This window comes from Anas acuta, chromosome 3, assembly GCF_963932015.1.
Source record: "Anas acuta chromosome 3, bAnaAcu1.1, whole genome shotgun sequence".
Taxonomy (NCBI): domain Eukaryota; kingdom Metazoa; phylum Chordata; class Aves; order Anseriformes; family Anatidae; genus Anas; species Anas acuta.
In genome coordinates, this window is record NC_088981.1 from 73,211,312 (window position 1) to 73,355,490 (window position 144,179).

A 144,179-nucleotide genomic window follows, 5' to 3' on the forward strand; every position below is an offset into this window, starting at 1 on the left:
TAGCAGAGGTGGATAATTCATTTCAAAATCTTTATATAATTTTACATATAAACTCGAATCTACCTATTAAACAATAGCATTTGCCTTTACCACTTCATGTACATGCTTCATTCCATTGGCATTTAGAGTGATTTAAATGACAACAGCCACATACACACATTTCTGAATCTCAAGCTCCCTGTGGATTTTTTAATGCCGTTTTGCTTTTTATAGCTTTGATTCTTTTTCTTACAATGCTTAAGAGGTGAGACCAACAAAAAGCAAAACAGTCTAGGACCTGGTAAAAAAACATAGGCAGGGACACATTATACCTGGGTAATCCACAACAAGAAAAAAAAAAGATAGTTCTCCATCAGGCAGAATTCATGTAAGATTGATAAAACTGAGTATCATGATCTCTTCCTGAATGATGACATAAAAATTCAGAGAAAGTACAAATGATTTATGTGTTAAAAACGCTTAGGATTAAGACATTGGTATTTGGACATTCTGTTGAACTCATTTTCAGGGTTCAAATTCTGCAGCAGTACATGTTTCAAACAAGTTTAAAATAGCATTGTAGTTTTAAAATATACTTCTTAATAGTGTTGCTCTTGAGAAGTAGGCTTAATTTTCCAAGATAAAAAAGTCACAATGTTGACGCATCATTATCCAAAATGTACTGTACACTTATTTTTTATGTGGAAAAATGGTGTTAAAGAACCAATTTGAAGAGTTGGATGTAACCATGTCAGTAATAAATAGGGATTGTTTGCAGCTGGAATTGACTTTAAATCGTCTCTTTCATTTTTTTTTTTTTTTAATTTGAAGATGTTACTAATTTTAAGGAACAAGTGCCATATAGTATTGCTAATGTAATAAAATATATACAAATATAGAGGAGATCATCTAAAAATTCTCTTGTGGGTTACTCAATAGGTATTGTATGTCTAAATTTTCTTTTTCTGCAATTATTATTATTATTTTTAAAGCACAAATGTCCCTAAGTTCCTAAAATCTCCTAAACTATTCATCTGACCTGATCTTTCAGTGCCACTAATTCACTTTGAAAAGATTACCTTTTCAAGAGCTTGAAGGTAAGGAATTTGTACACTTTTTTTTTTTTTTTTTTTTTTTTTTCCCATTGTCCTGGTTTCAGTTAGAACAGAGTTAATTTTCTTCCTAGTAGCTGGTAGAATGCTATGTTTTGGCTTAGGATGAGAAGAGTGCTGATAACACCCCGATGTTTTAATTGCTGCAGAGCAGTGCTTATACCAAGCCAAGGACATCTCAGCTTCTTGCTCTGTCCTGCCAACGGGCAGGCTGGGGGTGCAGCAAGAGCTGGGAGGGGACAGACCCAGGACAGGTGACCCAAACTAGCCAAAGGGGTATTCCATACCATATATCTATGCTAAACATGATAGGGGTGGCTAGCTGGGGGAGGGCGCCGGACTGCTCGGGGTTAGGCTGGGCATCGGTCAGTGGGTGGTGAGCAACTGCATTGTGCATCACTTGTTTGTACACGTTATTATTAGTAGTACTATTATCATCATTGTATTATTATTATTATTATTTTCCTGTCTTATTAAACGGTCTTTATCTCAACTCACGGGCTTCACTTTCCATTTCTCTCCCCCATCCCACAGAGATCCCACAGGGATTTTTAATTCTGTGGTCAAAAATATATTCAACTTCATCCCAAATCTAACAGGTACTCAAAAGATTGTGATCTCATACAACAGTATAGGCACGAACATGTAACTGAATCCTCTGGATTCTTGCAAGATGAAAAAAATGCAAACCAAAATTTTAGTCCTGCTATGTGCATTCCTAATCTTAAATAAAATGGTTAGTCCAAAAGTGCCCAGAGAAATTATGGATGTCCCATCTCTGGAGGTGTTTCAGGCTAGGGCTTTGAGCAACCTGGCCTAGTGTCCCTGCCCATGGCAGGGAACTATATGATCTTTAAGGTCTCTTCCAACCCAAACTGTTGTATGATTCTAAAACTTATTACCAAGCCGGATGTTACTCAGAGAACAACATGCCACTCTTTTCTGTCATCACTAGTAGCCATCCTAAACAAGTAGATCTATTAAACTCCAAAAGAAAATGGATCTCTTTGGGCCATCTCAGCTCTAATTTTATGGCCACACTTGATGGAATCTTCTGTTGGGAAAAGACCACTTTGGCCTTAAAAACAATTCTTAAAGTAGGCCAGGGAGCTCTGAAGCCTCAAACGTTAAATTGACTTTTTGTGAATTTCCCTATCTTACCTTCCCTAATCCAGTCCAAACTGTAGCCAAAACCTTCTACCCCAGACACTATAATATGCAAATTATTATTTCTTTCTGAAGTAAATTCTTATTCTGAACTAACAGCCCTTCAAAATTTTCATATCAGTATTCCTCTTTTGCTTTGATGTCCCAAACCCTAGTCATAAAAATTAATAAACTGTATCTATATCAGAACAAAATGAAAATCACCCCTCACTTTACATTACCATCCAGTGCTAATTTAATCTTTTTCAGATGCTGCTTTTACAAACCATACATGTAATATGAGCCACTAACCTAAGACTAGGTTAGTGGCTCAGAGACTTCCCTGAAGGTCACAAAACAGATAAACAGAACCCAGAAAACTGCTTTTCTCCTTCTGCACAGTCCCTCAATTTAGACTAATGGGGCTTTTATCAACTAGAAAACTATGTAGTTCTGTCATTCCTGCTGTCTTTTTTTTTAACCAAACTCTTACTCAAGACTTATTTATTGATAAATAGTTAAGAAGAGAACCAAGTCTCTGTTCAGCAGAAAATATTTTGTCTTCTGGAATGAACCTTCCTCCTTCTAATGGTGGGTTTTGTAGAAGTCTCAGTAGCAGACTTGTTCAGTCCCTGTCCTCTGAAATGCTAATTATAAATGTAACTAGAAGCTCCCGTATGGACTAGATTAAAATACAAACTGTTGTCCCTGCCCAGAAACTGCTTTATTTCTCACACAGAGTCCTTTTGAATTTACATATATAAACATGTTTTTTTCTTTTTTCTTTTTTTTTCTTTCTTTCTTTTTTTTTTTTTTTCCCAACTTCCCATCAACCACAGGTCTGAGCCCTAATCATCATTGAGAACAGGAAAATTAAGGACCTTTTTGTTTCTGAAATTGTTATTCCGGATTATTATCACCCACAAGAATAAGGTCTTGTGATTTTTCAAGACCTGCTGTTTGTATTAAGAATTTCCAGCTCACTGAGGAATAAACCTCAGTCATGAGTTTTGCAGGATCCCAGATAAATTTAAGTCCTTGGCTTGTCTAGTCCATAATCTTAGCCATAATTATAAATTAATTTCTAGATTCTAAAATGGAGTAGATTAAGTTATTTCTTTTGGCACAGTGGGATAAAAAGAATCAGTGAGTCCTCAAGGATGGAGAAACATGAATTTACTTTCATGACTTCAGGCCCTGCTTCCAGGAGCACAACTCTACTCATATAGTAATAGCTTTGTCTTGCTTATAAGGATAAAACAAAATAACAATAACAAAACTTCCAATGTGAAAAGAGGTTTCATTCTGGATCAACTAACACCCCGAGACTGACTGCCATGTGGTAGTCTGTAAATCACAGCAGAGTCAGCATCTTAAGTTTGTGCTTCACAAATATATGTGCTTCCCAAATATAGGCAGATCCTTATTTGATGAAAAAACAAAACATAAGCTGTTAATTTATGATCCAGGCATTGGAGGACCCCTCAGGAAAACCTACTCTCCATGCTTTGCTCTTGGAAACTTAACCAGAACTCAAATAGTGGAGTACAGTAGGGTTCATCTCTACCTAATCCAATCAAAACCACCCACCAACCAACCAACCAACAACAACAACTTTTCTCAAAATAGGTGATCAGACCTTTCAGGATCAAACAAAAAGAATGGGTTTTCATGTTAAAATGGAACAACCATAAGGATAGTTTGAGAGTTTATAAGCTTGTAGGACTAGAGGAAAATTTTCTAACAGATTTTTATCATAGGTCATTCTCAGGAAAGCTCATTCACTCTCTCTTTTACCCTGCCAGTGCTAGAGTTTAAAAATATCCAAAAGACCTAAGTGATCCTATACATCTGGCATAGTGTCTCATCCTAGCTCTCAGAAGCCTTATAAACTGTACATGTTTAGCAACAGTCTGCATCTAAGAACAAGACATTAAAGAAAATTATGTCCTAAGTTACCATATCTGGTGTTCTGACCAGAGCCATAACTATATATGCCAAAATGTAAGAAGCTTCTCATTGGACTAGAAAAATAATATTAGCTATTCATTCAGGAAATCTGCCAGGAATCTGCACTTCATCTCTTCCCCACTTTTCCTATGCTTAAAAACATACAGCATAGCCTCCAAGACAGTTTAAACCAAATTAGAAATTAAATTACTTCTGGTTTTAGTCCCAGAAGAAGGAAGGGACCAAGATAAAATTTCTCAGTCACTATTGTAAGGTGATGCTAATTCATGACACAGGTACTGCTAAGCTTAACCTTCTATTACTATTTCTTCTCTATTAGAGAAAGACACAACTACAGGGGAAAGAACAGCGGAAGAACCTCGTCTCAGAGGCTTTAGGAAACATACATCTGCTTTCAGCCCCCTAACAAAATTAAGCAGAAACCTAGAGATACCAAAACAGACTTCAGTAAAAACATGAAGTATTCTCCCCCCATGATGTGAGGATGCAAGATTTCAGGGTGCTGTGTAGGAGGAGTGCCTCCATATAGCTGAAACATTAACCATTCACCAACAGACATATTCCTCTTTCCAATATTTCATCTGCAATTGTAAACTGACCAACTGACCTGTTAAGCTTTGCTTAAGATACTCCACTCTTTGGTGGTGATTGAACTAGGAATTACTTATTTTTTTTTTTTTTGGTAGCACTAGATCTTGTTTTACATTCTTGAGCCTTGAAAGGTACAGTAATAAAGTATGCACTTCATTCTCTCTCCTTTCTAATCCTAACCCTAGCTATAAATTTAGTAAGAGAAACCACTTTGGGAAAAGCACTCACCCTGAGTCATCCTTTACTCTAGGTTTACCAGTTATATAGAGATTCTATACAGGGAAGAAAATAATATAGGAGCTACTTTCTTGCTCTGACATCTGTTATCATTTCACATCACTGCCAAGATCAAGAGGAAAATGATCTCAGAAGGTACCATCTTCTTCCTGAATCACTCCTTATGACATCTGAGGAAGTCCTGCAGAATCAGCATGTTCCTGCTGCCCCTGAGCCTACCCAAAAATTAAATCAGGGCTTAATATTAAACCAGAGAACTCAAAGTACACTACCACTCTCTGTCTTGGTTGAAGGTCTTAAGTCAGCAGTAATTGTAGCTCTTAACACACAGTTTTGCTTAACCAAAACTGAAAACTCTGAAACTTGTTCTCCAGTGGGCATTTCTGGTATTAATCATTATATCTGATACGAGGGAACTTTGAAGAATGCAGTAATAAAGCAAAGTCTTTCTGTAATTCTGACCCAATCCTCACTGTGTTTTTAACATTGTAATGCAGAGTCACTACTGTTATTAGGAAAAAAATTAGAAACTATTATCCTATAAACTAGGAAAGGTGGGAAAAAGGGAGAGTTATAGACACTACCTAGGCAGCAAAACAAGGCTCAAGTGGGATACCTTCATCAAGTGCAGGCAGTTAAGGAAGTATCTACTAGACATGACTATCGGGTGTCCTCTTGCACGCCTCCTGGGATACTGGCATGCTTGAGTACCTCTCTGAAGTGCCTGTACACCAATGTATGTAGCATGGGAAGCAAACAGGAAGAATTACAGATCCGTGTGCAGTCACAGGGCTTTTATCTCATTGCCATTACAGAAACATGGTGGGATAGCTCACATGACTGGGATGGCTACATGCTTTTTAGGAAAGACAGGCCAGGATGACAAAGTGGTGGAGTTGCTCTTTACGTGAGAGAACTGAGATGTATGGAGCTCTGACGTGGGTTGGATGATGAGTGAGTCCTTATGTTGAGTCCTTATGATGGATGATGAGTGAGAGCTTATGGATAAAGATAAAAGAGGAGGCTAATGTGGTTGACATTGTTGTGGATGTTTACTACAGGACATCTGATCAGGAACAGGAAGTCACTGAGACCTTCTACAGACAGCTGGAAGTAGCCTCAGAATCACAGGACCTGGTTCTTATGGGGGACTTCAGCACAAACAGTCCAGGAGGTTTCTGGAGATCATTCACAATAACTTTCAGACAGTTGATGGAGGAGCCAGCAAAGAGAGATGTGCTGCTGGACCTTGTACTAACAAAGAAGGTCTGGTTGGAGATGTAGAGACTGGCTGCAGTGACCATGAAATGATGGAGTTCAGGATCCTGTGTGGAGGAAGCATGGCAGTAAGTAGAATTGCAACCCTGGACTTCAGGAAAGAAAACTTAGGCTTCTTCAGGGACATTTTTGGAGGAATCCCATGGGATTCTCTAGAAAGAGAGCTAGTTAATATTCAAGCATCACTTCTTCCAAGCTCAAGATCAGTGCACCCCTATGAGTAAGAAGTCAAGCAAAGTGGGCAGGAGACCTGCATAGCTAAGCAAAGAGCTCCTGGCAAAATTCAGACAGAAGGAAGTATAGGGAATATGGAAAAAGGGATAGGTCACTTGGGAGAAATATATGAATGTTGTCAGAATATGCAGGGATGTGATGAGGCACGTTAAGGCACATTGGGAATTCAATCTGGCAAAGGACAGCAAGAAAGGCTTCTTCAAATACATCAGTAGCAAGATGAAGACTAGAGGAAATGTGGGCCTGCTGAATAGGGTGGGTGCTCTTGTGATGAACAGTACAGAGAAGGCAGAGTTACTGAATATCCACCATTTCTCATAGTTAATAGGACTATGCCCCTTGTATATTTAGGTCACTTTTATTTGGGTATCTTATATTGAGTGTAAAATTTCAGAATTTGAGTATACAACAACTTCTGTATTGTTAATACAATGATATGTTGGTATAAGTTAGGCATAGATATGTCTGCTATGTCCAAAGCATTCATACAATGAATTTCTTCCAGTTAGGCAGCTGTCTGTCATGTGGGGAGTTGTTAGCCTCCATTACTCCTGGAAAAATAGTATGATCATTTGCTGGATGGCCTAGTTGCCACCCTCCTGCTCTATCCTTCTAGAAGTCCTTTTAAAAATATGCTTTTAACTAAAATTTATGTATTTATGTATTCATTTTTCCTCAGTAGTCCATAATTTCACTTTGTTTTGAACATTTACTAACTAGCACTGACTCGGCAGTCTCACCTATCTGTACTTTATTTCCTATTTTGCATCTTGCATAGTTTGGCATCCTGTGTGCTCTACTGCATGCAGACTAAGGTGATAATGAAAGCTGCAGATCCTTGTTAACTTCATGTAAAATTGGGTTGCTTCTTCCTGTCTTAATCCCAACTGTAACTGATACTGTATCTTTGAAATTAAGAGACACACAGGAAGACAGGACAGGACAGTTTAGCCACTTTTCCTCTGCTCGGCTTTGGTCAGGCGAACCCTTCAGGAGATAGGAATGAGAGAAATTCTTCAGACTTTCAAGTCCAGACTTGCAAAGCTTGGCTTTGTATGACTCGGGTCCAGTTTTGAGAAGTGCAGTTGGTTCAATTTAATGCCAGAAAGTCCCAAACTTCGAGAGAGTGTGTCAGTTCTGCAAGGTAAGAAAAGTAAAAACCAAGTCAGAAGTGAAATCACTTAAGTAAATAATAGCAGTCATTCAGGAGGAAAATACTGGCCTGAAGAAAAGATAAAAATTTCTGAGAGAAAATATAGAGTAGGAGAATGGCCTTTAGCAAGATCAAGGTTCACCCTGTCCCAGGAAGTCACTAAAACTGACACTGCCCCAGCTGGCTGATGACATCTGGCCAGCAGAGAGCCACTGGGTGAGCAGTGAGCACCAGGACAGAGACCATTATCATTAGTCACAGTTTTTTTTTTTTTTTCATGTATAGAAGATAATTAATTTGTACTCCTCAGTTTTATGTAATCCTGTTTGCAAGTCCCCTTTCTTTTATACCAGTTAAAGGTGCCCAAATAAAAGACATCTTCAAAGAAATATTTATACTAGACTTCCAAGTAGTAAGAAAAACCCTAACTGCAAGAGGAACCCATAGAAGAATATATAATAAGCTCTTTATACAGCCAGGACCAATCTTCTGTCCAAGGAGCTTGTGAGAACCTAAATTATAGCCTTTCTGTCTATAAATCTTTCTGTCTATAAATGCTAATGACAGCTGCCAGTTTAACTGAGAGACCCAGTGATCCTGCCTGGGATTAGAACAAGCTATTCTCCTTTTCTGTCATTTTATATTTATCTACCTCTGAGATGTTGCATGGACAAGAAATTAATAAGATTCTTCAGCCACTGCTTCCCTGATACTAATCCCAATCCCAACCCTAGCTATAGCCAAATTAAGGGTATTGTCTGTTAGCAGCAGCTCCTTCTTGATCTCTAAGACATTTCAAGATTCAACATTAAGTATTTTAATTCTAAAGCTACTGATGGAAATTGTTTCACTTTCATCAGGTCACAGGTTTGTGACTTTCTGGTATGTCTGCCAGAAGATGACACTACAGTGCTTCTAAAATGATACTAGGTGCCTCTGTTTGAAATTCAGCCCGCCACAAATCCTAATCTAGTCTCCACCCTAACCTATGCTTAATTTCAGTTTTGGCACTCAGGTGAGAGTTCTTCCCATGGTATAATAGCAGGTAAGTGCCTGGATCACTGAGGAGCTCTCCAGATGTATGGAAATATCCAGTGCTATGGAAAGGAGTTTCTGTCTCTGGCAGAGCAGACTTATTGATGCTTACTAGTGAAATCTAGCAAATTCAAAGTTAGGCTGCCAATTCCAGTCAAAATGTTGGTCTCCTATTGGTTGCAATAAGGAGGAAGAGTACTCGATCAGTTTTGAATTTTTTGCCTTGTGAAATTGTTTTAAAATTTTGTAGATCTATTGGGTTTAGATCAAACAGTGACACAAAAACCTTACCTCATCAGTCAACCTCATAAAATTCAAAGTTGTAAAATCTCTCTTGTCTCTTCATGAGACAGTAGCACATGTTGGTCTAATATATAATTATGCTAACATTTTATTGTGATTTGAACAATATTATTGTTTTAAAAAAATCTATTTTGTATGCAGAGTACAGCTCAGTCTGGTGATTTTTAAAGCATTCCTGACAATAAAAAAGCCCATTTCCCATTCCCAGTTATACAAGTTGAACTCAGAACAACCAGCCTAAAGAAAGTAATTCAATGGCACTATGTAGAGTGCCATTTGAGTGTCAGTGTAATTCTAGTACTTCCCACTGGGCTATGAAAACCATTACATTGCTTAAAGTATTTCTATTTCAGAAGGAATTTGGATTAAAAGATGTCCAGGATGGAAAATGATGATCCTCTGAGCAGTTGCAAATGTTGATGATGATGTAGCCACACAATATTTCATTGTTGCTGTGTTTTTTCATGTGTTCTCTTTGTTGATGTGTCTATTTATTTCTATTTCAGAAATATTTGTGAAAACATATTTTTCTTTTTGTATGTTAGGAAAAAAACATCTTTTCAGCATATCAATAGCTATATACTTTCTAAACAAAGGCATCTGTTTGTAAATAGGTGCATTTCCAATTCCTTCTGTTTCTTTAAGAAGTTTAAATCCTCAAAACAAAGTAGAAGTATTCACATGTGACCCTAATAACTTGTTACCCATCATAAACAGTAAAAAGCTGAAGTTAGCATTTCATAGACACCTTGAATTCTTTAATGTTTAGAGAATATATTTAGAGACATAGGGCAAGAATTTAGAATGACTGAAACAAGAATGAATTTTATTGTTGTTCAGCAATAGAATGAATATTCTTTTAAGAGCAGGAACCATCTTTTTGTTCTCTGCTAGTACAGCATCTAGTGCAGTGACATGTACGTGTTTAGGGCTCTGAGGTGCTTTTACATTAGAAATGGTAATCATAATAATCTTCCAATAGCTGAAGTAGATTTAATAAAGCATTCTCAATTCAATCTCCAAATTAGAGATGTCATTATTGCATAGGCAGTGAAAAGTCTATTGAGGGAATGTGGAGTGACTAACGCTAGGCAAAACCCTAAATGTTTAATTAAATTTTATTGCCTTCTCATTTTTGACAGTGATTTCTAAGACAATACAATAACTAAGAAGAGGTTGGCATATCCTCCAAAAGTACACCAATGAATTCTGTGTATCAGCAAAGGGTTCTTTGAAAGGGTTAGTAGAAACATCTGTGAGGAAGGGAGAATTCCTTTTTATTGAAATAAGGCAATCTTCTGGGAGTGTGGTTAAGACAATCAGTTCTGTAGTAAGAGCATTAATTCTATAATGATGTTCCTACACCACAGAGGCTAGATATTGCAATATTAATGAATTTTGATGAATGATGGGAAAATCAATAATGAAAAATTAAAACCTTAACCCTCTGCTAGAAAAATCTCTTCCTTGAGAAACAAATAGGAATAATACATGTCTGAGTGAACGTGGGTCCAAATGCAAAGCATAACAAGGTACACCTTCAAGGTATCAGACCTGTAGTACTCCTAGGAGATCCTGTCTCTATTGTCAAAACTTAAGTGTGCAAAAAGGCACAGCTTTCTAAATTGTAATTATTCCATCTCATTAAAAGGATAATACAGTTGAAATGGCAATAATTTTGCCTGTAGTGCAAAATGTTGTTCATCTCAAATGGTGTCTTCTCACCTATCCACAGCTGGCTAAGATTAAAGTGTCAATGCAGAAATAGTGGTATTTCATCACAGCCTTGGCTTATAAACATCATGTGTGATTTCAGTTTTTAACTTTTCACAGCTTGTGGTTAATAGAAACTCTGTTGAGAAGTGACTTTTATCTGTCATGGACAGCCAGCTCACTCTGTAGCTCCTTGGTGGTCTGGTGTAGAAGCCAGATATTTTGGTCCAAGAAAATACATTGGTTTCAGTGTGTAGTAAATATTCATATGGTAAGAATGTGAAGACCCTTATTTAGTGCACCAGCACTTTCTCATCTTAGTAAACTCACTGGAGTCAATGGCAGCATGTGGAAGATTTACTGCAAGTGGTTTTGGCTTTGACCTGTTATTATTTACAAAAAGGAAATTTGTTTGCAGGTGGAAGACATGACTTTGTTGTTTCCTTCAGCATGGATAGGAATTAAAGACTATTGCTTTACTTAGCCAGTGTAGACAATTTGCACATGAAAAGTAAGAAAAAAAACAACACACTAATCGACAATCAGAGCATATTCAACAAGCTAAGATTTAGAGTTAGTAAAATAACAATGGGTAAACAAGGAAAAAATGCTATAATGTAGGGAAGGATTTACCAATCCACAAAATCACTTTAGTAATGTTTTTTCTCACATGAAAGAGACAGCAAATAATCAAGTTTCCAATTTTAACTCATTTGTCTTACTTGAGTTTAACAGTTTATGAAAATTGAAGGAAAAAACCTAAGCCAGGATAAAACAGGGAAAAGAGAATGCAACTTAGGATCTGACACACCTTTCAAAACTACTGGTAAAAAGGACACAGCGCAAAGTGTAAATTGTAGTACAGGTAATCCAATCTTTTCTTATTATTTGACCTCTGATATTAAACTGGTGGTAAACATTATTAAAAGTAAAGCAAGTGAATTCCCTAAGACTCACCTCTGAGTCATTTTCCAGCTCTATTATGCAAATAATATTTTCTGCTCATTGCAGTTTGTATTTGTGATATATGCAAGCTGAAGAACATCAGGGCTGAGTCATCTGCCTAAGAGGATCACACTTTAAATGTGATGGATTGTAACATTTTGCAGAGTACAAGAGGTAATTGAGTGAAGTCAATTAGGAAAGTAGGAGAGCTTATTGGAGAAGAAGGGAGAAATCTATATACTACTGTGACATCTTTTTTTTTTGGCTAGGCTTTCCAAAAAAGCTTGGTAGGCCACCTAGCCCCTAGCCTGAGAATTTAAAGGATAATGGGAAGCACTTTTTTTTTTTTTTTTTTTTTTTTTTTTTTTTAAATTCTGGCCTTTGTACCTATGAAAAAATTGAAGGTTTGTTACTGTGCAGGAAAGAATGTAATTTTCAGAACAATACAGGTTATAAACAAATGCATGCCTTAGAAATATGAAATGTTTCAAATGTTATTAAAACCAAGTACTTGCAAATTAAGAACACTACTTCTTACCTTGTTAAAATGTATCTATAGAGCAGTTCCTTCCCTTTGTTTAGGTCAGGCAGCAAATATGTAATTGCTGGTTTCCTTACTTTCTTGTCCAAAATTGAATACTAATTCCTTCAGCAGTCCAGGTTTTCTCAATATGCTTGTAATTAATTGAGGAGTCATGGCCAGGGTCACCAGAAGAAAATCATCTCTGAGTTTCCTAGAACTTCTCCTAAATATATTCTTAGCATATTTTTAATTACAGAGAAAAAAAAAAAAAAAAAGAAAAGAAAAAGTGATATACTGCTACTTTCGTCTTACATTTTAGAGGTATTGTTTTGCACCAGCTGATTATCCAAGTGCTAACTTTGGAAAACACTGTATTTTTCATAATCTGTATGTAAAACACTTTGTATAAAGTTTTAATATTAAAATATAGTTGCAGAAAACTTTAGAACATCTAGCTCACAAACTAACAACAGCAACAAAAAAGATAAAAAAGAGGAAAAAAGGGTTGTAGTGGGTAGTCATTACTAATTGTTAAGTGCTACCCTGTACTTTTAAGCTTTAATGAGTACACAAAATGGCACAAGGATCTACTGTCCAAATAATAAATGCTCCAGTAAGGAGCTGTATGATAGCTGAACTGAGGAAAGGAAAGAATCAATCTTTAAGTTTAAATCCAACAGTAATTCTATTTTATTTTAAAGACTAAAGCATCCTTTCTTCAAAAGTATTTAAGATGTCAAAGTGTAATCAACAGAAAGGATGTGCCTTGTCTCTTTGTATATGGAAAGCTTACTTGGTTCTTTCCTGCAAGACGTGAACTAATGTGAAAAATAGACTCTTAGTTCTTCACTTCAGAAGATTTCTGAAGATATATTTTTAAGCACAGGAATAGTTTGCACTGATGACATTATTTATTTATTTGGAGATTTTGAGTGGGACTAACCCCTGAGAAAATGTTCCATATTTTTGTTTTCTTATTAAAATATTGATCTTGACAGGTGGAAAAAACAGAACTCCACTTCTGACTACGCTTGGTCCTGGCACAACAGAATTTTTAGTGATCTTCAGGAATGGATATTTACAAGCTGAAAGTCCTGTATGAGGAAAAAGGAATTCTGAACAAAAAGACTTGCTGTACTTATAACAATAACAATATATTAATTGAAAAATTTTTATATCAACTCTACTTAAGCCTCTAAAGATTAGGTATGTTGTTAAATAAGATTAGATCTGAGAATAATATCAGCCCATGTATGAGAATTTTTAGACTGGGAATTGTATGTCTGTGAGTAAAATTTGGATACATTCTCTGCTGCTCCAGCTCTACTTTTATTTAATTAATATATACCATAAGAGAATTAGGCACTAGTGTGTTTTTTTTTTTCTTTCTTTCTTTCTTTCTTTCTTTTTTTCTTTTCGATTATATATTTCAGCATTTAGCCCATTGTAATTTTAATGCTTGAATGGTAAAGCATTCATCTGCTATGTTATTATCATTGCTGCTGCTGCTGTTACAACTATTACTATTATTATTATTTCATATTGAGACTTTAGTTTTTTTTTTTTTTGTTAGTATTTACACTTTGTAACCCATTCCAGTAAACTAATTATAGATACCATTCTCTCATGCAGTGACAAGTGACAGAGTACAAAAGCCAAATGTAGAAAGCTGGTTACTTAGTAAGATTTTCAAAATTTCAGCACAAAATCCTCAGAGACAAACAGTTTCTACAATTCCCATAAAGTTCACCCTGAAAAAAAATCAGTCAAACAAACAAACAAACACACACAATAAAATGGAGTCTGCAAATGACTTTCTGCTGAATCACTATATCTATGTCCTTAACTGTCTTTACAAATCTGTGCTAAAGTGGGTCCTGACTGACTTTTCTGGGTAAAGTTTATGCATCTGAAATCTAAATCTATTCCTATGAGGAAAAAATTATCAGTCTTTGTATAGGATTTTAGAACACTAAAGAACACACTTTTCTACAGTACCCTTCTTTCATATTTTCTTGATATAATAGCATGATCTGTAGTAATCTGCTTTAAATTAAATCACATTTGAGCAACAGTTTCTGTAGTCCTTTGGCTTTGTGAAAGATATCACTATTGTCCTGCCAAACAGCTCTTTTCATGAGTCCACCCATCCCAAAGGAAAAGAAGCTTAGGAGAAATTACCATCAAGCAGGTGCACAGCTGGATTTGCCCTTGGCCAATTCTGTTCCATTTTTTTGCTAATGACTTGGTTGGTAGAAAAGAAGGTACAATATATGTTATGTCTGACATCAAACTGGGAGGATTACCACCTCTTTCATGGGCTGGTTCAAATTTCAATTACACCTTGACAAAAGACAAGTAGAAATGTCTATACTTCATCAAGGATAAATCAAATGCACAAATGGGAAATGACTGGCTAAGGCAATATAGGGGAGCAAAGGGTCTTTCACAAAGTATGTGCAAATCAGTGTCATGGGCTCAGTCATACTTTTCGTCTCAAACCTTCTTTCCCACTTATTGAATAAGGCGCATCTCTCAAGCTGTGATGATTATTCCATCTGCTCAATTACCTTGTCTAGCTGAAAGAAACATAGAGATAATCCCAAAGTTAAGGCAATGTATCAGAGAGGTAATAAGGTGAGCTGTTGAGCTTCTCTCTTTGTGTCTGTCATCACATCCTAACTATGCTTTTCACTTGAATGAACTTGTTTATATTTTGCCTGCAAATCTTTTATGTGCATTAAGAATGAGTTAATAAATTCCAGTAAATATTGGCTGTGTCTATTACAGTGAATCCAATGCACTCTGGACATTGATTTCCTAGACACCAAAGTCTATGCTTGTAGTAGTAACTTCATTACTCTAGAGCAGTACATCTCAAACAAAACTAATAATGGGTGCCTGACCTGTCCTAAACCATGCACAGGAACTGGATTGGAGAACCACAGATAGGATGGGACGAGATTGTTTCTCGGACCATGCCAAGGAGTTGGTATGGCTGTGTAACGATACTGGCAATTGTGTCTCAGCATCTAGCAGTATTCCTGGATGTTGTTTCATGTATGGGAGTACAATGCTCCTAATCAATTTATTTTTTCATGCCACAGCGGGTAGAAAACAATTAAGGTTTAAGTACTCTCAGAAGACCATGGTCCCTTTGTTGGTTCAAGAATCTCCAGAGTACTCCTGCTCTAAGCTGAAAGGCTGATAATTCAAGTTGACAAGTGAGTTGGAAAATGTGTCCTTTGTGAAATATCAGTCAGATCCTGTTGAAAAACATCCTAAAAATGGAAAGAGGATCTAAGAATGGGCATTGTCTTGGACTAGTTAAAGCTAACTTTAAGATGCTATTGAAAAGTATGTAAATTTTAGTTACTTTGGCAAGTATAACTATCAATATTGTATGAAAGACCATGAGTACCTTGGTCAGGATTGGTAATGCCTCGAGAAGAGTGCTTTTTCCACTGTTGGGTTAATAGTCTTAAAATACGATGTGAACAAAATACATCACAGTCTAGGAGAGAGTCCAAAGACGGTACAGAGATTTAAAAGATATGATCTACCAGGAAAGCTTGAAATAACAGTATTTGCTCAGTCTAGATAAGTAGAGGCTGAGTCATGAAATGATCTTCTTGTGTTTAAAAGCTGTTATAAAAAGATAGTGAGCAATTGTTCTCTGGGCAAGGGCAAGATGACATTAACTCAATTTGGATCAAGGAATATTTAAACTGAATACCAGAAAGCTATTGCTATCTGGATGGTAAATGCTCAGTCTATCTAGAAAATGTCTTCTCGTTGTCTGTCTTTAAGAATTGTAAGCAAACTACTGTCACAGAAAGTTTTCACTTGATTTGGCCTCCATTAATGTAGTTGATTCATGTCTTGGGTTCCTTTCCTTTCCCCACTTCTATGCCTATGATTTGATGGTGGAATCTCATTCATTCCCATTCAGAAGTATAGGAACAAGAATAGCATGTTTAGCTCCTCTTTCAATTTTATCTCATGTATGAGAAATCACTGTAGAATTAGTGTCTTACATGTCACAAAAAGACATGTATTCTGTACAAATTGCAGCCAATTCAGAAGAGCACTGCTGCAATCATGGGACACCGTAAGAGAAAGAACAGTGCACAAATCCCTAGATAAATTCAGTTGAATTGCAGTTTAAATGTTGAGGGTATTATTGTCAGTTTGTTGGTGCTAATTAGGAAAGTATAAAGCCTTTTATAGCCTGACATTGTATAAGGTAAATTTCAGTCTAAAATACTTTCTAAAGGAGATCAGTTGCTTGAGGTTTAATTGGATCATAGGGTTGGTAAATATAACAGATGTTGTGTACTACTTCAGTTCAGCTGAAGAGAGGCTGAAGAATGTCTCACTGTGACCAATAGGACCTACCATTTAATTTCAATTATGTCATGCTGCTCAGTTTTATGCCTTCAGGTTGTCAATATTAGCAAGCCAAATATTATTTCATTTCATAGGAAGTATTGCCATTTTTTTTTTTTTTGGATGAAAAGGAAGGGAAAAACATGCAGCACTGGGCTTTCAGACATAAAAAGACTTTATTCATTGAGGCACTGCATTCATATGAAGAATTATTCTTCTGAACTTTTGCAAAACTTCATAAAAATTTGCTGGTATTTTTATTTTTTATATTGAAACCCAGGATTTTCAAAAGTTTCTGCCCAGAGATGCTACAGTCTTCATAATTAGAGAGTGTCATTCTGGCTAACAAGCTACTCTTAGCAGACCTTTATATTTTGAAAGGAAGGAAAATGGCTTTACCTTGACCTTATCAAATAGCAATTGAGCTTTACAACAGACTGCTGTACTGATCATCTTCACTGGCTTGTTCTTGCAAAAGCTGTAGCAAAAGAAAACCTCTGGAGTAACAGCTTCTCCAGCCAGTAAGGTATTTACTTATTTTGTGTTCAGGTGAAGTTCCACTCTGATACTAGGTTAACTGGATGAGGAACTGTTCATTCTGAGATAACTTCCTGCCTCAGCTGCATTATCAAGCCACTCTTTTGATTGAGATAGTTTTCCACCAAAGTTCTCTCTAACAAGTTCTACACTTTTATACTCATCCCTTGTTTAAAATGTTTGAGGAAACTCAAAAGTCTGTCATTCTTCATAAAACTCAACAAATCGTTACTATCTTTAGTAAAGCACTGCATATCAATTATCTAAAATGTTAAAGGAGAAAAACTGAAACTGCAGAGCTGTCTGTAAATACTTAAAGATTACTGATCTCATTTACTGTTACTATGCTTTCATGAGCAAACATATCGTGTAGACAGAAATGTCTAATTTCACAATGTGTCACCAGGTTGGGGCAAATCATCCAAATGACATAATTAAAATGCCGTGGTCCTTATCTGGAGTGGAGGTTAAAGTCTTCAATCTCCTAGAATGATTTTGTGTTCTCTAAAAGCCCTTGGACATGCTGAGAACATAAAATAAAGGTTATAGAGGTAGCTTTGCCATCTCCAGTGTTCAGCAACACCTCCTGAGGGGGGAACCTGCTTGCTTGGTCTTAATACAATCCAGTAAATCCAGTCACTGTAAACTGACTCCTCAAGATCATGAATAAACATAGTAAGTGAATAAACTATGATGCAGTAGCTAAGAGGCATAGCTGAAGACTGTCATGAAGTGGTAGGTCATTGCCAATTCTGTCAGCCTGGTATGGGTGTCAACACAGTAACACCATGATGCTTGATCTGTCCAACCAGGTGTTCTCCGAGACACGGAAAACACCCTGTCCTTGGGACACCCTGTCCTTCTGACCACGGAAACAGGTTTGACTCCTGGGAGGTGGTCAGAGAAACATCTGGTTTATTGTTCTTGTCTGCTGATAGTGAACAAGCACAATACTGTGATGAGGACTTGTTGTCAGCCCCAGTCAAAGTATTTGCACCCCTTGGTTTTCCTTTCCCTGTTACCTGACCCTCCTTTTTCCTGTTCTTGTACCTCCCTTTCTCTACACCAATTTCCTCCAAACAAGTGGTCTGGCAAACTGTAGTTAGATGCATTTTCCACATAGATCCCAGCTTTGATACATTTGTACCCAAATTCAATACTTCAAATGCTGTAATGAACACAATTTGGGTCTTACAAGGTATTGTTGATATGGTCACATAGGCATTGCTGGGCTTGCAAGAACCTGCTTCCTGGAAGACCTTGGTATTCCCCCTCACTTTGCTCAATCATTTCTGACATAATTCCCCATTAATGATCTGCCCAACCTGTCTGTCCCTTCCACTACCTGGAGCTTTCATCAGTTTCTTATGTTGGTGTCTGGCACATATATCAATTTCTCATATCATATCCCATAGTTTTCCACATCCTGTTAAGCTAGCTTCACTTCAGGGCAAGGCCTTGCCAACAGCCTAGTCTTTCACCTGCCAGCCTAACATGCACATATTGAATGTGATACATCTACTGTATAGGCTGTATATCTCTTTTCTTTCTGTGAAAATAGATGGATAGAAAAAGGTAGATAGGAACTTTCCCTACTTTCTGTTTACATACATAAATGCACAAGGAGCCTGATAATCGACCCAGAAAAGGAGCCAGTAAATCGTGTTCTCTCTCGTAACCTCAGAGTTCCTGGCATCAAAATTCACTTTGAGTCATGGTAATGTCTCTTAGATTATAACATGATCTTTACACTTCTGCATACTAGTATCGCTAACTTAGTTTTATCCATTCAAATATACAGATCATATCTACTGCTCTTATATGAAAATGGTTGTTTTACAGTAAGATGCCCAAAATTCAAAGGGGAAGGCATTAATAAACCTTACCATATTTTAAAGGTTTAAGTATAATAAAAAGAAAAAAAAAAAAGAAAAAAAAGGAGGTCTTGCTATCTAACAGACCTGAGATCTGACAACGTTCTTGACAGTACAACTTTGTTTGAAGATTTATGTGTACTACAATATTTTAAATTATACCTATTTCTGTATGCCAGATTCAATATTGGAAGAATGAGTTACATGAGTTTTTCAGGAAGAGCATATTGCTAGCGAACTTGTTCTGTGTTAAGTCTTTATGAAACATGTATTAAGAATACCCTGACCTTACAGATTTAACTAGTCCCTCTGCACAATCTCTTATCAAGCACAAGGAAGAACAATCGTAAATGACATGTGGATTGATCTCTGGGAGTGCAATCCACTGAGAATACATTTTACAAAAGCCAATATACGTCTGAGCTTTGATAACTTTACATACTTCTTTTTCCCAAATCAGTAGTTTTTCAAGGTATGAGTGATACTTACCTAGGTAAGCTCAGGCATATATTTATTTATCACGGAGGGAACCCTGTTATGGAGTTCACTCTTAGACATCTCGTGGGATATGACTAACACTCAGTGCAGGTAGAAAGGGAATCATGTATGACATATTTTACAGGTGTACCAATTTCTCTGAATGCTGCCCTTATACTTTTTTTCCATGTACACAGGCCACCTGAAATGAAGGCAAGGCTTAGAATACACAATAATGTGTTCTATTAGCACAAAATATTATGTACTCAGAGTTTATATGTTGTTGTCAGTAATGAGTTGAAGTATCTAAAGAGATCCAAAAGTATTATTTTTTCTACAAATGCTATGTCTCTTGTATTTTAGATCATTCCATGTCTGGTGGTAGAATTGGTACTCAGTTTTAATGGCATTGTGGTAAATTAATACAGGATTTCTATAACTAAACAAAAACTGAGATACATTGTAATTTGGTGTAATCAAAATGCAGTTCATTACCAAAAGATTCCTTCAGTTTTAAATTCCTCTGGTCTCTGTGTTATTTCCTGTTTGATTTTTCCCTGCTTAGAACAGAACCTCTTCAGGTTGCATTCCTTTTCATGTTTTTATAATCACTGTCACACAGACTGCTAGCAGAAACAAACAATAATACAATATAACCTTGCCCAGAAAAACGTGCAATAATTAATCAAAGGCAGCAGAAATATGTTACCCACAAATTAAAGCCTCTATTATCTACAGAGAACTTTAAAGAACCGGACAGATATCCTTTGAAGTTATAAAGTCTGGCAAACAGCTAAACAGTTCTGCTCTTTGTCCACTCTGATGACCCATTAGAGTATGCTTCACAAAATGTCAGCTCACAAGTAATAAAAAAGAGACTAAAACCCAATATAGGAAGATGTTTCAGATTCATTCTTTGAAGGATTTTCTAGTTTCTCCCTTCCTGAGCTTCTCTGTCAAACTGTTCTTATTAATACACTGAGACAATGAGTTTTGATGGCATTGATCCTACACATCCTACACATTAATCCTACATTGAGATCCTACACTGAGAGACATTCTTGCATCCTGGCATTCTATTTCCTTGAATAAGACACACAGAAGTAAGTTTATGAAGTACTGTTATACCGCAGTAATAAGGAAAAAGGGCAGTGTGGAAGTACATTGCTTTAATTATTTTAGAATAACACTGGGAATTGGGACCAGTGTGTGTTTGGAGATGTGAGAATGTGGGCAATATCTGCTGCCTGTGTCAAGGCTGACTGATTTAGACTGGTCTGTCCCATTTCTATACATGAAGAAACCTGCTGGCACAGGTGGGTGTGGAGGAGCCTCTGTGTCCACTGTGTGTCCACAGTGTTTATTTTTCTCTCAATTTCACTGTATTTATCAATTTAAAGTACTTTAATTGCACCTATGTTGAAGATATGGTAAAACATCACAAGTACGAAGGGATTCTGAGAAGCAGCAATCTCCTCTCCTTGAAAATATATGTACAAATTATAATCAAGGTTTTGAAACCTTTTTCCCTGAAACTTACTTTCATTTTCACTCTGTATTTATGTTCTTTTCCAGTATAGAGTAATACAGATATTTTTTTTTCTTTCAACATATTCTTTCAAATATTCCTATGTCAGATTTATATATTTCTTTAAAAATATCTGTAAGCTATTTGTATAATCTATTTGTATACTTGTAAATTTATTTTATTAAGAAAAATAGAGCTGGAAAAATGCCTTTCCTCCTTTAAATAAGTATATTCATGTTTCAATTAAAACATGATCCTAAACCTTAAGGAAAAAAATATTTTATATTTCCTTTTTGCATACGAAGAAATGCAAACTAATTATAATGCATTATAATGCATATTGTACTTGTTTCTTACTTAAAATCATGGAGAAGTAAAAAAGAACTGCCATTTTGCTTAGAGTGTTTCAGAAATAACCCTTACAATCTCTTGTAAGGTCATTAGCTACTTAACTGCATTATATCTTAATTACTACATTAAATATGTTAACTAGTTACTACATTAACTACAGGAAGACATGGACAGCATGTGGTGACAACAGCATCCAGAGTCAGTACATGGTGGTTGGGAAGCATTGGGAGACAACTCTCACAGGCTGAGGGGAAACCTTCCACTGAGTCAGCAGATCCTGGATAGAGGCGGAGCACACAATGGACAAAGAAAGGCTAGGAGAGCAGGGTTTGCTCAGAGAAGGCTCAGGTAAGACCTTGTTGCTGTCTACAACCACCTAACCAGATGATAGAGAAGACTGAGCCAGACTCCCCCTGAAAATACTGAGGAACAGGTGGAGCAGCAGTGGACACAAGTCACAACATGGGAAATTCTGGTTAGATATGAAGTTATTGTTGTTGTTTTTAATTTTTATTTTTTATTATTGTTATTTTTTAAATTATTGTTCTTTTTATTTACTTATTTATTTTTTAGCAGGAGGGTCAAATACTGGGCCAGACTGCCCAGAAAAGTTATTCCATTCTGTGATTCTGTGACTGCCAGGAACTTCAGATATAGTATTTTTCAGAACTTTATTCCCACATCTAATTCCCACAGTAAATGAATGTAACTACTTTATGCACTTGTGTGCACTTAATGTTTCTTAAAAATAAACTTTAAATATGTACATGTATGAAACAAACTTCATGCATTTTTTTCTTTATATGAAATATTGCCGTAACAGACATTTAGGACACCCCAACAGCCTGAATACACATTTTTGGGGCCTTACAGGGGAATAAAGAAAATCTTTGTAAGGTTAAAACTGTGTTTTTTATAGAGGGATACAACTTCAAACAGAATCTCATTCTGAGAAGGTTGTGAGTTTCATTGTAAGTGAAAAGGGTCTTGGACAACTGAAGTTTTTCAAATGTATTTCTAAAATTCAGTGAGGTACATCAAGGGGCAATGAGGGGTTTGATACGACTTTTCTGTCAGAGTAGAACCTCATTAAGCATTTAAATAATTTTTGTAACGTGTTTTGAAACTGAGGATGAAAATCTTGTATCAGGAGAGGTCCTCTTTCCCTTGTCAAAAACTGCATGGTTCTGCAGGTCAGGAAGTGGCAGGCAGTTTGTGATTATCCTAGTTTCTACCACCTGAATCACAAACTGCCTGCCACTTCCTGAAACAGTGAGTCCCTGGCATGGGACTGAACTGCTCTGTCCTAACTCTCCGGAGAAGAAGGTAAGTAGAGGCCAGATGGTGCTCAGTTTGCTCTTTGTTTCCTACACATTTTTTGTGGATTGAGGCAATGAGGTTGAGGACATTCTGCTTCCATGGGGCAGGGGGTAACCAGCTTTCCCAGAGTGTGGGACCAGACAAACTTTTCTTCTCAGACAAAGATAGTTTTGCTTATTTATGTAGATTTATTTATGTTATTTATTTATGTTGTATTGATCTGTACATTTCCATTAATAAGGCTCATAGTTTAGCTTTTTGTTTGTTACTTAAATTTAAACCTGTGATTGTCACAGGTATTCATTCTTATATAAGTTATCTTCATAGTTGTGTTTACTTCAAGTGACTGCATTCCTGATCTTGGTTTATGTTGTTCATCTATTACAAATTATTTCAGATGAAGTTACTCTACAATAGTAAAGTATTACTAGTAAGGTAACTTCAGTAGTAAATATAAGTTGCATTCTGTGTTTGATGGGAGTCATCTGGGACTAAAGAATTGGTTTTGCATCTGAAAATAGTGCCTAAGATGAGAAGAATTCTGTCTCTCAGAGGAATTATCTTTCAAAGTTGTCAAGTCATTAGATCTGATTTATTTCTCAAATGATCTCTCTCTGTGGATTAACTGAATTGATTCTCTATTTAAATTATCCAACAGCATTTTAAGTTTAGTGAAGGACATTAATAAATTGTTTGTTGTTTGTGAATGTGTCCCAAATGAAAAGAAGTATCATAGAGTTGTTAGAAAGTGAGCTCACTTGTCATCTTCTTCAAATATTTTATTTGCTTTTCTTTAATGTTCAGCCTCTCTCTGAGTCCATGCATCCAAGCCACTTCACTGATGCTTCAGATGACTCAGCTCACAGAAACTTATGGCATAATTGGGATAGACTAGTAGTGAAAATGAAGTCTTGCCATCCCAGGTGTATCTTTAAGTTGCATTTTGCATTATTCAACTACAACGGCTACAAGTTTGTATGCACTTAACTGCAGGACTATCACCTTTCCTCTTGCTATCAGTGCACTGAGTGCACTAATAGGCTTTAATAGCCCTGCCTGCTCACACGGTGCCCCTGCTCTTGCCAACAGCCCCAGAACCCTACTGCAGCAGAGTCCCCAGGCCCTGCCTGAGCTATACTGCTGCTCTTGGGACATGCATCACCACCTTGCCATGTCTGGGACCTTGCTACCAGTCCCCAGGCACTATCTGGGGCTCTTCTGAGTTTCTCTGCAAAGCAGAAACCTGCGATCCAACAGTCTTTAACTTGTACAACCCTGCATCTCTGTATTATGCTCCTGATGTATATGGTTCTCCTGCAAAGGGTTACAAAAGGGTATAAGGGTCCAAAAACTTGTTTTGAATAAGGGACTTCTACACTACAGAGAAATAGGAAATTTAAGGATTTCATTCAGTAGCTGCTTTACCCACTGCTTTGTTTACTTGCATACAAGCAGAGAGACTTATCAGCTACTAGAAAATAGTTTATCTTTTACAATCTAAGACCTCTTTGTATTAAGACTACACTAAATAATTGAGGAGATGATTTTAAATTTTTGTTTTGGTTTGGTTTTGATGGGGATTTTGTTGTTGTTAAAAACAGAAGCAAATTCTTTACCTTCTGGTACTTACTACTACTAAAACTAAGTTGCAGCAACATTGCACCTATGAGTCATGAAAGAAAAATATATGTTTCTGCCAAGAATACCGTAGAAAAAATTAATCCCTATAGTTGTTATCAATATATACATTAACAATGCTATTAGGAAGGATGGTGTTCTATTGGATATGTTGTACGTGGTAAAGCTATGAGGTATGATGGGGCAGGGGTGGGTGTGGGAAAGGGGGGATGAGTGTAACATCTGCTCATATTAAGATTCTGTAGCTGCTGAGTACATATGTCCCTTATTTATGTTCCCCAATGATTTTCCAACATCCGTTTAATTATTTTAAAACTAGGTTCAGAGATGTTAGTCTTCAAGATTTTCTTTAGTGACATCCTGCAATGGGATGTAATTTTCACATCCACATATGCGTAAGGAGACACACACACACACACACACACACACACAAGATTAAAAAACAAACAAACAAAAACTTTATCAGGATCAGTATGATGTTTAACACAAAGTTGTAAGTATTTTTTATATTGTAAAACTGGGGAAAAAAGGAGAGGGTAAAACAGAATTCTGTGTGGTGTTAGCTTGTTATTCATTATTCAAATAATGCTTCTTGTTCCAGATCAGTATTTGGTCATACTTAATAGCTCATGGTATAAAGGAAAGTTCATGCTGCTTGACCATTGATTGATATTTTTAGACCAAAGCTTTTGCCTGTTAACAACATTTCTATCCTCCAAATTCACCATCTCTTATGATTTCTAGGTATGAATCAAACCCATGAGAATTTCAGTGTTAAGAAGCTGTTGAGAAAGAAAAGGAGAGATGTATTTCCATAGAGAAGACCTTATTTGCATTTACAGTCAAGGAACAGCAGAGACTGTGCAACTGAGAAAATTTTGCAAGATGATGCTTGTAGAAATACTCATATACTTCTAAGGGATCTTCAGACTTTTTTGAAATAGCAGGTCTTAGAGAAGCTTGTGAAGAAGAGCTTTTCCCAACCTATGAGGACTCACCTCAAGGTGTTTGTTTACCCTTCCTGGAGGGAGGCACATTGCTGTGCAAATGGCTGTATGTTGCACTCTAAACTCTAAGATAGTGCAACAGAACGTGAAGAGAATTGCATAGGACTTTCATGTCTGGCTGCCTACCCTGGCAGTATGGATGATATTCCCCTTGCTAGACAGCTCTTGCAGGTTGTTTTTTTTTTTTTTTTTTTTTTTTTTTTTTTTAATTTTCGTAGACATTGGCTAAAAGTCTGTGTTTGTGTCAAGAGGAAATTATTGACAAAATTGTTTATCATGACCCTTATGGCTGATGTCAAATGTGGCAGAAAGGTTAGGTCAGAATGTAATGTTAAATTCCTCAGAACACAGACAACTTAATGCTTGGGGTAAACATCAGAGTGAATTTAACCTAATGCATTGCTGTCCCTCACCACTCCTCTCTCTCTCCCCTCCCCCCCAGATCAGTGAAGTTTTCTGGACATTATTTTCTTATGCATTAAAAAGAGTTGTTGTCCCATCTGGGTAAACTGATGTGCTGTGGCATTTTGGAGCAGTCTGGATAAAAATAACGGGCAAATAAGGTCAACAGAAAACATCATACATTACAAAAAAATATTGTGTTAGTTTTCTTGCCTATCCATTATGTCAAATATTGTATCACATAATGAACCCATGAAAATCTCAAAAACCTATGTGCTAGAAATTTTTTAAAAGAATTTGCCTATACCATGTTCTTTTTCCTTGCTTTAATGATGTTATGGCATATAAAATTGCTACAGAACTGCAAACTGTGACCTTTAGATCCATGGATCCATTATGAGGGATTTCCATTACTAGAACTGGTTTATTTGGGGAGACCAAGGAAAACTACTAGGACAAAAATCTGTACTGCAGTGTAGCTTTTTCTAGTTTACTCACAGCTTCTATTTTCATTGGAAAATATAAGTGCTCCTTACCTTTCCAAAGGAACTCATAATTTAGGCATGACTATGCGTAAATATTTCCAAGCATATAGTCACTTCAGGAACAGATGCCCTGGCCATGTCTGTGGGCTGTCAATATGAATGATTTATTTAAGGCCCCAGTGACCTATGGGAAAAGCTGCTGTGTGAGGAATTAGGTACACTCAACATGCATGGGACTGGTGGTCACTGCCTGCTTTGCTATCTTTGTTGCCGCTGGGATCCTCTGCCATACATACACCTAAATGCTGCAGGTTTCCAGAGTAACAAGCAGAAGGAAGATGCGTTACCTGGGATGAACATAGTAAAGAGGGTTCAGGATGTTTAAGGTGCTGGTAAGTGGGATGAGTAAGGATTAACAGATACTCATAAGAAGTGATCATGATGAAGTACACAAACTTGAATAAAGACAAAATTGGTTGAAGTCGGAGGCCAACCCATACGTAACATCGTGCTGTAGGAAGGCACATGGGCTGCTGCTTTTGTGGCTGCAGGCTGCTTAGCTGAAACACTGCTAACCTTTCTGAGGCCTTGAAAAATTAGTTACTTATATTAAACTTATATAAAGTTCCTCTGAACTGTCCTTTTCCCTTGGGCAACAAACAGTCTCTAAATTACTTCTCAGAGCTGTGCCAGGAAGTGCTTTTAAATGTTGGAAAGTACACCATATATTTCTTAAAACCTTTTCTGCTTATTTAACTCCTGGCTCACCTACCTTAGCTACAGTAGAAAAATTGCAATTTTATAATTTTGCTGTGACACATGCAGAAAAGCATGGTTCGTAATGTGAATGCACGAAAGAATCATTTATTTTCCCCAGCTATACATCACCCTTTTCTTTTTCCACTGCAATTCATTATTGATTTCTTTTTAAATACTGGAGAAAATACCTCTCTGCATTCATCATATGATTTCTTCTATTTAACAAGTGTATATGGTATATATGTAAAGATGTTGGGAGAATATGATGTAACTCGAGAACTCTCGTAGGGAAATTATCTCTCTTTTTCCCCATTGCTGTCTGTGTTACTTCAGACTCATTGTGAAACTGAAGTTCCCCAGAGCATTCTGCATAACAATTTTGTGAAGTTGATTCCTTGACATTTTCTGTGAATCTAATCAATATTCTCACATCAAAGAAAAACAAGCTCTCATGCTTATTTGTACTTGTAGAAATAAGCTTTGGAAGCCCTCATTTACCTTGTGTAGTACTTTGTGAATTAAGTGCTCCACCAAGATGTAGTATTTGTAGAGGCTAAGGCTATCCTAACTCTCTTATACATTCAAAACTGTGCTGTAGAAAATATAATATGTTCTGTTAGAGGGGTGCTGCCCACTTATTTAAGCCCTAAATTGGCAAACTCACAGTCCAAACCCATAGCTGTTCCTCAAGAGCTTTTGTCAGCTGTTGCATGGCCCATGAGTTCACGGTTAGCAGAAGCCATCTATACCGCAATACTATCAGGAACAATCACATGCTATACAATATACAAGGTTCTAAATTGCAGAGGTGGAAATATTGAAATGTTATTTCACTCAAAAACATTTCTTTTCTGAAAGAGTAAAGGAAATATTTTTCACTGAAATCAATTTAGTGTTGAAAGGTCCAAAGAGAGATTTCCCAAGATGCTTAAGTTGAATAGGTATGCCATAATAAGTGTGATTTAAATACATTGTGTTACTGCATTCCAGTACTTACAGACAAATATATCAATACAATAGCAATAAAGTAAAAGTCCTGAGCAGAATTATGGTTACATATTTTAGTGCACTGCTATTGTTTTATTAGTGATTATTTTTTTTTTTGCAATCAGTATTTCTAAATGCTCTACTCATGAACTGAAAAGTTAGTATGCAGACATAACCAGGAAGATACCTGTTCCCCAAAGACACTGCATCTCTATGCAGTCAGCATCTAAAGCACAAGAAGTGTTGTGGTCGTTGTTTAACGCTGTCAGGCAGCTCAGCCCCACACAACCACTTGCCCACTGCCCCCAGCTGGGATGGGGGAGAGAACTGGAGGGGTAAAAGTGTGAGACCTCATGGGTTGAGACCAAGACAGCTCACTAGGCAAAGCAAAAGCCATGCACAAGCGCAGGAGAACAAGGAATCCATTTGCTGCTTCCCATTGGCAGGCTCAGCCATCTCCAGGAGCACAGGGCTCACCCCACAGCACGTCTCCTTGGGAAGACAAACGCCATCACCCCAACATCCCTCCTGCCTCCTCCTTTCCCCCAGCTGCTGTTGCTGAGCACAGTGCCACACAGTGTGGGACATCCCTTTGGGCAGCCTGGGCCAGCTGTCCTGGCCGTGTCCCCTCCCAGCTCCTGGGGCACCCCCAGCCTCCTCGCTGGCCGGGCAGCACCAGGAGCACGAGAGGCCTTGGCTCTGTGCGAGCACTGCTCTGCAGCAACTGAAACATCCCCGTGTTATCACCCCTATTGTTATCAAAAATCCAAAACACTGCACTGTGAGAGCCTCTGTGAAGAAAATTAACTCTGCCCCAGCCCAAACCATGACAAGTTAATATCTCTGAGACACCCCTGCCATATCACTCCAGTGGGAGGGTGATCTCCTTTCAGAATAATGGTGGAGAAATCCTGTTTTGATGTATTATGTGTGAGCTGGTATATACAGTGTTGCTCAAAGGTAGATGGTCTCATTTCTGTTTACCTGTGAAGACTACTGGCTTAGTCATCCACCTATGTGTGCTACTCACAGGGAGCTCCAGGCTGCCATCAGCTTATGCATTGACATAGTTATGATTTGGCAAGTGGGAAGCTGGGATGCTTCAGTGGGGACTGAGCAGTAAAAATACAGTCCCTCTTTAATGGTGCTGGTCTTGTCATTTGCATTAACATTGCAGTGACTTTGAATGGTATCAGACATTGCTATGTTGTAGAAAGCAATAAATACAGAGAAATTTAGGATGCCTCGTGTAAACAGAGCAGGAAGGAAAACTGAAGTAAACCCAGAGGAAACACATGTACTTCAAATAAATAATTCCATCTTCTCTTCTGCACTTGCTTGGTTTGACACCAAACTGACCTTATTTTATGTCTCCTCATGGCTAGCAGTTGAGGACTATTCAGTAGAAAAACCGAAAGACATGCAGTCTTTGCTGTCTGGCCAGGACAAAATGCAAATCAGGGCTTTTAGGAGGTAGCTGGTTGCTGAATCTGCATCGTAACACAATTGCAGAGTCTGTCTCATAAAGCATCTGTAAAAAAACTGTAGAATTGTTAATGATTGTAATGGCACCTATTAAGTTTTAGTGTAGCCGTAGTTATTTTATGCATTCTAAAACACAGTTGCTTAGGTTTCTAGGTAGAGATTTAAATGTCTATTTAGGTGGGTAGCTTGAATATGTTACCTTCACATTCTCTGGAAGTACAGGCACACCAATAAACTGAGCAAGTGTGAGGTACTTATGTGCCTGAGGGACAGAGTATTTGGGATGATAGGTTTCAAACATTTTATTTGTTTTTATTGGCTCCAAAATACCAGGAAAAAGAAAAAAGTTGTTTCCTCTATCTTTTAAAAATACAAATTTACATCCATATTGGATTTAATGTTCTTTTCTGTAGCATTGGAAGATATATATATATATATATATATATATATTTACTTCAGACCCTGTTCTTTACAGCTTTTATTTTTTCTGTGCCTCGGTTAACCCATCTTCTCAAGTTGATGCTATACAAAAAAACAAAAAAACAAAATGGATACAATAGTACAGTTGATAGGAACTAGAAGCCTCAGCATCTATCAGAGACTCAGTATATGCAGCTGCTTTCCAAAATGCATGCATTTGTTCTACTCAGCTTGATCAAGGTATAAATCAGAGAGGAGGATTCTGCCCACTGAACATTTTAAAAAGACTGATAGAGATGCAGATGGGTTCTATAAAACAGGAGACTCTGAATCTAAATGTGAAATGAAATATAGATGAAAATGCCTTGCCTCAGTTTAAATATTAACATCAATATCTCTTGGATGAAAAAGACCAGTATTTTGTGGTTGTGACATTTCCCACAGTTACAAAACAAGCAGATTTCTTAGGGATAGTTCTGAACTATATGGAAAATAAATCTATTTTGTAAATGGTGGTATGATTTTGTATTCAATGCAGCCTAAATTGTTAAGTTCCATTATAAGTCTACATTTTGGGGTTTGAAAATAAAGAATTAAAAACTTTTAATGGCTTTAGAAATAGGTGTCTGTTATGCCATGCTCAGATTCTGCAATAACTGTTGAGTAGACTTACCTGTTTTCATTGCTTATGTAATTTTTTTTTTCAGAATCAAACACTTTATACAGATGGAGATTATAAATGTTCTCTTTGTCCTAGATAACAAATCCACTATTTCTAATAGAATTGGATAGCATTAATAATGTGAAACTTTTCCACCATCTGGTGAAGAAATCTTGTGGGAAACTTTTTAACAGAAAACAAGGTCTGATTTGTAAATACTGACTCAAACTCAGATATTCTGGGTTTTGGGTGTTCTTAAAATGAACAGTAGATGGCTTCAGAGGATATTCCCACCAGTGAACAACCACTGCAGATAATAGCAGAAGGCAGCCACAGATCATACAGAACAATCCCCAAATATTGTTATGGGAATATCAGGTTTTCCTTTTGGCATGCACTGCTATTAAAATAAAATAAAATAAAATAACATAAAAAAACCCAGCCTGTTTGCCTAAAATACTCTGTCAAAATTCTCCAAATAAAGTCTAAAGCCATACGGTTAGCATTTGTGTTTGGCTGGATTACACTGAATGTCCGCTGAGTTTAGTGTCTCCCATGAGAGTGAAGCTGGTAGCACAGTTGTAGGTAAAGGGTTTCTGAAGAGGGGGAGTGTTTAGTGAAGTTTCTTGCATGAGCCTTTCCAACTCCTGTTAATCTGTTGTATTCACAATACTGTGGTGAATAATAACTGATGCATCTTTCTTCTGCAAATCTACAAACTGTCTTTCAACACATAATGCTGTCTTTCATCACATTGTAGCAATGAGTTCATCATTTAGGTGTGCATTTCTTGTTAAAGTCATTTGTGCCTTTAAAGTAATGAGCATTTATTTCATGGAATATTTACTCACTGTTATCTCTTTTGTGACAATCATGACTTCAAGCATAATCCACCCCTCCCTGCAAACGTTTCTTATGCAGCTGAACCTCTGCTGAGTTTTCTTTCTCCTCATTCAGTAACTGTTCAGTAACTTTGTTCATTTTTGCCACCTTCTCTTTGCTTTTCTATTCTACCTCCTTTTTTTTTTTTTTGAGATGTGATGGCTAGATCTGTACCACAGCAACATTTTCTCCTTTGTCAAGGGGTTGGGGAGTGGGGTGGTGACAACACACAAAAAAACAAGCCCACAAACATTGTATTATCTTCTTCATTATTGTAGTTAAGCAGTTAAAACCACAGTTCCTGTAAATGGTATTATTTTTGAAAGTATTGGGCCTTTCAGAATATTTTTATATATGAAGATATGCCCATATCTGCTTGACAACAAAACAAAACAAAAAAACACTTTTAATATTTGGATAGACTGATGTAAATATCTTCAAATTTTACATATACAGGAACTGTTTGAATTGTCTCACCTTTGGAGTAACTCCAGTGTTTGGTCACAGTATTGTGTCTTGTGTAAACAATGAAGAAAAGTTTTTTTTTTTTTTTTTTTTTTTTTTCCCACATATGTGTGTGTATACATAAATACATAAGAAAGTCTCTGTGTTCTTCATTCTTAAAAAAAAAAAAGTAAATGCTACTTCAGAAAAAAAATAGATCCCCAAATGAACCATATTTTAATATATTAATAGATTTAACATTTTCTTCTTAAAATATTAGAGATAGCTAGTCTTTTGGCCTGTTCTTAGCAATGTCATTTCTCTCAAAACTTGAGATGAAGTAAGAACATACTCATCTCTTGCATTTCAAGTAACTTCCTTTGTAATATTCACATTATAAAATGTATCAGTAGTCATTTTTGTTATTGGATTTTATAGACAGAAAGTGATGAAGTTAACTGTAGCATAGGAGACCAGCTTTCTTCATGGTCCAAGATGTTATAGAATAAAATAATCACTTGTTTACTACGAAGTAGCTGATACCCTGCTGTTCCAAGCTTTCTTTCTTTCTCTTTCTTTCTTTCTTTCTTTCTTTCTTTCTTTCTTTCTTTCTCTCTCTCTCTCTCTCTCTCTCTCTCTCTCTCTCTCTCTCTCTCTCTCTCTCTTTCTCTTTCTCTCTTTCTCCTTCACTATTGTTCATCAGTTAATTATATCTGTAAGAAGGGATTGTTAATTTCATTTCCCCCCTGTGATTTCCTATATAGAATAATAGAATTCATTGCTATGTAAATATATAAGAATCAGGCAAATCATTTCAAATGAAGTGCTTCTGAGGAAAAGAAAAAAAAAAGATTATGAAATCTAGTGGCCCTTTTTCTTATGCTATATCATCTTTTTTCTTCTCCTCACATACATCTGCATATGTACATGAATACACTCATGTCAGTTTCTTTGTCTAGCCTCAGAGAGCAATAAATTTTATCACCTGGAAATTCAGGTAATAAAAAGCTAAGGAATTAGTTACATCAGATAGATGGAATGAGGCCATTTATAAATGCCTCATGTTTCCTTTCTAGTAAAGGAAAAAAATGCAGGGTACTAACTCCATGCACAGAAACAGTCTCCTCAGAGCTCATTTGCATGTTGGAGAACTATTGTACCTATATGTGCTGACCATCAAATGAGAGCCATCAGGGACTTACAGGTTTGCTGAATCAGAGCGACACATTGCAGGTCTAATGCCTCCCTAGCTCCTGTGATGATGGATATTGACAAGCTGCCTGTTTTTGTTGCTAATTTGTTTTCTGATTTATAGCTCTTTTGTGTGCATTTCAATTTTATATATGATATATTTCCACTGTTGATGCTGTCTGCCTTCTGCTCACAATAGTGTTCCTGTGTCCCAACAGATTCATGTGTTTGTGGCAATGCAAGAGACAGAAGTGATGGCTCTTCTCCTAGGATGCAGCTTTTAAATTATCTCTTACAACCAAAGCAACACAAAAAATATTTTTTTCAAGTGGTCATGGTTCCAAAGGAATTTTCCTTTACAGAGGCTTATTTAATGCATCTGTTTTCTAGGGTGTGCAAACTACAAAAGGTCATAATCTGCAGGTGCAAATACATTCACCATACTTCTCTGGAGTACAGCTTGATTCTGATGTAAGTAAGCTGAAGGTCTTAACCATAACCTCATTTGCTTTTTCCTGTTGAAATGTTACATTACTTTGAATGCAAAATTTTATCTCCAAAAAGGAGTAAGCACAAAATAAAAGATGAGAGAGAGAAATGGAAGCAGAAATTAGAGCAATTAATATTACCAGCTGTGACTAAAGCTGCTATGAATATGGTGATTCCAGAGCATTTAGCATATTTATATGAAAAGGTATCTTAAATATCTGTTATATAATGATATGACTTCCCATATAAAATTTGATTACACAGAATTAAATATAACTACATTCCATGCAGCAAAATAAAGGTAAAGCTAGGAGGGGAGCAAACTTGGGATATTCTTCCTGCAAAAATTTAGAAGAGTGAGAAAATAAGCTAAAATATTGTTATCTCTGTCTCCTAAAGCCTCCACATTTCTTTTTTGAAAAAAAAAAAAAAAAAAAGAAGGAAGAACTTTCTTAACTATTCTGTCGATGGACTCTAGATTTTGCAAAAATTAGCTTTAAAAATGATACTCCATTCGAGACTCAGCTGAAAGAGCTGGAACTTGGTGGTGGGACAAATTAGCTTTTTGTACTTCCAACTTCCAAGTTATTCAACTTCTGGAGACCTGAAAACATAGGGAAGAGTTACCATATTACTATATGTAGTAGCATATGAAAGCATATGAAAGTAGCATGAGGTCAGACATACATCTGATAGGACCCTGGTCAGACTCTGACAGACACGCCAGTTCTTATGAAAGACTGCTTTTGAGGAATGGTAGTTCCCAAGTAACTTTCTGTTTTTTAATTTCTTTTCAGTAAATTCTATTTTTTTTTTTTCCTAGAAAAAAAATGATGCCATTACGAATAAAACAAAAACTGAGGGTTAGTAGCAAGGCATCTGCATTGGCTTAAAGGCTTCTTTCTCTGTATGCCACTAAGCATACTCCACCAGCTAGACTCCCCTTGTCTGTAGCTTTCTCTATTCTATTTTTAACACGTTTGTCTTAGGCACTGAAATCTTCCTCCAGCTCACAAATGCCCTGCTGAGGAATAAGGTCGATCACATCCTGTGAATAACTATATTATTTATTTTTCATTGTCTCATCTTAGTTTTGTAACTGGTGCATAGCAGTATACTATATAACTTCTCACACTGCTCATTCTAATTGCATGTCTCAGAGTCAAAGCCGTGGGTCTGCCTGCACAACTGAAACAAATAAAAGATCAATTTATGATGAATTAATTGTGCAAAGTGAGGGATAGCACCTGCAAACTCTTCCAACCCAATTATCCAGATCTCTTGGTACCTACCCCCAGAGGCAGGTTTTGCCCCTGCTGCAGGCTGTGGAAGTACATTGTGAAAATAATTGATAGAGGCACTGAGTGGTATTCAGGCCTTGAGATACTGAATTTGGAAGATCTTTTAGCTGATTTTTTTTTTATTTTTTTTAATTAATTTATTTATTTCATGTCACATAACACCAATTTTAAATCAATACTTTTTTTTTTTTTTTTTTTTTTTTTTTTTCCAACAGAAAGGAAGGAGGAAGGCTGAATTCCCTTTTGTTACATGTAGATTAGCTCTCTGCTTGCTGTCAATATACACATCAGCTAGACAAAGTTCGGACAGCACTCTTTTAAAGGTCTGTGCCAGTTTACAGCTTGTCCTTTTTCATGTCATTTTCAGTGGCTTTTGGTACCCTTCTTATTGCTTTATTTAACCTTTATTCTCCGGCTTGCATTTGTCCCGATCAATGGTAAGTGCACACCTTTCTGTTCTGGACTCTCTGTGGACTATAACAGGGTTTTGTTCACTTGATTGAGTTGTTCTATTATCGCTATTTCTGTTTTCTCTCTTAAAGCTTGGCTTTCCTTAATTCACTTTAAACAAACATCTGAATAGCTGTAAAGGGCTGATGATACCAATCCTGTCAAGATCCCATTGATCTTCTAGCTGAAGCTGCTGGAAGATAAGCTGGCTGGTTTCTCTCAGTACTTTGGTTTTTAATTTTCTGATTATTTTGATAGCTTAGTAGTTTTTGTAGCAATGCAGGTTAAATCAACCTTGCATTTTCATGTACACCTTCTTTCTGTGCAAGTCCCAGCCAATATGGCACTGTCAGAAAGTGTTAGATACAGCTTTTTATGTTGTCTGAAACAGTTTCTCAACCACAAGCTGGAAATAACAGTTTGAAAGCCTGTGTCCCGGACTGAGTTTACCATGTTGTGTTAACACTTATCTTCATTATGGTTATTTCTGCCAAATGTTTTCTGCTTTTCAGACAGTTCCAGTTTTCCTGAAGGGAAAGATCTGTTGGGCATTATCTGTGGAGGTAAATAACTGACCATAAATAATGTGAGAGGAGAGAATTAGCTTGCAATGGGTTGTATTTATTTATACAGAAATTCTGATATATTGTGTTAGGTACATGTAGCTGTGTCCTGAGTTTTACATTTTTATACTCTATTTTTAACATGTATTTCAGATTGCAAACTTTAAACAATGACAGCACATTCCTAGGTTAAGGAACAGTGATGACCTGGGGGTGGGTCTGTGCAGTTGAGAGGAGGTATTGCAGAGCTCCCTGAGCACCTGGAGCTGTGCACCATTAAGTCTTGCTGCAGTGGCTTTGGGGTTGGATATATTCTGTACTCATCAAAACCTCTGCTTTTGGTTTTAGTACAAGCAGAGCCGTTTCAAATTTCTGCATCCCTGATGTGTAAGACATAGACTTAACATTCACAGTGATGTTTACTTACTTGTCAGGTTCTTCCAGCTGTGCCAAAAATCACAACATTATGTATTCATTCATTATAACAATATGATGGTCTGATTAAGAAGGTCTGTTGGCTTCCCTACAAAATAAAAAAAAAAAACAGTTAAAAAACAAACAAACAAAAAAACCAACCAACCAAACAAACAAACAAAAAAACACAATTAAATAAATCGTACTTTCTTTCTCTGAAGCAGAATATGAGAATTATGAAATGACTCTTTCAGGCTTGGCAGATTTGGAGTCCACAAGGAATTTTCCTCTGTCAAATTAGTAGGGATGTTTTCTGTTGTTACCTTGTAGTGTGGCAAGATCTATGCTGCAGAATCATTTGGCAATTTATCTAACTATGAATGTGAAAAACAGCAGTTTCAAGGACTGAGTCCAGGTTATGTTTTATCTTTTGTCTCCATATGTGGTGATTCTTTTGGTCTCTTCTGCTCCTTTCTTCTGGTTCTTATTTGAGAACTTGGAAAGAATGAATGGATCAAATCTGAATTCAATGTAACGTCACAACCCTGAATTTTAGGAGACGAAACATTCAGTTGTTTAAAGAATTAGTGGATTGGCCCCAATGAGAAACTGCCCTCAGGGATAAAGGAGTGGAATTTTTCCTCTCAATTCCCATGTATGAAATCAGCCAAGGAAGGCAGGAGACCAGCATGGCTGAGTAAAGACCTCTTGGAGGTCTAAAGGGTAAGAAGGAAATGCACAGGATCCAGGGATATGTATCCTGGGAAGAATATAGGGATATTTCCTGGGTGTGTAGGGATGGGATGAGAAAAGTCAAGGGACAGTCTGAGTTGAATTTAGTGAGTAATGTGAAGAATAACAAGATGGGATTCTACAGGTATGATGGTCAGATAATGATTAAAGCTCTCCATCCTCTTGTTCCCCAGTCTATACATATATCCAGGGTTGTCCTTTCCCAGAACAGAATGTGTCCCCTACTCTTGTTTAATTTCATTTGACTGGTGATCGTCCAGCACTCTACGTTGTCAAGATCTCTCTGCAAGAGAAGAACAGGTTTGAAACCACCTGATGAACCTGAACATATGCAAGTCCACGGCATCTGACCAGATGCAACCAAGGGTCCTGAGGGAACTGGCAGATGTAGATCCTACTCCACAGGGTATTTGAAATGTTATGGCAGTCAGGAAAAGTCCCCAGTGACTGGAAAAAATATCGCACCCATTTTTAAAAGGGTAATAAGGAGGACCCTGAGAGCTACAGACCAGTCAGCCTCACCTAAGTGCCCAGTAAGATCACAGAACAGATCCTCCTGGAAGTTATGTTGAAGGATATGAAAGACAGAGAGGTGATTAGAGACAGCCAACGTCTTCATCAAGAACAAATTGTGCCTGACTAATCTAGTGGCCTTCTTTGATGGAGTGACTGCATCAGTAGATGGGGAAAGAGAACTGATATCATCTGCCTGGACTTCTGTAAAACCTTCAATACAGTGCCTCACAATATTCTTGCCTGTAAATTGGAGAGAGATGGATTTGAAAGGTGGACCATTAGATGGATGAGGAATTGGCTGGATGGTCACATCCAAAGAGTTACAGTCAATGGCTCAGTGTCCAAATGGAGAAACGTGATGAGTGGTGTCCTTCAAGCGTCTGTACTGGGACCAGTACTGTTTAATATCTTTATTAATGACTTAGACTGTGTGATTGAGTGCACCCTCATCAAGTCTGTGGATGAAACCAAGCTGAGGGATGCAGTTGATATATTAGAGGGAAGGAACACCATCCAGAGGTACCTTGACTGGCTTGATAAGTGGGCACATATGAACATCATGAATTTGAACAAGGCCACGTGCAAGGTCCTGCATCTCAGTCAGGGCAGTCACCAGTTGATGCAGACCACGTGATGAATAGATTGAGAGCAGCCCTAGGGAGTAGGTCTTGAGGGTACTGATGGGTGAAAAATTGGATATGAATTGGAAATCATAGAATGGTTTGGGTTGGAAGGGATCTTAAATGTGTTCTTGCAGCCCAGAAAGCCAATCATATCCAGAGCTGAATACAAAGAAGCATGGCCAGCTGGTCAAGAGAGGTGATTATTGCCCCTCCACCATATTCTCATGAAACTGCCCCTGGAGTACTGCATTCAGGTTTGGAGCACCCAGCTCAAGAAGGATATGGACCTGTCAGAGCATGTCCAGAGGAGGGCCACAAAAATGGTCAGAGGGCTGGAATAGCTTTCCTATAAAGAAAGGCTGAGAGAGTAGAGGTTTTTCAGCCTGGAGAAAAGAAGCCTCCAGGGAGACCATACTGCATCCTTTCAATATGTAAAGGGCACTTATAAGAAAGACGGAGAAAGAATTTTTACCAGAGCCTGTAGTGACAGGACAAGGAGCAACAATTTTAAACTGAAAGAGGGTAGATTTAGATTGGAAATAAGAAATAACTTTTTATTATGTTGAGGGTGGTGGGACACTGGCACAGGTTGCCCAGAGAAGTTGTGGATTCCCTGTCCCTGGAGGTGCTCAAGGCCAGGTTGGATGGGTCTTTGAGCAACATGCTCTACTGAAAGATGTCCCTGACTGTGGCAGGGGGGTTGGACTATATGACCTTTAAAGGTCCCTTCCCACTGAAACCATTCTATGGTTCAACGATTCACCTCAAAATTTGTGGACTGTGAACGTTATACCCAGGACAATATATAGTACAACAGAAAAGGGCCTTGAAACTGCAGTTTAAATTCATGTCTGCCTGTTGTCCTAAATCACCTGATATAGTTGTCCTACTCTGAGGTAAAGCCATTCCAGGGAATGTAAATAAACTCTTAGGCCAAACAAATAGTACAGAAGTGTAACAATATTTCTACTCCTCTCAATTTATTACTTAAAAAAAAGGTATTTATTTTACTTCAAAATTTTTCTAATACTAAGAGGCTATAAGTGCTGTTAGTGTATCACAGGCTGAAGGTTCAAAAAAGCTCCCCTTGACAGTGATGTCTCCCTGAAAGTGATGTCTTTGCAATAATTCACCTTTGAAGGAATTGAACTATCAAAAGCACCAAGATAAGCTGTAGAAATGCATAGGCTTGCATAAGTGGGAGTAAATGGAATTTTGAATTCAGAACCTCTAGCATCTATAGAGATAATATAATTTTAATCTACCTTTTGTATAGAAAACAAAATTACAGTGAAACATGTAAGCACCTGTATAGTAAAGAAGATGTGATTAACTTTGAGATGCATGAAAAAAAGAAATTTTAATTTAAGCATATCCAAACAGTAAAATTAAAATTCATAGTTCAATAAATAATAAAGAATATTAAAATATATCATTGTTGGTGGGTTTGTGCATGTTTATGCATGAATATATATTTTTTTCTCTGTCTTTGTATCACTGCTTTGTCTTTGGGTCTTTGTAATATTTGTATCTTCTAATGTTCTAATAGCAGTGTGATCACAGATGTCCATGTGATGTCCAGGATATTAGTCTGTAAAGGGTAACTGCCAGTAGTTAAGTCTACTACCTCCAAGTAACAGTAACAATGTCCTCACTCATAAAAGTAATGTCTGATCTACACTGCCAAAAAAAGTCTCTTTTAGCTGGAGAGGAAATAAGGAAATCAGGAATATACACAGAATGGGATACTATATCTTGAAAAGCAGTGTTGGAAGACAATTTGGGTTTACAGTGGACAAGCAACTAAACATATGCTGGTGTTATACAGCAGGGAGCTGGCATATCCTTTGATGCATAAACGGGTCTGGGGGGCAATAAATGGGAGCAGGAAAGTGATTTTAATTCTTATACACAGTAGTGGTGAGCCTGGTACAGGAGTACCATGCACTGCTCTGGTATCAACATTTTTAAAAGGATGCTAGAACGGTGGCACAGAAAAGAACTGTAAAATGCCCTACAGAGACTGCACATCTCTGAGAGATAATTTCATTATAATGTATAAGTATCTTCAGGGGAAAAATACAGAACACTGAACCAATGGCTGGGAGCTGCAGACAGACAAGTTAAAATTAAAATGAGACAATATTCTTAAAAGTGAGATTGATTAACCATTGGAACAAAGGAAGCACTTGAAGTATTATTGTACTGCAGTCTTCAAATGAAGGCTGGAAGTCCTTCTGAAAGTCAAATGTAACTTACAAGACTCACAGAGAAATAACTGTCAGACTCTGAATGGTCTGTTAAATACAGTATGCCAGAGCCACCACAGCATTTGCTCTCTTCTATTCTTTAACTCTATAATGTGAAGCTCTGTGTTTCACTGAGAACTCCCTTCAGATGGTTTGATTTCTGGGCCACATCTCAAAATCCTCCTGACGTTAGACAGGGAGTTCAGAAGCATTCCACTCACATTCTCCTCTGAAAATGACATTTCTCTTTGATTAATCTTGTTGATTTCAGAATATCCTTTGTACTGCGGAACATTTCTTGCAGTCCCTCATGGCTGAGTATTAGTGATGTCTAGTTCATATAATATGATATAAAGTTTTTCTTCATCAGTATGTCCCTCACAGATAGATGAAATCTTAAGTACCTAGAAGTGAAAACTAACTGTTCAAAGTCGGTATATGTCCAGCTTTGTCTAATTCTAATGAACACCTGTTAGACTGTGGTGGAACACTGTGATGGAAAGCCCCATTTCATAAGCAAAATATTTTAATGTTATGCTTAAAGTTACTTCATCTATCCTGCACAAATAAGAGTTATAGCTGAAAAGAAAACCTGTTTGTTACTAGCTAATGGTACACGCTGAGCAGAGATCATAGTTCATGATAATTCTTCCATTTTGTAAAACCAGCTTTTCTATTTTTATTAGCAAAGGAGAGCATTAAGTGTTCATTTTTGGACTGTTTTTCCTTTAAAAATGTATAAAACGTTTGATGACTTTACTGAGCTGTTGATACAACACATCATGGGGGAAAAATAAGCAGTTGTCAATGGTTGATTGAACTGGAATGCTTGAAAAATAATGATGGATGGCAAATACAGTTATAGTTGAAAGTGCTCATCACTTCAGAGTTATCAGCAATGGCAAATAAATATTACTAGCACCTATAGCTTTTGTAGGAGAGAATGGACAGAAAGCTATTTCTCTAGGCAAATCTTTAACAATAGGATGTTTCCAATACATTAAGTACTTCCAGTTTTTGTACCTTTTAGTTTTCTTGTACTTTGTGAAAATTGAATCAGATCCTGTTCTCTTTCTGTTCCAAGTCTCCTATAAGGTGGAATAAAAATAAAAAAAGGAGAAAGAAATACAAACCTTGTGCAAGTTAGTGGACAACGCATGCTTTTTAAGTTGATACTATTCTTTTTTCAACTGTTTTATATGCAATGTTTAAAATATTGTTTTGTGAATTCCTGGTTCTCTTAATTTTATTTTCAAAGTCTTATTTTAAAGTTCAGACTTATTGCTACTATACCATTTAAAGTATTGTGCATTTCATTAAATTACTTGGCACACCCTTTATTCACTGAAGGTACCATTGGGCTATGTTATAGAAAGTGACCTTGCAGCTGTATTTTCAAAACACAAAGATTTGTAATTTAACTTCAAAACCCCACTTGACATGAATAGGAAACATAACTAGTTGGTCCCCCAGCTTGCTATTTAAAAATAGATGCATACTTCCCTAAATGTTTTTAAGGAAAAGACCAGTAGATGGATGGTACTGTGGGATTAGATCATACACTTCAGTATATGAAACAAAGATTAGAGGAAAATCAGTTATGGTAACAGGAAAGTGGAGTTTGGGTTATTTCTTCCTTTCCCAAGATCACACTTCTTTACCTGTTGTCACACAAGTGAAGTGATTCAAAAAAGTTAATGTGTTGCTCTGTGGCACTAAAGGCAGAAGAGATAAAGGCAGAAACTGACTTAAGTGAGGCTGGGGTCTTCCATGTTCCATTCTACCTCTTGAAGAGACTAAAACTGGGAGATGAGTGGTTGGAAAGCTGCCTGGCAGAGAAGGACCTGGGAGTATTGGTTGATAGTCAGTTGAATATGAGCCAGCAGTGTGCTCAGGTGGCCGAGAAAGCCAACGGCATCCTGGCTTGTATAAGAAGCAGTGTGGCCAGCAGGTCTAGGGAAGTGATTGTCCCCCTGTACTCGGCTCTGGTGAGGCCGCACCTTGAGTACTGTGTTCAGTTTTGGGCCCATCACTACAAGAAGGACATGGAGGTGCTCGAGCGAGTCCAGAGCAGGGCGACGAAGCTGGTGAGGGGTCAAGAGAACAAGTCTTACGAGGAGCGGCTGAGGGAGCTGGGTTTGTTCAGCCTGGAGAAGAGGAGGCTCAGGAGTGACCTTATTGTACTCTACAGGTAACTTAAAGGGGAGGCTGTAGCGAGGTGGGGATTGATCTGTTCTCCCACGTGCCTGGTGACAGGACAAGGGGGAATGGACTAAAGTTGCACCAGGGAAGGTTTAGGTTGGATATTAGGAAAAACTTCTTTACCGAAAGGGTTGTTAGGCATTGGAATGTGCTGCCTGGGGTGGAGTCACCATCCTTGGATGTCTTTAAAAGACGTTTAGATGTTGAGCTTAGTGATATGGTTTAGTTAATGTTAGGTCAGAGGCTGGACTGGGTGATCTTGGAGGTTTCTTCCAACCTAGATGATTCTGTGATTCTGTAAAATCTTGATTTGAAAGATCATGAGCTTGCGAATGCACCTGTCAATATTCCTTGTTTCCAGCAAATTGATTAGAAGCACTGGGAAGACAAAAGGTAAGAACAGCTTCTGTGCTTTCCTTAGTGCAATATCTATTTTCTTGATTCCCAAATGAAGCCGTTACAGAAAATTTCATAAATTAAATTTAAATGTATTCTGTTGTGTAATATGAAATTAACTTATTCTTCTCAGAAAACCACAAATCACATAAGTCAGTCTGTTTAATTAGATTCATTCCATAATGTTTTAAGATATTTTCCAAATGAGGAGCAACCAGAATTTTCAGTCCTTAAAAATGCTAAAGAAACTGCTACTAAAGTATATATGCATTCATTTCTTAGATATTGAGGAGCTGCTGCCATTTCATGGTCAATGCTAGGTCTGTTCTGCTAATAATTTTAAAGCCAATTATCATCTTGAGAATTATTTGGTCTATTACACCATCTCTGAAATAAAGATGAGTTGTGCTGGCTTGTGTCAGATATGGTCCCAAGGAGAAGAATGACTGAATGCAATTTATCCCAACTCACCCTCCATCTGCTTGCTTTGAACACTTGGGGCCTTTCAGTTTCATGTTTCTCTTGACCAGGGACTGTTAACTCCATTGAAGTACCCTGGTTTCCACAAATGGATGCCAAAATGAGAAGATCAAACTCATTTTACTTTATGATCCAAGCCTGGATTTGAGTTTAGGTCTCAAGGAAGACAAGGACATAAAGTGAATATTCTCTTTCATTCTATTGTTCAGTTGCTTTTTGTTTTAGCTTAGCTGTCCTGTGTCTTACTTGTAGATTTATGTTATAGATTTAGGTCACTTCCAGAGTTTTACATCTGGAAATAAAATTTTGCTATAAAGCGGCAGCAGTCACAGGAAAGCCTATTTTAATGTCACAACATAAAAGCTGCATATATTATTTTAGATTCAGAGATAAAATGAAGGCTGGTGTTGTGAATCTGTTACAGTAAAAGAGCAAATCAAGAAGTTGCAGCTCGTTCTGGTGTCATATGAAACAACAATATATGCAACTCAGCTGGGGGTTTTCCTTTCAATTTCCAGGTAGCTTTTCCATCTCAATGTAAGTTGAGAATTCAGGGCATTCTTTACTTATGTCTGACTTCAGTCCAACCCAAGTGGTTAAAGGCATTGTAAGAATACGGAGAACAGAGTATTCATTTATTCATTCATTCCTGTAATACTTTTATTAAACTAATGTTCAGGCACCACTAAGGAATATGCTTCAGCCCTTTTCCCATTCTTATTGAGATTTTTCTATATTAAATAGACTTGCCCATCGTATTCAAGTTAGTGTGAAGGGGGATTCACCTTAATAGGTGAACAGCTGAGTCTCAAAGATATGACATTGAAAATGGAAAGATTCCTTGCTAAACTTGTTAATTTATCTAAAAAATGAAATATTCATGTTGTGATTTATTGATAAATATTTCACTATATGTCCTGAGCAATACTAATTTTATGCATTCTAGTCATTATTAGACTGACCATAAGTGACTCCTTAAAAAATGTTTATGAAAGCTTTAGTAGATAAACATGAAACAGTACCATGTAAAAGAAGAATCACCGATACTAGTGGTGTGGGATATACATTCTGTCTTCTGTGTTCCTCAACTGATGTGCTTACAGGAGAGATTTTCTTCAAAGGTTTTATTGCAACTATAGCCAAAAGCTCTGCACAGCTGTGTGGTGTGATCTAAGAAATGAGTTTATATTGTGGAGTGAAATGTATTAAATGATTCCCTCAGGTTTGTGGCTTTCTTTGACACAAATCTTTTTGATTTAAACAAAACAAAACAGTCCCCTCTGTAGCCAGCCCCCCATTTTACTATGAATAGTTTTTAACTGCCACTGAACAAGCCTAATTTCATCCAGTCCCACTTTTAGCTGTGTTACCTCAGAAAACAAAATGTCCCTGAATTCTCCTATTTCCTGCTTCATACCTCATAGTTTAAATAAAGAAACAGAGAAGCCTTGCCTCAGTTCCTAAACTGGGGCCTTTGGATTTATATTATGACAGCTGAGATTATAATGCAACAGAAGATCATACAGAGGTATAAATAGACCTGTCATTTTAAACTAAGGTGAAGGTGTTATGTGCTGGTACAACAACGCAATTCAATAATTAAAATGATTATAGAACAGGTGGCATTCAACAGCATGTAAAATCCTGTACATCAATCATTCAGGAAAGAGAATCAATTAAACCACTTAGTGAAAGTGTAAGATAGCATATTAAAGTTTCAAAGATATGGTCTTGAGGCTGTATCCCTCTCACAGTCTTCTTGGTAGCAAATTTAAAAAGAGGTAGCTGAGATATGATTTACACAAGATTCACCGTGAACCTTGGGGCTTTATAGAGAGATCAGAAATCCCAAATACTTTGTGAACCATGTTTGTTACAGTGATATCTAAATGATTTTTTATTTCTCCAAATAACAACCGAAAAGTTTGGCATCTAAACATGATGTCCTTAACTTATATTACAAAAGGATTTTGTTTGACTGCTCATCTGGACCTAACAAAAAAATTAGAATCTCTCACATATTTGAAATAAGGCAGAAAACTGGAATTGGTGGTATTTCCTGGTTTCAGCCATATTTAAATAAGCTTTTCTTTTTGTATGTTAGGTCTTCTGCTTCAGCTGTGATCAGAAAGAACATAGGAAAGAAAACCAAACAAGGTAAACTAATTTTAAATCTTAAGAAAGACTATGTTTGAAATTCAAATGGAAATGCGTATCTGCTTTTACAGTTGGAAGATTGGTGCACTCATTTTTTTTTTTCTCTGTTATTTAGATTGCAATCCTATAAATCTTTCTACACTGAATTACACTGAATGGTGCCCCACAGAAAGACCAAGATTCACCACCGTCAGTTCCTGAAATGCAAGAACCAGACACTCATGATGTTACTAGAGCCCATGCAGTTCTTAATTTGGACCTAACTTCACCCATTCTCCCTGTCCATTTTTTTCCTTCCCCAGCTTTTTACAGCCATTCAAGAAGTGTTTCATAACTTCAGTATTAGTAGGCATAATAAGTACAAAACGACTAGCAGAGTAACAATAATGTAATTGCAAAGAATGTTAATGGCTTCTGTATCAATAGCACTCCAGCATATTTTTAATGGCGTTGAGAACGACAGTACTGGTAGTATCTGAGAAGCCATCTTTCATTTGACAAGCAGTCTTACTCTATAATGTCTGCCTTGGCGATCAGCTCTCCCCGTGTAAGGGACAGCAGGGGCCATGCTCAAATTACATGTCTGAGTACAAGAGGTAAACGGGTCAGGGCCACTACAGACCCAGTTTCAGAGAACTTAGTCTCCTTGACTTTAATCCTACAAAGTCCACGTTTCATGTGTACTGAATCATTTTTTCTCTGTGTCTTTATAGCACATTTTGTGTGCAATGCAGCCATGCCCGGTGCTTTTGGCTCTTCACTCTGCACTGTAGGAGCTTCCATACATCAGCAAGGCAGCACACTGCACCCAGCTGACTGAGTGTCAGCTTCACGCCACAGTAGCCAGCGGCAGCCTGTGACCTTCGATTCTTTGCTAATACTACTTGACATCTTCTGTGCTTGCAAGCTAGACTGCAAAGAAAATAAATAAATAAGGATAAATTGCAGTGTTAAAGCACATTGCTAAGAACAAATAAACAATGATTGCTCCTTTAAGTTATGGATTTACTTTTTTTCTCTATTCTTCTGTTTAAACATGGAAATTAGTATACTGAATGCTATTCTGCAAGGGAACTGCTCTTCTTTTTAATAAATATTCTGGGAATAGTTTTGTACATTTAGCAAGCTTGAAGTCCCCAGGTTATAAATCATCAATGTTCCATATGGCACAGGCACTTTTTGAACTGTGTACCCACTGGAAAAATCTGTATATCGTTTTTTTGAATGCTTTTCCCTTGCCCCTTGTATTTATAAATCATATTGTCACCTGCATAAGCTGTTTATTTTCCAAATTTTTGTCTGTCTGTAGTCAGGGGAAGGAGGAGGGGAGTAGTGTGGGGGGAGGAACAACAACGAATACCATGTCCTTTCCAATAGCTATGCTATTTAAGCTTGTACAAGTGATGGAAGGCTTACAGTGTATTAGAGTTTCAGCTCTGTTTTCAGATTGTCTGTATTGAATGTTTTTCCTTAAAACAAGTGCAAAGAGCATTTGATCTCCTACCTAAAAATAGCAGCTTTTAATGGAAAGTATGAGATGCTGAACCTACAATGGAGAATGTTGGAAGCAGCTGGGGCTGTGCTGGCCTGCATGCAGCCACAGAGGATGCTGTCAATAGCACCATGGTGATTTGGTCTGCTCCCAGGTGAGTAGGCAGTTATGATAGTCATGACCCCTACCAGTTTTAAGGTTTCCTTTGAGAAATGACCTCCAGGATGCCCTATAGTGGAAAGTTTTTCAATAATACTTCTAAAAAATAAAAGTTTGCATTGATTATTATTTTAATTCAACAGCTTTACATTTAATAAAATGCTCAGACTGCAGATTAATGCTTGACATAATTATTATTTCTCTGTGCCTTGAAAATGATATATAGATTGAAAAGGTCGATTCCACCATAGTTTATGCTGGCAGCTCAATATATGCATCACTGAGGTACCATGCAGCTATTTCGGCATTACTCATATAGAGAAGCTTGCTATACCTTAAGTGCTCCCTTCAGCTTCCCTGCTGCACTAGAAACCTCTGCTTTCTTGCTGCATGAGTTACAGCAACTCTCATTTTAGCCTTTTACTCCTGTTGTCATGTATAACATACTCCACTTCTGGAAGTTGCCCAGAGTCTCATCTTAATGATTTTATTACCTCTCATTCCAGGGAGTTGAAGCATATAAAAGATATATGCTATTTCAATGGTAAATAGCAACACAAAATATGTATCTTATTATACTATTCAGAGATTCCTCAGGCAGGGAGACTGTCAGCTTGATGCAAGTCATAGACATTGTAGTGTTCTGTAGTATATATAGACATCAAAATCATGTTGAGATCCAGCTTCAGATTACTTTGCTGAGCACCCAGAATGCTGGCAGATGCCTTTCATCCTTCTCCCATTGATTTTGCAGACTGAGCATGTGCATTTGAACCCACTTACTTCTTAGCAACTTCCTAACATCAGTAGCAAATGATTATTTGCATGGGCAGTCTCATTAAAGCTAATAGTACTGCCACTGCTGCCACAAGTAAGAGTTAGAGCTTTGTAGTCCAGTCTTAAACTGACAAAGGGAGTGTAAGGCGAGATACATAAAAGCATATGGCCTGAAACAGTGCTGGGAGTAGGTTACCAACTGATTCCATGAATTAATGAACCCTCCCCCCATCTTAAAAAAATCCAGAGTAATTGAAAAAAATCCTCTGAATTCCACAGTAAAACCAGATTACAAAGACTCAAACATCAGCAGGGAAAAGTCAGACATTGATCCATGAATCTAACTGTAGTGCTTGGATTATCAAGGTGGGAATGGTCATGTGAAAGCCACCATCTTATATTTATTTTACTGTAAAAAATAAACACTGCAGTAGCAGAAGACGGTGCCTGAAAGACAGGAATCCTGGAAGCTCAGGAGGGAATCTTTGTGTTGCGAGAAAAAAAAAAAGGCATAACAGGCAGCAAAAATAAAAGGTAGAAGTAAATAATTCACTGTTTTCCTAAAGGAGAATAAAGGCTGAGATGGAGAACATTTGTTTCTTGGAAAGATAAAAAAAATCTATAGTGAAATTAACACACATGAAAAGGTGTACATCTTGTTTTAAGGAAAAGAGCAAAAAATCTGAGCTCATATGCTCCAAATGATATATAAAAAGTCTTATATTGTATATAACATTTATAAGATGGTCTAAAAACAAGCATCTCTTATTTCTGGGCCACCATAAATCACTTAGAGATTGTCACTACATTTTTTCAGTATATGCTGTCTTACTAATGGCATATGTACTAGAAAAAAAAGTGTGTGGGGGGCGTTGGGGGTAGGGAGGGTGGCGGGAGGGAGGTCCTGAACATTTTCTGGAAAGAGACCATCCCATGAACTTAAATGGATTGGAACTAATGACCTAAACCACAAAGCAATATTGAACGTTTTCCTACTCAGCTTGTATTTACGCTGCCATATTGTGTCCCTAAGCCAACAGGAATGGATTTTGCTTTTCTGCTTTTCACAAACATATTATCTGTAGGCAAACACAGGGACTCTGACAGTGACTGGTTCCTGTCCACAATCGTGTTGCTTTATTGTTACAGGGGATTATTTCAGTGAAGAAGCCAGAACTAAATTCAGTAACCCATAACTGGTAATCTTTCAATAGTTTCTAATCTAACCAAGAGCAGCAGTGTGGCTGAAGGGCTATAGGGTTACTGGAGGCCACTTGCACTTGCTCTGTGTACTTGGCACTCAGCTTCTACTGCAGCTAATGAAAATCAACCAGTGGCTAGGAAGACCAGGACTCAGAAGGCTTTTTACCTGCTCTTCTGATCTCAGCAAGCTCCAGAGTATGCCTGTGGCTTTACTTAATCCTCAGCTTAATTTTTCAGCTAGTGATGATATGTGGATTCTTGACTTTATGGCTCCTCTTCTCTAGCTTCTCACTGAGCCCAGTGGCAGCTAGATGTTGAATTACCTAGCATGGGGTTCTCTATTGATAACATTCTTTAAAGAAGAGAAACAATAATTGATAAGTGATGTACTGTAAATATGTATGTAAATAAGAACATGATAGCACTCTACAATGCCGCATTCATACTGTTGTGTGATTCCCTTGTGTGATTCAAATTCCCTCTCATATGAGCTAAAATAAATAACATTTATTGAGAAATGCTTGATTATTTGCTTCAAGAAAGACTGGAAAGTGAAAATGACTTGAGATAAAAGTAAAAATTGTCCAATCTTCTCCTTGATACAGAATAAAATAATAGGGAAATAACTGTGCTGTTTAGTTACTGTACTTACAGATATTGGTTTGTCTTCTGTCATCTGGGATTTCATATATGGTTTCAAAGTAGAATTTTCATTAAGTCATATGCAATGCAATTTCTGCAATTATTGCAGATTCTGTACTCATGTGCCTTTTATCAGCACTCTTTCACTTTTATTTTTATTATTATATTTTTTTTTTCTAGATGATTGAATTACATTTAGTATAAAAGAAAGAAAGAAGAGGATTCTCTTGCTCTTATGAAGAAAACATGGAGATTTGTGCACCTGGCAATTTTAATGCAAAGGTCGCCTATTGAACTGAGGTCCAGTATTATTCATTTGCAACATAGAGCTTTACCTTGCTTAAAATGATATACTAATACTGTGGTACTGTAAGTTATAGCTAATGTCTATATCAATAATTTGGAGGATGAAGTCTCTGTGACAGTTCACCTACTTCCTTCCCTGAAATACGATGTGAATATTATGTGCAATTGTTTAAGTTAATCTGACCCCAACTAATTGAGATTAGCTGGCACTGATTTACAAATAGCAGGAGAAATCATACTTACAGTACACCCTTGTGCTTGTGTGATATAGCCTTCCTCCTGTATCAGAGAATAGGTTCTTCTTTTTATTAAACAGTTTCTCTTGTGGGTAGGAAATTACTCTCTGCAGAACACCATCACAGCTGTGAGTCTATCTGCAGTTGATAGACGTCTGCTCTTCCAGATAAATAGCTAGGCCTGAATAGCCCTTTTGTGTTCAAAAACTCTTCTGGGTGGAATATGGAATGGATTTTGAACAGGAAAGGAAAGTATTTCAGGCCAGATGGTTTATCTGATGGAGCCATATTCTGACAGAAGGAAAGAGTGGTATTGTGTAGTTTAGTGGTTATGTCAGGGAGAGAAGAAAGCCCCTCTGCTAAGTTAATGGAGATCCGTGATTGTGCTGGACTCAAGGGTAATATGACAGTTCCTAATAGTATGTAATGGGAAATTGCTAATGTGGTATTATAAAGTTTTCATGCTGTTTCCCTCTTTCAGCATTTCCTGAGTGGAAAGAATGGCCAAGGTCCATATTCTTGCAAGTAATTCCTTATTAATCGAAGGCTGTATCTATATACGTGCAATCTGGATTTGGTTGATAGTATGTTTTCCTGCTTCTTTATGAGATATGTCTCATTTATACAAAATCCTGGAGAGAAGATTCCTTTTAAATTGTAGTGGTAGAAAGTGTTGATTCATTCCATGGAAAAGATTGAAACTGAGATTATCAGCTGAGAATAGAGTGCATCTAACTTGTCACAAAATGCAACCATTTATAATGGATCAGGGATCAGCAACTTATCAAACAGCAAAACTATATAAAGACCAGTGGTGGATGCTAGATAAAAGGGCTGAAAAAGACACAACATCTAGGATGATGTAGCACTGAAAGGCAGCAGCAGCTCACTCCTATTGTGATCACATTTCCTGCTACCTGGGCCTGTCAGAAAGGCTGATACATTGTCTATAAGGCATCTGTGGGTTCTGAGGGTCAGTGTCTTCTGGTCCTCACTGAGTTTTCTCTTTAACCATTTTCATGTCTAAGTTGAGAAAGAAAAATGCAGTCTGTTATGCTTCCCTCAGAAGGTTGCCAATTTTTGCATCAGAGAGTGGTCCTTGAGAAATCAGGATCTAGTTGGTGTTTTGGTGTTGATAGTTGATATGTTGGTGTTTTATTAGTGGAGAAAATGAATGTGAATCTGAAGATGATATGCATGAATACATGAATAACAGGTTTCATTACAGCATAATAAAAGAAGCTTGATGAGAGGAGCTTTTCAGATTGTGTTTGGAATATGTCTGCTGAGTACCCAGGAAAGGGATTTATTTATGCTATATTTAGACAGTTTATGGGAGTTTTAATTAATTTCTTCAACTTTAAACACCATCTATAATCTTGAAGGCTGAAGTCATTTGAGAACATTGTATGACAAATACTATGGTGGCACTCATGAAGAAAAATAATTTCAGTGTCTCCTTTCAGTGCCTTACATCTAAGCATGTAAGCCATATTCTTTTGACATGTGATGTGAATCACCTGAATGAGAATTGGGTAAGAATCAGATGAAGGGATGGAAGCTTGTTAGAATGCAGATACAAGAGAAATTAAAAAATAATAATACAATTAAAAATATTAAAAAAGCAAGGAAACTCAGAAATGTATACATCAGGTTTTTCAAAAGAATCTGCATCCTCAAACTCCATTCTGTGGATATGTACTTAATAACTGAAATAAGGATAGGCAAGTAAAATTTAGCTCTGCTTTCAGATCATACTTGAGAGTTGTGAAAGCATTTAATTGAAATAAGTAGGCTTTTTATTTTCCACATGTGAGAGATGTATAGTTTACCATTAACATAGGCAATTAACATAGGTGTCCTCTGTTCATACAGCCCCAGATGCTGTTGACCTTCCTTGCAGTCCAGGAGTGCTGCTGGCTCATGCCCAGCTCACTATCACCACCCCAGGGCATTTATGCAGAGTTCCTCCCCAGCCAAGAAGGCCATCCAAAGCCCATATTGCTCTGGGGGGGGTCTCTCCTCCCCAGCTGCAGAACTTGTTTTTCCTTGTTGAATTTCACCAGGTACCTGCTGGCCCACCCCTCCAGCCTGTGAAGCCTGGGCAGCTGCGTGCCCACAGGGTTATCTATTGTTCCCCCAAATTTAATGCCATCTGAAAACCTGGTGAGACCACACTCCATTGCCTGTTCCAGATCACTTATAAAGACGTTAAACAGAACCTATCTGGTTGTCCATCTATCCAGGCTGTGTTGTCTTAACATGGACATGTGAATAGCATGGGAGATGGTGTCTTGCTACAAAGTAAATGACATCCACACCTCTCCTCATTCATCTCTGCTCTGTGCAGTTACAAGGGTATCCAGGTTTTCCTTCAGTCAAACTCTCTAGAGGGATCATTTACAGGAATTCCTCTGCTGCTTCTGGAAAAGTTAGTCAGAGGTCAAATTGGAGTTGTTAAACTGCTGAAGTTATGTACAACCAACTCACAACTCCTAAGTGACGTTGGGAAGATCCAATAAGAATCAAATACAAAAGAATATATACAAAATATAGCCCAGAGGATCTTTCTTCCCAAAATGCATTTTGGATAAAGGTTGTGTTCAAATATGAAAGAGCTGAAAATAAATTTTCTGGGATTTAGTTAGGGCTTGTCTGTAATGCAACAGGATGAACTGCAGGTGTATACAAAGTGGCTGCTTAAAGGACTCCAGGCAGTTTTGGTTCTTGAGCCACCTTGCAAACTTTAGTGGAACATATCTTTAGACATTTATAAGACAGCATAAGATGCTTTTATCTTCTTAAATGCATACTGACACTTTATATTTTCTTCTAGTTGTGCAGATTTCATAGTAGTTTGTCTTAAACGTGCTGTTATATCTATGGAATTTTCTCAGTAAGGTTGGTTTGCCATATATTTAATTCATGTTTGCAGTTTGAAAACATAGGATAACTTCAGGTTGGCATCCTTTAGAGATCATACTAATTATATTATTAATGACTTAGAGTTAAGTCAATATTGCTTTAGAAACTATTCTGTGGAGTCCATAACCCTGCAGCATCATATTTAAAGAGGAAAAAAATGCAATATACCTAATGTAATTATCAGTAAAAATCCTTTATGTATTGCCTGCTTTACCAGCTATAAGGTTGTGGTACTACGGGAGCCCTGGGGAACTGTGGATAATTGAACGGTCAAAATGTTTCTGATCTTGGGTAAGCTGTTAATTTATTATCATAAATTAATTTATTAAACACTTTAGCAGTTGTTTAATGAGCTGTCTAAAGAAGAGAGATGAATGCCACCAGCAGCAAAATATTAATAAATCCTATGTACAGAAAGGATTTTACACTATTTCTGAGTTCTTCCTCTTCTAGGTAAGGGTTTTCATTTTCTTATGTGAATTTCTTTCACTGCAAACTTCCTTTCAATCACAGAACATGAACAGTATTTAAACCACAAATAGAAACAGGACATTAAGTTTTATGCATCGATATGACAGGACTTTTACTGTGTTTTCATACTGTAGTTTTTGGCATTAACCGGATCAGGTATATCAGCACAGTGGATATGTTGCAAAATGCAGCTTTACAACTGTTTAAAAATGTAGGAAAAACCCAGGATCCTTACAGAAACCTTTGTCTGAACTTATTTATATCCAGACAGAGGAAGCAGGTTTGCCAGACACTGAGAGCTGCAGACACAGGATTTGCCAGACAGATGCAGAATAGAGGTCTATTATCCTGTTCCACCTGTTTAAAGAAAAGATGAAGGAAAACAGGAGAAGACAGTGTTTTTTATTGAAAAGAATATATTATTTCCTAGTAGTCTAATGCTTCCTTCTATCCCCACAAACATTCTGGTTCAAAAAGGTTGAGCTGTTGTATGCTGATGATAGTGGAACGTTCATATATGGGGTTTAAAAGTTGAGAAGGAACCTGTGATCTTTGAGAAGATCCTACACCTGAAATTTAACCCGTAACTATAGCTACAGAAGGTTGGATCATTTTGATGGAAAACACTTTGGGCTTTGGTGTATGAGAACATCTCCAGCAAAATTTCTCGTTATATTTTTGTTCTACTATAGCTCATGTCATTATTATATTTTTACGGGCTTGATCCTTTTCTGGAACCTGACTGTTCTATTAGCAACAGCAATAACTTGCAGCAGGAGGCTCCATAATTTAATTGCTGTTGGGTGAAAAGGTTTTTCTGTTACCAGATTGATTTTTCAGCCTTTCATTTTTATACAATTCCCTTGTGTTCTTCTGTCATGAAAAAAGGTACTTAGCAAAACCCCATATAATATCACTGAACTATTCATCGCATTTGCTTTCATTGTGTCATATTTCTGCTTGTCTCTTCTAGACGAAAATTATCCCAGTTTTTCCATTTTTTTTTTTTTTAATTCAGTGACTATGTTTCTCTTTACACAACCTCTTTGTTTAGTGGTGTTTCTTGAGGTATGTGTGGTGGTTTTACTTGGGTGAGCAGCTGAGCTCCGTCACTCCTGCTCTTTCATTCCCCCTCCTCAAAGAGAAAGAGGGAGAAAATACAAGACAAAAAGCTCAAGGGTTGAGATAAGGACAGGGAGATCACTCAACAATTATTGTGATCGGCAAAACAGACTTAGAGTAGGGGGATTGGTAAAATTCATTGCATATTACTAACAAGCTAGAGAAGTGAGAAAAAAAGGAAAGAAACCAAAAACACCCTCTCCCCATCCACTCTCTTCTACCTCTTCCCCCCAAGCAAAGCAGCACATGGGAATAGGGGAATGGAGGCTGCAGTCAGTCCCTAACACTTTGTCTCCACTGCTCCTTCACAGTCACTCTCCGCCCCTGCTCCACAAGGAGCTCATCAAGAACTGCTCCCACACGGCTCCGTATCACGGGATCTATCCATCTCCCAGAAGCAAACTGCTCCAGCATGGGTCCCCCATGGGCTGCAGCTCCAGCCTGGGGCCTGCTCCTGCGGGGGCTCTCCATGGGCTGCAGCGTGGAGATCTGCTCCATGTGGGACCCATGGGCTGCAGGGGGACAGCCTGCTCCACCAGGGGCCTCTCCACAGGCTGCAGGGGAACTGCTGCTGTGTGCCTGGAGCACCTCCTGCCCTCCTGCTGCACTGACCTTGGGGTCTGCAGGGCTGTTTCTCTCACGTTTTCTCACTCCTCTCTCTCAGCTGCTGTTATGCTATTTTTTTTTTTCTTTTTCTTTTCCTTTTTTTTTTTTTTTTTTTTTTTTTTTTTTTTTTTTTTTTTTTCCCCTTTGCTAAATACGCTCTCACAGAGGCACAAACAGCATTGCTTATTGGCCTGGCTCTGGCCAGTAGCGGACCTTTTATCTAATGTGAAACGGTTTCTGAATTCTCACAGTAGCCACACCTATGTCCCTCCCCTCCCTCCCCCCACTACCAAACCTTGCCATGTAAACCCGCTGCAGTATGATAACCAGAGAAATTAATATGGTAATTGCCTTTCACCTTCATTTGTAAGAAAACAAGCATGATATACAGCAGTGAAAACTCAAGCTCAATTAAAGAAACTTACATGTGTGGTTCCAGATATATATCATGGCAAGCAGATCTGAAATGACAGGAAAGGAGAGCATGTTTGGATAGAATTTGTGAGATGGTGGAATCAAAATCTGTATACCAAGCCTTGGTATTCTCAGATATAATATGTTTTTACTATTGTCATGGTTTAGGCAAGGATAGAATTAATTTTCTCTGTAGAACCTATTATGGTGTTCTGTTTTGGATTTTTGATTAAATGTATGTATCTATTTATAAGATGGAAGCCTATTATTTATCTAGTTAAATTGTTTTATTTCAGAAGAAATTTAAGGAACAATTTATTTTTTCCATTTGTTTGTCCAATCCATGCCAGTTTCAGTTTTACTCCTCGGTCTGTTTTAGTTTATTCATATCAGCCTAGTTTTAATATGGTTATGCAGTTACTTAAATATTAACAGAATAAAAGAAATGAAAGACAGTCATATTAATTTGAAATCCATTGCCTGATAAATTAATTGGTGCAGTGTTACAATATTTAAATTGTTACAGCATTAACCCTAGATTAAAACATATTTTTTAATGAAAGTTGATTTATGCATATCTATACATGAATAACAAAGTTATTTTTTAATAACACAAATGATGTAAAAATATCTGAAATCCTGTTTAATCATACATATAGTTCTGTCTTACATAGTAATACAGAGTGCATCTGCATGCATTTCTGCATATCCTTTTCTTGCTAGAGTAGAATATGTCTCTGAATCATTTTCAGGTCTAGTTATATTGATATGTGATTGAGATTTTTCAAGGTTAGAAGCGAAAAACATTTTTTTCAAACATCTTTATTTACATAAGCATGTGGATAAAATATGTGCGATTTATAAAATGTTTTCTATTTGTCTACATCATTGTAAGTGAACTGTTGTCAAACCCAAACCTCTAGACCTGAAAATGTGTCCAATCCTTCCCAGACAAAGCAAGCAAGCTCTCACAGCCAAATTGCAATGTTCTGGTAGTACTTAGCAGACAACATATAACCCAATAACCACTTCTGAGAAGTGGTTTGAGAAAGAGAAGCATATTATGACTTTAGTCATAAGGCTGTATCCATTCTACTTCAGTCAAAACTAGCAATTTTTTGCTAACAGTGAGTAAAAGAAGGCCACAACCATTCTGCCCCTCATGTTAAAAGTTTACTTCTGACATAGATTTGAATTTTTGACATAGCATTATAACATCATAGGTGATCAGAGAGTTATTTGAATTCTAAAAAAATGAATTATGAGAGTTAGATGAATTTATATTTATCTGAAAGACTTTGAAATTCACAGGTAACAGAAATCTGAGGGAATGGATGCAATGTTAAGTGACTCAGGGAACTGGTAATGTAGCACAGCAATACTGCTTTAACTACTTTAACAACTGCTTTAGAAAACTGTTTTAAATAATGGTTAGTGTGAAGATAAACTATGTCAGTGAAGATGTACTAAATCAAGGCATAGGTGGAGAGGTTTGATGATGTATTATATAATATAAAAAATGTTCTGTTAGGCAGCTGATAATATTCTGTATAATATTGCTTGTAATGATAAAATATGAGCCTCTGTAGATCACAGTCATGTGGGAACAACAACTGATCTAATGCTTGAGATGACAGTGATATTATCTCTGTGTGTACCAGATGGAACATGTTGAACATTTGGAGCAAGGTCAGGAGTCTTGGTAGTGAAAATGTTAGGTCAGCAATAACAGTTGTAGGATTCACTATCCTTTTTTACAGCTTCATTAAGTACTACATATGCAGTAATTGCAACATGTAAGGCTCCTATCCCATTTGTAATTCTGACTCCAATATTTTCAGTGCATTTTTTTTAGTTGTAAAAATATGATTTTGTAAAAAACAGAAAAATTTATTGGATTTCAAAATTTATTTATTTATGTAGGCAGATATTTTTCAAAAAGAGAAATCTTCAAAGTAATATTGTTCCTGACTCAAATTATTTTGATACTACACAATTGCTTGCAAACAGAGAAGGACTTGTGGGTGATATGAATGTTTGACGCCATCTACTAAGTAATAGCCTTTTCAATTCTTGGAAAAGTAAGGAGAGGGTTAAACAGAACTGCCACCATGGACTTCCGGAGGGCAGCCTTTGGCCTGTTTAGGAGACTGTTTGGCAGAGTCCCTTGGACGCGGCTAGCAAATGTGATGCCCATCTACAAGAAGGGCCGGAGGGCAGACCCGGGGAACTATAGGCCTGTCAGTTTGACCTCAGTGCCAGGGAAGCTCATGGAGCAGATTATCTTGAGAGTCATCACGCGGCACTTGCAGGGCAAGCAGGCGATCAGGTCCAGTCAGCATGGGTTTATGAAAGGCAGGTCCTGCTTGACGAACCTGATCTTCTTCTATGACAAAGTGACGCGCTGGGTGGATGAGGGAAAGGCTGTGGATGTGGTCTACCTTGACTTCAGCAAGGCTTTTGACACCGTTTCCCACAGTATTCTCCTCAAGAAACTGGCTGCTCTTGTCTTGGACTGGCGCACAGTTCGTTGGGTTAGAAACTGGCTGGATAGCCGGGCCCAAAGAGTCGTGGTAAATGGAGTCAAGTCCAGTTGGAGGCTGGTTACTAGTGGCGTTCCCCAGGGCTCGGTGCTGGGGCCGGTCCTCTTTAATATCTTCATCGATGATCTGGATGACGGCATTGAGTGCACCCTCAGTAAGTTTGCAGATGACACCAAGTTAGGTGCTTGTGTCAATCTGCTCGAGGGTAGGAAGGCTGTGCAGGAGGATGTGGATAGGCTGGACCAATGGGCTGAGGTCAACTGCATGAAGTTCAAGAAGGCCAAGTGCCGGGTCCTGCACCTGGGGCGCAATAACCCCAAGCAGAGCTACAGGCTGGGAGTTGAGTGGTTGGAGAGCTGCCAGGCAGAGAAGGACCTGGGAGTGATGGTGGACAGTCGGCTGAATATGAGCCAGCAGTGTGCTCAGGTAGCCAAGAAGGCCAACAGCATCCTGGCTTGCATAAGAAGCAGTGTGGCCAGCAGGTCTAGGGAAGCGATTGTCCCCCTGTACTCGGCTCTGGTGAGGCCACACCTCGAGTTCTGTGTTCAGTTTTGGGCCCCTCACTACAAGAAGGACATGGAGGTGCTCGAAAGAGTCCAGAGAAGGGTGACAAAGCTGGTAAGGGGCCTGGAGAACAAGTCCTACGAGGAGCGGCTGAGGGAGCTGGGCTTGTTCAGCCTGGAGAAAAGGAGGCTCAGGGGTGACCTTATCACTCTCTACAGGTACCTTAAAGGCTGTAGCGAGGTGGGGGGTGGTCTGTTCTCCAACATGCCTGGTGACAGGACAAGGGGGAATGGGCTTAAGTTGTGCCAGGGGAGTTTTGGGTTGGATCTTAGGAAGAACTTCTTTACCGAAAGGGTTGTTAGGCATTGGAATGTGCTGCCTGGGGAAGTGGTGGAGTCACCGTCCCTGGAGGTCTTTAAAAGATGTTTAGATGTAGAGCTTAGGGATATGGTTTAGTGGGGACTATTAGTGTTAGGTCAGAGGTTGGACTCAGTGATCTTGAGGTCTCTTCCAACCTAGAAATTCTGTGATTCTGTGATTCTGTGAATCCAGGAAGGCTGGACACTCTTCAGGAAGGGAATCTTAAAGGTGCAGGAGCAGGCTGTCCGTTTGTGCCCAAAATTGAGCTGGCAGGGAAGAAGACTGGCCTGGCTGAACAGGAGAATTACAAAGATGAGGCTATGCAAGGAGAAAATTGGAAGGGCCGAAGGTTCATCTGGATATTGCTGTTCAAGACAATAAAAATGCTTCTATAAACACATTAGTTAAAATAAATAATTAAATAAGAGGACTAAGGAGAATCTGTGTCCTTTATTGGATGTGGGAGGAAACAGTGACAAGAGATGAGGAAAAGGCTGAGGTACTTAATGCCTTCTTTGCCTCAGTTGTTAGTGGCAAGACCAGTTGTTCCCAGAGTACCCAGTCCCCAGAGCTGATAGAGAGGGACAGGGAGCAGAATGAAACCCCCGTAATCCAAGAGGAAATGGTTAGCAACCTGCTACACAAATCTTGTGGGGTCAGATGGGATCCATGAGAGGGAGCTAGCAGAAGTGCTCAGCAAGGTGCTTTCAATCATTCATCGGCAGCCCTGGCTAAATGGGGAGGTCCCAGTTGACTGGAGGCTAGCAGATGTGATGCTCATATCCAAGAAGGGCTGGAAGGATGATCTGGGAAACTACAGGCCTGTAAGTCTGACCTCAGTGCGGGGGAAGGTCACAGAGTAGATCATCTTGAATGCTGTCATGCAGCATGTACAGGACGACCAGGTGATCGGGCCCTATCAGCACGTTATTTTGAAAGGCCAGTCCTTCTTGACTAACTTCATCTCCTTCTATGACAAGGTGACCTGCCTAGTGGATGAGGGAAAGGCTGTGGATGTCTGCATAGACTTAGTAAAACTTTTGACGCTGTTTCCCACAGCTTTCTTCTGGAGAAACTGGCTGCTCAAGACTTGGATGGGAGTACAATTCCCTGGGTAAAGTACTGACTGGGTGGCTGGGCCAGAAGCATTGTGGTAAATGGAGTTAAATCCATTTGGTGGCCAAATGTGGTGCCCCCCAGGGCTCGGTATTGGCACCAGTTCTCTTTAATATCTTTGTTCTGGACAAGGGGATCAAGTGCACCCTTGGTAAGTTTGCAGACTATACCAAGTTAGGTGGGAGTGCTTAAAGTCTTCTTAAAGGCTGTACAGAGGGATCTGGATAGGCTAGATTCACAGGATGAGGCCAACTTCATGAAGTTCAACAGAGGCTAAGTGCCAGGTCCTATGCTTGGATCACAACAACCCCATGCAGGCTTGGGGAACAGTGGCTGGAACGCTGCCTGGCGGAAAGGGACCTGGGGTTATAGCTGAATATGAGCCAGCAGTGTGTTCAGGTGGCCAAGAAGGCCAACAGCATCCTGTCTGGTATGAGAAAGTGTGGCCAGCAGATCTAGGGAAGTTATTGTCCCCCTGTACTCGGCTCTGATGAGACTGCACCTCGAAAACTGTGTTCAGATTTGGGTCCTCCCCTACAAGAAGGATATTGAGGTTCTAGAGCATGTCCAAAGAAGGTCAACAAAACTGGTGAAGGGTCTAGAGAACAAGCCTTATGAGGAGTGGATGAGGGAGCTGTGACTATTTAGCCTACAGAAAAGGAGGCCTTATCACGTTCTATAACTACCTCAAAGGAGGTTTTAACAAGGAGGGGGTTAGTCTCTTCTCCCAAGCAACAAGTGATAGAACAAGAGGAAATAGCCTCATTTTCAGGGGGAGATTTAGGTTGTATATTAGAAAAAATTTCTTCAGTGAAAGGGCTATGAAGTATTGGAACAGGCTGCCCAGGGAAGTGGATGAGTCACCATCCCTGAAAATATTTAAAAGATGTGGTGCTTAGTTGCATGGTTTAGTGGTATACTTTGCAGTACTAAGTTAATGCTTGGACTTGATGATCTTAGAGGTCTTTTCCAACCTAAATGATTCTATGATTCTATTCTTTTATTACACAATTGCTGCATTATGAAACCATCAGGATCTTCACGTAAAACAGAAGTTGGATTCTATTGTCCATGGTGTGGGCTTAAAATACATTTTGGAATGTTCAGTTTTATGAAAATGTAACATTTTGACTAGATCTACTGGGATTTATACACCATGGTTCATTATAAGCACTGTGTGATTACAATGTTTTCCTAATGGTGGATGAGTCTACTTTTGTCAGTCTTTAATTACTTTGCTCACATTTGTAGAAAAAAATACACATTAAAAATAGCAACAACAATAAAACAAAACAACAACAACAATCTGCAACAAACCTTTATAATGATGTATCCTATTTAGCTCAGGAAGTGATTCTCTCATGTATAGGATGTTTCCTCTGAGAAGCATTTGATTCACAGTGAAATGAGTAACTTTAAGCTATTAATGTCAACAACATTAACTATTCTCAGTTTGATTAGTGAAGCTCTGTGTGATGCTCCCACCTAGATCTAGGAATATACTTAGGCTGGGCCACAGGGAAGAAAATTTGCATGAAAGTAAAAATTTATTTTTTTTCCCCTAAAATTACATTTACATTTTTCTATTGCATTGCCTTCAGAGTTTATTTTCCAGGCTTTTAATATTTTCAAGGACTTTTTTTTTTTTTATAAAACAAGATTTTTTGTTGTTATTGATAATAAATTGACTGTTACCCAAAGCTCTGAGTTTAGAATTGTTCTTTATAAGGAAAAAAAAAAAAATCTTTATTCAGTGCTGTTAGCATCTTCAGAAACCCCAATGTGTGTACAGAACAGTTATAATGGGATGACACCTACATCCGATTTTGTCTGGCATCTCTATTACAGTGTGTCACTTGTGACATCTGTTTGATCATACAGACTTACACGTGTACCAACAATGTGGATGAAGACAAAAGGTTTTGGATTTAGATATAATTTATCTTCACAGACAGACTCAGCTCACTATGTGGATGTCATAGAACAGATTACAATTGTAATAAAAAATGAAATGAGAATAAGACAAGTACACAGGGATTTTTTTGTACCGAAAACAATATTTCAGAAGCTTTGAAGTTTTCTACCTTGTTACCCTCTGACCTGATCACTCTAAACCTACCTCCATTTTTCAAAACCAGTTCTGGGCCTGGACAGCCACATTTTTAAAGGCATAGATAGTGTACGTTTTTAAAGATGCAAAAAAGCATTCTATAAAAATAGTATTTATACGTATTTTAATTTTATTGATCTTACCCTTTCACAGTGCTAGACCTCTTGAGAAACCTTGCTTGAATTAGGCATACAAGGAGAAGGGAATGAGAGTGCAAATAACTCTTATAGACAGAATTAGCAGTTTCAGTTTTCCTGTGTCCCTGCATGACAATATCCTTGGGATGATCCAATGCTCCAACTGAAGCATAAGTGCCAGTTCTCCATCCTGACATGTATATGGTTATTTTTCTTCTTCTGTATTATGTATTTTTTTCTTAACACGAGTTGACATATTTATAAAAGGAAACAGCCCTCTGGATAAACTACTAGCCAGAGAAGGTGAATGTGAGTGTCTGTGGCCAAGTCCCTTCCCTCAAGCCTCTTATCTTGCCAAAAAACAACACAGCCCAAATGTGAAAGCATCCTGACTTGCCCTTCAGAATGCTTTTACAACCTTCATCAGTCTTTTATCCTCAGACACTCTTACATTATCACTGAGGTAAAAGACAGAACTGTCTGAAAGAACATTTCAATTTCTTTCAGGCATTTTGCCACAAAGCTGAATTCAGAAGCCCAAGATGCCGGGGCTATCCATACATAATATGAGGAGACTCAAGTGCCTAAGAATGAAACTGGCAGTTGATAGCAAATGTTAACTAGTTATTAGAAAATGCTGAAGTGCTAAGGCATGGCCTTAGCCCAACCATGCAAGCATTTAGGAGCGTAACTCATAATCAAGAGAGACTCACAACTGCCAAACCCATTCTACAGCTGAGCATTAAAATTTAGTCAGACATGTATTAAAAAAAAAAAGGCATGAAAAGGAAGAATATGCTTACCTTGAAAAGAATCTCCCAGCTGATAGATTACCCAGGAACCAGAGCTACCAGAGAGCTGTAGGCTCAAATTCTGGATAGGAATGAGAGATTGACACAAGTGATTTATCTCTACTTTCCTTTTCTAGGAAAGGAAAGTACATGTCCAGTTTGCTGTTTTTTGACCTCACCCCACTGAGTCATCTCCCAGATGAAGACAGCTTTGGCTAAAAATATAGCTGTCACAAGTAGAAAAGTAACAATTCTCTCTGGGTATTTCAGACAGTAATGTAAGCTCTTGATTATTATCTAATTAGGGAAAAAGATGGAAGCAAAAAAGTAGTCAGCATAGATTATGTTTGATGTGCTAAAATTATTCTTGAACTGAACTACAGGTTTGTGTTCAACACCAAAACACTACTGAAGCCTGGATTCTGATTTTATAATCTCCTTGTAGCAGCTGCCACTCAGTCTTTCAAATCACACACATCTTTGATGTCAGGTTATTGTTCCATTAAGGTGCAGCTCACTGCTTCTTTCAACTCAATCTCTTTTAATCTTGCAAATCAAATAAAGCTCAGTAATGCAGATAATATGTCAAAAATATCCTTACCTCATTGACATTCCCAGTGGAAGTCTACTTTTGAAATCATTTCTCAGCTAAGTTCAGATATGTTCTGCAAACCATGAAACATCATTGAGAAGTGCTTAGTGCACATCAATAAAAGGAAAAATATATCTAACAGGTATCATAATAACAGTTAACTGCAGGGTTTTTGTGCAGAAGAATTTATATGTGCATAAAAATAAAGTCAGATTTCATGTGCATGCTATTATTGTTAAATACCATTTTATAAAAATACTATCAGATTGTATTTCTGGTGATATATCAGTGGGCAGAATAATAATTGACTAGGAGAGTTCTGATAGTAAAGTAAATGGGTGTTGCAAGTCTTTAAACACTGTAAACTGTTATGAAATTATTCATAGAGGTAAATATTTTCTTTGTCGGTTTGAAGACATGAAAAACTGCCACATTGATATAACAATATATGCATATTTGAGGTTCCAGAAGTTTCTTCTGATGTGCTTCTATGAAGCAAGATTTAAATAGGAGGGACATGACAGCCTCTAACTCATATGGAGGTGTCTGAGCTTAGTGGGGCAGGAAACAGGTGAACACTAGAGAGCTTTGCTGCAGTACTGAAGTGGAGCTATTACATTGTGTTCTGAAATATTCATGGCACGTTTATATATTTAAAATAACATTAAATACAGTAGGTGAATATATATAAAATTCATATAGAAAGTGACACTCGGAATGCTTTCCTGATATAATTGTTATTTATAGGAACCTATATTTATCGGTTATTTATTGATAGGAGGAAAAGTGGCTTTAGTAGATATAAGGCTACACCTATTCCTTGTGCAATATCAGCATCAGCTGAATAAAAGCATCACATAATCATGTGTGTGGACAATGGAATTATAGAATGGATGGATTGGAAAGGGCCTTAAATATTATCTAATTCCCCTGTCACGGACAGGTACACCTTCCACTAGACCGTGTTACTCAAAGCCCCATCCAGCCTGGCCTTCAACACCTCCAGGGATGGAGTATCCACAGCTTCTCTGAGCAACCTGTTCCAGTGCCTCACCACCCTCTGAGAAAAGAATGTATTCCAAATATCTAAGTTAAATCTACTCTCTTCTGGTTTAAAGACATTCCCCCTTGTCCTATCACTAGACTCCCTGACAAAGAGTCCTTCCCCAGCTTTCCTGTAGGCCCCCTTTAAGTACTGGAATGCCACTAAAAAGTTCTCCCTGGAGCCTTCTCTTCTCCAGGTTTGACATCCCCAACCCCTCAGCCTCTATTCACAGGAGAAGTGCTCCAGCCACTTCATAATTTGCATGGCCCTCCTCTGGACTCGTTCTAGTATGTTCATGCCCTTCTTGTACTAGGGACCCTAGAACTGAATGCAGTAAAGTAAGTTAGTCTCCCAAAGTAAGTTAGGGAAGACTCATCTGCATCCTCATACTACCTTGATCACTACATGTAAGTTTGCATAGCCTTTATGGTTATAAGACCCTTTCTCTTTGGGAGAAAAATACATGTACATTTGTGTTGCATTCTTAAAAGTTTCATGGAAAACAGGAAGAAAATAAGACTGTGAACAATAGAAGTTGGAGAAAGAAAAGACTCAGTAAACCATTTAAGCCATCTTCTTAATAGTTTGGAGTTACTAACAACAGTATATTCCTTAGCATTTAGTCCTGCCTAATCCATTGTTGAGTTTGGCATGTCATTTACTCTAGGAAAGCAATCAACAGCTTGCCCTTTCTCACTTCTAGAAGTCATTTTCTTGAGATTAGATAGGATTTTCAGGGAATCAAAAGGAACCAGACATCTATCAGTCTTTTTCCATAAATTGCCTTTCAGAAACACTGACACTAATTTTTTGTTTTCTTCATGTAACTGCACGCTTTTCACACAGCTTCTGTTATATGTGCTGTTCTTGCTGTTAGCTCTTTTTGGTTGATCAGAAATACCAGCCAGTAACAGCACATTCTAATCAACCACTGGCAACAACTAGTAGCAGTGACCCTAAAAAAACATATATTTAAGTTTCTTTATCTATATATGCTTTTGGAAAGGTGAAATCAATTGACAGTGTGCTTCAGAAAAATCAAAAGGAGGAGCAGCTTCGCAGCCCCTCCATGAGCACCCCAAAGCCCCCTGGGGGGCTCAAGCCCCTCACACTGCCCAGCCTTGCCAGGGTCCTGCTCCCAAGGCAAAGCTCCAGTCCCCAGCACAACAGCACCTAGGTCCAAGTCCCATGCTGGGCTGAGTACCTGACCCTCATCTCCTCATGCCCCACACTAAGAAACCCAGCAATGTCCACAGCTGTCCTTAAATAATTACTGGGCCCACCTGGCCCCACCCAGTGGCCTGCAGCTGGGCTAATTTTAAAGGTTAATTAATTGCTAATTAAGCAATGGTGGCTGGTGCTGCCCCTGGATTGGCCTGCCCTTAGGCTGGCTGTGGGGGTGTGCTGCCTGAACGACAAAAGAAGTCATGTTTAGGAACCTGAACATGCTGTTGCATAGCAGACTCCTTAATTTTTCTTAAACCTTCTTAAATGGCAGTTCCAGTTAACAACAACCATGAATCTCAGAAATTCTTTGAAACTGTAGGAGTGTTGAAATTCATGACCCATGACTGTGAGATTGAAAAAGATTCTTACCAATTAGGAATTACTGAGTTCTCTTTGATGTCTTCAAAACTTTTTTTTTTTTTTTTGTATGTGTGCACAAATCATGTAATTTATGAACTTATAACATTTTTGATGATTAGGGTTGAAAATCATAGGACTGAAAAAATTATTACTGAAGCATTTGTATTCTCAAATAGGTGTTAAAAGGCCTAAAAACATACTCAAGGAATTTATGACCAGTTGTACAGGTGTTAACTTGACCACAGTGTATGTCGGTATAACTCTAGCTTTCATTTTTTTTTATTCTTCTTATTCTTTTTTCCATTATTTTAAAAAATATTTATTTATTTCCTAATTACTTCCAGATCTCAGTTATTAATTTTCTTGCATTTGGCTTTGAAAATTATCATTGTATTTTTTGTTACTAAAATATTTTTTTTCTGTGGATTTTTTTTTCTTATGCCATTATCAATAACTAATGAGCTTGAATTCCCCTCTCTCTCCCCCCAAAAGCATCTCAAAACTAAAATACAGTCTGCAGAAAAACAATTTACAATTTAGAATATATTTCTAAAAAGTGCATTTACTAACAAGAGAGCAGACTTCTGTGAAACACAGGTATATTGCCCATATGGAAAGAATAAAAATTATTAGTTAACACATCTGGGCAAATACTGCAAGAAATTCCTGTTTGTCCAGTTGCCACTTTTGTTTTGACTGTAGTAAATTTCCCTTTACGGACATTTTCTACAAGACAGATTGAAATGAATTGTTATTGTAAATATTGCAAAAACCTAATTTAAATGTATATGAATTGGCATATAGTTCATAGAATTGTGAACATTTACCATCAAAATTCTTTAAGTTATATAAGTAACTGAGAAAAGCTACTGAGGCCGTCTTTTGCAATTTTGGATATATCAAACTTAGTGATGAGAAAAAAAATGTTTAAATAAATGTCCGACTCAATCTGGGCTATAGACATTTTTAAGCAGAAAGAGCATTAAGATTGCTCATATATATTATTCATAACATTTTTTTCCTGTTCTGATGATCAGTCAGTGCTTAAAGATTAGAAGAAAGATTAATGAAATCAAAAAGCATTCCAGTAACAGTTCTTTAGAAAAATTAACCTGATCTGTAAAAGTCTGAAGAGCTTTATGGAAAGTTTCTGATCTACTTGCCTTGATTGTGAAATCTCAACCTTAAAAAAAAGAGGCAAGCAAAATACAAATAATACTAAATACTGCAAATGAAGCTTGGATATATACAGATATTCAAGTTTTCCCCCATCGTGATGAGGAATACCAATCACTATGCAAAGATGGACTGTAATTTGAGGATCACCTTAATTGCTATTACACTTGCATCAATAGACACAGATGTTACCTGTGAGGATAGTGGCTGGGGGTATAATTTTTCCACATAAAACAAAAAAGAATTTTTCTTTGTATCTATGTGAGATATCAAGATATAGAATTGCATCATTGGAATTTAAATGTGTTCAATTATTTTGAGAAAAATTACTGTAACAGTATATAAAGTAGTTATTGTGTTAGAAACCTCTTGCATGTTTATTGTGTGCTTATCGCAGAATGGTTGAGGTCGGAAGGGACCTGGTCCAATCCAAAGCCAGACTAGTGGTATATCTATATTTGGGTTGGGGGCACTGAAAGTTGACTAGAAGTTTTCCATGATGTTTTCAAGCACAATCTTTTCAGTTTTTGTGAATCATGGCATTTCTGATACACTTTGGAAAGGAAATGTTAAGAGAATAATAGATGGGTTGTACATAATACTGATGACATTACCATCATACTATTTGTGGACAGAGATGATATTCCATTGATGAAATGGAACATGGATATTTTTTGGAATTAGTATTTAAGAAAATTATTGATTTATTGATTAATACTACTCGAAACACTGAATATTGAAGACAATCGGTTTTCCCTGAGTTTCTGTAGTACCTGGCACAACGATAAACACTGAGACTTTCAGGTGCACTACTGGAAAGTGAATAATTAATAACGTCAGCTCTGAAAAACATTTGAAGAAGATGAGATTTGGTGTGAGCAGTGCAATTGCTATGACTTACATGCAAATTCTTCCAATTATATCAACGGTTATTGACGATTTGCTGTTCTAATTTCACTTCATTTTCAGCAGTGAAGCTCTGACTGAGTAGATTTCTGTTATTTTAACCAGATTTTTTTTTCTCTCTGTGTATCATTTTTCTGATTCCCTGTAAAGATATTTTGTTGAGTGGTCTGTTTAGTCAAATTCATGTTGTAATTGCTGTGGAAATTAACTATTCTCTTTCTTTTACATGTTATAGATTTTTCTAGATCTCCAAATGGCAGACTATCTTGTTTTCATTCATTCCAAGAAAGAATCATAGGATATCCTGAGCTGGAAAGGACCCACAAGGATAATCAAGTCCAACTCCTAGCTCCACACAGGGTCACACAAAAACCAGACCCTATGTCTGAGAGCTTGTCCAAATGCTTTAAGCCAATCCCAAAGGAGCCAGCGTGCAGACACCCACTCCTAAAACTCATCAGGCAGCACACCTCACAGCCAGCCTGGGGGCAACCCAGCTGTACTAACCACTACTGCTTAATTAGCAATTACACCTTTAAATTAGCCCAGCTGCAGGCCACTGGGCAGGGCCAGGTGGGCCCAGTAAGTATTTAAGGGCAGGTGTGGGCATTGCTGGGGGTTTCTCTGTCGGGGCATGAGAAGGGGAGGACTAGGTTTGTGTGGGGATTTGGTTCCAGGTGTTGCTGTACTAGGGACTGGAGTTTTGTCTTGGGAGTAGGTACATGGTGAGGTTGGAGGCCAGGCAGCATAGGGAGCTCAAGGTAAGGAACAGGGGGCTTTGGGGTGCTTGTGGATGAGCTGTGGGGCCAGGTACTGCCTCCTGTGGCCAGGCCTTGGCCTCTCACCCCACTCCTCATTTAGATTTTTCTAAAGCATACTGTCTATCGCTTCCACTCTACCCCTGCTGTGTACCATTTCCAATAGTCTGTCTGACCTTATTGATCCTTACTGTAAACCTATATAGGCAGTCCACGCCCAGTGAGTGTGTTAGTGAGAATGATACCAGTCCTGTTACTGTTCTCTGAGGGCAAGAGAAAAGTCTAAAAACCACATGGAGATACATGAGGGATCAGGGTTTTCTGCCCTCAACACCAGTGCACTTTCATGGTCCCTTTGCACAATGGGTTGCTGGAGGATTGTGCCCAATTGACAAAGCCCGGCTATGAGAACATGATGTTACTACATACAGATCAACTCTTTTTGATACATTTTCCTCTGGGGAATGAGTATGGCTATTTCAAGAGCTAGTATTTCAAGAGGGCACGCAAAGGTTGCTTTCAGCTGAGATGCTGTAATTCATAAGCAATAGATTTCAAGGACAGAAGGAGCTGTTACGGACTTTGTAGTCTTTGCAAGACCAGCCAGGCATTTTTTTTCAGTATTCTCTGTAAGTTGAAGGAGTGTGTTGAAGCACAGCATATGTTTTAAGAGAATATCCAATCTTAAATTCAGGATTTCTAATGATAGAGAAATCAATTCATCTGGCAGATCATTCTGGGTGTGAATTACTTCCACTCCTGAAACTATACAAAGCTTTTTTTTTGTAGTGTGAATTGTACAAATACATCTAGCCACTTGATCTGTTCTTTTGCTTTACTCCAACCAATGGGGTGACTGTTACATCTGCGCTTATCCAAATATAGTTCTCCTTCTTTAAAATTTGTTCTTATTAGGCAAATGTCATGTCATACATGTATACTAAGAAGCATAGCTGTTGTGGAATAGTCCATTTTTATTTGGTTTGACTACAAGACCTCATACAGACCAGTTAATTATGTAGGTACTGACTGTCAGCCTAATCAGCTGACTTTGTGAAGTCATCTAAGTTTCTGTATAAATCTATGGAATTCCCAATATTCCGAGCCTTTCTTTTGTGGGTGGTTATTAAACAATGTTTATTAACATTGCTTTAACACTGCTTTTGTTTTCATTTTGAACATTAATTAAATGGCACATGTTAATATTCTCAATGCTCCTTCTGGGTTTTGATGAACCAAACAGAAATGTCTGGATAATTTTGACATAATCAGTGAAGAGATTGCTCTTTCAGTAATTGTCATGGAAGATTTTAGAAATCAAACTACCTACCTCAATTTTATGCAAGCAGGTGTCACTGACAGTGATTTGGACATGGCCTGTCCTATTACTTAAATGAGAAACACACTACATGTAGCAGGTCATTTTATGTTACCTCTGTCACTGCTGAGAATTCAAGGTCTTCAAGGGTCTGTAAATGAGTGTCCAAAAAAGCTTATTAGTCATTAGTATTGAGTTGTGATGAGGAGAACATTTAATATTATCGATGTGTTGATAATACAATGAATGTTGCATGCACAGATTTGAATAAAGTAAAATCTTCTTTTTTCCCAGATGGGAAAAATGCTGAAGAAAGTATAAGTTAAAATGTTGAATATCTTATAAGTTTCCACAACATCTTTAAGGTCAAATTAAACACAGTGATTCATATCTCATCTGAACTTCAAATACTTTGGACTCGCTTCTTAAAGGAGTCTAGTGCTTTGTGGTATTGAGTAACTTTTCTAGCCTTTGCTTATTTTGTGTACATTGTATCTCAGGGCACAATGTAGACTAGTGTAATATACATTTAAAAAAAAAATACAGTAGTGCTGTGGGAAGTGTGCATCTCATTGTTGTATTTAACTTTTTAAAAAGTCTGCTATACATCTAATTTTATGCATTTAAGCAGAAAACTGTTACTGTGGAAACGGCTATTATGTCATTCTTTACAAAGAGGAGATAGGGCGTTCTCTCTCTAATACATCATAAGAGAACTCCAGTTTTGCAAAATTGTTACATATCCTGGATTCTGGCTTTCAAACTTTCTTTCATGTACATTTCTGATTTTTTTTTTATTGAGCATTTCAACAAATAAAATTCTCACTGAAGCTGGATTAAAGTTTAAAGTTCACTGGATTTTTATCTGATTTTTCTCCCTTTTAAAAATGTCTATTTCAAGCAACTAAAATAGAAGAAATTGCATTTCAATTGAATTCTATTTTTTTCCTGTTTAACAATTTTTACTCTGTGCCTATTCTTTTCTTATCAAAATAATTATTACTTTATTCAAAGAGTACTTATTCTCAAAAAGGCCTTCAGATCTGATTTATTCTTAAGTATCCAAGCATTACAATGGGATTTGAACAGGGACCTGAAGAAAACAAACAGGGATATTGAAGAACAGGAACAGGCTGACAGAACCAAAACAGGAATGAATCTGGACAGGCTAGCAGAACAGGGAGCAGGACAGGAACAGGGATGTTGACTGCCTCATGAAGATAGGTTTGGCCAAACTTGGCAAACTGCTCAAAGAAGCTTGTAGTGAAAGTTGTTGGAAATAGGTGCACCTGAGCTGGAAGGAAGCTCAAGCTGAGAAGCACATTTCCCCTCAAATGTACTACTCTCTTCTCTGAGATTCTAGGGAATTTCTTGCAAGAAGAGAAAGATACATTCATGTGCCTGTTAATTATTATATACTAATTTTATAATGGCCCAAGCATTTTAATTAGGTAAATCACCTTGCAAATTCATATTAAAATAATGTCAAGAGGTAAGAAAAACATTTTAATAACATCTGGGACATAAGGTGATGACCAAAGATATTTTGTATAATATAAATCTTTCTCTTAATATTATGATATTAATATACATGTATACTATATGTAAATATTTTCTTACATTACTTTTCCACTGCAAGTGACAGTTTATTAGCTTCTTTCCATCCAAGTAATTTCACACAACTTCTATTTTAAATGTATTATAACAGTTGCAAGTAAGAGTGTGATCGGGTGTGTATGGACTGGGGGCCAAAGAATCAGGGATACCCTCAAGAGTTTATTGATGCTTTTCAATGAAGAATGAAAAGATTAATGGTGATGTCAAGAAGGCTGTCACTGAACGTGGATGAAAAATGACCTGAGTGATATTTGGTGCTCAGCCTGCTTTTCAGTGTTTCTCTAGGAAGTCAGCCCTCCCATTAATATGATTTAGTTAAAACTTAATCTGAGCCCTTAAGATATTCATCAAAAAGGAAATGTACAAATAAAGACCTGTTACAATTAACAGACTACAACTAATGCATTTGCTAGGAGTTGAGCTATCTATTTAAGCCCATGGGAGAAAACAAAGGATATTCTAATGCAGGTTTTGCAGTTTCAGACTGAATTATACAAAGCATATCTTTAAAATAAGATATGATTAGATCAATATTTGGCTGAGAAAAGAAATGCATTTGCTGCATTATTGGTTTGGAAAATGATCTGATATTGGAAGTTCTTGACCACCCTACAGATAGGTGAAAGCAAGCCTGTAGAAGACACGAGATTATTCTACAGTCAAGAATTAACTGAGTTTGTAGTCAAGGAGGCAAAAGAGAAAAGATACAGATGTGTATAACCTTTTCCTCCAGAATGGCAGTGCTCAGGTTGGCATGGATTGTTCACGTGCTGTGAAGGACAGCAGATGTCCTTCACAGGTCTTTCACCTTCTGTCTTAGTCTCGCTTACCTCATTAACTGTCTTATAACTGTCTTGAGCCTTTTTTTTTTTTTTGAGAGAGAGCTCAATAATAAATAATGTCTTTTAAGTCAATGTTAGTATTTTCACTAAGTTCAAGAGGCACAGAGCTTCTTCCTAATACTATAAATGTTTCAGTCTTGAGTTAATGATTGAGAGTGATAGAAAATTTACCCTGTCTCACAAGAAGTATCAGTAATTAATTTACCCTTAAAATTTTTTAAAAAGTGTGCCCTATGTTGAGATTTTTCTCCTTCTACTTTTAGTCACTGTACTGTGCTTTTCCTCTATAGTTTGAGGTGTTCTTGTTCAGCTGGTTTGGAATTCTCTCACTGCTTCAATTTCTTTTGTAAAGATGAATTTATTGAGCTTACATTACTTATTCTCTGAACCCACTCCTGTTTCTCAATATTCATTTTTACAGTAAATAAATAAGGACTAGGCAGAGTGGAATCTGTCTGGTAATATTGTGCATCTTTGAGCTGAAAGCTGATGTAGGTGCTTTAAGTTCAACAAGGTTATATAGCATTATTTCTCTCCTTCCAAGGAGATTGGATTGGTAGCCTCAATCAAAGCCACCTTTATGTACAGAAGTGAGAACTCTAAAATCATCAGCAAGACAAAACACCTTTTCCCATTTAAACCCATAACAAAATCTAACTCAGTTATCTGTTCTTCTTGAACACTGTCTAAAACAACATTAAATGCAGAGCAGATGTGAGAAAGCATGGAATATTTATTAGATTTAGCTAAGTAATATGAGAATCTAATTTAAAAAAATGGACATTTCCTTGAAAATAAACTTTTGAAATGCTTTTCTAAAATCTAAGTGCCTGCAAAATGGGGTATCTGCACTGTACACAATTTTAATGAGTTGTAGAGCCTACGAAAGAATGAGGACTGAATTACTTGAACATACAGTGCAAGCAAGACAAGTGAATGGATTGTCCAAGAGGTATCATTTAAGTATTCCAGTACAGTATCTACCTGCCACAATTGCGGACTTAGTTGAGCACCAACTAAGCAGCAGTTGTTGCAACTAGTTGCTGCATTTGCACATGTAACTGTGACATGCCTATAAGTACTCTGCAGCATTTTGCTTTTGATATCCTGCTAAGTATTCAGTATGTGACTGAAATACTGGAACATGCTTAGTTTCTAAACAGTTGTTATTACTAAGATGATAAAAAGATGCATATATTAAGCTTCTCAAAGTTAATGCCAGATAACTTAAAAATCAGCTTACTGTGAGAAAATTATGTATAGTAATAGTATATTACAATATGTTAATAAAATGCAATAACTGGCAACCATAGATTTTACAATGATTAATAATATATTTTACCAATCCAACAAAAGGAGATTATTCAATAAATTAAAACATTATTTCTAAGAGATCCACTTAAAATTACATATCTCAAAGTTTGGATTATGCATAACTCAATTACCTCATATTTACCTCACATATTTGCAGTTTTGAATCAGTTTTTCTCATAAATGTCAGCCTTACTCCTTGCTGTATTGTGAAACTAAATAAAAGTCTGTATTTGAGATCTCTGAAAATGAATAAGTATAAAATAATAGAAAAGCACATCTATTATTTATCATTTTTGATTAGAAGGCAATACTAGGCACAGGTAGCTATAATGATCTTGCATCCAAGATTAAAGTTTTAAAAATTTTATTTGGAGGTTTTGAGTTTATCTTATATGTAATTGATGCAGAAGCCTTCTTTATGAATAATGCCCCCAAATCCATGCTTGTATAGTGCAGTACTTTTCTTTTGAACCAAAGATTTGGTATACCATAAATTTTTGTTATTGATCTTTAGCTTTTGAATAGGGTTTTAATGAAGAGTTGTGCAAATATGCTTATCTTTATGCGTACCTAAGTGACCTTCAGTAAGGCCCTGATTCAACAAAGCACATGCTTAATTTTAAGCATCTAAGTTCTCCTGTGAAATGCAAAATAAGCCATGTGCTTTGCTTGACCTTGAAGATGGCCTACCAAATCTTTCTTTTTGCTAGAAAATAACCTAACAGTTGAAAGAAGCTTAGTTAAACAAAATAGTTTAACATCCTCTTGCTTATAGATAGCATTTTGTTAGTCAGTAGTGATATCTAGGATCATTTTCTCTTTCCTGAACAGTGCGGAGAAACTTAAGTTTTCCCTTCCAGCACCAGAAGCTAGTAAAAGCTGATAGTACTGCCGAAAGAAGCAGTTTGTCCCTTTTTGTCTCCTATGGCTGGTTTCTTCTTAGTGTAACGCCTGGTGGCACAATCCAGCTGGTCACCTACTGAATTACCTCTAACATCAGCTTTCAACATCTCTCATTTTCCAAGAAGATCTTGTTACAAAGCTGTACAAAAACATATCACCTTAAACTTTTCAAAGAAGACCTTCGTCACAGCAGGTGCTCTGACATCAAAGCAACAGCCTTTCTAGGAGAACAGTGAAAGTGTATTCCTTAATAGTCTCATCTCTAGAGACATCTGTATGTGCATTTCTATGCCTATTTTTTCCCTCCCCTCCTCCCCTTCTTATTTGCCTTTTTGTTTTAACTACAAGTTCTGATACTCAAAGATGAAAAGAGAAAGGTCAGAGAAATGCCTGAGGTAAGATACAAGATATATCATTTAGCAGCTTTCTGGTGAATTGAAGCTGAGGAAAACTTCTCTTGATTTTTATTAGATTCTCTATTGCAAAAATTCTTGCTTACCTGGTCTGGATGGCTCTTCAGGTACTTTTTGTGTTCTTTTGAAAATGCCCACAAAATTTCTTAACTGGTTTGTCGAGCTGCATATAGGCATAATTAACCACACAAATCAAATTTTTTCAAGAATAATGGGTTCATTCCAAGACTCACAAACTGGGAGGGGGGGGGGGGGGGGGACGGGGACAGGGAATGGGGGGGAGGGGATAAGAAAACATAGATATTAGGGAATACAAATTTTATTTTAGAAAGGGAAACTTAAAAGCTGGTGTTTCCCAAAGTTAACAGACAACTTGAATATATATTTTTCATTATGGAAGCTTTGATTTTGCCATTTATGAGACTTAGCCTATGTCCAAAATTAGCATTTTACATTGTATAAACAGTTCTATTTACATTATTGCTGAGAAGAGATTTGTTAGACATCTCTCATGCTTCAAGTGGATTTGTATTAAATCCAAAATTTAATTGCAAACTACATTGGTATATATTGAGTCTTTCTTATGTCTGTCACTTAGAGGGGAAACCTACTGTAATAATAATTAACTTAGTAATGGCCTAACAGCCCTTATGCCTCCATCACACCATCTCAGAATGAAGGAAGTACAGCAAGGTCTGAAGCTGGCAGATTTATTTTTCTCTTCTGGGTGATAGAAGCTGTGGACAACTGGTAAGAAGTCAACCTTTTGGGATATTGTATCATTCCAAAACACTGGCTTTCAAGCAAGTGGAATGCCTGCTGTCTGAACTTGGGTAGAAGAGAGAGATTACTGACCCACAAAAACAAACAAAAAACAACCAACAAAAAAAAAACAAAAACAACAAAACAAAAGAACAACAAAAAACAAACAAGATTTAGGACTAAGTTTTTTAGGATTAAACTCAGGATAGATTTCGATTTATTGAAGGTGGTGTTGGCTCAGATGTGGGTGCAGATACTCTTGCCCTGTAAAGGGCATTGAGAAAACAAGGCAATCAAGAGTAGAACATCTGGCTTTTGGTTCTACCTATAAGAATGCATTGGAAAGCTCAGAAATAAATATTTTTCCTTTTCCTTTCTATTTTAAGTAGGCTATTTCATAAAAAAAAAAAAAGTCATCCTGAAAATCAAAGTTAAAAGCAGAGAACAGATTATGGAAACCTAGTATGATGAAGAAATGGAGAACAAATCAGTCACAGGTCTTGTAGGAAATGCTCTGGTTATACAAGAGTATTTTAAGTTATGCATCAAACCAGTGTACATCTTACTGTTGCTAGACTTCTCATTGACTCAGGTCTGTGCACATGTTTCTGGCTGAGCTATAGAGAAGGAACAGAGGAACATGTTTAATATATTGTAAATGTCACCATGTGTTTTGAAATGCATGATGTCTACTAATGATGAACGTTGAATAGGTACATAGGTCAAGACTGACACAAATATCATTGACAATATACAGTTGTAGAGAGGAGCAAGGCAGGCTGGATTGACTAGAGAGAATGTTAGATGTTGTTGAGGGTAACAGGCCATCTGGAGATTCAGTGTGACCAATATGGAAAAGGCAGGATTGCATTCCTCCACTATTGCTCTATTTAATTCATATAACCAAATCTTGGGTTATTTGCTTTGGAGCAGTAGTCTAACTGTTTTGAAATACATGTTTGAATGTCTGAGTCTCAGTTTTACATGTGGAGCTCAGCCTTGTGTTTTCTGTTTTAGAAGATTTTTTTCTCATCTTTCAGATTTGCCAGAGATTATCATCATGCACAGCAACAACAATAAATGATACTTGCTATTGCAGGATGGGATTAAATTTTTTTAAAAAATAAATTGTATATGCATAATTTGCAAAAGAAGCTGAGAATAGACACTGTATGAAGTGTCAATACCAATCCTCTAAACAGTGTAGTCTCTGAAATCTTGAGTTTTGGCTGTTGTGTCGTATTTAGCTTCAAGTTAAAAAAAACATGTGAGCTTGTCAACTCTTTTTGTCCAAAGCTTTCTTCTTTCTTTATTTTTTTTTGCTATTTCTTTCTGTCAAGGCTGCATATATCTTTACATTACTCTGTTTTCTTGTTTGAAACCTTCCTCTTAAATCACACTACAAAAGAAGATATTTACTCCCTGCCACTGTTTCATATTGCATAACAAGAAAATACTATTGGCTAGATCTCAAGAAGTTTACAATAAGAGGCTATTTGAAAACTAAAGTTCTGCAATTTTATTCCAGCCAGAGATGATGAAAATAATCTCTGTTAATAATCTGATGGAAAGGGAAAGGTAGAAGTTTCCCAGAGCTTAAATGATAGAGCATCTTTGTAGTGATTCAAAATACTTTGCCTATAGAGGATTTCTAGTAAGCAAAGGCATAAGGCCAAACTTGGACTCATGTATTTAGCTAGGTAGTATTAAAAAAACCTGTTATTTTACTGAATGTTGGTAATAATGTTTACAGTGGAGAAATGAATATTAGAAAGTTTCATCTCAAAATCTATTGTAAAAGAAATAATGAGCTAAAGGAAACATAGTGTCTTTTAGAAAATACAAATCCTCAAACTACAAAAACTCCCGTGGAATGAATTTTAATCAGTAGTGTTTGATAGTAGAGCTAGAATTTAATACAATTTTCAATTTTTACTGCACAAATACATTTTTCTGTTATTATTTTAAAGTATTTATACAATATTTAATAATATATGAACACGGACCCTACTTAAAATACTGATGGCATTTCTACAGAATTTCAAAGCTATGTTTTGTGTTTTAAAACTTACTTGATTTTGCAGAGATTGTATCTAGGCAGCAATTTGTTCTGTCTTTATTCAATTTATACGTTTGTGCTTTAAACAAATAATATAATAGTAAGTCATTTATTTTGTTGCTAGTGATTTCTGGTACATGGAATATGGCTTCAGTAATTATGGTCCTTTTGTCTGATAGAATTAGTTAGAAGAAAGTTAGTGTTAAATGAGATAAAAATGATAAAATATTTATCAAGGGGAAACAAATGTATGTGATTAGTACTTATCCTCCAGGACTGTAGAATACTTTAATAACAAAAAAGGAAAACAAGCTTTGTTTTCAAGCACTCATAACATTTATTACAGCTGTATTGAAGCTTTATTCACTGTTACAAGCCAGTAATCTGATCCAGAGTTTCTAATATAATACATGACCAGTAAAGGTTTATCATAAATGTTAAAACAAAAGACTTTTTCTATAGGCATGTAGTTAACAGTAAGTGTTGAAGGCTGGTAAAATATATTTTAAATTATTCAACAATTTTCCTGTTAGAAAGATATAGTTAAAATAGATTTATTGAAGATATTAGTATCTGCCAGGACATAAAGATTTGTATTCCTGATGAATCTCATGCTGCTTTTCCAGACCATGTTGCTTTTTTGTCCCTTTTCCAAGTCAATTCCTTGCAAGCAAATGAGTATGTAAACGTCAAAATCAGGTAAATAGCGAAAAGCACAACTCACCCACTGATCTCAGTTAGATGAGCTGCTCTGCCTCCTGGAGTCCTCTTATATTTTCTGGCACAAATATTTGTCTCTTTTTAATTACCCCCCAAAAAAACAACAACATTAAAAACAGAAGCCAGATTCAAAAGCTTTCTTCAGGTACAATACTTTCACTGTGCAGCAAATGTTTACATCTCATCTCATTAGATCAAGATCCATATTTTCCTCCTGCCTAATACTGTTGTATGGCTCTTCATCATTGTCCCTGTGTAGATCAACATGTCAGTCAGCTGAAAGTGTGCATTGCATTGATAATAATATGCTGATTTATGATCCTTGTAATATGAATAGTCACCTAAAATAAATGTGGGCAGAGCTTTTCACTTGAAAGTACTTTTAACAGTATTTATTTCAAATGTATTACAGTTTAAAATCTCACACTTCAATGTTTTGATGAGGCAGGCATTAGTTTACATACTTCTGATGGCATTTTTTATTTTAATTAATGTAACTTATTATCATCAGGATGAACAGTAGGCTTATAAAAGCATGGCTGTATAGCTGCATCATCTGAATGTTCTTGTGTCTCTTTGTGTAACTTTTGACTTGATTCATAATACAGTGGATTCCACAGAGGCTCAAATTAAACTTTCATCTTCAGTATAAATGTGCCTAACCAGTGTTAGGCAAGCATTAGTAATGTGAATTATATTGATCTTAGACTTATAATCACTCTGAAGCTATCCTTGAAAAATCATCTGGCTATTTGTGGGGAATATCTTAAAAACTTTAGAAGACTTACTCAGTCATTAAATCCTCATCACATACACAAATTTAATAGGAGTTTTTTGTTGCTAATCTCAGCTCAGGAGACTTATTCCTTCCCTTGTTGCCACTATAATTTATGTGCAATCATAATTCAAAAACCTTAGTCTAACACTGCACTCTGTTCTCTAAGGCAGTTTAATACATTCTGCTGTGTGTACTCATAACATTTATCACGTCAACAATAGGCATATGTGACCCTTTACAATTACCCTCCAATGTATGCAATGACTTGCCCCTCTACTACCAGATTCCCAACTTCAACTCTGGTTTGAAGCTGTTGATTTACAGGTAGAGTGTTGTTCTTTTAAATTAAGTTAATTTTTCAGGAATTTTTTATTTCATTGGGTTTTATTATCTTGCTTTTTGGTGATATGCTACCAGTGATTAAAGGAAAGATGAGGTTATAATAGTTGCCAAGTTTTTTCAAGTGTACAAAGCTGACACACATTTTGTATCTCATGGGAACTGCAGCTGTGTCCTGAGACACACAGCAAGGCATCTACAACTACCAGGCTGGTATAATGTATTCTGCACCCTTCCCTCCTCTTCTGCTGTGGTGGGTTAACCAGCAGAGAAACTCCCACCCAGCCACTCTATCCCTCCCTCTCCTCAGTGGAACTAGGGGAGGAAATAGGATGAAAAAACTTATGGGTTGAGATAAAGACTCATGGATGAAACAAACTTAACTTGGGAAAAAAAATACTGGCAATTGAAATATATTTGTGTGGTGAGAAACAAAAAGACATAAAATAGCATATTTCCTCCCCCTCTACCCAGCTGATCTTTACTACTCCACTCCGGGCTCCCTATCCTCACTCCAAGCTGTTCAGGGATCTGACTGGCAAGTTTTACTTTAACGTCATTTTCCTATGTTCTTTCCCTAAGCCTTTGTTACTGACCAGCTTTTTAAACAAGATGCTGGGGTTGGTGTACCTTGGTCTGAACTGATATAGATAAATGCTCAAGTATGCTTTTTGAGATTTTTTTTTTTTTTCTTACACCTCTGAGTTTTCTTATGTGTTTGAAGGGGAGAGGGGAATGTAGCTCTTTGAAAAATAGTTTGGGAAATACCAGGAGACCTTGGGAGCATTCACATCTATATGTAATGCTATGTCAAGTAAATATTTGTGTCTGTGGAAGATTGGAAGTAAAACCACTGGGCATTGCTAAGCCTGGCAGAGCTGTTTAAAAAAATATATATATATAATGTAGAACTACTGGAAATGCTGGAGTGGCCAAGTAGTTTACACACATCATGGTGATTTTTTTTTTTTTAAAGCAGTGCTAAATCATCTGCCAAGTGTGACTAAGCCAGCACACAGCATTTCAGTAGAACTGCTTGAGGCTACTACACAGGAAGAGCTGGGAGGAATCTGGTCCATTGTGCAGGAGCAGTATCCTTCTCCCATGGTAAGCCAGACATCCAACTTGTCAAAGACAGTGGTCTGCTTCTTTGGGTTCAATTTGCTAAAGCCCAAAGCTGCAGGGGGTATGTTCTGGAAAGTGAATGTGAACTGTGCAACCAGGCCTCATGCAGAATGTTTTTTTTTTTTTTTTTTTTTAAAAAAAACAAACAAACAAACAAGGTGATCAAACCATATTTAAACATATCATTTTGTCTTAATTTCTTCCATAGATGTATGTATGGTATCAGCATAAGATAATGTAGAAGTCTGTAACAGACTTCCTGGCATAGACTGGGATAGGGACAGAGCAACAGTTTAGCATATATCAACAACAATTCAGCATTAGTTAGGCTAAGCAGTAATCTGGTGATCAACCAGGAAATGTGTGATGAATGGGGCAGAGAGCCAATACACAATTTATAACTTGTTTAGATTTAATATATGTTTACTATTTATATTGATATTATTTTGTTATTAATGAAAATATTTCATTAAAATAATAAAGCAATAAAATACTGAAATAGTAATTCTCTGCCCATGGATTTGCGTTCACACTATAAGACTGGCCATCGAACATAGTTAAACTAAGTAAGATTTCTCCTTTAAACGGTCTTTTGTAATTTTTACATGTTCTTCATTCTGTATCCAAATTGCAACCACTTTCATGTGTTTCATAGTTTCTCTTTTACTTCCCTAAGTAACTTGGAATTGAAGCTTAAGTTGTGGCCCAAGACGTTTTTGCCAGAGTTATATGTTTCAGGAAGTTGACAAATCTGTGTTTCTCCTCTTATATTAAAAAATATATTAAATAACCCCTAAGACTAGGAGGAATTGCTGCATGGTGAAGGAAGGCATTATTCCATGTTTCTCTGCACACTCCTATGTGCCTGAGGTCTTGTTCTGTCTTGTATAGTTGTATAGAGGAAGTCAGAAATAAGTTCCATTAGTAAGGGTCTGTAGTCATGAAAACAACAAGAAATCAGAATTATATTCTGTGTTTTTAAACTGTACTTTTTTTCTCTTTGTAGCTTAAGGTCAGCAGGTACTCCCTTTATCATCATGTGAGTCATTAACCACAGCTACAGTTGAATAAGCAATGGCCAGCATCTTTATACAATCAAGTGTAACATCTATCCAAAGAAGTGCTTGATTCTGTCATTATTGATTTTACTTAGTATCATGTTGTTTCCCTTCAAGAACACTACTAAAATCACAGTGGCAGAGATCAGAAATAATATATCCCCTTAGCACACTTGCTGCTGACTTTGCCTATGTCTGATTAAAATGACTGCTGAGTTTTGCTTTTAGTAATGACTTCTGATTATGATATCTTGCCACAAGCTGCACCAAATGAACATGAAAATTGTTGGCCAGCTTATCACGTACTGCATAGTTCTAGCTGATCTCCATGTTGAAATCTCTGGGACAATGAATGAAATTGAATTTTCTCTCATCCCATCTGGTAAACAAAAAATTAAAGGCTAGAAAATACCATAACTGTTATTCAAGTCAACTATGTCTCTTCGGTTCAGTATTAAATATAAATCCCTTTTGTGTGCCATCACCCTTTCAAATTACATTTGTGCATACATAATTGTTTTCTTCTCCTTATTAGTATCAATTGCACTTTGAATCCTTTTATTTTAGTGAATTGTACGTCATGCCAATGAGGCAACTGTTTGTAGTAGATAAAACACAAGCATCCAGGTCACTTAATCTCTTGTGTGTGAAACAGTTCTTCTGTCCCTCTATATTTAGGTACTTTAATATGTTTTAAAGCAGGCAAGATATGCAAGCAACTACGGAAAAAAGCAAGCAAGAAAGCAAAGCCCTGAAACAGTTCTGATGAATACAGCTGAAGAGTAAACCATATAAGTCAAAATGTAATTCCAAAGAAAATTGAGCTTTGTATTTAAAACAAAACAACAACAACAAAAAAAAAAATAACAAAAACACAGTAAAAGCATTTTTTTTTTCCTGGGGTGAATAAAAATTGTGTATTGTAACACTTAAAAGAACTGCTGTGGGGTTATTGTAGTCTAGTAATGATCACTCTTAGGGTTTATTTTCTGGCAGTATGATTTACAAGGAATGAATTTTGTTATTTTATTACTAGTATGCTTGTACACTTCTCTGAAATACTGACCAATCTTTCAGTTAGTCAAAACGTAAAAAGTTAGTAAAAATGAATTCAGGGCTAAATTGTGGAATATGGATTTACATACACAAATGTATTTTGTCTGTGTGCATGTGTTTAGTTTTAACTGTGAAATAGTTTGATTATTTTTCAGTTAATTTTCATTTACTGGGGTGCAACAAATGCTTAACTTTTTATACTTCAAACGTTTGCCTCCCTCCTTTTTTCTTTCTATTTAAGCACCAGCAGACAATTTTTAATGCGGACTTGGGGTACTTTTGGTATTGGGGAAAATCAGTGAATTATATATCTTTAATCACAGCACATGTAAAATGACTAAATAAATCAGATCCCTAGAGACTTTAAAGCATAGAAGGTATTTATCATCTGTTGCATAAAATGAATGCACTTATACCCTGTTTCCCCCAGTGAGGAAAGTAGGGTGAAAGGAAAAGGAAGACTAATAATTTCCTTCTGTGTTCATTTAACTTCATGATGGTTCCTCTCAGGAGACCATAATGAAAAGATAAGAGACTAATGATCCATAAATTTAACAGAACCCAGATTGAACAATATTTCAATCTGACAAAATTAATTAACATTAAAACACTTTTTCTTGAGATATTCCTCTCAATGAGTGTAAGAGAAATCAAAACATAAGATAAGACCATTCCTTAAATTTTTGAGTTTATTTTGAGACTGTAACCTTAACCTTCCAAATCTGGCTCATTTTTTGCTTTCACAATCTAAATTTGATGTTTTTCATTTGTATTCATTTTTTGTTTTTCAAAAGTACAGCTGTCACTGATCATATTAATTATGTAAAAATATTCACACTTCATACTTGATCTTTTTCTCATATGTACTGAGTGTCAAAACTACTTATTTAGGTGACAAATCTAGGGTTTTTCTTTAATGATCCTTTTCATTCTGATTACCTCTCTAGCAGTAACATAATCAAGGTCTTGTATTTACCACAAAACTAAACCAATCTGTAAATCAAACGTACATCCTATGTGAAGACCCATTTGTGTACAGCTTTAATCCATTTATGGAGCAGCTTTTAAGTTGAGTTGAATGGCCTCATCACCTGCTAACTCAGTGAGTCTGTCATTTTGTAATGTGGACAGCCTTACTGATGAATATGTGAGCATTCAGAGTTAACTCCTCTGTAAAATCATCTCCAAAGGAGATTGGACTTCCACCCTCATAATGCTTTACTGACACATACTAACCTGGGTAGGAACTCTGGAAGTGCTGGAATTGCACCATTAAGACTGGGTTCAACAGGTATGTCTTATGTATTAATTTGCCCACGGACAGGATCACCTTGCCCCATGGTACATGCATATGCATAAAACTAGTGTGACTTAGGAATACACCTCAATAGGAACTAGGGTTGTACTGCAAGCAATCATATCGACACTGTCTTCAAATTAGGTACTTCTGACAGTAATAAAGTCTCAGTGGCTTGTGCTTTAGCTTTGGGTCTACATGAGCAGAACTGAATCTTGACTCATTCACAGGTGGCTCACTGATACTTGCCTAGCCATATTTCAACTCTTTCAGGTGAAGTCAGATTTCTGATGGCACTACAGAATGAACCTGTTTTTTTACTTTTATCTTTACTCAATTTTTTTATTTTTTTTCTCCATAGCAAAAAAAAAAAAAAAAATAAAATCCAACAATAACAGTAAAAGCTATGTATTATACAGATGTAAAAAATTAACAGATAGAAACCATGTAGCATTAGGGTTAACTGGATTACTAATACTTCAGTCAACAAGACAGTTATACATATGTTGTAGAGTCCTCTGAAGTCTTATCTTTTTTTTTCCTTTATCTGCTATGCTGCACAGCAGAAAACACATGAAATTTTCTTTTGCTTTCCTACCTTCTTTAGTTAAGTTTCTAAGAAGTCATTTATTTGAGAAAGGAGTTCACTTTTACTGTGTAAATTAGTAGTATCTTATCAATATTTTGCTTATTCTTCCACCGCATTTTAGTGTGACAGCACTCCATATCTATGCTGGAAGCACTGCTCTTCGTAATCATCCCCTCTTCAGCAGAAGTCATTAGGTTTACGTTATCAAATTTTACCTTGATTACAAATATACACACTTTCTATGCTGTTAATATAAAATAAATGTCATGTATTTTTATTTGCAGCTCTAGCCAAAGTGGTAGATATTAAGGAACCATTAAGGAAAACTGAATCCCAGATCATTATTCATTCAAGAGTCAAAAAAAAAAAAAGCATCTGTGCATTAGATGCTATTAGCACATGCAGAATGCCAGATATAATGATCCCATTAAATCAGACTTGATTAATAGTTTATATTTATGTTATTTTTGGAAAAGCTGTTTGCATTCTTTTGTGTTACTTTTTTAAAAATAGTGGTACTATGAAAAAGAGCCTAAAGGCCTTGACAGGTATGAAGTGTTCCTTCAATTCTGATCTGCTTCCACCTAGACCAGAGAGGTAGAAGGTCATTATACAGAGAAGACTAGATTTCTCCCAGCTAGCATGTACAGAAATATGCTTTTATTATGCTGCCTCACATTAACTGTTCTGTGTCCTTAGAAGTTCCTCAAGGATTCAGCACAAGCTTCTATTTTGTCTGGCTGTTGAAAAATAACATGATTATACTTATATTTTTGGGGGGATGCTGTATTAATTCAAGCAAAGTCTTGCTGCTAGGGGTGGAGTGAAAGAACTTTATTGCAAATGGGCTTAGTCCAATAAGTTTTTTGTTTTGTTTTGTTTTTGTCTTTTGTTTTGATGTGGAGCCTGCAAGAGCTAAGACACATCTTTGTCAGGATCTTTGGTTTAGATTTGTTCCCACAGAATTCAGTAAATTTAAGCTCCTGTTTATGATGAGTGGTTACATTTTCAAGGCCACCAAGAATTACTGAATAAACTCCTGATTTTAATGTGGGCTAAACTTTCTTTGTCCTGTTTTTGTCTGGGTTAAAATTAATTTTCTTTATAGTGACTGGGATGATGCTATGTTTTGGATTTATGATGAAAATAGGGGTGGTAACATGGGGATGTTTCAGTTGCTGCAGAGCAGAGCTTGCACAGAGCCAAGGCCTCTTCTGCTCCTGGTGCTGCCTGGCCAGTGAGCTGGCCCAGGCTGCCCAAAGGGATGTGCTACACCGTGTGGCACCATGCTCAGCGATAGCATCTGGGGGAAAGGAGGAGGCAGGGGGGGCATTGGGGTGATGGTGTTTGTCTTCCCAAGGAGCCATGCTGTGGGGTGAGCCCTGTGCTCCTGGAGGGGGCTGAACCCCTGCCTGCTGATGGGAAGCAGCGAATGGATTCCTTGTTCTCCTGCGCTTGTGCATGGCTTTTGCTTTGCCTAGTGAGCTGTCTTGCTCTCAACCCATGAGGTCTGGCACTCTTATCTCTCCAGTTCTTTCCCCCAACCCAGTTGGGGCAGTGAGTGAGTGGTTGTGCAGGGCTGAGCTGTCTAATGGTGTTAACGACAGTCTTTAGTGAACCAGCAGTTCACTTGGTGACTTCTTAATCGAGATGAATTGCGTAGCATAGGCTCTATGCCTGGCATTCCTCTGCTGGACTTGGACAGTGCTACACACTCCATTGCTATAGCTACACTGAAGAGAATATTATCTCAAAGCATTTTCTTCATTGTCATATACAAAGGTCCACTGAAACCAATTAAACTTTTTAGCAGTAAGAGCAATTCTGGGCTTCATTTGTAAGAACTTTATCACATATTCCTTCAAGATAGGACTGAAATTCTAGGACTTCAAATATAATTATTGTTGTGGTTTCTATAAAGAAAAATAAGATTTTTAAAATTTGCTGGAAATTTACTAGCAGATGAATATCAGTTGTTTGTTAACTGTAGAAATTAACAAAATGAATGCACGTTTTTTTTTTTTTTTTTTCTACTAGCAACATAAGAGTATTTATAACATGCTTAACAAATATTCTCTCTCTTTCTCTCTCTCTCCTGATTGATTCTTTATTTTAGGAAGCGCTGGTGTTTTAACTTGTTTTGGTGTCCTAACTGATTTTGTTTTTCACTGAAGACTACGATTAGTGTCATATATTATAAAACACAAAAGTGTCTGTTGCATACAGTAGACCTTGTTAATGAATTTTCTTGGATAGGCAGAAAAAAGACAGGAAAATTGTATTCCATAGTTCTAAGTTATATTGACAGCTGTAGTCTACTTTTAATGAATAGTGTTACAGATATTAAATATGCAATCATATGAAGGGCTGTTTGTATGTGTGTATACTTATTATATGTGCATGCATGCATTAGTATTGTATCCACACTACATACTACATACTACTAGTTTTAAACTCCAAAGCTAGGATAATATAATATATTCGTAAAACCTTTTATTAAGTAACACTTTGTTTCATGGAGTGATCTGAAAGATTAACATTATCGAAGAACCCATCTCTTGTAATCGCAATGGGGAACATTTTTCCTTCTAGCAGTAAAAGGAATTGCAACTCCAGGATTTGGGAAATTATAGCAAATTTATATTCTGTTCCTTGAAAAGTAATCTTGATCTTTTCCTTGAAGCTTATATAACACATAAAGGTTATCTCTTTTCTCATTTTGGAGGAGCTTCAACCTCAAGTAGCTAAAGATCTTTTTCTGTTTTTTGAATTGTAATTTCCTCTACAAAAGCTGAAAACTTTTGTATTCCAATGGATGTCACATTTTTGTATCATATCCTGATAACATTTTTTCCTTTTCTAGCTCTCTACTACTATTTGATATTTGTCTCAAAGAAGTTGCTGCTAAGAACTGATGCAAATTTAAACAAAGTAGTGGTGAAATGAAAGAAAATGAAAGAGATGTAGTTCACACAAACAGTGGCTGGACACTCTCATCAAGGGGAAAGATTGACTGTTTCAGCAGGCAGCCCGCCCCTGGCTGTTTTAAGTACAGGCCCTTCAGGAGAACTCTTAGTTTTGCTCACTGAACCACAAAATTAAAGTACCATGGAAGAAATCCAGACATGCAACAATGCCAAAATATGTATCACACTATCCTGAAAGGCTTCAAAATTACTGTATTTACACAAGGGTATTACAGACAGAATAAATGAAAATTTTATGGTCTAAGAAAAGAAACACAATTTTAGTTAACTAGCATTTTTCTACTGCTCTAAAGCTTTTAATGGGAGCAGAGGGAATTTGCACTCAGTGAAGTAGATCAGTGAAATGATAATTTGTCTTTGAATGGAGTACTTTTATCCCATTAATTTCTGCCATTATGGTATGAGATAAGATGTAAGCCAGCGACTAACTGAAAATTAAGGCCCAAAAAAGAGGCAACGGAACAAAAGAATAGCTTATGCAGTATTATACAAAGCATATGCTAAAATTAATTTTTACTCAATCTTTTGTTGTAGCCACTTTTAACCTCAATTCTTTATGCACTTAATCATGCCTGCTTCTGCTATATTAAAATATATTCATTTTATTCATCAGATCTCTTTTTAAGGATATTTGATTAAAATCCTTTCTTGTTGCTGTTAAGAGGAAAAAAAGGACATTGTAGTGGAGATATGCCAGAGGTGAATGCATGGTGTTGAAAGCCTTCCTTCCCTACCCTTCCCTATGTATGGAAAATGAAGGAATCCTTTATTGCATTACAGAAGGAGCAGAAGAGAATACTTTAGCTTGTGTTATTTGCAACATTTACCTGGCATTGTATAAAGACTATTACTATCCTTTTTTAAAGATGTGTAATAATCATGATGTTTTGAAAGTACTTTTCAGGGTAACATATAAAGGAAAAGAGGACAGGATCATAGTCATATGTTGTTAGGAAGATTCTCCAGAGTTCAAGGCACCTAATTCTATCCATTGCACAGAAGCTGGATCAAGTAAATCTACCATATGCTTGTCTCATCTGTTTCTTAAAAACAATGAACACTGGGTCATGATGCTCTTGGATATCTTGCTGAAGTGCCTCATTACTCTTCATTAGAACAATTTTACTACTCTAAATCTTAAGTCTTTTATGATTTCTTCTTGTCCTTGCCCCCCCCCCCCCTTTTTTTTTCTGTGAAGAACAAATACCTTATTTTTTATCATTTTTTTAAGTAATGGAAAACAGTTATGTTTTCTAATAGACAGTCCATTTTTAAATTTAATTTTGTTTTATTTTGTTTTATTAAACTAAACAAGTATTCTTTCACTATTTCTCCTAAGTCGCGTTTTGTAAATCTCTTTGCAACTCTTCATTTTCTCCATTTCTCTTCTGCAGACTCTGCAACTTTCTAGCATCATTCTTAAGAGGAATGCAACCACAATGAGATGAGTTCTCCAGCTAGGGGTCCAGTACTACCAATAAACAGGCCAAAGACAGCTACCTTTCTTGTCCTGCCCGGGACCTCCTAGGACACATGCTAAAGTGAGATCTGTCTTTGCAACAGCACTGTTTTATGAATTTATAGTATGCCTCTGATCTTTTTATGTCCTTAATATATTTTCTGCCTGGCTGATTTTTCCCCACTGGGAATGATGCTTTCAGATGTGTAGTGCCTGTTATCTTTCTTGAGTACATTCTGCTAGTCTTTTTGAATTCATCTTGTTGAACAATCTTGTTAAGACTGTCCAGCTAAAATTGTTTGGTAGCTATGCTTTGTAAAAGTAAGAGTTATGATTTATTAATCCTTTGGTGACGGTAAGAAAAATCTTTTCATCTGAGAAGCTGAACAAACTCAGTCTGAGTTTTTGAAAATCCATCCTAGCTTCTTACTACAGCTCAACTCACAGATTGTCATTATTTTGCTTCTTTCCTTAATCTGATAGATCAAGATTCTACATAAGGACTCCAGGTTCTGCTGTAATGGAAACACTGGGTGGTGGTGGTGGCGGCTGGGAGGAAACATCGTACCATAGTTTCACCAGTTCTATGTTCTTAAGGTTCTTTCAGGTGTGCTCTCTCCAGTGTCACCTGCAAAAGTCATTCTAAAAAGTGATCATTCTTCATGAATGCTCTGGGCAGGACGTCTATCTGCCCATCAGATCTTCCCACTAAGGTGGTTATGTAGCTAAAATACATCAATAGCAGTAGCTATTGATGTATTTTAGCAATACATCTTCATCCTCATGTGTCAAGATCTAGGTAGATTTGATATATATACATTTCTACACTGGTATAAAAGGGCATGTTCTTTCCATGCCTACATGGTAGACTATCTTCAAGGCAGCACTGAGTATCAAAAGGCATATGGCTTTGCAAGTGCTCCACTCCTGTCAGGATAAGGCACCTTGCTTGCATAAAGTCAGAAGGATAAAGACAAACAAGAGCCTTTCCTGTCCTCTTCTCAGCTATTCACTCATTTTTCCTCTGCTGGAGTTGCCTGTTGCTCTAGCAGAGGAGCAGTTTGCAAACTGATGAGCTCACAACCTGCATTACCTCTTTCTGAGAGTGAGAGCATAAATTTCTAGCAGAGCTGCTTCTTAAGCAGAGGCAGGGAAGCTATTTTAAGTTGATATTAAAAAAAGATAAATGAGTGATAAATCATAGAAATGATAATCAGGAAACTGTTTATTAGCACTAATGTTTATTAGCACTAATGCCAAGTCAAATCAGTTTTTAAATATATAATTAAGTTTATGTTTCAATAATTTTCTGCATATGGACTAGGTTTTAGCTGAGAATCCCTGGGAGATTCCTAAGCTAAAAATATATCTAAGAGGAACAGAGTTGTTGAGGAAATGTCGTACTGCTGCAGTGAATGTAGAACACTCAGATCTGTAGAGTTTGTAGAGTGAACTCCAAAGCAGACTTTTCAGGAGAACTGTGCACATGCAATTACATTCCAGCTTGTATGGAATATGGCAAAAGACTGGAGCCATAATATAGGCTTTATAAATAAAACTATACTGTGTGTGGGATCAAGTTTAAATTTATTCTTCCCTCCCTCCCTCCCTCCTTCCCTTTTAAAATCAGTAATATGTATTTTTTGAAAAGGGTTAATTTAGTTTATTTATTTCAGTTTTGTTTGTTTTGTTTCTCTTCAGTAGTTAATGGGTACATTCATGAAATATAATTTTCAGAAAAAAAAAAAAAGGAAACTGAAAGGAAAGTAGAGATTAAAAGAGAAAGAACTTTTCATAGCAGTAAAAACAGTAATAATATAATGCCAAAATTAAAAATCTTCTGTTAGAGGTTTTCAAACACTAGGGAATCTCTGATATCACTTAGGCTAATAAGGTATGCTTTACAACTACTTTTTTTTTTTCCCCAAATACCTGCTAATTTTATTTTCATTGTACACCTATAATTAAAAATCTTTAAAAATTGAACTGCTCATAGGGAAAGTAATTGGAGAGAATCTTATCCTTATTTTCTGTAAGTGAGAAAAGAACATTAGCCTTATTAAATGCTTTACACTGAATTCAAAGCACTTTACAAATTATCCTGCTATTAGGTTAATTCTTATATTCAGTATAAATTGGCTGGGAATTAGAACCCTCTGGTAAAAGAAGAAAGGGGAAAGAGGCAAGAAAATACATTATACAGCAGGAATCTTGTGCTGTAAGGAAGAAAGTATCGCAATTTATTTTTGGTAGTGAGAGCATACCTGTTTTAGCCACAATATTAAAACAAACAAAACAAAAACATACAAAAACAACAAACAAAACAACAAAAAACACAAACAAACAAAAAAAAAACAAGGAAGAGCTTGTAGGCATTCTGTTCTACAGGACATAGTCAGTGTGCTTTATTCAGGCTCCCTGATACATATCAGTCTTTCTAACTCATCTCTTTTGTTCTGATCCTCATGAGCAAGTGAGTGGAGGAGAGACACCATAGGATGACATTGGTCAGTAAAGGCATTAGTAGACAGGACCGCTGGGGAAATTTTAAATATTTTAAATCCAAGAGTCGGCTTGTTAGTTTCACTGTACACTAGCTACAAACTCTGGCAGCGAAGCATTTCTATAAGTGTTTTTTGTTTGTTTGGTTGGTTGGTTTTGATTATTATTATTTTTTTAATGTGTTGGTCTACCTCTTATTTAACCTGACTGTATCTCGGTGAGGTTGTGGAAGTGACAAAGCTCGGTATTAGTGCTCAGCCAAGTCAGCCCCAACGGGAAAACAAAACAAAGCAAAGCAAACCAAAACAATACAACCAAACCAACCAACCAAGCAATCAAAACCAAAGACATTTGGTATGCAAAACAAGTGACCAGGGTGATTCATATCTACCTCCAGTGGGCAGCAGTTCTTTGGAAACTAATGAAGATTCTTACAGGTTCAGCTACAATAGTGTCTTATAGTACATCCAGCCTCTATTTCCCTGCTGCTGAGAAGTGAGGAATGTAAGATGTAAGAGCCTTTTGTGTGCTGTCATGTGTATACTCCCCTTTTTTCAAGATCTTTCTTCTATTCATTTCTCTTATCTGATGAAACATGTGCTATGTTATTACCTACAAACCTTAAAGATGAAATCATAAAGGGGAAAAAAATAACAGCAAAGTTAAAGTAAAAATAAAGTAAATCCTCTACTGCAATAATTATTCTAAATGCTTTGATATTATAAGTACAATTTGTTCACCCCTTAGGATTAAGATGAAACATGTTTCACATGTTTCGTAAAGAAAATATTTGCTTTAATGCTTTTGAAACAATCAGGTAGAGAGAAACTTTACCTACATCTCTTCATATATTTTCAAAGAGGAAAGATGACTCAAGGCAGTACCAACAAGTTTCTCTTTCTTCAAAAATAATAACATCACAGTTATATGATTGGTAGATAAATTCATACTACGCAGATGTGAGATGGGGTGGATAGAATGTCAAACTGCAATTTAATCAATATCAGATATAGTTATAATCTGTGATTTCACATATGCTCTGCTAACAATGCACTTTGCCCATGATAATGTCTCACAACACCTGTCAAAAATTGGTTTTGCCCATATAAAGCAATTCTATTTCTACCACAGCATAATTCATAAATAAATGTAGTACATTATCTGTGGCCATTTCCTGTGTATAGAAATTATTTTAATTATTATTTCAATTTTATGTCTTTTAGCTTATTAATAAAAAGGACCACAGGAAAGTTAAAGGACAACAACACACAGTTAATATTAACAAGTACCTGAGAAGAAAAAAAAAAAAGCAAAACAAAGTAAACATTTAATATTGACAGCTAACACCAACCTGGGGAAGCTTTTATGAACAGTGCTGTCAGCAGGCCAGGGAAGGTGATCCTTCTGATCTACTTAGCCCTGGTGACACACATCAGGTGTACTGAGTCCAGTTCTGGGCTTCCCAGTATAAGCCAGCTACAGATTTACTGGACTGAGTCCAATGATAGGCCATAAAGATAACTAAGGAACTGGAGGATTTATAATACAAGGAGAGGCTGAGAGAGCCACAGTCATTCAGCCTGGAGAAGAGAAGGCTCAAGGGGATCTGATCAATATGTGAAAATATCTGATAGGAAGGAATAAAAATGACTTTTCTTGGTGTTGTCCAGTGAAAAGAAAAGAACACAAACAGTACGTTCCTTTTAAACATACATGATTCCTTTTAAACATAATAAAAAAGTTTTTCTACTATGAGGGTGGTCTGACGTTGGAAGAGGTTTCCCAGAGAAGCTGTGGAGTCTCCATTCTTGAAGATATGCAAAATCCAACTGTACACAGCCCTGAGCAACCTCCTTTTGCTGACTCTGGTTTGTCTTAGCAGTTTTTAGAGGTCCTTTCCAATTTCAGCTATCCTATGATTCTATGATTCTATAAATAAATAATTTTTACGTATTCTTTCCATGGGAAAAGCCTTTTTTTATGTTTCTGTTTCACAAGTTAATACTTTAAAGAGAAGAATTTGACTAAAACAGGTCCTTAAAGAAATTTAAATACAACTTTTCGCACAAACTTGCCTAAGAATTTGTAGGTTATCTTATTATATTCAAACCACTTTTTTTTTTTTTCTTCTTCTTCTTCCTCTGGCTCACAAAAACAAACATTTCATACAGCATTCAGTATTCTCATGTTCCATTTCATCATCTTGTATTTACAAGATTTAAAAATGCTCAAAAATTGGGCTTAAGTGGGATCATTCTAAAAGATATCTTCTATGAAATGCTCAGCAGCCACTGTAGTGGTCTGCAGAAAATCAAGAGATCCACAGAGATCCACAGCATGTCTTTGTGTGCTTTCTATATCATGCTGGTAGTGGCAGGATGACCTGGTTCAGATCCCAGTCTTAAAACTACGATATCCTCACTCCTTTTTTTTTTTTTTTTTTTTTTTTCCTTCAGGCTCTTCTGTGCCATTTTGAATGTCTCAATGTCTCTATTTTATGTGATGTCAAAATATAATGCTTTTTTTTTTTTTCTTTAAAGATATGTAACTAAGCTACATACACTCAAATAACGGGCCTTAAATTTCAGATAGGATTTAATAATTCATTTCTTTATTAAATGTACTACATTAGGCTGTTATCAGACACTTTACAACAGGACCTTATTTCATTCTGTTGTGTTGCACTTACTTAAGTTGCAACTATTGCCCCTCTTAATTTAGCTGACATAAAGTACATAAATATTGAGGCATAAATATTTTCTCATATAAGTTAGTAGCATGAAGCCTGCATAAATATAGAACTAAATCAGGCCCTGAGTAGCCTGGCTTAATCTCCCCTGTCCCTAACCTTTGCAGTGCTTACACATATGACAAGGACCAGAGCTTTGATTCATAGTCTGTCTTCTGGCCTGCACCTGTGTCTCCTGACAATATACTACCTCTTTGCTGAGCTGGTGGGAAAGCCACAGCTGATTCTGTAATCAGTGTACAGAGAAAGGTTTGAGGCTTTCATTAGACAGAAATGAGCTCAAGAAGAAGAATAACAACTTTCTTTCATATAAACTACTAACAGCTGAAACAGTAGATTGTTTTTTCAGTATTTATGTTTCTTGGTACTTAGAAGTGTGGACACACTCCAAGCAACTTGCTCACATCTTGATGTTTTACTAAGGTCTTCTGATACCTCCAAAAGAAAATATATCAGCAAAGTTTTAGAGTAAACTTTCCCAGTGTCTCTTTTTATTTAGAATTTGCAAAAATACTGCAAAAGCTACATGAAGAACAAAAAGGTCAGACTTTGCTTTAGAATCTAGAGATATTAAGTATTTCATCAAGTTTATTTTTATGAGGCAGCATTGAAAAGCTTTGCTGAATTTAAATGTTGCATTGTCCTAGAGGCAAGGAAATAGTAAATCTACCTCACCCCTTCCTTTTATAGAAGATAATACGAGGTTAGCTTTCTGTGAAGTGGGCTTTCTTTGGGAGAGATTTGTAACATAACTAATATACAGCCAAGGAAAATAAACGCATAGCTGTGCAGGTTGGCCAGAAAAACATCTGAATAAATAAGATATTAAAATAACTTCAGCAATTCAACATGATGGGGATAAAGTTTAGAGATTTTAGAAAATCTTAACAATAGATCCAATCCTTCTTTCATTCCAGGAAGCTGTAAAAACAGGTCCTATCACAGGCTCCTGTGCTAGCAAAATATGCTTGTGATAACACGTTCAGTATACAAAAGGTGGTTATGAGCCATAGGAGTGATTTTTCAGTTATTTTTATCTGTGTGCTCAAAAGCATGATTTGGCATCTAATCAATCCCTTTATTCCCATTGTGACGATGAGGTAAAATGAGAGACAGAGTTATATAGGAATCTCTCATTCTTGGTATTCAGTAGTTTGGTTATCCTGAAACCTAAACAGAGGCACCTGACTGTGTAGTGCACTACACAGGGCACCAGAGTCCCTTCAGACTGGGGTGATTAATTTCTAGGTACCCCAGTGCTGAAACCACAATGGCCAAATTTCTCTCAGGAGTTCAATTCCAGTTTCTAGCCTGATCTATTTACTTGTGTGAAATCTGAGTTCTTTGCTAGTTGTTACTTATAGCTAACACCTCCAGATGACATCAGCTCTGGCCTAGCTTCATAGGAAGAGACAAGACGTGAGCAATGTGGTTTAATTAGAACATAACTGTATTAAAGGAACACAGAGAAGGTCATAATGTGAGGACTATCTTTTTTTTCTTAGTTATTATCATGTTATAAGAATAGAGGACAGCAGCCCTGACACAGTGAAATCTCTTTGAACAGGTATTAAAGGGCGGGCAGAACGGGAACATTTTGTCTCTGCTGCATATGATGTGGTCATGGCTTCTTAAGAACCTTCTGATAATGTTGTATTCATCTTTGGCTTAATAGAGAGCTAGATTTCCCCTCTGGAAAGTTCCTACAATGGATTTCAGCGACAATTTGAAAAAAGAAAAAATCTATACCATTCTGACATATTCTGAAACACCAAAAGCATACCATAAATTTTGATACATACCAATTACAAAACAAACAGGTTTCATAGTTTCTAGTACGTTCTCAATTCTTTTATAATAGGAATATGTGTGACTGCTAGTCTGTACCAATATAGGAGAAGAGTATCAATACTTTTTTTTTGGTGAATTGACTTTTCTTATTTATATCAATCAGGCACAAAATTAATAACCTGCTTTCTACCTTCCCTCCGGTTTCTCCTTCCATATAACCCTTTCAGCTTCAAGAAAAGCCAGGGTAGTCTTTCTGTGAAATAGAGATTTTATAGAACATGTGTGAAAACTGTGGAACGAATACAAAAATTACCCAAACAAATAACCTGTCAATCAGCAGTTCCCTCCAGCATGTGTCCTCTTTCCTTGGTAGATTGTGGGGTGCTTTTCACTCAGGGTCCTTACCGTATACAAGTTCAAGCTAATCCAAATATTTCAGTATGTGTTTTTCTACTAATAATTTTTACTGTGTAGCTGGATTCCTTTTGACTGGCTAATGGATTTTTTTTTTTCTAATTTAGCTAAATATGTGATTAGGCATACACTCTAACTGTAGCAATCTCATTACTAAACTTAAGCAAACTAAAAAAGAAAATATAATTTCATTCCATGGTTCTCAGTCAACTAGAAGGTTTTTTACTTTTCTTTTTACAGAAAAGTAAAGTGTAAAACTTTTCATGATTTTTTTTTTTTTTTTTTTAGTATCTAAGTCACAATTTAAAGTCAGCATGACCAAGGTTTGGCCTTTATGTCCTGTAAATAGGAGGAAGTGAAGTATACTTAAACCATTTTTTGTTTGTTCTGCAGAATTTAATGACTGTTTAGATCTGCAAATTTAATGAGTGTTTAGTGATGACACGGCCTTAAAGTTGTGTCTATAAGCTTCCCTTGAGAAATCGAATCTATGAGCAGCCCTGGACTACAGCAAGTGCTAGGATCTAAGAAGAGATCAAAATACTCTGAAGTCTTCTTTTGTAGTGGTAAAACTGATGTCTCTGCTCTTTATCAAGAAAATTTGCTCCCTAAACACAAATGCTATTTGACTGCTATCAAGTTACTGGTAAAACTGAAATGAAACACCTGTATTGCCAACAGCTGTTGCTATTCAGTGGTAAATGCCTGCCTCCAGCAAGACCTCAGGTTGGGTTATGTATGTTTCTTGAAAACACTTCTTACTTCCAAGTCAAAAGGAGTAGTAATGATAAGACACATTAATATGTCATAATGAGGCTTCATTACCAGCTATCATCACCATTAGCACTTTTTTATTATATTGTGTATATGTACATCTCTAGTCATATATCTACCAAACTTGACACACCACCATATCACCTTTAATTGTTTTGAATGATTTGAGAAAAAATCTGGTTGAATATGAGAGCAAGAGTGGAAAAAAAAAAAAAGACAATCTTACACTTCCATGTTATTGTCCCTTCCCATGATATTTTTTCCTTTTTTTTTTTTTTTTTTTTTTTTTTTTTTGAGGGGGGGAGAGGTGTTTTTGATATATAGAATTTCTTGAATTACATTACTGAAAATGAACTGAAAAAGAATTAGTTACATAAATAATTACTTTTCCCTGACTCATCCACGTTTGCTAGAGCTAAAAAATCTAAAAATATTTCTTGACAGTTTTCTTCCAATTGCATTACGTTTGGGAATCTTTACTAATATTCAACAAACAAGTGCTCTTAATCAGGGGAACAATGAAGCAATACATGACATTATGCTAGGCAATCATGCTTCATACTGAACAATCAATCCAGATTGTTTTGATTACCAGATCTCTGTGATAGCTATAAATAACTAGGTAGGATGATGAATTACATATAGGAAAACCAACATTTTGTTTCCTATGGGAGAGATTTTCTAAACCATCTCAATCTTGTTTCCCCCTTCAACTCCAATGCTGTTTTCATCTTTAAAATTAGCATCCTTTCTGCACTGTCAGATCCTGCGTGCATTTAGAAGGATGTTCCTCTAGACCTGTTTGATCACAGATTGCCTTTTACAGTAACCACTTTTGTAAAACTCCATAGAGTTCTCCCCCTACTTTTTTTTTTTTCCAGTCAGATTTATTTCCGTTTGCTTTCTGCTGCTGAATAGTAATACTGAAAATCCCATTTATTTTGGATACACTGCTTCTATTTTCTTTCTAAAATACAATACTAAAAACTGTAATTCTGTGAATACAGGGAGTCATGCCTCCTGTGGAACCCAAATGCATGTATGGGATAGTTTTTCAGCTTTTTCACTCACATGTTAAATTTTAGCAAATCTTGAACTGAGGAACCATTTGGTCTCAGATTTTTCAGTATTATTTTCTAAATCTATTTTTAAGCTTGATTATTATTAACATTCTTTTCTTTCTGGTGTTCCCAAGTTTCTAACAAGGTATGACAACAGATTAACCTCTTGTATTTGCCTTTGAACTTAAAACACAGGGTGGAAGTCTTTTGCTCTTATATTGACTATTTTTGCATTTATGCATTTATTTTAACATTCCATACTATTTTCAGGTAATAACCAACCACGTAACTCTCATTTTCTATTAAAAAGGAAAAAAAAAAAAAGGCAGCAAATAAGGAATCTTCTGTGCTGATGGAAATTCTAGAGTTACCCAGTCTAATACAGCGGTTTTTAAGCTCAGTGCTCAGTTAATCAATCACATTACGATTACCATTACAGTTATTTACACTATGATTTTCAGAAGTTTATAATTCCTCAGCACAAATTCACTGCAGGTGAAAGCTTGGTGTACATCTTCTAATCTACGAAAAAAAACAACAAAAACAAAACAAAAAAATCCCTTCTAGTAGGTTGGGTTGCTTTTATTAAGTTACAAGTTTCACAACAACAACAAATCTGATATCGGCACTGTATGCTATTTGTTCTTGATCTCTTTGATACATGAAATGTTTCTGTAAAAACAAACAAACAAGAAAGAGAAAATGACACAGAAGCTTCCTCCTAAGTCTCATCTCTGTTTTAGCTGATGTAGAGGTACACAAATTGGAGTATGTGATCCTTGAATATTCTGTAAAAGATTCTAAATTACTATAGTAAATGTAATATGAAAGATATTATTTTAGGCAAACTTTAACAATGAATTAGTTAAAAGAAAAAAAATCAATCAAACAAAAACAGAAACAACCTTGCTAAGTGGTAGTTAGTTAAATCTCTGTTTTAAGTTTTAAGCCTGTATGAATCCACTACTCTCACAGTACTCTTGCAGGCAGGTGTGAGAGACTCACAGTCCTCCATTGCCTTGATGTGACATTTTGTTGAAGTGTTCTACTGCTCCCATCTAGCCTACATGGTTTCATTTTATTTGTGTGGTAACTAGAAGCTGCAGAGATGGAGGCCAAGAACATACTGGGCCACTGGGATGGAGGTGAGTATTTGTTAGAATACCTGGATCTGAGAACACGGACGTGCTCCTAGATCCAGTGATATGGATGTCACTTACAATGTTGGGGTATTATTGGATATATCAAAAGTACCAGTTCAACTGCTACGAATAATTTAGTGTTAAATTGCTAAGCTGTACTGAATAAACTATATGGCATGTTGATGCCATGCACTCCTGAAGAAGAAATCACTAGTATGACATTAGGAAGAGCTATTTGGTTCACTCTGCATGTCTATTACTAGAATGTCATCTAATGCAGATGCATTTTGCATTGTAATCTGGGAGGCATTAGGCTTCGTAATAAGTAGAGAATAGTTTAACAACTTTCTCCCATGGGCCCCATCAGCTATGGTCTTTCCTTTCAGCACAGCTGCCATGATGAAGAATGGAAAGGAGTAATTATTGCGATGTATCAGACAAGCATTCTTGTTGCCATGCAGTCTCAAAGTCAATAGTTTATAGTCTGAATTGGATTTAAACTTCAAGATATGATTTATACCAAGTATTTTTTAAAAATACAAAACTTTAAAAATCATACTGTGGTTCATTACCTCTTGTTGCAATGAGGTATGTGGTAATGTTTGCCAGGAATAGGAATTCACAGAAACAATGAAATTCAGGACTCAATTTTAAATGGCCTCATGGAAAGAAAAATAGTTATAGGAAGAACTAAAAATGAATAGTATGCATACTCTTAGCAGTTTTACACTGGCACAGAAAAATGACTTCATCTGTTGTAATGATTGCAATTCTTTAAATTGGGTTGAACCAAAAAAAACTATACCTAAACACACTTTGTTACAAGAGAAGTTTATAGATTTTTCTCTTTTGTTCTGACATTCTGTTTGCTTGTCTGACATTGGAACTCTACTGTATATAATATTAGGAAAAAATATATTTGTATATTGCATAAAATTGTATACAGTTGTGTCAAGATGCAAATGTGTTTACTACATCTGTGTGAACAGCTTTAGTCTTTCCCTTTCTTTCTGTTTCCAGCTTTTACCTTTTTTTTTTTGTTAATTTTATTTTTTAGTTTTTAATATTAAATGTGAGTTCCTTACCTGCTGCATTGTTTTCTCCTTTCTTTTTAGTTTGCCTCCTTTGTCTTTGCTGCTTGTATTTAAATTCAGGCTGGAGTTGAGTTATAATAGATCTCACACTGAAGTGATTACCTGAACTGCTTGGACTAAGTGATAGTGAAAAGGATTACCTCTTGCCAATAAATTTTATTCTTATTCACCTTACTGATGTTTCTCCAGCCAAGCAGTGTGAAGGAACCTTCATGTAACAGACAATGAGGTCCAATGAGTTGTTTTAAAACTGAATTTCACTACATTTCAGTGTAGCTTCATAAGTTTGCCATCAGTGCTTGTCATTTAGCTCAAACCCCTGTTATATGCTCTCTTTTTCAAGTGGTCCTTACAGTTAATTTTCACTAAAGATTGCATGTTGAGCAATATTTCAGTTTATTTTGTGAACCAAAGAATGCTGCAAACCCGAATTCACCATTTCTCAGTTGGTACTGAAACTTCAATGTTTTTTTTCAACATCCAGGCTTAGCCTTTAGAGTTCATTGTTTATTAGCTTAGAAAGAAGGTTGTTGCAAATCTTCCCTTCCTTCCCTTTCTTGTCATTACTGATCTTGTTATCTATCCTAGATTTACTTTCTTGCTTATCTGCATTGTTGTTAATGACCACTAAGCCATGTATGGTTGTAAAGGGCTTCTTGCAAAGCAAAGGTGAGATGGCTGGCTGGCTGATCATTACAGTGTGTAAACATTCATATGAATTCCACCTATTGGTGTATGCAGTGTAATAACTATTGGGACTAGGGAGATTTTTACTCCTGGTCTTCTAGGGGTTTATTGAAAGGCTTAGAGACAGCTATTTCACTGCTCGTGTTTCCCTTTCTCAAGAGCAGAGTTAATGCCATTTATTTCCTTTTTAAAGCACTTTGATATCTGTTGGGGAAAGGTACTACATAAATGCGTGAAAAAAAAAAGAAACAACTCCCAAAATGCACAAGCTAAGATTGTTAAAATTTTTAATGGACCTGCCTGACTTGATAGAAAAATTAAGGAAGATATTATAAAGAAAGATCAGCAATATAAAAAATTAAAAGCTTGTGTAAATGAGAAGAAAAGGCTTATGAAACACAGCAGCTCAAGTATAAATACAAAGTATGAAAACTAGGACAGAATTTGGAGAGTGGCTTGCAGGAAATGCTCAAGTTGCTAGTTAGAAGTTTTTTATTTCTTCATCAGAGGTAGAAAGGCAAACAGGAATTTTGATGATGAGGGTATAACAGGGGTACTCAGGTATGAACCAGACATAGCAGAGAACTGTAACAGATTTTTGTATCTGGCTACTATTGAAAGCTTTGGTAGATTCTCACTGGCTCCCTCTTCTTTACTGCAGAGAGGTCAGAGGATTTAGATAAATTTGTTGGTACTGGAGAAATTTTGCCAAACAGAAAAGTTAGGTAATTCTCCAGGACTGGATGACATTCAGGAGAAATCTTTTGGGTAACTCAGATATGAAACTGTGGAGCACCTGGCAAAACCATGTAAGCTATCATTGCAAATAGTTCAACATAACCTCTACTGTGCTAGAAAACTGGCACACAACTCCAATGATAAGAGGGACTGGGAGCCATGGAGAGGAACTACAGAGCAGAGACTGAGTTCCAGCTGGCAAGGTAAGAATATACTAAAATATAGGACACATGGAAAAGCATAGGATATCAGGAAAACCTGAACAAAGCTTCAGTAAATGGAAATCCTACTTCATACTTCTGCTGGACCTTTGTGAGGATGTGTGTTATTCTGGCCATGTAGGGCACTAATTCTTCCTTTTGTTCTCATGCAAGAAAGGTATGTCCCCTCTCCTCTGTTTCCTAAGTAATCACTAAATCTTCTACATGTTTCAGGGCAAACGTATATGATAATGTTAGAGTACCTTTTTCTTTCCCTCTTATGGAGGGGTGCCTTTGAATCATCCTGATGAAAACATCCTGATGTTTTTCCAGCCTCTCCAAGTGAACTGTCTTCCACTGTTGGGGAGTGAAAAACAAAGAAGGCCATAGCACTGTTCTAGAACTGTTCAGCTACAGCTAAAACATTAGTGTGTTATCAACACCACTTTGGTCACGTATCTAGAACACAGCATCATACAGGCTGATATGAAGAACATTAATGGCATACAAGCCCAACCCAGTAGGGTACGAAGAGTTTCAAGAGATGAGAACTCTCTGGTTTGGAAGACAGACAGCTGAGGAGGAATAGGATAGAAGTATTAAAAACATGAACAGCATGGAGAAAGGTAATAGGGGACAATTATCCCTTATTTCTCACAGGAACAGACCAATTCAGCATCAGATGTAATGGTCAGGCTGCAGGTACAAATCAAAGAAATGGAAGTGCTCTTTCACACACCAAGCAGGAAAGTCTGGAGCTCATCACCAGAGGCTCCTGTGGAGGCTATCTGTGTAAATGGGTTTGAAACACTCTTAGACAAATTCACAGAAGGGCTGTCAAATAGGATGCAGATGTAGCTTTTAACTGTAAAAAATCTCTTTATAGCAGACTGCTAGAAGCTAGAAATGTAGTGAGAGAAAGTAGCAATCTCTGCATTTTTTATTCTTGAGTTCCCTTACCAAGCATTTAATACAGGCCTCTTGTGATCCAGGCTAAATGGAGTTTTGCTCAGATGTGTTATGCTTGCTTTTTTTCTTGTGTTTATGCTCTTACTATTAGATTGCAGTTCATCTCAGGTTATACTTTTCCAGTAACACACTTTGAGCAGAAGAGGCCATGGAAGATAGAAACCAGGAGTTCCTGACAAAGACGAATAATTTAAAATGTTTTCCATCTACTCCATTGATTTGTGTTAGGTGTTCAAAACTAATTTCTTCCACAGTAGGTGATTTCCATTTGGAAACATCCCTGTTGACCTTTGTCTTCAGTTCTTGTTTAAACCATTTGTATGCCTTTTTTCCCCTCTCTAAGTTCACAAGTCTAATTTCCTCCCCAGAGGGTGTCCACAGTTCCTTCAAAGCCCTCATTTCTTATCTGCAGGCTGTGATGTTCCTTAACAACATTCACACCTCCAGTTTGTCAGGTCACCCTGCTCAGGAAAAGAAGTAATGGTGATTCTGGTTAGAGATGCACTGAACTAGGTGATTCTAATTAGAAAATGTTAGAAAAACACTCAATTTCAGTCTGCTGCTTTCATTTCAGATAGTTTATCCAATATCTGAATTGGAAGCAGCAGGTATCTGATCTGAAAATAAATTGTTTTTCCTTAAATCTCAACCTTACTGCTTTTTTATTTTTATTTATTTATTTATTTATTATTTTAATTCTGATGCTGCAGCCTGAGTTAGAACAGCTGCATCAAATTCTGTTTTGAAATTCTAAAACTCACAGCACTGTGATACTAACTGAAGTCAGTGAGGGGGGCTTTTATGAAAATCTTTCTAAGATATTTGCTTGGAAGCATGTTCTCATCACTCTTTAGAAAACAGAGTTACAGAGTGAAATGGGGACAATTTTGAAAAAAACAACATTAAAGGCATTTAACCATAGTGATGTAGGATTATAAATAAAGTGCTTTCTTTATACATACTTCTCCAAATAGCTCTCCTATTTTCCACTTTATTCAAGTTTAATAGTATTATATTGAACTTATTGAATTATATCGAATTTAAAGGTCTGTTGGCAATCATGTATTTTTACCAAGGAAGAGTTGAATCTGAATTTAAGATTGAGTTGAAATATCTAGCAATGTGAATATATCAGATTTGGTACTTTTGAAATTGTGCCTTCAACTAGGTTGAAGGTTAGGTATTTAGGTTTGAAATTGTGCCTTCAACTAGGTTGAAGGTTAGGTATTTAGGTTTAAGTCTTTACATTATTAATAAATAAAATGCAACATTCATGCATTGTAGATTAAATATTTTGTTCAGAGAAGGAATTTTTGTAGGCCCAAACATCTATCTCCAAACTGAGTCAACAATCCTATACTCCATGTACTTTTTTTTATACATAAAAATGAGTTTAAGTAAGAGTGATGCAGGTGATAACTTGCAAGTGTGCACTGCCGGCTCATTTCTGTCATCACTGTCCCACCACCCAGCCAGGAGTTGGGCAGGTGGGGCACTGGCACAGTCCCACCCCCAGGCATCAGGCACCTGTCTGGTCAAAGCCTTGTTGGGATGTGGGCCTGACTCAGGGGGGCTCATGTCCAGGCAGAGCAGGGCTGTAGGAAGCTGGAGTCTGGCCCTGCTGTGGCCTCACTGGGGCAGTCCCAGAGTGACATGAGGTCCTGGGACATGGACAGGGTGGGGGGATCCCATGGGGGCTGGGAAGAGACAGCAAGGCCCATTAGAGTCCTTAGGGCCCTAACAGCATCTTCCCTAGCAAAACACTCACTTCTGAGCTACGTGAACCTTCCTCTGCTCTCAGTGTTTCTACTTGCTAAACGAATCTTGTCTTCTTTGCAGTCCTGTGGAAACGTGAAGGGTGAAGAGTGGTCTGATCAATATTGATAACATCTTATAGAAAAAGACATAAAATCCCAGGAAAATTATCAAGATTTCTGCTAGGTGAGAAGCTATTTTTATTTGCTTAGGTGTCAGTGTTTCTGCTTTCAGGCATAATTAACACCCTTTCTTGTCTCTGTTGAACAAACAACATCACACAAGCTGTTGCATCAATTGTCTGTTTCAGTGGCTGGCACACAGCATATCAGGTAGAAAATAACTCAGGTTTATAATGTGGTGGGTCAGCACAGGGTTAACCACACTGCAAATAACTTAGGCTTTTTCATATATACTGTGACATCTAATACATGTGACAAATTTTTGAATTTGTGCTTTTCTGGCAGGTGATTGCTAATGAGTTTCTTGTGACTCTTTAGAATAAATATCCAATGATTACTAATTCATTTGGCACTCCTCTGTAATAATGTAAAGCATTATGTTCTTCTGTGCCATTACAGGATGTAATGTCTTTCAAAAATCCCACAAAATCCTCTACTTCTTGTTTCAGAGTAGACAAGTGTATCTGCTTGAGTGTATCTAGATTTGGCAGTGTTCCAGTTTCTTTGATGTATTTTGTAAAAGAGACTTGATAAGTAGGTACCAGTGTTTAGGGATAAGCAAAGACAGTTTAATATAGATATTTTAATTTGATTGAGATTTGGCTTTTTTTTTTTTTTTTTTCTCTAGTAACCCTTCCTTCTTCTACTTACTCTGAAATTCAATTAGATTGAGGTTTATTAGGCTTGCAAATGAAATCTTCATATTTAACTTAAAAAGATAACATTCAAATACTTTCCTATTTTTGTGGAGAAAAAAAAGGTTTTCACTCTTTTTTCGCAGTACTGAAAACAAGGCTGGTTTTGCACTTAGAAATTGTTTTTGCCAACTCTGAGACTTTTATTTAATAACACAGAACAGTGACTATTTTTCAGGAATATTTGAAAAGTCATGCTTCTAAGTGCCTTACAGTATTTGAAGTAGTAGTATTCCACCATTTTATCTTTTCTCATGCAATTCTTCATGTGGAGAAAGCCTCCTTTGTGTTACACAAGATCATCTCTCTTCATACCGAGTCATTTAGTTATTAGGTTTACAAAACTGAACAGTAAACACTTGACCTGTGTTGCTGCTGCTCATATTGCAATATGAATAAACTGATGGATCAAAAAAGAAAAAAAATAAGGCCAAGACAGGTAACAGAAATGGAACTGCATTTTGCTGTTCCTTTCTCTGCTAAAATAAATGAAAAAGCATCAGTGCACCTAGACTCTGTGCATGGCACAACATTAAATATGTCTATGGCATGTGTTTCTGAAAAGGGGACATTTAATAAACAGTATATTAGTGAATACGAGTGGACAAAACATTGAATAGACATCTTCCTGAAGACTCATGATTAATTGTATCTGTGTCATTATAGTTAGATGTTTGTCTTGCATATCTTGGAAATGTCCAGTGATGGATACACTCAGCCTACTAAATAATTTGCTTCAGTGCTTCACTATGAATAGGGATATCCAGCTTGAATGACACTTTTGTCACAATAAACTTTTTCCTGTAATTTTGTATGATTAAACACAGGACCATGCTCATCTCTTCTCTTTCTGTTCTTGTGTTTTATTTTTTAATAAATCAACTTCCAGTTTTACAACTCACATTGAAATATAGATGGAGTTGCAGGGGCCATACATTTATTATAATATATTTCAAAATTCCTTCCCTCCTTCCTTTTTTCTCTCCCTTCTTCCTTTATCTCTTCTTCATCCATCCATATTCATCCACCTATCCATCATGGTTATGGACTTAGTTAAATTAGATTTTGAAACCATTTCAAATTTCAGAATATTAGGTTCTCACCATTTCTATATTAGAGAGTATCATGCAGTCTGCCTTACAGAAATCAGAAATGGCAGAAAAATACTGTTTATCAGAGAAATGTGGTTTTATAATAAGAAATGTCAGATTATTTATTTATTTATTTATTTATTGCGTATGTACAAGAGTTGCAGTTGAAACTTAAACTCTATTTCTGTAGAGTATAGGCAGTTCATGGTGCTGTAAATGTCATTCCTGACTTTACACACTTTTACTGTAAGTTCCCTGTCCCATTTTAACCCCCTTTGTCTCCTTTAAAGAGAATCTCTTTGTATGCTAGGACTGATTTTTAAGGTTGTTTTTCACTGTTTGTGTGTTGTTAAAAATCAGCATCTGAAATGGCTTTGCAGCCTAAGGCTGGAGAGAGGCAGCAGGAAATAGAGATGCAGGAGTTCAGCTTTGTTTTTCTCCTGCATGGCTGTTGGCAGTCCCTCCATATGCTAGTATTCGGTCTCCCCCAAACTAGTGCCTGAAGCCTTCACAGTGTGTTGCTGCCGTAGAGCAGCAGGAATTCAAGGGTTTATCTTTATTAGATTTGATTACTCACTGTTTATGAGGCAGCACAGCTTGTGCTGGTAATGAAAGACCCCTCTCCTCTCTCCCCCCCCCAATTAGTTGGTCTTATCATTCTTATAATCCTTACGAAAAAGTTTTATGTCAATATTGACAAGATGAGAGAAAGAAAATGAATTGACATTGCACAGCTTGAGTCTCATCCAATAAAAATTCCGTGAGAGTAAGACTGGACTCCAGCCGTTCCATCTTATTCTGTAACACTATCCTAGAACACAATTAATACATTTGATGATGCTTGTGACACTGACATTAACGTTTGTTTCATATTACTTCAGAGTGTGTTCAGGATGTTATGAATCACTATACACAAAAGTAAAAAACCCAAACTCCTAATCCCCTTCACAATCAAAAAGAATAAAAAATCCGCTAAGTTTTCCTTAGAATTGAGGAACTATTTTATGCGAGCTGACATGGTGAAGAAACAAATGTCAGAAAACCCAGAACTCTGAAGACAGTTTGTCTTGTGATAAAGGAACTGAATCTCACTAGTCTGATGAATGATATACAATGCAAAGCAGTTAATCTTTCTGAGCTCCCTATTTCCAAAATGAGGTAATAGTAGTTCTACTTACCTTTCCCCTGTCTTGCCTAGATGGATTCTAGACATTTCAAATGGTGACTTTTTAAGGCAATGTGTATGCATAACACCCAACCAAATCCAGAATGACAAAAAGACAAGGAAATCGTTAATCTCCACCTAAACTGGTAACTCCTTTGTACCAATCATATTTAATAATGATATAAATAGTAAGAAAATGGATGCCTAAGTGATCCTTAGTAAGTGCATACATAGAGCAGCAAAGCAATTAAATATGAAAAGAATGATCAGTACTATGTAATGATGATTTATAGGTCAAAAGAGCAATACAAAATCAATACACCACTTTATTAATCAAATTAAATTAACTGATTAGAAAGTGACTGATATGCTGCTGTTCACATTGCACAAGCTGAGGTAGTCACATTGCTGATCATCTGCAGATGCCAGCAAACCATGTTCTAGCTGAGAGGAGTGCAAAACACCTTTTCTGTAAAAGATTGTAGTTTTTAGATCTAATGTCAGATCCCATTAAGCACCTAATATTTTAGAAACACACACATGGTGGACAAACTGTGTAAAAGGTTTGTTAACCTTTGCACTGATTTGGTGTACTTCATTGCCAAGTGGCAAACCAACTCCTCATTTACTATCTATTTGTTTCTTTCACTCATGCTCTTCTCCTAGGTGTAAATCACATATTCCTTGTACTGGAAGAAAAAAAGTAGTCTGATAAGAAATAAAATACAGCACCTCCTTTAAGGAATTTGCCAGCATTTACAGTTGTTCATCTTTTTATCCATTTTCTCTAAGGTCTTCAGTTGTCTTCATGCCTGCAGTGCAGTTTGCCCAGCTGTGAGAATATTGTCTCGATTTGTAATCCCAGTTCCACATTTTTAGCAAAGCAATGAAACTGGAATAAAGAACTGAATTTCATAATAGCATGAAATACAAGCAAAATGGGCCCCAGATGAAAGTTCCCATCCCCAGATGAAAGTTTTGTGGGAGACTGTTTTTTTAACTTTTTAAAGCTGATCCATTTATGGAACAATGTCTTAGACAAAGCTTTGATAGGGAGCAGTAGCCATTGGCGGAGATAGACATCAGGGCTCTTCACTTCAGCTGTTTTATGTCTAGAGTCTCATGGATAGTGGAATGGAATTAGAGCTACTCTGGAGACTTCAAAAGTCTTTCACTAGGCTTTGTGATGTGGTAGCTGTTTTTTGGAAATAATCAGTATGTGCCAACTTGCTTGAAGACTCTAACCAGAGTAGAAATGAGATTAACATTTATTTCAATTGTTAAGTGAAAGATATGATTACAAAGACACTTAGAACAAAGGATGTTTGAATTGTTCTGAAGCACAATGCATTTCTTAAGCAGTGTTCAGTAGGCTGAGTGTCAAAACAAACAAAAAACTAGCTAATCTCCAGGTGTTGGTTAATGAATATGATATGGTTGCTTTAAGTTCTCAAGGACTTTTTAATAGGGTATCTTCCTATAATGGTTATTTTATATTTTTACTTATTTATTTATTGATGGTAATTACACCGGTGAGCCTGACTTTCTCTTCTCAGGATTTTATGCATAGCTTTTAAATGTTTTGGTCAGAATATATTTTCAAAAATCTTCCACTTGCACCACAGTGCAATAGATCATGTCCTAACGTGGTGTTCTTACATATGTCTCCTGACAAGATCTTTCATCTAACATCGTTATCTTCCCAAAATAAGATTAGTTTTTAAGGATACGAGAGCTTTTCTCATTATGAGCTATTACCACATCCCTGAGCTTTCTTCCCAGAAAAGTTCATTGAATGTAGCAAACATATTTTGAATGAGCTATACACATTTCACTTATAATGATGGAAGATTAAATTACCTTGCTGTTCACTGCCTTCCAACAAGAAAGCATCATATCAATCTTATTACCGACAAATATAAATTCTCAGTTTTACAAGAAAAACTTTTCCAGTTCCCGGCACTGCTGATAGGAATAAGTGTCTCAGTCTTAGATCTAGGACTGCCTAAAGTTAGCCTCACACATTTAAAAATAAAAGAAGTAACCTTTAAGTAAAAAAACAGGATAAGATATTAACTAATTGCCAGAAAGTGACTGGCTGACAATAAACCTCTTATTGGACATTGCTAAATACTACTTATATATTGAACCTGTATTTAACCAGCTACTTATTGTCATGATTATTTTTAAAATGCCTATCCCCAACCCTTTGATAGTGTTGTCATGTAAAAATGTACATGACATTTTCAAGATTTTTTTTTTTTTTTTTAATTCTGTATGTTTGGAAAATACTATTACTGGCTGTGATTAGGGAACATAATGCACTTTGACGTGTAAATTATTATACAGGGGATTGTTGACAGATGCTAAAAATAATACCAGTTTTCTTGCATACACATAGCTAGCAACTGTGTTAGATCCTTGCTTATGTCTCATGAAATGCACAATTGTAGTATATTATAAGGAGTCAATGTTTGATAAGCTTATATTTGTGTTTGTATGAGTGAACCTAGTAAAGAAACAGAAGAAAACTGCCTCCCAATAATGACAATGCATCTCTAAGTGAGGGAAGATTTAATCTACAATGTTCATCAGTGTACTTAAAACTGGAACAAACTTTTCTCTAATATAAATGTACATTGTTTTCAAATTTTGTGAGAATTTTGAGCAACTTGATTTTATTCTATTGATTGAGTATGCTGGAGACATTTAATATTTCCTCCTACTAAATATTAATACTAATTAATGCTAACTAGTGCTAAATAGGAATACTAATTAGAAATACTATTAAATAAAGATCTATAATAACCCTAGTTACCATCTATCTGCATATAGGTGTCTCTTCTATCCTTTTTAAATGAATAGGAACTCATTTTGACTTGTAGTTTCCTTATTTTGGAGTAAAATTGGAACAGCTCTTCTGAAGAGCTCTGCTGTCACTGGTGAATACAATTGCAGTTGGGGGCAAACATTATTTCTGTGACACATATTTATTGGTAGAAAATAAAATTGTAAAGCTTACACGCATGTACTGTTTATACATGTACTACATAACTCACAACAAATAACACAAGCCTAGCTGACAGTTTTTTTTTTATTTTGTTTTTTTAAACTTAGGACAGAATTGATCTAATCTAATTTAATTAGTCTCAACTAACTCTAAGTCAGCCTTCTTAGTCTTTGGTTTAAATCAGCAAAGGCAAATATAATGGCGTGGCTTTTAATTTCACCCATTTGAGCACCTATTCTCTCCTATATTAGGATACATAGACCATACCTATTTCTCTCCATCATCTTTTAAATGGATTTGAGGTGCCTGTCTTTCATATGAATCATTAAAATTAATGTCCTTAATTTAAGGTAGATAAAATCTCTTCATAATATTTAAGAGGTCTGCCTTTTCAAAAGTAAATTGGGATCACCTTTCACATATTTTATTTATATCATGTATTTTGAAAGAGCAGAACTGAATGACATATTTGCTACCTTCTGATTGTGCTTATAGACACTTAAGCATAGGAAAACTACCCTTATCAAAAAATGAGCAATTCAGACTACCTGAATCATCTTGTGGAATAATAATATTTTTTTTATTTCCTGGTATTTATAATCAATGGTCCAAGTTTTTCTCTGACTAAACCCTGAGCTAAATCCTGAATAACCTCACTGATTCTAATGATTTCTTAAAAATATTATTATTTTATTATTTTCATAGGATAAGTTCTATGTAACAGAAAATGGAAGAAAGCTCACTCTTATTTCCTGTGAGTTTTTTTTTTTTTTTTTTAGACTAGTCTATTCATAGTAAGTAACACAGTCCTTTATAATCTATATAGTCTATGTTGGTGCTGAAAATAGAAGTTATTATTATTTCACACCTCAGATTGAAACATTAACCACAGAACTGGTTTTATACATTAACATTCCTCCTGGCAAGGTAGACAGAAGATTAAAATACTTCTCTAACAAAATTCTTACAATTTCACATTATTCAAGTATTATCTGAGATAGAGAACTATAGTGATTTATTGTGGAAAAATTAAGACACCTATTACTTGCCATAGGGAGTACAGACATACTGTTAGTTTGACATAAACCACATAAAGATATTAAATGTGACTCTAATTAGTTTTATTCACCACTCGAATCTCTGCAGTTAGATTCCTTTGATGCCATCCTGCTTCTATCTAACATGAGTAATGGGAATGGTTAGTGAATAATATTTCATGCTGCCACATTCCAGTAGAAGCGGTTTCCACTTGTATGCACAGTTCCAGTGGATGCACTTTGATAAAGTGGTAAAAATGAGAAGCTCATAACTATCTAATTTCTCGACAGAAAATCCTGTAGATTGGTGATACATCAGCATGTGCAAAATTACCCTTTGCTAATACAATAAACCAGTTTGCTATAGCATGCTATGCTTACTTAATGACTGTTGTACAGTGCATCCTATTTGCTATGTACCTACATAATGCTACTCAGCAATTAACATCAAATAATTCAAAATAGCTGTAAATTTACAAATCAAAACAAAACTCTCAACTTGTTAAACAAACAAACAAACAAAAGCAGAAAGAAATGGCTTGCAGCTTACCCTATAAGTTCCAGACCCTAAAAGGATAAGTTTTCTGTTGACCTGGAAAAAGTTGACAAACATGCTCCTAAACTAGGATCAAAACTGTGGTAAGTAACCTGTACAAGGACATGTAAAACCGTATAGTGGTTGACCTTGGCCAGCTGCCAGATCTTTTTGACTCTTTCAATCTCCCTGCTCAACAGAGCAGGAGAGAAACAGGGAAAAATAAAATTGAAAAGCTTGTGGGTAGAGATAAATATGTAGAAGTCATTTACCTATTACCATCATGGGCAAAACAGACTTGACATGGGGAAAACTTTTTTTTTTTTTTTTTCCCCAAGTAAACTAGGTTTGGATAGACAACTTAAAACAACACTGTCCTATACCACCCCCTTTCTCCCTAGACTTAACTTCAGTCCTTTCCCAACTCCTCTACCTCCTCCACTAATATCAAGCAGCACAGTGACATGGGGAAAGGGAGCAGTGGTCAGTCCATAATAGTTCCTTTCTGCTCTTTAATAGTTCATCTTACGCTCTTTCCTCCCCAGGCTTCTCCCTTGTTCCAACATGGGTCCTCTCCACAGGCTGCTGTCCTCCATGATAAACTTGCTCCAGCTTGAGCTTTTCTCTCCAAGGGCTTTAGTTGCTTCAGGAAATAGCTACCTGGTGGTACTCTCCATCGGCTGCAGGGAATCTGCCTGAGTGCCAGGAAAACTTGTTTTTCTCTTTGCTTGTCACTGTCAGGAGCATTTTTTGCACTTTTTCGAGTGTGTTTTCTCAGAGGTGCCCCCAGGGTGGCTTTTCGGCCCAGCCATGCCCTGTGGTGTTCTGGACACTCTGTGGTGTTGTGGATTTTGGAGCTTTCTAGAACTGTGTTTTGCACAGGGCAGGCCCAGCTTCTCCACACATAGAGGTTAAAGAGACCTACTAATCAGTTTATTGTTGAAACATCTCACTGAGAAGGTATGTAAGTAAAATATGCCCCTATATTTGTCACAAATAAAATGTTAATTGTATTTCACATTGTCTAGGACTTTGTGTGTGACTTGTTGAACAGGAAAGGCAAGGTGAAATGCCATATTAAATCTGGATATGACTGAAATTGGCCATTGTTGTCTACACTGAACTGTGACAACACTACTTGGACTACTTGGAGAGAGAATGGTTTTAGTGGCTTTCAATAAAAAAATCTGATTTGTCAGCAAGAAGGATGTAAAGAAAAATCCTAAAGGAAAATCCTACATGTTAGCCAACAATGTCTGTGGGGTAAATATATTAATAGTAAATAAAAATGCTTGCATGGCTTGTGTTTTGGAAAACAGCTATACTAACAAAATAACTTGGTTTTCCTCAAGAATATTACTTTCACTGCAAGGTTTTCCTGGTATAAGCGTACTGAAATATTGGCAAATTCTCTCCAGAAATACAATTCAACTAAGTAGTTTTCCAGATGAACTATCTAAATAAATTATTATTTTTTATTACATTTTAAGTTTGCAGCACTGAAATGCACACAGTGTTTTTTCAGAAGCAATCAAGGAAATACAAAATAAAGAGGAGCTGCAGGGAAGAATAACAGTAAGAGAGCAGGAATCATGGTTATACTGATTAGAGAATAGGTTCAGGTTTAGGTCATGGCTTAGAAAAAAAAAAAAAGAAAAAAAAGTAATTACTCCTAAAGAGAAAGTGAGGTAAAGAGAATATTCTATGTCATGTATGAGGGCAATTTGAAACTTTTCTGTAATGTTCTGTTATGACCTTAATGACTTTCTCTCTCTCTTTTTTTTTCTCTTTTCTTTTTTTTTTTTTTCTCTCCTGGCAAGCTGGGAAAGATAGGGGCAAAATGAGTTCTTAATTAAAATGAAGTGAATTGAGAAACACTGATGAGTCTCTGTTATCTTGAAAACTCCTCTGGAAAGAAAAATGAAGACATGAGAGGTCTGGTTAGCAAGAGCAAGAGCAATACTAGGATAAATTTTACTTAAATACTTTTATGTAGTGTTAGACTTGCAATATGATAATAAATGCTACATACATTTGAGAAAATTCAGATTTAACATGTGGCTGATATAACCAGCAGGAGTTTGATATTTCAGTGTTTTAGTCAATGTGGTAAAGAAATGTTTAGGGAGTAACTATGTATAATAGAAAAATATGTAAAAAAAGCTTTTTTAAAAGAGTGCTTCTTTGGATCCAGGTTGATGAATTTCCTCATTAATCTCTTCCCTGTTGTGTGTTCATAGAATCATAGAATGGCTCGGATTGGAATGGACCTTAAAGATCATCTAGTTCCACCCTGCCTGCCATAGGCAGGGATGCCACCCACTAGATTAGGCTGCTCAGGGCCTCATCTAATGTGGTCTTGAACGCGTCCAGGGATGGGGCATCCACAACCTCTCTGGGCAACCTGTACCAGTGCCTCACCACCTCTCTTTTACGGTTGTGAAGAACCCCTTTTTTAGGTTAAAACCATTGGACAAGGGGGAATGGTCTTAAACTAAAAGAGTTTTAGATTTAGATTAGACATTGGGAGGAAATTCTTCACTGTAAGTAAGGGTAGTGAAGTTGTGGATGCCCAATTTCTGGAGGTATTCAAGGCCAGGCTGGATGGCCTTGGCCAACCTGATCTAGTGGGTGACATCCTTGGCTATGTTGGGGGGGCTGGAACTAGGTGATCTTCAAGGTCCCTTTCAACCCAAGCCCAAGCAATGATTAATAAGGCCCGATAGAGTCTCAGTTGGATCGGACAGTCAACATTTGCCTGTTGAGAGTGGATATAACATCTAAAGCCCACAAGACTATCACTGAGATCAAGGCATAAATATGTGCCTAGCTAGGATTTAAATGAAGAGAAAAGAATTTAAAAGAATGAACTACATTGTGTTGGATTAGAATAGGATTAAAAATAATGACTAAGATTTTCATTGGATCCCCTTAAGAAGTGAATGTCAGTCTAATTGAACAGTAATGGGATTTGAGTATCTAGTTCCCATAAGTGACTGAACATTCCAAACATAATTACTAATTGAAAGAAATAAAAAGCAGAACATGAGACAGAGAGTTGCATGTAGAAATCAGAAAATGAAAAATCTAAAATAAAAGCAAATATTTCGCAAGGTGAAGCCATGAAAAGTATAAGCAATACCTGCTGTTGAGCCAAAGTGTTGCAAGAAAATCAGAAATGCATGTTTTTCAGCGTTTCTGTAAGAAACGACTCAATACATGCTGGTAACAATAGTGGAGGTTATACTGACACTGCAATGTTTGGGAAGATATGTGCCAATGACACGGACTCATGCCTTACTAAGAAACTTTTTGCCATATTTTTGAAGTGTTATTATTTTTTCAACATCTAGAAAATGTATTAGGAAAAAACAACGAACCAAACACCTCCCTCCCCGTGACCCAGAAAGAAATAAATATAACTAGTTTCTGTTCAAAGAGATACTTTTCTCGTTCTCGCTTTTCAGAGGCTATTGGCTCTCTTATGTTTTTTTTTTTTTCTTTTTTTTTCAGTTCATCTAATCCTGGAGGAAAGTATGTCCACTGGAAAAATATTAACTGCATCAAAGTAAGGCAAAGAAACACAAATAATGCTTATTTAATGTTACAGTCCACTGGAGAGACAGTTACAAATAGGGACAACTGACTCCCCCAGGAGTTCTCCAAAGAAAAGCAATGGCTTCCCTTAGTTCAGGGATTGTGAAGCAGTGCATCTTCTGTTTGCTGATTGGAATGGGAGGCTGCTTTGGAAGATAAATCATTGCATGGCCCCAGCTGTAGTGGACAGAGCTTCTCCAGAGCCATGCTGGGAATAACAGAGATTTCTATTACAGTGCATGACTCCAGAACTGCAAACAGACTCAAAACCATCAGAGAGGCTTGTGTGGTTTTCTGTCTATGTGACTGCTTAGTATGTCTGTTTGAAGATCCATGTAATGATTTATGTAGGTGATGAAGTTTCAGGAGCAAGTAGTCTTGAATTACAGTCCAAGATGTCTTTTTATTTCTTCAGCAGTTTCTCTGCCAGTCACACTATGCCTGTTTCTGTGATATAAGGTGACAGTAGTTGTGCTTCCTTAATTTTTTCCCCTGTGTTAGCCAAAGTGAGCTATATTTGTGTGCTATATGAGTGTTTCCTCATCTCACATTTGCAGGAATTTTGTAAAAATAACTTGAATTTTGATGTTTTCAAGACAATACATACTCTTATGAACACAAGAGTATGATTTCAAAATAGAACAAAGCAGCAACAGAAGATGACAAAACAGATGCTGTTTGGGTTCTTACTTGGTCTGGTGGAAGGAGATAGGTGATCGCCTGAACGCCAGTGTCATTGCTTAGACCCTCATTTGAAATGCATGAGAATCTGAAAATTCCACCTTTATTTGAGTTGAGTAACATTTCTGAACTGTCCAAAATTTATCTTAACAAAATCTTACGCTTAAGCAAATATGCTCACTTGACGATGTTCCAGAATGACAGGTTTACCATCTGGCTTAGTTATGTCTTGTTCTCATTCCAGTCCTCTAAACTTTTTTCTAAAGAAATTCCAGTGTAAAAGGGTTGGCATTAACTATTTGAAATACCAAAGCCAAAACTGAAGATTTTGGTGAGATACCTAAGGCTGCTTGAAAGGTGAAGAAAATGTTTTCATGTGGACTATGCTGATACTCTTTTGTGAATGTGAAAATCAGATACAATTAATCTTTATGTATTTTAAAGATCATGAATTAAATACATTTGTATCATAAGAACTAATGATCTTTGAGGTCTTTTCCAACCTAGGTTATTTCATGATTCTATGATTCTATAAACTGGGAGAGTAGAGGGTTAGATGTCCAAGTAAACTGGTGGGTGAACTCCACGGTACAGACCTGCGTGGGAGCAGTTCTTGAAGAGCTGCTGCCTGTGGGCAGTCCTCACAGGATCAGTTTGGGAAGGATGGCATCCTGTGGGAGGGACCCCATGTGGAGCAGGGGCAGGGAGTGACCATGAAGGAGCAGCGGAGACAAAGTGACCACAGCCCCTATTCCCTGTTCCCCTGCACTGCTTGGGGGTAGGACATAGAAGAGGGTGGATGGGGGAAGATGGTTTTGGTTTGCTTTTAGTTTCTCACTGTTCTAGTCTGCTAGTGTTAGGCAATAAATAACCTCCCTATGCTGAGTCTGTTTTGCCTGTGATGCTAATTGTTGAGTAATCTCCCTGTCCTCATCTCAACCCTTGAACCCTTTTCATCATATTTTCTCCCCTTTACCTTCGAGAAGAGGGAGTGAGAGTGGTTGTGGAGTTCAGCTGCCCAGCTGGGTAAAACCATGACATTGTACTTTCACCAAAGGGTGGGGGACAGACTATTCCTATGATCAGGGGCATTGGGGTACTGCTAAACAGTGGCAGCAAGTCACAAGTACATCAACAGAAACGATTATGTGTATTGAGAAGATGTATATTTCCTCAGTTATATGTACTCAAGTGTGGAAACAGTAGCAGAGTACTTATACCTAAAATATCAGTGCTGACTATTTAGTCTCTATATAAACATGGATTAATTTATTGTTCCTTGTTACTCAGGGGTCAGTTTTGAGACTGGTACTATTTAACATATTTGTTGGTGATACAGACAGTGGGATTGAGTGCACCCTCAGCAAATTTGTGGATGGCACCATTTGACATACTGGAGTTAAGGGATGCCATCCAGAGGGACATGGACTGGCTTGAGAGGTGGGCCCATGTAAACAACACGCGGATCAACAAGGCCAAGTGCAAGGTCCTGCACCTGGGCTGGGGCAATCCCAAACATGAAAGCAGGCTGGGCAATGAGTGGATAGAGAGCAGCCCTGTGGAGAAGGACTTGAGTGTAATGGTGGATGAGAAGCCTAACATGAGCTAGCAATGTGTACTTGCAGCCCAGAAGGCCTAGGTTGCATCAAAAGTGTGACCAGCAGGTCGAGGGAGAGGATTCTCCACCTCTACACTGCTCTTGTAAGGCCCCACCTGGAGCACTGCGTTCAGCTCTGGGGCCCTGTGCTGGTTCTGTTTGAGTGGGCAGCCGAGCTCCACCACAGCCACTCTCTTACTCCCCCTCCTTAAAGAGGAACAGGGAGAAAATATGATGAAAAGGGCTCAAAGGTTGAGATAAGGACAAGGAGATCACGCAGTAATTATTGTAACGGGCAAAACAGACTCGGCATAGGGAGACAGTAAGATCTGTTGCTTATTACTAACAAGCTAGAGAAGTGAGAAACAAAGAAACCAAAAGCACCTTCCCCCCCCCCCCCCATCCACCCTCTTCCACCTCCTCCCCCCGAGTGGCGCAGGGGAACGGGGGAATGGGGGTTATGGTCAGTCTACAGCACTTCTTCTCCGCCGCTCCTTCTCGGTCACTCTCATCCCCTGTGCTGTGGGGTCCCACCCACGGGATGCAGTCCTTGATGAACTGATCCAGCGTGGGCTTCCCACAGGCAGCAGCTCTTCCAGAACTGCTCCAGATATCGGTCCGTACCACGGGATCCATCCCTCAGGAGAAAACTGCTCCAACTTGGGTCCCCCACGGGCAGCAGCTCCTGCCAGGTCACCTGCTCCTGCGTGGTCTCCTCTCCATGGGCTACAGGTCCGGCCTGGAATCTGCTCCAGCAGGGGTCTTCCACAGGTGGCAGCCTCCGTCAGTGTAGGGCCACCTGCTCCACCGTGGTCTCCTCCAGGGGCTGCAGCATGGAACCCTGCTCCACCGTGGTACTCCATGGGCTGCAGGGGACAGCCTGCTTCACCATGGTCCTCACCACAGGCCACAGGGGACTTCTGCTCCGGCGTCTGGAGCACCTCTCCCCCTCCTTCTTCACTGACCTTGGAACCTGCAAGGCTGTTCCTCACTCCTCTCACTCTCCCAGCTGCTGTGTGGCACAGTGATTTTTTTTTTCCCTGTCTTAAATATGCTCTCACAGAGGCGCAAAACAACATTGCTTATTGGCTCGGCTCTGGTCAGCAGTGGGGCCCTTCCCAAACATGGGACAGCTTCTAGATCCTTCTCACAGAAACCACCCCAATGGCCCCCTGCTATTAAAACCTTGGCACGTAAACCCACAACAGGCCCTCTGCACAAGAAGGACATGGGCTGGTTAGAGTGGGTCCAGAGGAGGGCCATGAGGATGATCAGAGGGCTGGAGCACCTCTCCTATGAAGAAAGGCTGAGAAAATTGAAGTTATTTAGGATACAGAAAAGAAGGCTCTGGCTTAGGCCTTCTTGTACTTGAAGGGAGCCTACAGGAAAGATGGAGAGGGAGTGCACTACACTTTATCAGGAAGTGCAGGGATGGGACAAGGGATAACACTTTTAAAATAAAAGAGGGTAGATTTAGATTAGCTACAAGGAAGAAATTCTTTGCTCTGAGGGTGGTGAGGCACTGGCAGAGGTTGCCCAGGGAATCTATGGATGCCCCATCCCTGAAAGTGTTCAGGGCCAGGTTGGATGGGGCTTTGCGCAAGCTGGTCTGGTGGGAAGTGGAAAGTATCCCTGCCCATGGCAGAGGGGTTGGAATTACGTAATCTTTAAGATTTCTGATTTCTTTCAACCTGCAGCATTCTATGATTATATGATTCTGTGATTCCTGTCTCATTTGTATCCATTTTCTATTTTTTTTTTAATTATTATTTTAAACAAAATCTTGGTTAATTAAGAATGCTGAAGAAGTGCTTAGTTCACCTAGGTTTCTAGGTGATTGTCAGGGAGCAGTAGAGGGAGTCTGCTCCACAGGGGAAAAGGGATCAAGGGTCAAGAGTGATGTCAGGGCCAGCAGTACTGGAATAAAGTGAGTGATGGCAGCCAGGGTTAGCCAAAAGTCTGATGATTGCCAGACAAGTCTGTAGTGATGAGACAGGTCTGAGGTCAAGACAGGAAGTCAAATCTGTAAGCCAGGATCAGTGTCTGGATCAGAAGGGTATGTGGCCTGGCAAGGGTATGGATGCACTGTAGCTTAGGAAAGGACCAAAAGCAAAAGCCCAGGATTATATGCAGCTTCAGAGCAAAACTTATCTCCCAGTTTTCCACACAGCTTTCTGATTTAATGCCACTCAGTTGCACCAAAACCTGTTCCTGAACTCAGGTAGCCAGAATCCTGGGGCATGGAGGGAAGAATTGCCAACAGAATGTGAGAATGCCTTATATGAAAGGAATAAAACAAGAAAACATAGCTGAAAACATAGTTATGTCATTGTAAAAGTTAATAGTGCACTAAATCTTGAATGCATCATGTGATTTTGGTTATCTTATTAGAAAACAAAAAGAAAAAAAAAGAAGAACAAAAAGAAGTAAAGATAATGGTGGCAGAGGTACTACAAATGGTTTCTGAACAAACAAGATCAAGCAGATGATTATATAACATGGAAAAGAAAGAGATGATTATTTGGTAGATTCAATAAACCAATATACATGTATCTATCTGATACAGTTATCCTCAGATGTGGAAGCAGTGGCAGGGAAGAGTTGGTAACTATGTCTCATGTCAGAAAATACCAGAGGAACTTAATGAAATTAACAGGCAGAAGGCTTAAAACACGCAGGAGAAAGAAGTCCTTCTTTCCACAGCAGACTTAAACCTGGGAATCTGTTTCCTCAGGATGTTGTAGAAGCTGCAAGTGTGTGTGTGAGAAAATGGCAAGCAGTTAGATGAATTCACAAAAGAACCTTGAAAGTGATGATTTAACATGGATGTACAGATGTAACCTTTGTCTCAGTATTTTTTTCCGCCATGGACTGACACTGGCTGGGAGGCCAATGCCATGGGAAGTAGATTGGCACACTCAGTTGTCTTTCACTCATTAGTCTTTCTCTAGCCTCTGTCAGATATTAGTTCTGTAGAGATTAAGGGAAGTCATACTTCAGTGTGGCTACCTGCAAGCTTAAAATGCAAAATACATATTCATCAAGCTTAAAATTTTGGACATAAAAGGTCAGAATTTAACAACTAGAAATGATTAATTTGGATGTGTTGACTAAGTGCTTTTTTGTTGTTGTTGTTCTTTTTTTGTTTTTGTGAGCTTAAGGGTCTATATTTAAACATAAATTTAACATTCAAGAAACATCCAAAATCAGCAATAACCCAAAAAGGCCTGTTTCCTGAAAGTAAATTTGCTCTGATTCAGCCAGTCTAGATGTAGTGACTCTGCCCACCAAAAAGTTATATAGGAACATAGAGCAGATATGATATTAAAATGTTAATACTTATTTAAATGCCTAAATTATATCCAAGGTATAACTTATCAGCACTTTCCCCCAAAAACAAACAAACAAACGAACAAAAAACACAGGAAAAATAACTTCACAGAATCACAGAATCACAGATTTTCTAGGTTGGAAGAGACCTCAAGATCTTCAAGTCCAACCTCTGACCTAACGCTAACAGTCCCCACTAAACCATATCCCTAAGCTCTACATCTAAACGTCTTTTAAAGACCTCCAGGGATAGAAAGGAAAAAATTAAATGCATAGAAAAATTACTTGCATAGAAAGGAAAAAATTAAATGAATAAGACCTGCCTATGAGGGTGGATATTGTAACCTGTTTTTTCTAACTCAAATGATAGTAAACTTTTACTTGATTCTCTGATTGGACATACTGTTAAACACAATATATTGTTATATTAGAAATGTGAGTCTTGCCCAATCAAGACTGACTGTTTTTTCCCCTGTTAAATTCTGAACCACTCTGTTCCATCAATGTGCTATTGATAATATGATGTTCACCTGCCCTTTCATAAAAACAAAAGCATACCCAAAAGCATAACAAAAACAGGTAGATGGCTGAGTCTGGTCTACTGTTGAACAATTTTAGTAAAGAGGTGTAGTTCTGGAAGAGAACAGACATTAATATGTTTCTTATGCAAATTATTACTTCTAACGAGTACTCCCCAAATCATTACAATCCAATATTGGATTCCCTGTAACAAAATGGAGTTGCTAAGCAACATGAATGGTCAGCCTTTTTATTGTGGGAGCTGACTTTAAAGAACTTTATACATATATATTCTCTGAAATTCAAACTATTGCTATTTAAATACGATTTCAGATGTGTTAAACTAAGGTTTCATATCAACCAAAGAAAGTGAGAGACATCACTTAACTTTTGCTCTTGAATTCCAACCTTTTTCATTTTGGGACACATTTTCCATCACAGTTTTGTATGCAGAACCATCAGAGAACATTAATTAGCATGTTGTTAAGATGTAAGAGATTTTAATAGCACAACTGGAAGGTTGCCCATATGTCTCTGAAAAATTATAAACAGAGATTCTCTAGCTAAAACAGAAAAATAGATGGATAAATATGAAACTAATGTTATTTCTTCTGGTGGGGCCAGAATGTCAAAATGAATATCTAATGAATTCTCTTCATTTTTCCTTTTCTTTTCTTTTTTTTTCTTTTTTTTTTTTTTTAATTCCTTGAGGATGAACCATATAGAGCAGAAATAAATCAAATATCAGTTTTATAGTGGAACTTAAAGGAGGTTTAAAGTCATTTAAATGTAGAGTACATAAACAGAGTGAAGAGCTGAAGCTTTACATAAATAATTGTAAACAAAGTTTTTTTAAACTCATATTTTGCAGGCTGGGGTATAGCACAGTCTGACTTACATTATAAATCAGTCTTGAGTCATAGAATTCAGATCATGATGCTGCTCTTTGGAGAGTGGACCCAGGGCCACCTATACAAGGAGAGATTCAATGGGTTTGCCAATGATTTCATATCCATTTCAGATTGCCGCAAGTAAATTATTTTTTCCAACTTACTTATGTTAAAATTGTTTGTAAGGACTGGGCCAAGAAAGTTGTTCCTACAGAGTGGAACCAAAAGTTTCTCCAAATTTAAAATGATCAGATGAGTGGCTTTGGCAAAGGTCTGTCTCTGCAAAGCTAATTTTGTATGCGTAGTATTGATAATATTTCAATAAATAAGGATAGAAAAATGACTGTGGCCTAAAGCAATGTGCATTATATTCAGCAATGACTCACGCTTACAGAATGCAAGATCAGGACTTATTTGACTGATGGATAGAAGAATATTAGCAAGGACACTGGGGTTAGCATGACTGTAGTGCTACAGGGGGTCTTTTAACTTCCATCTGTCAAGTGAAGCAAGCAGATGGGGCTTCCCTTTAACACCTCACTGAAGGGATAACAACTCTAACAGTGCAGACCTTGCCAAAGACGATGCTTATTCAATTGTGCATTTGGTCTCCCAGAAATAATTTTGTACCTTCAGTAACAAGTTAGAGAACTTGATCATCCATATAATATTTACAAAATTAGTGTCCTTAGAGAAGAGATTCTCCATGTTCATTTAAATAAGTGGTTTCAGAAAACACAGTAAAATTAAGTCAGTAATTACGTGCCCCATGTCCATGCTATGAACCAGAAAGGGTCACTGAGATGATTTCTAATTGCATCTCTTTTAAATGGATTTGAAAAGGCTGAATACTAGCAATGTTAATGTCTCAATCCATCAAAGACATGACCTGTGTCTATATCTCTAACAAAGCTGCAGTAATGGGGCAGTAAGTGTGTTTGGTCACAATCTTACAACTTCTTTTTTTCTAGGTTTTTTGATATGTCAAAATCTGAGATGAAATTCCAGAGAGCATTTGTATGCAATAGTGTGTTGCATTATTAAATATCTTTATAGTAGTTTGGAGTTTATGGTAGACTATTAGACTTGCCCAGCATTGAACATTGTTATCCTCAGGAATACAGTTTAAACTTGCCTCAAAAGCTTTGACAATTATATGTGCAGCATATTATGCCTCCCAGCAAATAACAAAGGCTGTAGATAATACTGCAAATACTGGAAAACTACACTAGAAAACAATACTGAAAAACAGTGATACATACTTAGGTGATTAGAGTGGGTTATGTGCCATTTAACTTTAATCTTTAGTTGTTAGATGTCCAATTGTTATGTCTTGGGTTCCTCCCTATTCAACAGAAGAGGTCAAGAAACACTTGCCTTCTTTAGGCATATACTTGAGCATTGGTGAACTACCTGTGGAACATCAGCTTTTGGTATAGCATTTCTGAAAAACAACAACAACAACAAAACAAACAAACAAAAAACAATGACACATTGTTTTATAGTGCAGCCAATGGAATGACATCATGTTAATTTAGAGCCAGGTTTAATTACCCAACTTTTAGACTCACCTGGCCCAACTACATATGACTTAATTCAGTGATTATCATGATAAATAAGCCAATGAAAAGCTTCCAGCATAGGCTAGATTACTTTTGATAGTTGGTTATTGATAGGTAGTATCATACTATACTACCACAGTACCATAACTTAGAAGCTGGATTTATAAAAGGAAAATCAGGAAGTGTACTGAAGTGAAAACAGCTAAAGACAGGGGAAAGCATTAGATATAATTGCTTCAATTTTACTGTTATAAAGTGTAGCATTCTGGTTACAACCAGAGACAGAATACTGGCCTAGATGGACCTTTTGTTCAGTTTGTGTTTACCTAAATGCTAGTTGTTGAAAATGAGCCTGTGTATGGCAGTACATCATTGTGATACTAAGGCACTTTTTCCTTCTATTTCCTTTCTATTTTCAGTTGAAACAAACATGTATGAATGTGTCACTGCTACTTTTAAATTTTTCATACGATCTCTTTGAAATTTCCATTTTGAACATTGAAAGTTCAAAGCTGTTGTTTTCAGGGATATGTCAAAACAGCAGTGAGGGATGGGATCTGGCTCTCCTGACTGCTAAATAATGATGATTAATAGCGATTAATGTAGAGAAGCATTGCCCTCTTCATTCAAAATAGCAGTAATTCCATTCCTAGTAAGGAGTTGAGAATGGCATGCACAATAGGATCCTTGGGATTAGCAGAGTGATTTCCCCTGATACAAGTACTTTCCCACTAATTCTGAGAAATGGAGTATATTGAAGAATAAAGTATAAAAGGTCTTTTGTTGAATTAAGGAAAGAAAACATGCCATAAACTGTGAGAAAATATGTAGTCTGTTTATGACAGCAATTGATTGACGGTAAGAGAAATTGAAATTAACAATTAACAGAAAGTGTCATTTACTTTTTAAAAAAAGTTTGTAGTGTTTGTTGTTTGGTTTGTGCAGCTGATAGCTCATTAAGATTTCATTAGAAAAAGCTAGTAGATGAATTCTGATTACTATACAAAAATGTATGTTGTATTCTTACCATATTTGTTGTAAAATGTGTTCTCTCTCTTTTTTATATATGTGATGTTTCATAGAAGTGTTAACACATAAACATTTCTGGGTTAAGGACAACCTTTTTCTTATTTTCTTGGTCCTCTGCAATGCCTAACTCACATTATCGTTAGTGGAAATATAAAACAAGTTATGACAGAAACAGCAGGCAGAAAGTAAAGATAAATGTGGAGGCTCTTAGTTCAGTCTTCACGTGCTATGATTACTGAAGAAGGAACAGTATTTAAACTTCTAACAGGAACAGCAAACCATAAACATCCAGGCTGATGTAAGTTGCCATGGTGATCTGCCACCCTCTGCAGATAGGCCTCTGAGTGTGGCGCAGGGCAGAGTACAGGCAGGAGTAATTCACAGTGTTGTATGCAGTGTTGTATCCAGTGTTGGACCTTACTAAACCTTAGGGAGATGTCTTCACTAGGGTTTGATAGAATGTCTCTCTTTCGTCAGTGAAATCTTTGTAGGAAGCACTTCAGCTTCTGTTATAGAGGATACGTGGCTCTTTCATCTTGTATCAGTAGGCTGTGGGAAGCAGTGAAGTTAGTTTCCTTGTATGACTCTTACAGTGATGGAAGGCAGCGATTTAGAACTTGATGGTTTCTGTCTTGGGGAAGAGATGGTATTTCTGATTGTGCATGTGAATAAGTTTTTGCAGAATGCCCAGTTTTGTTTGTGGTAGTCTCTGCACAACCAATGATGGGCATTAAACAGAGCTTCCAATGGAAAATGGCATTTCTTTCTAACTCTTTCAGAATATGTGGGACATGATAAATTTAAGAAAACTGTAAGTGCTGCTTCCAGATCTTAGAGATAAAGTGTTCCTGTGCCAAAACATTATTCAAATGTAATGAAAATTGCCTCCAAAGATGTTGTAGGTGGCGGAGAGACTGATAGCCCTGTTCACAACACTTCAATCTCCCTACCAAATACAGTTTAAAAATAACATGACACTGGTTTGACATAAATTGCTGCAGACTATACATTTGTCGTTCCTATTACTGAATAGAAACCAGGCATTATGAGCTGACATGCATTTCATTCAAGTATGTCTGAGACACTTAGACTGGAAAATAAATGAAACAGTCAATACTAGTGATGTGATTAATATAGAGTCTGGCTCAGGCTGACTTTACAAGTGTGCAAGAAATTGCCTGTTGGGCATCAGAGTATTTTTATTGTGCAGCAATCAGGGAATCAGGGCTATGAAAAGCAACTTCAGCCTCAGCGAACCTTATTGTGAAGCAGCATCTTTGAGAAGCATTTGTGTTTACAGTAGAATTGAGTATGCTCTTTTATTTTCCTGATTTTATGTCTATAAATAGCAGATGTAACACTTCTGTTGCAAATACCTACCAAAACCAGACATGAATGACCCCTGTTAATATTTATACAAATGTCATGGGTTCTTTATATTTTAGATAATTTGTAGAGTACTCATTTTCTTTAACTGTGTGAGCAAATGCATTTACAAAGTGTGGGGGAATTACAGAAAATCACTAAACACTAAGGCCAGGTTGGATGGGGCTTTGAGCAACCTGGTTTAGTGGGAGGTTTAGTGGGAGGTGCATGGTGTGGAGGTTGGAATTAGATGATCTTTGAGGTCCCTTCCAACTCAAACCATTCTGTGATTCTATGATTAAGTATATTATACATAATACTGTAGAAGACATATTAGGAAATGATTCTTATGAGTGTCAGTACTAGTAGCTTTTCTTTTCATAACCTTTGCAGAATAGTTATAAGTGCTCAGGGTATTATAGTTTCTCTTCTTACTAAAGGACAAATCAGTGACATGAAGCTTAAATATAGCTTGTTTTACATGCACCTATATATTCATTCTGGAAGATAGGTCTAAGTAGTCAGTACTTTCATATGTATCAGTTTTGTATTTTTGTTGGGAAAACCTGCCTTGGGAACTTACTCTGATCATAGCACTCTGATCAAAATGAGCAAATTTTCCCATAAGAAAATCTCCTGCTACCTTGAGTAAGCAAAACTAGCAGTGTAGAAGATGGCTTTTCCCAACAGAATCTTTGATCAAAATCCTAGAATAAGAAAAATCAGCAGGGTAAATGTAGCAGTGACCCAGGATGATATCAGTGATAAGAGCTCTAAATACTTTACAACTCACCAGAGAAGTTGGCTTTAAGCTCTAAATTTACATGTTTCATCTGCAAGAATAAAACCTCAGTCAGAAAATAGGAATAGTGGCATTCATGTTGCTTACCTTTTGATTAGGTGTCTTCACCTGATTTTCTCACCAGGGTTTTCCTTTGTAGCCAGTGGAGAAAGATAATAGACTCTATGGCTTAGACATACAGGATGTAAAATCAGTTCATTTTTTAAAAAGTCTGCAGTTATAATGGATGGTTTGAATGAAATAAATTTCAATCTAATTACTTCCTGCATTCTCTTGCTACTATATTTCAAAAATTCATGATGCTGTTTGTTCTTGGAAAATATGCTGTCTCATGGGGAACAGAACTTTTACCTAGTGAACAGAGATACACACCTCATTATTATTGTCTACAAAACATACATTTGCATAGATTAAAGTGGCTAAAACAATAAATCAGAACATTATGTTTTTCTGGAAGCTAGAATTTCTAGTAGAATTTCTTCTACTGATTTTAGGACCAGGATGAAACTGAATTTCATTATCAGGATATGTTTGTAGCATGAATAAAGTTTATTGCCTGCTTGCTGTGGTGAATGAACTGCTGGAAACCTTTGCAAAGAGACCTAATATGACGACAATATACAGCAGTCTCACCAACAGCATCTCAGATAGCGCAGCCTGTTTCCCTTGCTGCTTTGGCTTTCCCAGTGACACATGACTATCAGGTGAGTTTTCTAGGGTACAGAACTTCTCATGCCAACTACCTAACAGTCCACTGAACTCCAGAAGCATCTCTTTCTCTCCTTTGTGCAGGAGGGGAACTGGACATTACTATTTCATATCTAAATGTCTGTACTGTCAATATCAGTGATTAGGTGAGAGGAATCTAAAGCAGGTATTCAAGGAGGAGGTGAGGTGAGCAGTCCTATTTCCATCATTGTCCTGCAGACAAAATAAATCATAGCTAAAGTCTGAGGTATCTCTGTGAAGCTGTTCAGAGGAGTAGACCTCTTTGGTCACTACCTAGTAATTCATCAACTTTTTTCATCAACTTTTGACATAAATTTTGACTAACTGTAAGCTGTAGACATGCATCTTTGCACTCCTTGATTCACTGCTTACTTCTAGGTAGAAGAAAGCTCCAGACTGGACAATTTTGTTCCCGCAGGAGAATCCTCTCCAGATCTTTGGAGCTGTTAGAATGGAGCTCCTCATGTACCATTGAGTATTATAAAGAAAGAGGAAGCTTTTTGGCCCTGAAATAATCATTTATTATTAAAAGGAAGCCTATCAAACAGAAAATGCTATTTGTGGGTTCTTACTATGCATATTTAAAAGCTCACTAGCAATGGTGTCCCTGCTCCTGGCAAGGGGTTGGAATTACATGATTTTTAAATTTACTTCCAATCCAAACCATTCTATATTTCTATGAATGCTCCCATCTGTAAGTGACTGGAGCAACTCTCTTACGAGGAGAGGCTGAGAGTGTTGGGAATTTTTAGCCTAAAGAAGATGAGGTTCAGGGGGTGATCTCATCAATGCATGTCAACACCTGAAGAGATGATCCCCACTCCCTCTCCCTCTCCCTCTCCCTCTCCCTCTCCCTCTCCCTCTCCCTCTCCCTCTCCCTCTCCCTCTCCCTCTCCCTCTCCCTCTCCCTCTCCCTCTCCCTCTCCCTCTCCCTCTCCCTCTCCCTCTCCTTTTTCTTCTCCTTTTTCCTTTCCTTGATGGTAGGGGGTTTATAAATGAAAAGGATGACAACGGGAGTAGCTGTTTGATGCACGCAGACTTCTGTTTCAACTTGTTCAGTGGTGCTTACAGGGTTGAGAGTAGGGAATCTCAAAGGCATAAATGAGAAATAAACATAAAATTCTATCAACTTCCAGCAGGTACCTAGCAACCTTTGATGACCTCTTTTATTAAATCGAGGTATCTATGTATGCTAATAAATCATCTATAAAAAGAATACGATCTACAGATGGAATTTTCAATAATGAGATGTTTTGTTGAAAGGTAGAATATAGAGCAGCGGCATTGCCTCTGAGTTGGAAATAATAAAAAAATCTCTGCCTGGAAAATGCTGCAGTAGAAGCTTGTTTGATAGTGGCTCATCTGTTGTATTTCAAAAACAAAAGGGAGCATAAAAATGCATAGTATGGGGACTGAGCAAAACCTCTATTTTAAAATACTTCCTTTATGAAACAGATTGATGTAAAATAATATTCACTGCATTCCTACTGCATTTTTACTAATTGTTGTTTGCATGACATGTAGAAAACTTAAGAATGTATCAGATGTTTAAGACATTAGTTTGCAGAATGTGGCATGTTTTGGTTTCGATATGTATTGGTTTTGATATGTTTTGATATCTAATTTTCAATGGTGAAGAGTCTGAAAAAAATGAAGGAAACCATGACACTCTGTAAATATATACAGCTGTTTTAATATTACTTCTGGAAAGGGGCTGTCATTTGCCTCACAAGATCCCTGAATTTCATCTAAAGAAAAATCCCATATTCTGACATTATGTGAATTGGATATAGCAAACTTCTCTAGGGATTGTAAGGTGATAGGTGATTGTAAGTGAGGGATATCACTACCAAGAAAAGCAATCAGAAATTTAATAAAAAAACCCTCCCACTGATTTCCTGAAAGAAACCACAACTTCTAGGAGCAAAATCAGGAAACAAACAAACAAGCAAGCAAGCAAACAAACAAACAAAAAAAAAAACACAAGTAAATGCAGTGTATGATTGATTGTAAGAAAAAAAAAGAAGTATATTTACAGTATGGAAACCTGTAAAACACCAGAAACAAAAGACTTTATACATATATATATATATATATATAAAACAAAACAAAACAAAAACGTAATCATCTTTGCAATTAATATCACATTTAATTCGTTTTCCTCCAGTGAAGCCCTGCATCATTCCATGGGGGAAAATGGAAGCTCATTAGCATTAGTGGCCCATTTGTATTCTTCATGCTTTTTAGCTCAGAGCTGCCCAATCTGAGAGATTTTATTTGTTATGAATATTTATATTATTCTGCACCATGATAGTCAGATTTTATCACAATACTTCTTTCAAACATAAGGGTAGGTTATAAGATTTCTTCCCACACATTTTTAGTAATCACTTTTCAAATAACTCCTGTTATAAAGCACTTTCTTTATGCATAAGATGAGTTGTAAAATAATATTCACTACCTACCTGCTTTTGTACTAAATATTCTTTATGTAACATCTAGATCATTTAAAAATGTAGAGACATCAACTTGCAGTTCCATAAAATAGTCAAATTCACCACTTCCCTGCATTCTGTCTCATTTTATCCTGTGGCTGCAGACCTCCATATTAGCAGCTTTTCTCTCTTTCTTTCAGCCATATTTTATTTTATTTTATTTCCTTCTCCATCTAATTTTGCATTATGGAAAAAGAAATCTGGGAGCTTTTGCTGACATATAGTATATAAAGAAGCTATATGGCAGGTGCAGTTGACCTAGTAGTGGTAATCGTGCACAGAAATAGAAGAACTGCAGGGTGAAGTTTTTGATCCATAGCATGGAGCTGTGCAATGATCAATTGCCTGTCCAAATCTGCTCTGTACTTATTATTTTTATGGAAATGTATCATCCTAGCTTCTGTTAGGTATTCTCGGCTCCACTCTGTCTCCACCTCTTGGTCTTCATACTACTTCTGTTAGATTTAATAAAATACACTGAAAAATAAACACGGGACCTTTTCAAAGACTGGATTTTTGTCTGACTGCAGTCGGAAAATCAAAGCTCCAACGCCATTTTCTGGGATCCAGTATTAGAAAATGCAGATTGCGGACAGCCTAATGGAACTGCCCTACTTTCTAGAGTCATTTGTTTTGATGAGAGCCTGAGTGTAAATTCTGTGCAGAACACAGACAGCTATTATGCAGTTAATTACGCACAAAGTAAACATGTACAATTGCAAACAGCAGAATGCCACCTAATAATGGATAACCTGAGATTGATGGTGTGCATGCCCAATCTGTAAAGGCTCCTACTCATGAATCTAAAATGAATGGAACATTACCTAAATGATCCAGAATGAAGGATTTAACATATTGCTCTACCCTTATTGCTACTTATTTCCTGTCAGCAGATTTTTCATTTGCCTTTAATTTATTGTACATAAACACTATGCAAATGATTTGGTCATATTTAAAAACATATGGCCTGTGCTTCTGATTACTGGTTAGGCATTTTGTTACCAATTACTTGTTAAAGTAATCACTTCTTTAATTATACTGGTCAGAAGATAATGACTTTTCCTTCATTTACTTGAAGTCTAACTGCAGTAAAATAAATATAAATGTGAATGCCCCTAGAAAATAGAGCACATTTTTTACACATATTCACTGGATTCCAATTTATTCATAGACATTTTTGTAAATCTGATTACAGTCCATGTATTTTTTATCTCAGGTTTTCTGTGCTAGAGACTGTTAGGTTCAATGTAGCTAGAAGAGTAGCCACTGCATCACAGCCCGTTGATGGGAGCGTTGGCTCACACACCATGATTAACCCTCATCATCTCTATTGTTTCTTCCCTGCAAGGAGAGAAGAGCTTCAAAAATTCGTAACTAATTGCAAAGCAGCAAGGAATTCCTCTGAACTGCTAGAGCAGTTTGTCAGTAAAAGGCAGCTGTTATTGTCTCTTTCTGCTGTTGTATTTTTAGCTCATCACTGTTTTTCAAGAGGAATAAAAGCAAACAAGGCCCCAAACCTTAAGCCATTTTTTGTAGCTGTGCTATAACAGTGATCTGTGACACTGGAAATAGAATAATTTGCATGTTTAAGAAGGTCACCATATCAGTGGAAATTTGCTGCCATGTCTATCTAAGCCATTGTTTCCTTCTCAGATTTGGATTAGCATTAATCACATGTAATGTCTCTGTGTAATCAGTTTTTTGTGTCCTTATACTTGCTTCCTGTCTTTATACTTTTCTTTGTTCACTGCTAGGTCCTGTTAAAAGATTCCGCTGACTCAATTGCATTGTACAGTACTTTTTGCCTGGGGCATTAATAAAAGAACAAGACAAGAGAAATAGGAAAAAAAAAACAACAACAACAAAAAAAAAAATAAACCAAACAAAAAACCCCAACAAACTAATCAGGAAAGTGTGTATCATTGGCTGTACCTACACTGCTAAATAAACCAGATTCCGGGAGTAGGCTGAACGACTGTTCTATCTTCATACATGTTATTGAGATGCAATCATGCTCCCGGTCATGGTTTTGGCACCCATCAGAATTTTCTGAGGCAATGGCTGGGAAGGATTTGGGAGATAGCATGCATTAGTGAACACAGAGCAGCAATTCTAGCCCTCCAAGAGCATGGAGGACTTGGCATCCTCAAATGCTCCCATGTACCCACACTCAGGCTTCATCCCAGTTACATACAGTGATACTCTGATAGGCTGCAACACAGGTTTCTTAGTAGTCTAGGCATTTAGGACTGAAAAGGAAATGTAGAGAGATGATAAGCATGAAATAAGGTGACTGAGGCCGAGGGGAAGATGGGTACCAAGTGCTGTGTAGTGTGGATGTAGCTAAAACAAACCCTAAGCCAAACCACTTGCCCAGAGACTGGTTCCTGACTCTGCTTTAACAGCAAAAAGTGGGATTCCATGGAGAGAGATGTAATTGCATCATACAATGAGACAGCCTGGCCTACAGATGAACGGATGGGTAGAGTATTCATCAAATATGACTAGATTTGTCCTCCATATTTCTGTTGTAAGTAATTCATTGTTTAGTCAAGGAAAAAGGGCGTTCCACCTGAAAAAAACAGGAGGACTAATTAAAAAAGTATGTTCTATGCAGCACATTCCTCTTATATATCTCCAAAACTCTACTACAGAAGGTTTATTGCTAATTTATCCCATATTACTATTATTGCTAATATTTATAACTATATATATTATGTATATACACAGTATACTACATATTATTAGAAGTGACATGTCTGCTGTACTCTGTAATTCTGTTTATCGCATTGGGTAATTGATTTGGAATAGTGAAGGTGGAGCTGCAGTCATACTGTGATACATTGCTGTTGGCACACAAGCTGTCTGGTTTGAAGCTAGCTTGTATAAGTTTTGCCTTTGACTGTAATTCAGACATGTTTGGATACATAGCACCACTGATGTTTGAACTACTCAGACACTGTTGGTTTTGCAAACGATATGTTATGACATCTCCTACCCCTGTAGGTAGAGGGGAAGATGCTGTGCAGCCACAATTTCTCAGCTGTATAGTCTAAGCCATATACTTCTAAGCTGTATAAGGGGAAATATTTTTCTTCTACAGGATGTTACATCTGATGATAAAAACTAAGTTATAAAATTAGTAGCAAGGACATACTGTGTGAACTTACAGAGAATGGAAATGAACAAGCCACAGAAAAAAACCCAAACCCAGAAGTAAGGAATTAGGTGCGTCTCTCTCTTGGGCCATTAAAGGCTACAGGTCTTGAATGTATACTTTAGTACTTTAGTGTGGTCCTGCTTCCTTTTCTTGCAACATTTTTGCTGAATCCATCCTGCCACCTTCATCAATGGGTCATTTTCTTACAATGTTCAAGGTAGTGAGGAGAATGCCACTTTCAGCTTTGGGACACAGGAGTCTTGCTTCCACTTGTTTCTCTGTACTTAAAGCTAACAATTCAATCATCTTTCACCAGCATTTTTTTTTTTTACTTGGCTAGCTATTTAAAGATTTTTTCCCCCTTTCATTAACAATTTTATCTTTGATTACTATCCCTTTCCTCTGGATCAGTTTGCTTTTATTTCAGATCTTTTGTAGGCATTGTTGTAGCCTGCTGTGTGGATCACGTAAGCCTGGTAAGACGCCTTTACAGTGGTAGCCTTGATTGTGTTTGTTGAGATATGAGGAAAACAAGAAAGCTAACAAAAACAACTCAGAGGCTTGCCTGTGAAAGAATTGGTCTCGGCTAAATCTACATTACAGGAAAAGCAGAGAATTTTACACTTAAATGAAAGCATCTTATTGAAGTCTCTTGCTCAGAGGAAACCATCTCATGCTGTTAGCTTGATCTTAGTAGTTTTCATCTGTCTAAAGTACTGCTAGAGCAGTATTTTATACCCACTTTGCATAGAGGTAAATGACAGCACACAGCCCAAGGCAATGGGGAGTCAGGCCCTTACTCTTTACTGAAGAGCTGTATAAGCAGAACAGTCACCAGAGCTGGGCTTATACTCACAGTGCAGCAGCCAGGCTAACAGGAGGAGGCACAGCTGCAGCATGCCTATGGGGCTGGAGGGACCTCTGACTTTAATGGAGGGTCTGCACCTGCAGCAGCTACTGCCACACACGCAACTGGGTGTGAAGATGACTGCTTCCAGCCAGAACCTACACACTAATTCTAATCAGGAACAGAGGAAGAAGAGATCAGAGACATTAGTAAGTGTAAAGTTAGTGCCTTGGCCACTTACTAGTAACACTCTTTCTTGTTCTGCCTTTGAATATTTTACAGAAAGATTGGCAAATTGTATCTTGCCTGTAGGGAAATAAGCAACCAATGCAGGATAAGAAAGATTTTCTTTAGCTGTTAGTTTGAAGCCTGCTTGGACTAGAGATGACAAAGCTGTACCAGATGATGGTCTCTCTGATGTTAATCAATGGTCCTGGAGTATTTATTTGTTGGTAGGAATGTGTATCATAAAAATTCTACTTTAGCAATGAAATTCCCTCTGCTATAGAAATCAAGGCTGAAGGCTTGGGTAAGTTGCAACTCTTGCTGAGTCGCAGGAGTGAATGATTATATTTCTGATGGTTTTGCTGTTCTTGCTTCTCCTCTCTTCATTCCTTGAGGGTTAAGATGTGGTCTGGAATAAGTCTTGGACCAGGGCCTGACTAGTACTTCTTCCATGCTATAACAAGAGGAGTCAAGCCATGGTGGAAGAGAGGAGAAATACGTCTTTTGAATGAGAGGGTGAAGCCTTGTACTGAGATCATAGAGCTGGAGTAGACTTGGAGTTAGGCCAAAATACGACCCAGTAATAAATGTGGGAGAGGACAGGTAATTGGTTAAGCATGAGGTTTCTTGTCAAATTGTGCTGTAGGGCAAAGATTTTTCTTTTTCCCTTTATTTGACATTCATCCTGTGAATACTGGGAGGTCAGCTTTGGACCTGAATGAACGATATCTTTTATTTATTTGTAACTTGTGCTAGTTTTACCATCTGGCATGAATTGTACTGCGCTGAACATGTTCTGTCTTATCAAATTCTATTATCACTTTGTGCTTATCGTGTAGTCTATCACTTTGCAATTGCTAGTGTAAAAATAAGTAAAGCAAAGAAATAAAACTATTAGTAGTTTGAAAACCCTTTAAAATCTTGTTGCAGCTATTCCTCCAAACACCTGAGGCCTGAATCCTTGTCTCAAATACAGATAACTTTAATGTTTTTTTTTTTGTCTGTATAGCTTTATTGTTGTATTGCATTATTTTACAACAAATTGAGTATCATAGGTTTTACAATGCAATTTATCTCTTTTATTTTGCTTCCACTTATTTATTTCTAGTTCTAAAACATTGCTTATTTCATGCCTTTTCCTTCTGTTCTTTTTCTACTGGAACTTCATAGTAGTCAAATTCTACTTTTGCTGCCCAAGTTCTTTGTTATTTTTAATGGAATATATTTCAAAAATTTAGTCTGCTTTAAGTGCTTCATTTTAAATGTAACTTTTTTTTTTTCCCCATTTCCCTTTTATTTCAAAATCATATTTTTATTTCTTTTTCTTCCTCTCAGTTGCATTTTCATTTATGTTCTTATACACACCCTGTTTGTAGTGCAGAGCTTAAGTACTGCTGGCTTGCTCCCATAAGCTACCCCTAGTCATGGTTGGTTGATTTATTTACTTTTGATTTTTTTTTTTTTCCCAGAAGCAAATCCTTCACACAGTATCAGATAGGAGTCTGAACACCATGAAAATAATAAACAAAGGAGATTTCACTCAGTCTTAAGGTGTTAAGGAAAGCTAGTTTTAAAAGGCACTTTGTAAACTGTTGTATATCAGAAATTCAAATTTTTAAAGAATCTTAAATCTGCTAGCTTTAACTTTCAACTCTTACTTCTAGTTTCACATTTGAAACTTCTTGGTTTTTCCATGTATGTTACATAATGCTTACTAGTAAGTACTTACCAAACCCAATCAATAATTAAGTCAGTCTCCTCGTGGGGGGGGGGGGAATAAAGCCCTTTGGCAAATGTATAAATAAGTACCTGATTTGCTCTGATGATCCAAATTCAAACAACAAACATAGACCAAGGGAACAAGCCTTGTCTTGTTGTGGAGGTTCTACTCGGCAGGGCAGCTAAATCCACGGGCTGCAGCGTGGAGATCTGCTCCATGTAGGACCCATGGGCTGCAGGGGGCCAGCCTGCTCCACCAGGGGCCTCTCCAGAGCCTGCAGGGGAACTGCTGCTGCCTGCCTGGAGCACCTCCTGCTCTCCTTCTGCACTACCTCGGGGTCTGCAGGGCTAGTTCTCACTCTTCTCTCCCAGCTGCTGTTGTGCAGCAGTTTTCTGCTTTCTGAAATCTGCTCTCACAGAGGCTCAACCAGTGTTGCTCACTCGCTTGGCTCCAGCCAGTGGCTCCTTTTGGAGCAGTCTGAAACTGGCCCTTATCTGACACAGGACAGCTGCTGGGCTCTTCTCACAGAGGCCACCACTGCAGCCCCCTGCTGCCGAAACCCTGCCACGTAAACAGATACCAGGACAAACGTAACATACAAATGTATTCTCTTATTAAATAGGAAATGATTGGATGATTGTGTTTTAAGTGTTTCTGTTCAAAGTGTTCAGACGCTAACACCACACAATCCCATTCTGTCTACCAGGTCCAGATTTCAGTTACCCTGGCTAAAGCACAGAAATCTGTGGAGTTAGAGTGACAACAGAGTGACTATGGCCAGAATATAGCCAAACACAGATGTAAATGGAAAACTGTTTATAGATTAATCCTGAAGGAACTTATAAAAATGCTCTTTGTTCTGAAACAAAAATGAGTGGCACAGCAAGGTAAATAAAGCTGGATAACTCAGAATCATTGTTATTTAATGTGTGAATTGTTATTAGCCCCTTCTGCCTTAAAAAACTTAGAAATAATTCTTGGGTTCTGCTCCTCTGTAGTTAAAATGGAACATCCAATGCTTAATCAAAAATTAGGAAAGCCATTAGTAGCCCTGAAGAGATGCTGAGTCTAATGCTTGTCCAGCCAAAACATTAAAAAAAAGATGTCTTTATTTGCTTTGACTCACAAGACGTTTATCTAGTTTAACGCTGTAAGACAGTGAGCCTGTTGCTTCTTCATAATAAACCCTCTGTTTGCTTGAAGATTTTTCTAATTTGTATTTTTAATTAACTTTGAAACTACCTGATCAGGCTACCTTTCCAAAACTAGTCTCAAAGGGCTCTGAGTATTGCAAAAGCATATTTTACTGATATCTTGATACTCACAGAACTACAGCCAGGCACTGTTTCAGGTTTGGAACATACGAAGCATAGAGAAAATGAAAAATGACCAGATGTGTGAATACACTTGTAATCACAATAAAGCCAAAATAATACTGAAAGAAAGTTCTGTGAGGCATTAATGCTTATGCCAGACAAAATATTCTTATAGTGAGCATTTGTACACCGAAAGAGCATATCAGTTTTATTTTCATTTCAGGACAGGAAGGGTTAGAAAATAATGAGATTTGTACACAGATCCCTTGAGTACTGGGGTACTGGGTTGGACAATTACTTTATTGATTGGCCACCATGATGGCACTAAACCTGAACCTTCTTAATGTCATCATCTCTAATCATGTCTTGATTAGACACTCTAAAACACCATAGCCATGATCAGGTAGCAGGAGAGAGATCTGATTGAGCAAATCAGTTTTAAAAGGGTCCTTAGAAAAGAATTTCATTTTTTCCAGGCCAGAATTATCATCTCTGTGCCTTTGAATCTATACTAATAACATAATGGGTGAGAAAAAAAATATTTCTAATGCTGACATAAACCTCCTGTTTCCTCGCTTTCCTCTGGGTTGGGGTTATTAAATTATGAGCTGAGTATTACACAGCTCTTTTGTGCTGAGGAGAATGGACTAAAAGCAGATAGACATTTTTAATTCTTGTTTTCTGCTGTATGACTGTTGACATATGTAATTAGTTAGCATCACATTTGAAAATGGTTTTAAAACTCTAGATAATGAGATAATTAGTGTCCTTTTGCAGAAAAGTAAATCCCTTGCCAACTTCCCATAACTGAAACTAATAATATTATGGCAACTCTGATCTTAACAGATTTTGTTTGTGGTTAGAGCTGAAAATCAATGATATCCTAGTCTGTGATGCAATTCAGGAGAGAAACAGAACAAACACCCTCTAACATTTACTTCAACAAATTAAATTCTGTATTATGCTGTTGATGACGCTCAGGAAAGCTGATAATTTTGTTTTGTTTGGGTTAAATTATACTTCTATTTGGCTGTAATGCTTGAGAGAGTGCACTCAGGGAACTGAGATGAAACCACTGGGATCTCTCACAGGCTGAGGTAGGTATCACAGATGTAGCGACACCAGCTTCATCTTGTCACTATGCTGCTGAAACCTGTGTCTTTCTTTGAAAGGCTACAGTGATGCCAACATGTAAATTATCAAGACAGGTGCCCTGGACTCTCCCTGTTTAATAGGGTAAAGCGATAGGCCCTGGGCCCACTCTTCAGATTCCCCTGTGATCAAAAGTCCTAGAAAAGTAGGCATCTTTAAAAAGAATTTATGTATATATAGCCCAGTTCCTGATTTTTCCCTGAAAGTCCCATGATTCCTGGAGCTTTTTGCATTATACTTGGCATTATTTTCCTGCATCCTTACAGAATTGTCCATATCTCTGTGGAATCCATGACTTATTTTTCAGAGGTTATATATATATATATATATATATATATATATATATATATATATATATATATATATATATATATATATATATTTTTTTTTTTTTTTTTCTTTTTGTTTGTCTGCGTGTATTGGTTTATGTTGTTTCATTTTGTTTTCCTTCTGCACTTTGCTGTTGTGAAAGGTAGTTAGGAAAGAAGACATTCAAGCAGCAACAATTCAGAGTGAAAAAAATAAATAATAATAAGAAAACAAACCAATTTTGCCTAAAACAGGTACAGCTGGTAAAGCCCAGAGCTAACAAAGATGATAATCAGCCCCAGAGCAATATATGAAAGGGCTTGATATCACTGGAAAGAAGGAAGAAGGTGCTACAGAGAAGACTTCATCACAAAAACCCCCAACCCTAGATACTGTACACAATTTGCTTTTTTTCCTTCTAGCTCCATGGAACTGTTCCACTCCCTCCTATAGATTTGCATGGAAGCAAGAAAATAAATAGAAATATATCCATGCATTTCCAAGCTTTTGATGATGATGAAGTATGCAAACTTGAACTAAACATCTGGAAAGAAACAAAATTCAGGGACTGTGTAGTCAGGATGACTCTATTACGTCATCATTGTTTAATATTCACTGTGCTCTGTAGAGCAGAATGAGATGTGTGAGTGTGATTGTAACTCTGTCAGAGAGTCACCAGCTGCACTGCAGGAAGCACTGAATCTTCACGCCTTCTTTGCAATACAGGAGAACAGGGAAGGATAACAATACAGGACTGTATTAACATAAATTGGAAGATTTATACTGTATTATAGTAGCAATGAAATAATTATTGTGATATGAAAACTATGCCAGTTGCACATGGCTATAAATAGGCTAAGCATGAAATTCATTTTTACTTCTGCTTTTTGAAAACTTAACGATGCACTTACTAATTTTAGATACCCACTGTTCTAGCCTGATCAAGGGTTTGTGCATGACATTTCCTTTCCTCACTCCCCTTTATTGAAGAACAGATAGATAACAAAAACAGATGAGGCTATTTATTTGAAATTGAACTCTGTGGTATTGGAATCTTAATATGTGCAGTTAGGATAACTGCTTCTGTCCTCTAGAATGAAAGAAAGCAATGTACATCCCAAATTCCCCTACCTTACCTCAGCTGGTTAAGAAATAAAAGAGATTACTTATGTGTATGTTTGAGATTGTCACTTAATTATTAAGGCTATTTACTGCAGCTCACAGGACATGGTGTGTTTTAATGCCCTCATAAATTTTATTTTTATGACCCTTTTTAAAATTATTATTTTATTTTTCAAACCACTCTGAAAGCACAGTAATTTTTATAGTCTGTGTATGTATAAAATGCCAAGTTTAAAACTATTTACTTCAAACCACAGTGAAAACAATTAACTTTGCAATTTGGAGTGAGAAAAGTGATTTTAAAGGATGTGGAAAAGCAGCTGAGGAAGGAACAGCCCCTGTTCATGTTGTCTTGTGCTAGTGGAGTGCAGCTGCAGGCGACATGGATAAAAGAGAAATTATTGGTTCAGTTACAGCCTCATAAAGGTTTCTTTCCTTATGCTACTATTGCTGTTAGTATAATCCCAAATGTATTCAAACACACTCTGGCAGGCTAGGAAAAAAAAAGAGTAAAGAGAATTATTAGGGCCGAGTACCACTTTTTGAATTTCCCTGTCTATTTTAAATAGGGGACTTCCCTAAAAGATGTGGAGCATGCATATTTTTCTCTTTTACTAATTTAACTACAAAAGCTTCCTACTATAGGAGAATCGCTGATTTAGCTACAAAAACCTCTTACTCTTTTCTGTAGTTCCATTATTCACTGGTCATGCCCAGTGACTTTCTGTCTCGCTGCCTTTCCTAAACACTTCAGTGAAGCCCATGGAATATTGATAGCAAAATTTTCACCAGAACCTGAACAGACACATAATGTACTATGTGATGTATTCAGACCTATTTTATTATTTTAACATAACCCTAGAATTTTCCTACATTATTCTTTTGTCTATGGAAATAACAATATGGAGATGACAGTCATGAGGAAACTTCAATCTGTTCTAGGAGTGATTAGGACAGAATAAGGAAGGGGTGAAAAGTGATCATGAAGAATGCTTGTTGTTTAGGACTTGAATAATGCAAAGCAATGTACTGTTTGCTAAATATTGAATAGTCAAAGTCTCATTTGATAAGCACATAATAAGAATAAAATTATTGTCTGCGATAAATACGGGATTCTTTCTGTATTTTTAGTTTGTCATAGATCATACCAATTACCTGTGTGATATTAACCTATCAGAAAATAGGCAGTTAAATCAAAAGGCATCTAAGAGGAAACAGAGGAGCATTTAAAAACAGAAATATTTGGAAAGTATCCGTAAAACAATGAAGAGCTCTTGTAGAAATGTTTTTACTACTTTTAAAGCTGGTCTTCTATAGTCTTTCCATATTGAATACCTATAATTGCATGCAATATTAAATCAGGCATTCTGTACTGATTAATGGAGCTAAATTTCAGAAAATAAGACTGACATCCAGAGGAATTATTTTACATGGGGATGTAGATAACTGGTATAAACAGATCAACTGGGTACCCCTAGCTTGTGTTGGAGGCTGGCTGGTATGAGAGAACCTTGCATGTATTCCAAGGAAAGATTATTGTATTCTTAAAGGAAATGTACATTTTAACACCTGGTTGTTCTGACACATTGCAGTGTGTATTATACGCTGTGGGTGAATAGATAACAATCTGTTCCAGAAAATCTGTTTCCGGATCATTAATCAGTCAGTGTCTTCGGCTCCTGGAGAGTCCCAGCTCCGCTGCTTGTCTTGTCTTCCATATAGCTGGGAAACAGAGCTCTAGTCAGGGAGTCTGAGCAGCTGAAGGTCCCACCCTTGAGATAGGTGAAGAATCTTCAACCTGTCAGTTGAAAAGAGGAAAAGTGAAGTATAAATGTAAATTATACATTATACAGTGGTAGTGTGTTTTTTTTTTTTTT

The 144,179-nt window shown here is 37.1% G+C and overlaps 3 long non-coding RNA genes across 5 annotated transcripts; 2 read left to right on the forward strand and 1 right to left on the reverse strand.

The window, feature by feature from the left end:
• Positions 1-22,597: 22,597 nt before the first annotated feature.
• Positions 22,598-49,755, forward strand: LOC137854445 (uncharacterized). The gene is made up of 6 exons (XR_011095170.1): positions 22,598-22,702; positions 33,448-33,528; positions 35,063-35,170; positions 35,810-35,860; positions 45,598-45,650; positions 45,766-49,755. It is a non-coding gene; the product is annotated as an uncharacterized lncRNA (long non-coding RNA).
• Positions 49,756-53,362: 3,607 nt separating this feature from the next.
• On the reverse strand, positions 53,363-79,835 carry LOC137854447 (uncharacterized). The gene is made up of 6 exons (XR_011095174.1): positions 79,581-79,835; positions 76,122-76,198; positions 64,166-64,229; positions 63,577-63,646; positions 56,015-56,050; positions 53,363-54,218 (listed from the first exon to the last, which is right to left on the reverse strand). It is a non-coding gene; the product is annotated as an uncharacterized lncRNA (long non-coding RNA).
• LOC137854446 (uncharacterized) lies at positions 68,718-120,103 on the forward strand. Of its 3 annotated transcripts, none has more exons than XR_011095173.1 (3): positions 68,718-69,631; positions 81,670-81,800; positions 117,369-120,103. It is a non-coding gene; the product is annotated as an uncharacterized lncRNA (long non-coding RNA). The 3 variants fall into 3 exon arrangements; XR_011095172.1 differs by lacking the exon at positions 117,369-120,103 and adding an exon at positions 82,825-84,300 and having other exon boundaries at positions 68,722-69,631; XR_011095171.1 differs by lacking the exon at positions 117,369-120,103 and adding an exon at positions 90,200-90,964 and having other exon boundaries at positions 68,723-69,631.
• The last annotated feature ends 24,076 nt before the right edge of the window (positions 120,104-144,179 follow it).